A 143,665-nucleotide genomic window follows, 5' to 3' on the forward strand; every position below is an offset into this window, starting at 1 on the left:
AAATTCTCTTCTCTCTGTTTTTGAAAATAACTCTATTTGTTTGAAAATAGCCAACCCAGTTTAGTTTGGTCCATAATTAAGGTCCAATAATAGTGTATTTGGATGGGGCTCGAAAAGACCTTTCCAACGATATATTATAAGCCCAATTCCGATGAATATTGAGAAGTTATGGCCAAAATACTAAACTGGGCCCGGTTAATTATTTAAATACGGCCCAATGATCTAGAGGAGGGCCCAATATTAATTATTATTCCTAAAATTATTAGGATTAATTATAATTTCCTAGAAGTTTCTAGAAGATTCTTTTTAATTCTAATATTATTAGATTTAATAATTATTTATTTTAAAATAGACTTTTATTTGGAGTAAAATATTATTTTATTATCTTAAAAATACGTATTTTATCTTCTGTACGGATTCTATAGATCAAGTTGATTAAAGATCGGATTCCGCGTGAAGAAAACACGCTAATACAGGTTGTCGCCAAACGACAAGTCTGTCGCCACGCGACAGACCCTGTCGCCTCGCGACAGAGTCGATTCCTGGCGACAGCGTGTAGTTTTATTCCTTATCAAATTCTATGTTTTTCCGGACTATTTTCATTATAAATAGGGTCCGAATCCCTGTTTTCAGAATCATCAATTCTCATCAACTCTCATCCTTAATTCTCTCTATTCTCTTTTGAGCAATATATGCTTTCTTTCTCTCTCTTTCTAAACTAGCTTTTTACACACAATATTCCGCATTCACAAGATTTAGAGTCTCTTAGCCAAGTTCGAAGTTGCCTTCGCCCTAGACGTGAAAGGTTGATAATTTCTGAGGGTTTGGTCCAAAACTAGTCAAAACTTTATTTAATTTGATTTTAATTTAATTCTTTAATTATTATTTATTATTTTCATTGAAGTTTACTAACTTGTGTATTTTGTTATTAGAAAGAGGTACGAGGCTTCAAAGTAAGTAGATTAGCTTACTCCCTATTTTCTTAACAATGTAGAAAGCATGCTTATTATTGTTTTATGATTCCTAGTATCATGTTAGGATGTTTTTATGCTTTCTAGTATCATGTTTAGGATGCCTTTACTCTTTCTAATATCATGTTAGTACCATGTTAGGTTTAAAGCTTTGATTTTTATTGTTTAGTGACATGCTAGGGTTTGTTATTATTCTTGTTAGTATCATGTCTAGGATCTTGCTATTATATTTAAGCTTTATTATATCATGTTATTATCATCGTTGTTATTGTTTATTGGTTATTATGCTTATGTTGCTTGATTTATTTTTTATTGTTATTGCTTGATAACACCTTTTATGATTGTTAAAGGGAATTTGTACTTGAAATCACGCTTAATAAGATAATTATTAATTTGGTTTAGGCTAATGTGATTTTAACTCAAGTGGTCGCCAATAATAGTTTTATTTGTGCATTAATAATCAACCAACATAGATTAAACAGGGTAGGTTTAATATAATGTTTTTATATTATTCGAAAAGCGCACATGAATACGAGCAGAACAAAGTAGAGGCCTATTTTATAGGGCGGGTCCTTTCTTTTGTAGATTGGATTCGTACCCTCATCCCCGGACCCTGTTTAGTTCAAGACCTTATGGAGTTGATGGTCCTTTTGGATTCTCTTTTGGGTTTACAAGTTCCTAAAACTTGTTGGCGACTCTTTTGCTCTCTTTTCTTTCCCTTTGCAACGCCACCGTACTTTAGTGTATGATCACAGTGGGGTTCAAGTTTGGGATCATAATGCTTGAAATATTCCCTACAGCAGGAGATTTATTTTCTTTATTATTTTATGTTTATTTTTAGGAAAGTATAAATAGGGGTTTTAACCCTATTTTAAAACATCTAATTTTTTTAATATAACTTTTTCCATTCTACGTTGTTTTGGAGAGAACACATAGAACTCCATTGAAGCATTCATCTTAATTCAATTTCAAGTATTTCTCTTTCAACCTTAATCTCTTTAATTTATTATTGTTATTATGTTGTCTTTAATTATTTGTCTTGTTATTTCTATTATCATGTGTGAGTAGTTTCATAATCTAGGGTTAGGTTGAACCCTATTATGGATTGATGTGTTATTTGATTCCCAATTCCCAATTTAATTAATTTATATTTCCTCTTTGTTAGGGTTGGTTTTATTATCAATGATTAACTAGAAATAGTATTATTTAATGTGATTAGGTTTACAACGAAAGTTGATTCTTAATTGATTTTAGAACCCTAATTAAAAGTAAGAGCTTTTATGCATGAAAATAGCTAATTGTTCTTGCTAGGTTTTATAGGATGCCGTTCTCAATGTCTTTAATATGTATGATTCCATGAAAATAGGTATGATTGCATGTTAGGGAAGCTATTAGTTGATCGAAAGAAACTCTTAGTATTGTTTTAGGGAGCATCTGTCCTGTGGAATGTTTATTTATTTAATTGAGGAAAAGGGATTGTTCTATTACATTGATTCACATTAGTGGGGATACTTAATCTTAGATGTTTTTAGTTCTTGATTAATTCCATAGTATTATTATTCATTGCTTATTAGTTAATATTGCTCTAGTATAGATTCCTCAATTTTGTTTGGTTACTTGCTTAGTAGTTACTTGAGTCTAATTAATTAGTTGAACTATAGTCTCTTGGGATCCGACCCTTACTTGCCCGTCTACATAGTAGTGGTCTTGTTAGCTTATTTTTGTTAGGTACGCGACACGCCTATCATTGGGATTTCTTCAGGGGGTGAGGCTATTCTTCATGCTGTGAATCGGTTGATTGAGGATCGTGGTTCTGATGTTGGTCTTTCAATGTTGTTGGTGGATTTTCGAAATGCCTTCAATCTAGTTGATCGTGCGGTCATGTTACGTGAAGTTCGTCGTCGTTGTCCGGGTATTTTGTGGTGGGTTGAATTCTGCTACTCTAATCCAGCCAGATTGTATTATGGGGACCACACCTTATGGTCGTCTCAGGGGGTGCAACAGGGGGATCCCCTTGGTCCTCTGCTTTTTTCTTTAGTTTTACAAGCTCTTGTGTGTAAAATCAAAGATGCTTTTGAGGTTTGTCTTCAAACGTGGTATTTAATGACGACACTATTATTGGTGACACTTTGGTGGTAAGGAAGGTTCTGCAGTTGATTATGGAGGAAGGGCCTCGTTTTGGGTTGCATCTCAATATGGAAAAAACTGAAGTTTTCTGGCCTACAGAAGACTCTCGAAGTAGGCTTGTGGGTGTATTTCCCCCTTCTATTGCCCGACCTTTGCATGGCGTTAAGTTTCTTGGTGGTCCTGCTAGTTCTGATTCCGGTTTTAGTAGCGAGCTTGTGATGCAGAGGGTGACCAAGACCATTCCGTTTATGGATAAGGTTGCTAAGCTCGATGATCCTTAGTGTGAGTTGTTGTTACTTAGGGCTTGCACTAGAGTTTCTAAACTCAGCTTTGCCTTGCGTACTTGTCCTCCTAGCACTTTTGAGGCGGCTCAGCGCATATTTAACGAGGCTCTTCGATCTTCTTTGGAGCGTATTGTTACTGCTTCGGTGCTCGGGTTTGGTGATTGGCAGTGGTGGCTTGCCACCTTAGCATTTGCATTTGGAGGGCTTGGTGTAAATTCAGTAGGTGATGTTCGTCATTATGCTTTTCTTGCTTCTCGGTTACAGTCTGCTGGGTTGCAGACAACGCTTCTTCGTCATGCTAGCATTATTGGTCTTGGTAGAGCCTTTGAGGATGCATTGAGTTTGTTTAATGGAACGGTAGAGTCTGACATTTTTGGTAATCCTAGTGAATTCGCTACCCCTAAACTCATGAAGAAATTGGCAGATATATATTTCACAAAGGTTACCGCTTCAGCAGAATCTGCTTATTCTTTAACTCCTCGCCAATCAGCATTATGGAAATCACAGCAGGGAGATCACACCTCTACTTGGCTTCGGGCGGTCCCTATTTTAGGTTTGGGTCAGACGATGAACGCCAAGACTTATCGCTGTGTGCTGTGCTATTGGCTGGGTGTTCCATTGTTCTCTATCACGACGCCGTGCTCTGCTTGTTCAAGGGTTTTTGCTGGGGATATTTTCGGTGATCACGCGATGTCTTGTGCTGGTATTGTGGGTATTAAACATGGGAATAATGTTGTTCGGGATATCCTTGTTGATATTTGCCACTGGGATTTTAGCAAGAAAGGAGGTTGACATAGGATTGTCTGGAAGGAATGACGGGGCCCTCAGACCTGCCGATGTGTTACTTTATTCATGGGATCATGGTCGTAATGTATGTGTCGATTTCACAGGGTCTTCTCCTTTGACACAGACAGGGCTATCTGACTTTGTTCCTGGACGAGTTATGGTTGATGCGGCTCATCGGAAGCGGGTTAAGTATGAAACTCGTTGTCAGGCGATTGGATACGATTTCATTCCCTTCTCCTTTTCTTCACTTGGGAAATTAGAGAAGGAGGTTGTTGTGTTGTTGAAACGGGTTCAGAGGTTTTCGGCGACGCAAGACATGGGGCTCCTGCTGCAGCTCATATCTTCACTAGGGTCAGCTTTGCTATAGCTAGAGGAGTGGGGGCCCAGATTGTATCTCAGCTTCCCACTAATTTATTGTAGGTTGTATGACTTTTGTAATAATAATAATAATAATAATACTAATTTATTGTAGGTTGTATGACTTTTGTATCTCAGCTGCCACCTTACCATTTGCGTTTGGAGGGCTTGGTGTTTATTCTGCAGGTGATGTTCGTCACTATGCTTTTCTTGCTTCTCGGTTGCAGTCTGCTGGGTTGCAGACACAACTTCTTCGGCATTCTGGCATTGTTGGTCTTGGACGAGCCTTTGAGGATGCGTTGTGTCTGTTTAATGGAACAGTGGAGTCTGACATTTTGAGTAATCCGAGTGAGGTCGCTGCCCCTAAACTCATGAAGAAATTGGCAGATATGTATTTCACAAAGATTACCGCTTCTGCAGAATCTGCTTATTCTTTAACTCCTCGACAATCAGCATTGTGGAAATCTCAGCAGGGTGATCACACCTCTGCTTGGCTTCGGGCGGTTCCTATTTCGGGGTTGGGTCAGACGATGAACGCCAAGACTTATCGATGTGTGTTGTCCTATCGGTTGGGTGTTCCATTGTTCTCTATCTCCACGTCGTGCTCTGCTTGTTCGAGGGTTTTTGCTGGAGATATTTTCGGTGATCACGCGGTGTCTTGTGCTGGTATTGTGGGTATTAAACATCGGCATAATGTTGTTCGGGATACCCTTGTTGATGTTTGTTATCGTTCTGGGATTTCAGCGAGAAAAGAGGTTGACATTGGGTTGGCTGGAGGGAACGACGAGGCCCTCAGACCTGCGGATGTGTTACTTTATTCATGGGATCGTGGTCGCGATGTCTGTGTTGATTTGACAGGGTCTTCTCCTTTGACACAGTCAGGGCTATCTGACTTTATTCCTGGGCGGGTTGTGGCTGATGCTGCTCATCGGAAGCGGGTTAAGTATGAAGCTCGATGTCAGGCTATTGGATATGGTTTCATACCCTTCTCCTTTTCTTCGCTTGGGGAATTAGAGAAGGAGGCTGTTGCGTTACTGAAGCGGATTCAGAGGTTCTCGACGACGCAAGACATTGGGGCTCGTGCTGCAGCTCATATCTTCACTAGGGTAGGTTTTGCTATAGCTAGAGGAGTGGGGGCCCAGATTGTATCTCGGCTTCCCACTAATTTATTGTAGGTTGTATGACTTTTGTTTTTGAGATATAATAATAATAATAATAATAATAATAATAATAATAATAATAATAATAATATTAAAAAAGAAGATTATACTGATATCTTACCTTATTACTTAAATAGTTGCATGATGCATGACAAAATTTAGGTAAGTGCATGCTATCATAATTTCATAAAGCCACGGGAAGACTAGTCAGGTAGGTTCATCCTTTATTTTTAAAGGAAAATTGTCATTTAGTTTTATTTACTTAATCACTTGTATATCGTCAAAAAGATTTGCTTACATTTCAAAATGATATGTTGTCAAAAAAATATGTTACCTAAGGATTGATATTAATTTTCAAAGGATTTTTTTTTAAAAAAAAATCATTTCCTTTTTTTTTTTTTTCACAAGACGAACTAAAAAAGAACTACTGAAAAGAACTAAAACAACTAAAAGGACCAGAACAAAAAACGACGACGGCGAGCCTGAATAGCCAACCAATGAGCCGAAGCCACCCACTGACGAGGAACCTTCCGAAGTTCACAAGCTGAGAACCTAAGAATGATATCCCTAATGTCCTGAATCAACCGGATTCAAGAAATATCTCGACCTCCTTTATCTTGAAGAAAAGAAAATAAAGTCGAGCAGTCAGTGTAAATCAACAAACGCCTGAAACCACGACGATCAGCAGCCTTGAGAGCCTAGAGACAAGCCTGTAATTCTGAGTTTAGAGCAGAGGAAGAGAGGAAAGCTCTAAAACCACCACCAAATACCATATCTGAACCTGGCTCGCGAAAAATCCAACTAGCTCATGCAGAGCTATCATGAGCTGTAAAAGCTCCATCAAACACCAGGAAAATATCTTATGTAGACCCGGAAGGACCTTGGAGACAGCAGGACAAGAAGGAGGATCCAGATCTAGGATGGAGACCTGCACTGGACAAGAGAGTCGAAGCTTTAAAATCCTGAACTGCGAGGCTTCGAGAGACCCAGTCCTGCATAATGTGAAGAACAAGACCAGGAGATAGCACAGCTTGTCGGAACACCTTATGATTACGAGCGATCCAAATGGCCCATAAAAAAGAAACCAAATTCATTAAAAACTCCCAAGACTTAGTTTGTCGCAAAGATAACACCTGGTCTACAAACCAATCAGTGAATGGCTGATCTCGACGTACATCAAGTAACTGAATATTTTGGAGTAGTCGTCCAAAGAGTGGAAACAAAAGGGCAGTCGCGAAACAGATGATCGATTGTCTCCTGATTACCAAGACAGAGGACACATGTTAGATCCGCTGGAATCCCTCTTGCCTGTAGCACCCCATTGAGAGGCAAGGCGTTGTGGAGAAATTTCCAACAAAAACACTGCAACTTTGGTAAAAAGTGGCAAACTCCAAAACAACTTCCACCATTAAGAGGGGAAGGAAGTTACTCTACCCGAGTGATCAAACCTGCGAAGCAGCATAGCATAGGCAGACTTGGTAGTGAAATTGCCATCCCTCGAGAATTTCCAGTATACAAAATCATCCATCGGCCTACTAGGACGTTCCATAGACAAAATACGACTAGTCGTGGAAGAATAAAAAAGCTGATGAACTAAAGTCGAGTCCCATGCGTAAGAACGCGGATTAATGATAGAAGAAACATGAGACAGAAGAGGCGTCTCATTATTGTCACGGAAAGAGAGAGGTTCCCTAGGAACCTAAGAGTCCTCAAGAATGCGAACCTGAGAGCAAGAACCAACCTTCCAAGCTATACCATCAGACAACTCTGACAGTCCTTGCAACAACCCTCGACAACCCCAAGAAGACCCAGGAATTGCCCTCACCTGAAAAGAACGAAGAGAAGGATACTTTGCTAAAAGGAGCCTGGAAACAAGAAGCTGAGGGTGATGATGAATACGCCAACATTGACGAGCCACAAGAACAGAGTTGAAAGAGCCAAGACGTCGAATGCCAAGACCTCCCAGCCCTTTAGGAAGATGTAGAAGAGTTTAGAACGTAAAGCAAGCCCTCGAGACTGAGAGTCCGACTTCCACCAGAAGCGGGCCAAAAGATTATCCACTATGGAACATATCGAAGAAGGAATCTTAAACACCGAGAGAACATGATTGAACGAGGCAACCAAAACCGAGTTTATGATAACACTTCGCAGCAGAGGAAAGACCCAAGGAGACAAAACTTGTCAAACGCTTAACCACCTTGTCAATGAGGAAACCAAAATCAGAAACTTTACTACGGCGTAATTCCACCGGTAAGCCTAAATATGAACCCAAGGTAGGCTTATGCTGAAGCCTCAAACTTTGAGCAAGGAAATCACGATAGTCTGTCGGAGTGTTGGGGCTAAACTTCACAAAAGATTCTTGAAGATTAATCACTTGACCTGACAAAGAACAGAATTCTGATAACAGGACCGTAAGATTCTCACAGGCCTCAGGAGTAATCTGCAAGAATAATAAGGAATCGTCGGCGAAAAACAGGTGAGAAATCGCAGGAGCTCCACAAGAAATACGTATTCCTTTAAAAAGAGAGTCTCGTTCCGCCTTGCGAAGCATAGCTGACAGGACCTCCATACAAAGAACAAACAGATAGGAGGATAGAGGATCGCCTTGACGAAGACCACATTGAGGTTGAAAAGCCCGGAGAGGGTTACCATTTACTAGAACCTGATAAGAAACTGTTGAAACACATTGACGGATAATGTGAATCCAATAAGGAGGAAACACATAAGCTTGGAGCAACCAAAACTGGAAATCCCAATTGACCCTGTCATAGGCTTTATTCATGTCTAACTTGATAGTTGCATAGAAGCTCTTTTTCGCTTTTGATTTGTTCATATAGGTAAGAACCTCATGAGCAATCAGCGCATTATCCGAAAGAAGACGGCCCGGAACAAATGCATTTTGATAATCTACTACCAAACTAGGTAACACCTGACGAAGACGACCTGTAAGGCACTTCGCAACACACTTATAAATCACATTACATAAACCTATTGGGCGGTATTGAGAAATAACTTCCGGATTATCCACTTTCAGAAGTAAAGCTAATAACGTACGATTCCAATCCTTCAACAGATAACCATGAGCAAAGAAGTGTTGTACTGCTGCAACCACTGAAGGGCCCACTATATCCCAAAGAGTTTTGAAAAAAGTTGACGGAAAACCATCCGGACCAGGGGACTTGCTATCATCAATGCTAAAACTCGCAGTCCTAATTTCCTCCGACGAAAAAGGCTTCATGAGAAAACCTTGTTGAGCAGAGGACAGAGAGGGTAATTGAAGGCTTTCCCACCACTTTGTATCATAAACAGATGTATGATTAGAGAACAAATAGAGATCTTTGTAAAACTCCAGAGTCATGGAAGCAATCCGATCAAGCTCGCTATGCCAACAACCAGAAGAATCCCGAAGACCCGAGATCCTATTTCTTCTCTTCCTGGACTGAACTGAGGAGAACAAAAGACGGGAATGTGAATCCCCCAAAGCATCCCATTTAAGCTTTGCTCGTTGTTGCCAGAACATGTAAGATGCTTGAGCTTCAGCTACCCTTTCATTCTTAGTAGAAATGAATAAACATCGATCCGCTCGAGAATAGAGAGATTGTGAAGCATGTTGAACATCAAAAACTAATTGCTTCCAATTAATACCCCAAGCCTTCTTATGAGAAATGCACCAGGCAAGGAGATGATCTCGAGAAATAGAGAGTTTTCGAGACAAAACAAACATAAGGGATCCTGGAAAGAACAAGGAGAAAACAGTAGCGATTATACCATGCACCGCCGGAGCAGACAAACACCAATTCTCAATTCTGTAAGGACGTTTAACGAAATCAGGATCAACCGCATCTGATAAAATAATAGCAGCATGATCTGAGAACAAGATAGGTTGATGGATAAGGTGTGTATCAGGGTAATTTGCAAACCAAGTGGAAGAACCGTAAGCTCGATCTAAGCGTTCAAAAATAGGGTTAGAATCTATCTTGTTATTTATCCAGGTATACCGAGGACCTGAAAACGGAACATCCACTAAATCTAAACCCATGCGCCGATTGATGAACTCCGATTGTCCCGGAATAGAGAAATTACCACCCAATTTATCCGAGAAAAATTCCACCTGATTAAAATAGCCAATAATAACAACATTCGGAATCGTCTCCAAAATACTACTAATCAATTGCCAAACCTCTAATCGATTAGTAACATGAGGCGATCCATACACAAACATCACATACTTTATTTCATCTCCTTGCACCAATTTTGCTAATTTCAAACCCTTGCTCTCGTGCCCGGTCGGGCGGAGCCTCGCCCGGTCGGGCCCGAGAGCTAGTTGGACGTTTCTTTTTATTCAAATTTTGGCTAACTCTTTTCCTCAATCTGTACCAAAAACTCATAAAACTCATTAAATTCCCTCCTCTCTCCTCTCATAAGAAAAAGTAAACAATAAAAACTAAAAAGTAAGAAAAATACGGGTTGACTCCCGCAAAGCGCTGGTTTATCTAGGTCCCGCACGACCCTCTTGCCATAATGCGTTTCAAGGCGAACTGGAACTGATTAGGTGTAGTAATTCAACTGCACCAATCGTAGCCCCCTCATGGTATAGCTTGAGTCTTTGACCATTAACCTTAAACTCACTACCATGCTCATCAAACAACTCTACAGAACCGAACTTGTTAACCCTTTTTACAGTGAAAGGACCCGACCACCTTGACTTTAACTTTCCTGGGAAAAGTTTAAGTGTAGAGTTGAACAACAACACCTTGTCACCCTCTTTGAATTCTCTCGGAAGGATTATCTTGTCGTGCCATCTCTTAGTCTTCTCCTTGTAGACACGCGCACTATCATAGGCCATCAACCTAAACTCATCAAGTTGGTTAAGTTGTAATAGCCTCTTTTCTCCCGCTAGCTTAGCATCCAAATTGAGCTCCTTAATAGCCCAATATGCCTTGTACTCTAATTCCACCGGAAGATGACATGCTTTACCGTACACAAGTCTACATGGGGTAGTGCCTATTGGGGTCTTAAATGCGGTTCTATATGCCCAAAGGGTGTCATCTAACTTATCACTCCAATCTTTCCTCGATTTTGCTACCACCTTCTCTAGGATGGCCTTGATCTCACGATTAGAAACTTCAACTTGGCCACTAGTTTGGGGATGGTAGGCTAAACCTGTCCTATGGTAAACACCATACTTTTTGAGAAGGGTATCTAACTTCCGCTCATGAAAGTGGGATCCTCCATCATTAATTATGGCTCTAGGTACTCCAAATCTCGGAAAAATGGTCTTCTTAAAAAGCCTATGGACCACCTTGGCATCATTGGTAGGAGTGGCAATGGCCTCAACCCATTTGGATACATAGTCAACGGCGACAAGTATATAACGATTCCCCCTTGAAGAAGGGAACGGTCTCATGTAATCAACACCCCAAACGTCGAAAATTTCAACTTCCAAAATCCCAGTTTGAGGCATCTCATGCCGCCGCGAGATGTTGCCAGTCCTCTGGCAAGAGTCACAAGCCTGCACAAAAATGTTAGCATCCTTAAACATGGTGGGCCAGTAAAATCCTAACTCATTTATCTTGGCCACTGTTTTGGATGGACCATGATGTCCTCCACAGGGTGAAGTGTGACAGCTAGTAAGTACACCATGAATCTCCCATTCGGGAACACACCTGCGAAATAATCCATCTGCACACTCACGAAACAAAAAAGGATCATCCCAAAAATAATGTTTAACATCAGAAAGGAATTTCTTTTTTTGTTGGTAGGACAAGTCAGGAGGTAGAGTACCACCCACTAAATAATTAGCAAAGTCAGCATACCAGGAGTGTTGCTCTACAACTGCATACAGGTCGTCATCGGGGAATGAATCATCTATAGGAAGAGAATCCTTACCCTCATCATACCTGATTCGTGACAAGTGATCTGTCACTACGTTCTCTGCACCCTTTTTGTCCCTTATTTCAATGTTGAAATCCTGGAGCAAGAGAACCCATCGGAGTAGCCTAGGCTTTGATTCTGCCTTGGCTATTAAGTACTTCAAAGCTGCATGGTCAGTAAAAACAATAACTTTAGAACCAACTAGATATGATCTAAATTTTTCTAAAGCATAAATAACAGCAAGAAACTCCTTCTCCGTGGTGGCATAATTGACTTGAGCCTCATCCAAAGTTTTACTCGCATAGTAAATAGCATGTAAAACTTTGTTCTTCCTTTGTCCAAGCACGGCTCCTAAAGCAAAGTCACTTGCATTACACATGATTTCGAAAGGAAGATTCCAAACGGGTGCACATATGATGGGTGCCGATATCAAAGCCTGCTTAATCCCGTTGAAAGCCTCAAGACACTCGTTAGTAAAAACAAAAGGGGCATCCTTAAGCAAAAGCTGAGTTAGTGGTTTAGCAATTTTAGAAAAGTCTTTGATAAAACGGCGATAAAACCCCGCATGACCCAAGAAACTCCTAACTCCCTTAACATTAACTGGGGGAGGTAATTGCTCAATCACTGAAATCTTAGCCTTATCTACCTGTATACCCTTATCAGATACAATGTGGCCAAGAACTACTCCCTCTGTCACCATAAAGTGACATTTCTCCCAATTTAAAACCAAATTGCATTCTTCACATCTTTTCAAAATTTTAGCGAGATTAACTAAACATGCATCAAATGAAGAACCATACACGCTAAAATCATCCATGAAAACTTCCATAATAGATTCTATGAAATCAGAAAAGATACTCATCATGCAACGTTGAAAAGTAGCAGGTGCATTACATAAACCAAAAGGCATTCTATGATATGCAAAAGTACCATAGGGACATGTAAATGTAGTCTTTTCCTGATCTTCAGGGTGTATCGGAATTTGGAAAAATCCCGAATACCCATCCAGATAGCAAAAGAACTTATGATTAGCTAACCTCTCAAGCATTTGATCAATAAAGGGGAGAGGGAAATGGTCCTTTTTAGTGGCGATATTTAATCTACGATAATCAATGCACATACGCCACCCTGTAACAGTTCTAGTGGGAATCAATTCATTTTTATCATTTTTTATAACAGTCATCCCACCCTTCTTAGGAACCACCTGTACAGGACTTACCCATTTAGAGTCAGAAATAGGATATATAATACCTGCATCAAGTAATTTCATAACCTCTTTCTTGACTACTTCTTGCATATTTGGATTCAACCTCCTCTGGGGTTGAATACATGGCTTGTAATTGTCCTCTATGTGTACTCTGCGCATACAAAAATCAGGGCTTATACCCTTGAGATCATCAATACTGTACCCTATTGCCTTTTGTGGGTTCTAAGAACCTCTAAAAGTTGGGAAGTTTGTGGGTCATCAAGTGCAGTACTAATGATCACAGGGTACATTTCTTGCTCATCAAGAAAAACATATTTTAAGTGAGAAGGGAGAGGTTTTAATTCAGGTTTTTTCACCTCTGCAGGTTTTGATTCCTAAACCAATTTTACTACCTTCTTATTCTCGTTAGGATCAAGTTCTTCTATGGCAAGAGCTTTTTCAATGACATCCACCTCTTTACTTCAGATACTCGCATCACCTGCAGACAAATCTCCACAAAGTATTTCTTCCAAGGGATCCCTTGCAAGAACCTGTGTTAAGCTATCTTCACAAATATCATCCATTATATCAATGACATCAATTAGACAACAATTTTCCTCTAGCATAGGACCTTTTAAAACTTTCCCTAAATTGAATGTAATATTATCATCACCAACAGATAGGGTTAGTTTACCATTTTTAACATCTATAATGGCTCCTGCAGTAAAAGGTCTACCTAATATAATGGGGATTTGTGTATCCTCAGCCATGTCTAAAACAACAAAATCTACAGGGATGAAAAATTTACCAACTCTAACAGGGACGTCCTCTAAAATACCTAGGGGATATTTAACAGAACGATCTGCCATTTGCAAAGTAATATTAGTAATTTTTAAATCACCCATATTTAATTTAGAACAGATAGACGATGGCATAACGCTAACAGAAGCACCTAAATCACACAATGCTTTATCTATGAAGACATTACCAATATGACAAGGGATAGAAAAACTACCGAGATCCTTTAATTTAGGAGGGGATTTATTCTGTAATAGTGCACTACATTCCTCTGTAAAAGCTACAGTTTCTACTTCATTAAAGGCCCTTTTCCTAGTCAAAATATCTTTCATAAATTTAGCATATGCAGGAACCTGTGTAATAAGTTCTGTGAAAGGAACCGTTACCTGCAAATTTTTCACAACCTCCAAAAACTTACCAAACTGCTTATCCAACTTAGTCTTCAATTGGCGATTTGGGAATGGTAGTTTGATTGTAGGTTGTTGTGCTTCCCTACTCTTCTCCTGGGGTGCATCCTTCCCTGAGGTTGTACCCTGCAATGAATTATCAGAAATGTTAGTATTACCCTGGAGCCCTGCAGGAACATTAGGTGTAACGGAATCAGGATTAGCAATATTAATTAAATCAGGTTCATCCTCCTTGGGCATAGGAGGCCCATCGTAGTGTGAACCACTCCTTAGGGTGACTGCATTTGCATGATCCATTGGTTAAATTCCCTGCGCTGGTAGAGCTCCCTGCTGGCGAGCTTGTAGGGTAGAGGACAATTGGGCAATTTGTGTGTCCATGACTTTATTATGGGCTATAATTGAGTCAATCTGTTGGTCTCTACTCTCCATATGCTTTTGCATACTAGTTAGCATCGCTCTAATTTCTGACAAGGCAGGGTCGGAAGATGTAGTAGGGGTTTGTGCTGGGGATTTCTGGTTAGAGTGAGGGTGGTAATATTTCTGCTGTGGAGGGGGTGCTTGTTGTGGTTGTTGTGGAGGTGGAGGATTTTGAACATTGGTGCTCCGATATGATAAGTATGGATGATTTCGGTAGCCAGGATTGTAGGTGTTGGAGTATGGGTTATTCTGCTTATAGGTTTGAAAAGCATTAACTTGCTCCATCGAGCTCCTGCTATCTTGCTCATAATGTCCTACACTTCCACAATTTCCACAAAAAGCATCATTAGAGTTATTAGCAACAGAGTTAGGGATATTAGTACTAAGGTTATCTAATTTCTGGCAAATAGAAGTAAGCTGAGCCTGCAAAAGGGATACTGAATCAACGTGGTGTTTGCCCTTATTTGCATAGCCTCTAGAATTCCCATATTGGGAATTATGTATCGCCATATCTTCAATAACTTGACTTGCATCATCAACATTAAGATTCATAAATCTACCACTAGCTGCGGAGTCTAGAATTGTTCTAGATGCATTCCCTAATCCGTTGTAAAAAGCTTGAATTAACTGCCACTTTGCCAAGTTATGGTGGGGACACTCCCTCTGCAGATCCTTGAACCTCTCCCAAGCCTCATATAATGCTTCATCTGGCTCCTGGGCAAAGTTCTGAATGGCACTTCTTAGTAAAGCTGTTTTCTCTGCAGGGTAATATTTGTTATAAAAATTTAAAGCAAGAGTCTCCCAGTCAGTAATACCAAGTGCAGTTCTATTCAAACCATTAAACCACAATTTAGCTTTTCCACATAAAGAAAAGGGAAAGAGAATCTCCCTGATCTGGTCCTGCGTTACCCCATTCTGCCGAATAGTATTGCAGTATTGACAGAAATCTGCAATGTGAAGATTAGGATCTTCACCCTTAGCTCCACTGAATTACTTTCTTTCTATCATCTTTATGAACTGGGGCTTGATTTCGAACTGGACTCCCTCGAGATCTGGTCTGGGGGAAAGGTATGGAAAATCCGTCAGGGACGGTTGCGAATAATCGCTAAGCTTCTTAGGTGCAGTCATCTCTGATTTTGAATCTGAAGGAATTTCCGAATCACTAGAATCAGGTGGCGAATCTCTAGGAATGTCGTTACTCCCAGAACCCGCCAGGATTTGTCTATATAGATTCTTCTGTCTATGGAAAGAGCGCTCGATCTCAGGATCGAATGGAATGTAACCTGATCTGGAACACCTGGGCATAAACAGAGAACTAAAAAGACAAATATGAGAACTACCTCAAAGAACTAATGTCCTTTGAGGCAAAAGAAAAAAATAATCTAGACTACAAAAACAATTAGAAATAAAAATAAAACCGTTTCCCCGGCAACGGCGCCAAATTTTGACAGGGTAAAGTCGTACCCCCTAATAAAAAATATTACCTAAATCCTCTAACTAAAGTAGATAGGGAAGAAGGGTCAAACCACAGGGAAACAAGTCAATTTATTCCTAATTAATTAAAAGTAATCTAAATTATTAAGTAATAATTTGTTGTTATTAAAGATCTATACTACGAAGAATATGAGCAGGGAGAATAAAATAGGAGAAATCAAATATTAAAAGACCTAGGGCACATGTTCACTAATAAACAACATTCCAGGGTAAAACATAATAATCAACCATTAATGCATCAATCAATCAGATCATAAAGGGCTTTCGCTACGTATTACAATCACAGAGTTAATTTACCGGTATTAAATCTCATCTCTCAACTTAACCATTTATAAATTAGTCTGCCTATTGAAACTAAGCCTAAACATTAATTCTCATCTCTCGAATCTCGAATCAATATTGCCAAACTCATACAATTAACCAAGCCTAATCTAATTGCATAGCATTAAATCAATCAATAGGAAATTAATTAAGCATTAACAATCAGCAATCATAATTTACCCCTTCATATTATTTATTAGATCCCTAGAAACCCTAGAAAGTAAACTACTCAGACATGATTAGAAATAAACTAAACAAAGCAATTAAACAAGTCATAAGGAATTGAAGGAATAAAAATACTGAAATTAATAAAATAGAAATCGTACCGAATCAACGGAATTACAAACGGAGTTTAAGAACAAGAGAAAGAGTAAAGGTTTAGAGAGAGAAAATCTAAGTAGAGAGAGAAAAGTAGTAAGAGTATGCAAAAAAAGGTCCTAAACTTACTTAATTAAATTACATAAATACTAAGCAAGAAAATTCTACGCTAAACGAAACTAATCGGAGCTTAAACAAACCCCCTAAAACTCGCGCCCGGTCGGGCGCCGTACCGCCCGGCCGGGCCCGCCTTTTTGTTGCTGGAACCACCTCTCGCGCCCGGTCGGGCGCGATGTTCTTCTCTTCTTTGCTCGCCCCGCCCGGCCGGGCGCGCCTTCGGGCGAGGCCTTATGGCCCGGGCGGAGCTCTTGGGCACCAATAATGGACTTTGATTGGGCCTTTACTCCTAAGCCCAATCGGATTTTCTCCTTGGGTCTTTGAACTCGGTCCAAACGCCTCGGGATTTCCAATACCGAGCCCTTAATCACCGATTTGCTTCTTCTAACCGGCCTTGGGCTTCAATCAGTGGCCGTGTTCCTCCAATGCTCGTAGTCGCTACTCGAAAATCCGGGAAAATGCTCCAAAAGTGCAATTTCCTACAAAACTCAACCAAAACTACGAAAACACTAGAAAACACCAATTAATAATAAAAGTGGCTCGAAAGAGCCAAAAACACTACTAATTATAACCAAGGGACGGGGGTAAATCACTATATAAAATGGACATATCATAATAACAGTTCAAAAAATTTAATTTGGAGCTTTACTCTAAGAAAGCATCTAAGTAAACCCGGAGGGGGTTTATCAATACACAAAATGTTCCCCGCTAAAGAAAGCATTGGTTGAACAACATCCATCTCACACAAGTTCAGGGGTACCTCATCAAGTTGCACCCATATAGCAACCTCATTGAAACTGATGTCTCTAATTGAGTCACCTAGAGTCCAAGGTTTGAAAACCAGAAGAGCCACCTGGTAAGCCGAAGAACCCTGCTCCAACACAGCATCCCTGTCACGGGTATCTTCACATAGGAACATAAAAATATTATTAAACTTCTGAACCATAATATCCCCAAATTTAATCCACTGATTTGACACCCAATCTTGGATTCGACGCTCCGAAAAATGACGATAGTCTACAAATTTGCCCAGAACTAGATGAAGATGGAAATTGGAGTGTTGGGGTTTGTGATATGGTGGATTCCGGCTTAGGAAATCAGAAAATTACGGTGAAGTCATATCAAATGAAAGGGGGAAAAAGAAAACTAGGGAAATAAAAATCAAATAACTAGGGATACCAAATAGAGCATAAGAAAAAACTAGTAATTAAAGGCATGTGTTTACGAAAAAGCTACTGAATTTAAGGAATAGAGATACTAACTATCATCGTCGGCGATACGGGAGAGTCATCAAAGAGCTAAGGCCGCTGCCGAACAGAACTCAGAGGTACGTCGATGGGCAGAGCCATAGAGTAAAAGTGCCGCCAATCCGTTCGATTGAATTGGGGTTTTCGACCTAATAGCTGTAACGAGTGCGAGAACTTGAATTGATTGATAAAAATCCTTGACGGATGTTAAGATGATTGATGAAGTTGATGAAGGTGGAAGACGGTGGAAGCGGTTGGAGATAAGGCTCTAGTTTTCTAGAGAGATAAGCTCTTAAAAGAGTTTCACGTCATTTGTATTGTTTTCCTTTCTAGATGGTGTATTTAAGTTATATTGAGGTATATGAGTATAAGATTATAAGTTTCCCTTCAAATAAAGTATAAGATCATATATGGAATATTTAAACCTTTTGTAGTTTGTATATCATTTACCCTTTGTACAAAAAAAAAAAAAAAAAAAATTATAACAATAATACCATTTGTAGTTGTTACCCCGTAAATCCGTAATGGTCAAGTGAAGGCATTGAAACGTGCAAGCAAAATGGGTAAAAAACTAAAAACTAAAAACTAAAAAGTTTACAAGGCAAAACTTCAATATATTCTCTATCACTTTAGGCCCTTGCCCCTTGCTACTTGTTTTCACAAATTTATCACTAGTTGATTAATTAGTAAAGTTAAACACCAAAAGAAAAAAAAAATTAATTAGGAAAGTTCAAAAGTCCACTATAAATTGCACAATTACGTAACTACGTTAAAGATTCATAATAATCGTCCTTAAGCCTAATATCATCTTCAAATGAAAAAAAATTCATTTCACGGGACAATGAACAACTTCATTACATTTACAAAAACAAAACGAGAAATAGCTAGATTCCATCAGTAAATCATCCGGACATTCGACTAATTAAAACTTAAAAGTTATAAAGTGAACCAAACCGATAACCTAATTAAAACTTAAAAGTTATAAAGTGAACCAAACCGATAATCAGACTAAATTATAGCAATACAGCTACAGAATAAATGAGTGAACCACCCGATAGCCAAACAGGCAAGGCCCAACAGGGCCAGCACTATAGGAAAAATAAACACAGAAAGCAAAACGCTGTGGTTCAACCATTTTTGAGTTTCTGACTTTTACTAATCAAATTTTGGTTGCAGCCCTCTTCAACGATCACAAACCCAACATCAATACGTCATTGATTCGATCAAAGGGTTGCAATTTTTTTGCTGGAAATTTCGATCAGTCAAATGGGTATTCTCCAAGAAGCCAGAGAAAATCATGTCAAGAAGAAGGTTGAAGAAGGTGAGAGAATTGTATAATCCTTTAATTGCACTTTCTTAAACCCTAATTATCCCCTATTTTTCCTGTTTATCAACTTGTTTTTTTTAGATATTAGGTGAAAATTGCAGTGTTTTAATTGAAAATTACATTTATTATAGTTATCTGGGTATTAAGGAATTTCATTTTTATAGTTTGATTTGCTTAATTTTTGCTCGTTTCTCTTAATTTCTTTCTGTAATTTATCAATATTTATGATTTTGCAATGGGGTTTTATTGTTGGTTTAGATTTAGAAGGCCGAGTTTAAAGTAGTTGGTAGATTAAGTGGGAGATAAAAAGCTGTGATTTTAGGTTTGGTAAGAAGATTGTATGATTTCAAGTTTAAAGAAATGAAATGAAAAGAATTTTCAGATTAATGTAATGAGAAATGCAGCTTGTATTTTAGAAAATTGTAGTGAAAAAGCCTGAATTAGATGTTTACCATGTGGGTATTGTCCTTTAGTTTGGTCGCCACAATTGCAACTGAGCAAGTAGTAGATACAGCCCCTGCAATATGCATAGACTCAGGCAGAAATGAGAGAAACGGTTGCGTAAGCGGGATGGCTCTTATTTAACTCTAGCCTAAATGCCCCTTGCATTAGTGACCTTGTGATATAATTTTTTGTTTTGATTTTGTTGCGTGCTTTCCTCGCACATTTGTAGTCTTTGTTCCAAGGATTAGGTACAGGTAGACATTGTATCTCTATGTCCGGTAAACTATGTAGAATTCATGGACTTATGTAATTTGTCTTCATTGTCAATTTTTTTTTTTTGACTTTGCTAATTTTATGTTAACCTAACTTCCAGCTTTACGCAGCAAAATGAAGGCGAAGGCACTAAAAGAATGTGATATTTATACTTCAAAGTATGCTGAATGTGCTTATGGAAGGACTCTATCCGTTGTTTGGAAGTGTAGGCAACAAGCAAAGGAATTGAATAATTGCCTTCATCAATAGTAAGTGCACTCAATTAACAATGCTCGTCTGTTAAGTAATGGTTGTAAAGTCAAAGTTGAAGTCGGTAGTCTTAAATGTAACAAATTTTGGAGGTGTAAGTTTAGATATTTACATCCATGCCATGTGATTGAGTGTGTTAGAGGTTGACAACCCTGTAGGCTAAGCATGACTGATAGCATTCTTGTAAAGAAACCTTTGTGTAAACTAATTGCAAGGTTATTGAGTTATGTCATCTGGAAGGCATATGCATCACAGCTAACCTTTCTCAAGTATGCATTGTCTTCATTCCCTTTATGTGGATGATGCTCTTATTTTCTATTATTGCACACTTTACGATATAATTTGAGATGGACTCTTTTTATTTTTGGAAGCAATGTTTGGCTTGAGTTGCGAGGTTCATAATTTGGAGACTTTGGCTAATTTATTTGGCTGCGGAGTAGACTCTCTTCCATCTTCCTATCTTAGCTTTTAGTTGGGGCTCTGCTCCATCATGTAAACCTGTTTGGTTGATTAACGTTGTTGATTACATATTATGCTGTGTGCTGTTTTATTTTTATGTCCATATACGGTATTCCGGCAAGTATGTGTTAAAGGCTTAAAGCCAAAGGATGCTAGAGTGATACTTCACTGGCTATCGAAGATTGAAATAAATGTCTTTCATTGGGTTAGGTGGGAAGATGTGTGTCACCCCAAACATTTTGGTGGTCTTGATCTTTTAGGCCTTCCAGTACCATGTATATTGCTCTGAAGGCTAAGTGGCCTTGAAAGTTTGCAAAGGGAAATGGGCTTTATGTACAAATGTCAGTAAAATTTAATATGATGTAGAGAGGCTAAGGTGAAAGATGATGCCAGGGTGGTGGAGCAAGACGATCTTTCCTTTGCAAGAGTAGGCATTTGGAAATCCATATTAGAAGGGTTTTGTCTTTTCAAGTCTTCAACTGTTTGAGGTAATGAGTGGTTTAAGGTTTAATTATGTCATGAAATTTGTGCTGAAGACTCATCGTTAAAGGCTCATTTATTGAAGCTGTTCAAGTGAGCTTCTTAAGGAAGAAGATCCCTTTTTCAAGTTTTTTTAATGATTGGGAAGAATATATAGTCTTAAGATCTTGAGGGTAATGATTCAATGTGCTGGTGGCTTGATAAAAGTGTTTTTTTTTTTTTTTCATTTATTTTTTAATTTTTTATGTTCAAGTTTATACTGTATTAAGAAATATTTCTTGTCGGATTTCCTAGCTTATAATACTGGAAGGCAAAGCTCCTCCTAAAGCATTTCTTGGCATGAAAAACCACAAAAGCTTAACTAATATATATATTTTTTTTCAAGAAGGATTATTGTTGTTGCAAGTCATTGTAGTTTATGTCATGAAGAGTTTTGTAATCATCATTTCTCTTCTGTCCTCTAATATTTTCTCATACTCTCATTGGCACTTTGTGATGAGTGGAGTGCAATGTTGTTCCACCAAAGTTATTCTTGTTGCATTTGAAATGTAGGATTAAGGTTGAAATGTGGGGGTGGTTCCATTGGCAATCAGTTATGAGTGGCGCTTGACACTATACTTTTTTATTACTTATTCCTAAATTGAAAGGAAATAAGCACTATGAGGAATCTAGCATTACTATTTCTAGTGCCAGAAGGTACATTGTACAACAATCTAGTATGGATCATTATTTTGTTTGCAGCAGGTACCTGTAGGTCACTGTGTACATAAGCTCTAGCTGTTTATCTTTCTCTCTTTGTAATGCTATATACTTTCAGAAAATAAGATAAATAAAAAAATAAAACAATGGTGAAGCTCAAGGTTATGATGGGCTTGTGATGTCCTACACAGTAGATTTTCATCAAAACAAATAGATTGTATACTTAATAAGGATTGGAAGATTGTATTCACTTTTGTAAAAAAAATAAAATAGTTAAGCTATATTTTCATGCATATTAAAAGCTGTTAATTCTGTTGTTTGAAGGTTCAGCCCCTTCCTTATGCGGAATAATCTCCCGTGCTGTTGTGTTGTATTGTTGTGGTATTGGGAACCTATTTTGTTGTAATGATTTCAAGAAGTAATTCTGGTGTCCTTTGGTTGTGTTAGTAAAAAAGATAAGCAAATTATCTTTCTGATATATCATCTTTATCACAGCTAAATATCTAACTTATTGTTCCCAAATTTGCAGTACCAATGACTCTGTTCTGGAAGAAATGAAGAAAGAGTACATGATACAGGAGGAGGCCAAGAGCTCTGCTAGAGTTTGAGCTTATATCATGAGGTGTTTAATTTGAACCGAGGAGCCAGGGAAGACCTAAAGTGCAGTGTGTCTTGATATCGTGTGTTGGAATATCAATGGTATGGCAGCTACTTACATCATTTTCAAAGTCCTTTCCATAGTTATACATCAAAACTGAGCAAGAATGTGGGCAAGTGCAAACCCTGCTAGTAGGATTTTACTGTTATGAAGCACTATTGGTTCTTTAGGAATTTTGACAATTATGCACTGTAATTCAAATCCTTTGGCGTTGAATCGATCTTGGAGTTTGGAATAGATTGATAATTGGCCCAAATTTCTTTCTGTTTAGTTTTCTTCATCTTATTTGCGAGCATCTTTCAAATTCTTTATATAATAACAGATAATGGTGTTTGTAGCAACTGTGCACTGAATAAAGCTTATGTTACCTAGTCTTGAACGCCCCAACCCTCCATGTTTCTGTTTTTATTGTCACAAAGACTTGTATACAACAGGTGCAATTGTATTTAACATGTAGAGTCAAGTTTGTCAAGGATGAAAAATACACCCGTTGCATACAAGACATAGTATGTTTTTGGTTTGTGGTAGCACTTGTTTGTGTAAAACTTCTGTTAACAGGTTCCGACATGGACTGTAGATCTTATCTTGTGGTGATGAATTTATGTTTTGAAGGTATTTTCTTATGATGAATACAACCAAGACACAGAACAATGGATTTGGGTTGGTCATCTCTGATCTAACACTACAGTTATAAACAGTGTTTTAGACTTCCTGTTTTATTGTTTTGAATCTACTGCTGCTAGGCACACACTAGGGCACTACACAGATTCAAGTTCATTTAATTTCTCTTACCCTTCTGTTTACTAAACTGATACTTCTCTGAAAGTGGAGATGTATTGGTCAAATTATATTTTTGTAACTGGCTTGTTTTCTTTTATATTTCTAATGTTGATAATGATGTTACGAATCTGCTCGAAGAAACTTTAGCTTCATAGCTACCTGTTAATTGTCAAGTATATTAGCATAATCTCTTTTATAGTGCACGAAGAAACTTTAGCCTCATAGCTGCCTGTTAACTGTCAAGTATATAAGCATAAATCTCTTTTAGTCCATTTAATAATCGTCTATGGAGGTTAGAACACAAATAAGACATGGAGTTGGGTGACCTTAACTTCTAGCAAAGGGCAATTGAAAGTAGGACACCTTATGGACGTATGTATGGATATTCAGCACGTTCTCGTCGTACAATAATTAAGTTTCCTAATGTGTAATTTAAATTGCAGTCTATTTTTACGGAAAGAGTTGTATGGTTAAGACACAACGCGAACAGATCTTAGAAAATCATAACAAGGTAATTTTTTGTGATCCTCTCTAAGCGTTTATCATTCTACTTATAAAAACTAATTTTAGTATGAAGTATGATTGTATGAATAATAAGTCCATGGCTACAAAACATGTCCCTTTTTCTCAATTTAACCTCATACTCTCATTGTCAATATTCTACTCGATCCAAAAATGTGATCAGATTCCACCCGAAAATTTAGGGTCTTGAATACAATTTTGTACATCCCGAAAAGAAACCGAATTGTGATTTGATTTACCGACTTGACCAACTGATTTGACAAGCAAGTGAAGAATGTCCAATAAAAAAGTCGACATGACCCTGGCACTAACTCAACAATGGTTGGACTGGAGGCACTCTTTGCTCCCACAAAAACCAAAAACCTAAAGAAAGGGCCACTGAGTTACTGAAAAGACTCGTGTTTAATCTGCTAGCATATGGATAACAGGAACATTATACTAAAGCAATCTTAACTGAAGAACTAATATGCTTACATGCTCACCATCAGTCATAGCAAAGATGCTCAGCAGAAACTTCTTCAGAAAATATGCTACAGGGTCAAGATATAGGTAGAGTAAAAAGCTACTGTAAGAGATAATATGTCTTTGTCTTGCTCTCTAATACATAGTCAAAAGGAGAACAATATGCGGGAGCATAAAGCTACAGAGATTTGCATATCCGCGGTAGCAATGAAAGATTTGTTTTTGGTGAGGAAGAAAAGGATAGAAAGAATCCAATCGTATATCAGACTATATGGGTATGCCAGAGGAGAAGGTATCGCTGTTAGCTCAACCTAAACAGGTCAAATTGCAATCTTATAATCCTCATGGGCGGAAATCCATTTTCTGTACTTGGAAATTCATTGTTCTGCATATCATCCTTAGAGGAATATAATCTATTTGGGACCCCTGAAAATTCATGCTTAAAGAGTTATAGTAGTAAAAGACTATAAGCTGGACTTGCCTACTCACATTCCACGAATGTTGCTTTAGCGTTTGCAAAGCAAATTTTCATGTTGACTCTAACAACTCCGTTCAGAATCCATGCATTTGATCAGAATATAACGTGCAGTCATGCAAGCTTCCAGTCAGCTTAGCCAGTTCTTGAGGTCAGGATATCATAGATTCTACTAAAAAATTAACTTTTTCAAGCATGCTTAGAGAAATCTATGTAATATTTATTTAAGCCATCTTCTAAGTACTTCGTACCTGCATCACGAGCAAGGGAGAAAAAGTAGTTAAAAGAATTTTGAGTAAATAATATATCTTCCAGATTTCAGACTGACTGCTAAAATTAAAAAGAAGAATATCAAAAGAATATATGGCCTTTTCAACCAAGAGATTACTCTGAATTAAGCAGGATTTCCCCCTTTGTTAGAATATTCATAATCATAATTCAAATATAGATGCATGGAATTATTGTGGCTAAAATTATAAACAAATAAACATCAAGTTCAATCAGTATGAAAATATCAGAGCCCTAGAAAAAACTGTCATGCATTGAATCATGAACCCTCTATGTGCTTAGGCAAAGTATTATCCTTGAACCTCGAATATTATTTTCAAAGGTATAACTAGCACATATTATTCTTAGGCAAAGTCAGATTTGATTGTATTTCAATAATACAAGTGCTTCAGCACAGGCACTAGGACGACAGGATTTCATCCTCAGTCTCGTATTTGACCTGCAGCCTAAACCTAACAGTAGGAAAACAAAGTATTTCTAGAAATGTGAAAAATAATTTGCAAGAAAGATGAACCATCACGGAATATCTCCTAAATTATTTCCAGGTCAGGAAAGTCAAAAGCTTAGCCAGAAAACGATAACACAAACCAATGGCTTAGAAAGAATTCCAGTAAGATGCTAGCAAAAACCTCAAATCCAAAATGAAGGATAAATATAATTCCCTTGCATTCAGTTAAGCATATCTCAAGAATTTACTCAAAGCATCTCAAGAATAAGAACTTTAAAGCCTTGTATGTCTGAATGCATGCACTATTAAGTTGGCCATAAGCCGAATGGGCAATTTCCCCCAGCACCATGTAGCTCCAAAAACTCATCAGATTCTGGTCAATCAGAACAAAAATAACACATCTGACTTTATAAACCATGTTTACTTTCGAATATAATGTATTGATGTAGAAAGATTAATTTTGGTTTCATTCTTAAAACCATTATCTTCCATGTTAGAATTTGATACAGTTGAGATTTAGGAATCATTGTTAAACAGTTTTCTAACCTCCTCCCACTACTACTCCCCAAAATAAAAGCAAAGAACATAAAAAATCATCTTAAATAGGTTTTGTGATCAACTATATTAGTATATTCATGTTGTTAATACTTTTTAGGCCAGTAAAGCTTTTCCATATTATAGTGAATTAATTCAAACATCTAATATATATGTTCTTTGAAACAGCTTGTTTGCAATGATTAGACATCACCAAAACAGCCTTTTTCAATAATTAGCAAGGTTACACACATCTGATCCCATCAGTTCACACAAGGCGAGCCACAGTCGTAGTTATTGTACAGTATGATAGGCAGGAATGATTGAGATTCATATTGCGAAAATCTTACTGTACATAGGCATTTGCTAATCGATAAACATCCAATATATATACGGGGCCAAAAGACAGAAATATTATTCATCCAGTTACAGCTTCCCACAGAAGCCTAAAGGATGATCAACAGATTCCATTTAGTGGCATTTGATAGACAAGTCCTAACAAGATGTGTTAGAGGTGGAATTACATTCTCTGTTCATCAACTTGTAACAGTCTCTTCCAATAAATTACTGATTAGCTTCTTAAAGTTGAACTAGAGTTGTTTGGACCCACTGCATGAAATTATTTTCATTACTTATGGTGCATATGCACCAGTTACACCAAATAACAAATCACCGGCTAAATCTCGTCTCTGTTGACAAGATTTTGGTGATTCCTTTCTAGCCATCCAAACAAACATATCAGTTAAATTCAAGTTTATCAGCAGCTAAGTATTGTTGGCTGTCAGTGCACTGCTTGTACCATCAGATTTATCATTATTCCATCATGTTGCCTAGGCTGATTAGATACTACGGAAACATCCAAATAAAGGTTTAACTACATACAAATAGCATCATCAAAAAGCTAGATGCTGGACACCCTAGCCGAAATATCAAATTAACCTCACATTAAAACGGTGAGCTCCCAATTTCCCACTTGTCAGATAAAGAGAGCATCAAGTTTCTTTCTAGTTCGAAGTATTCACATTGGTCATCTTTTTTGACCTCTTCCCCCTATATAAGGAATCAATGAAATACTGACATGCATAATAACACATATTCTCTTATTTGTAAAGTCAAAAAGAGAATGGCTGCCCTCTCTCTAGATCCAAGACTGAGTCTCAATGCAAGAAAACACCACCATCACGGTGCTTTGGTGGAAGAAATAGAAGGGCTCATCAGGGTACATAAAGATGGGCATGTTGAAAGGCCACCAATCATCCCAAATGTCCCTTGCAACATTCCTTCTGAGCTAAGGGTGACTTCAAGGGATATTGTCATGGACAGATCAACGAACCTGTGGGCACGTGTCTATGTTCCACAAGGACAAAGGAACTTGCCTCTACTTGTCTACTTCCATGGAGGAGGTTTCTGTGTAGGTTCAGCAGCGTGGATGTGTTACCATGACTTCATATCCAACCTAGCATCTAAAGCAGGTTGTGTAGTCATGTCAGTAAACTATCGTCTAGCCCCTGAAAACCGTCTTCCTGCTGCCTATGAGGATGGTTACAACACCGTCATGTGGGTGAAGGAGCAAGCTACCCATGGCTCAAGAGAGCATTCTTGGTGGCTAAGCTGCTGCAATCTCTTAGGTTTCTTCCTAGTAGGTGACAGCGCAGGAGCTAACATGGCTCATAATGTCGCTCTAAGATTTGGGGCCAGCAGATCAGCAAGGTCAACCCTCCTAAGGCCACTCTCTCACCGAGGGACTATCCTAATCCAACCTTTCTTTGGAGGTGAGGCACGAACTGCATCTGAAAAGGCCCCTCAACCATACGGATCAGCACTTACTTTATCAGCAGCTGATACCTATTGGCGGTTATCCCTCCCTATGGGCTCTACCCGGGAGCACCCATGGTGCAACCCTCTAGCCAAAGGCGCAACTAAACTGAATAGTATAGAACTTCCAGCTACAATGGTGTGTGTGTCAGACATGGATATCTTGATGGATAGGAACAAGGAGTTCTGCTCTACCATGGCTAATGCAGGAAAGAAGGTAAATATGATGGTCTACAAGGGTGTGGGTCACGCATTTCAGATCCTAAATAGCTCGTCACTCTCCAAAGCTCGCACACAAGAAATGATTGGTCACTTAAAAGCTTTCATTCACAGCTGAACAGAATAACCCCTGAGAATCTGTGATCTTTACTTTTTCTAAGTTCATTCCTGCTTCAATTTAGGTCTTATAGTAGTATCTGTTATTTACGTAATTCATGAAAATGCAAATTTTGTACAGAATATGTATTGTGGAGTGATATAATTACTGATAAGAAGTATGCTTTTATTCTAGCATAATTTGCTGGATATTCCCATTGTTTTTTATATTTACATTCATTTAGATCCTAATATCAAAGTTTGAATCTTGGTGACATCAACCTAAGAATGCTCAACACAAATAATTGGAGAATCATATTAAATCCATTATTTTCCCCAATACTTATGTTACAACGCTTACCCTAAACAAGAGGAAAATATATAACAGGTGATTAGCAAAAACAAGGGATCACACAACCCCCTATTACTATCCCATCTATCTATCAATCAATCATAGTCTTAATCCCATCAGTGGAGTCGGCTATTACTATCCCATCTCACCCTCCAAAATTGATCAATCTTACACTTATGAACAATAAAAACAGCAAATTGAAACCTCTAATAGCAGCTCACAAAACAAAGTGCTTGTTGCTAATTGAAACCTCTGATAGCAGCTCACAAAACAAAGTGCTAGTTGCTGATACAAAACATAAGCAAATTCATCCAATTAACAATAATCCTGGTAATTAAAAAATGTAAACACTCATGCAAACAATAATAATAAATCACAAAATTAACACAAAATGACAAAGAGTGTAACTAAAATTTCTAGTTAGATTACACACCTTTTGCTGTGTTACCAAAATATAATCAGCAATTTAATTCATACTAAGTATGAACAAATGGGACTTGTGTATGTTTTATGTAGGAAGTTTAGCTCATTACTCTGAGGAACGTTATCTTATTATCCCACTACAAACTACGAAATATAAAGAAGACTAGTCGATCATGGGTTTCAAGACTTTCAACTATTCGATTAAGCTATTGGTTGAGTCAGTTTTTTAACATAATATCACATTATCAGAGACTCAAAGCCAATGTGACATAAAATAGAAATATAATAAATTGACATTTGAAGTCCCATGATGAATTATTCCAATTTTTTTTTTAATTTTTTTTTATACTAAATACTTCATATTTGCCTTTCAAAAAAAAAAAAAAAAAAAAAAAAAACTTCATATTCCGTATAAAGTTCTCATACGAATAAAGAACGTTCATAGCCAAAGGTTTTAAAGTTTGACTCTACAAGTTGCAATAAAGCAATCTTTTAAGGATGAAGGGACTCGGGGATTACCTTTGACCTTTTAACCAACTAATCTCAATTAAATCCTTTTAACGCCACTCGAGAAAGGAGAGAGAAAGCTCATTCTAGAAGGGGATGTAAGAGAAATTCCTCCTTTAATGAGCTCGGTGTGATTCAACCCTTAACCTTACGCCAGAAAGTCGAAAAACTAGCCAACTACTCTAGCCTCTGTGTCCCGTATAATCAACTTATATCCTCCTAATTGCAGATTTACGAAATAGCAATTCAACCCGAGTGATTATAACAATTCCATAATAGCTACTTCCTCAGCTTATGATTGCTCCTCTGCCATGGGAGCTCTTGTAAACTGAACATTACTCTCATTCTTCATCTTTTTTCTCAGAATTTCAATCAAATCAAAAACCTTGAAGTTTCAACAATGGCGAAGAAGGTTTCGATGATGGAGAGTAATATTCCGCTCTCACAATTCGGCGTTCTCGTTGCTCAATTACAATCCATTGTCGCTTCTGCTGCTCACAAATCTCCCGATCCTCTTCTCTGCTTTGATCTTCTCTCCGATCTCATTTCCGCCATTAATGACGAACCTAAGGTTTTCTTTCTCCTTTTTAGCTTTGCTCTGCTTAATTAGATCTATGTTGCTGCTAATATGCTCTAAGTCATGGAATTTCACCATGTTTATGTTCAACTTGCAATTTTTTTGAATTTAATTGTTTTAAGGCTGTTTAATTTGAATTTTTTATTTTTAATGTTGCAAATTGTACTGGCATTTGGATTGATTTAGAGAATTTTTATGTTTTGATTGCGAATTCTTGCTGAATTTGTGGATGGACTTTGATATTGATTGAATTAGGAACCTATTATGTTATGGCAAAGAAAATGTGAAGATGCATTGTTTTCACTGCTGGTTTTGGGTGCCCGGAGGCCGGTGCGGCACTTGGCATCGTTAGCTATGGTTAAAATTATCTGGAAAGGAGATCCTATTTCGATATACTCAAGGGCTAGTGCTCTTCAAGGGTTTCTTGCTGACGGGAAGAGAAGCGAACCTCAATGTGTTGCTGGTTTGTCAATGAACTCTGAATCTCTTGTGTTAATCACCTGTATATATTTGGGTGATGTTGTTCACCATTATATAATTGGCAAAACAATGCTCCTATTTCTTAGTGTATGATTTTGGTTTGCACTTGCATTTCACTTTGAACAAATGAATTGTGAACATGGGTACTAACATTGATTTTACTTTTACTAGAGGACGAGAAAAGCAAAGAAATATATAGGGTAGCCTTGTTTTTGTTGGTTCCTTTTTCCCTTTGTCTAAGGTTGATAGAAATCATAGACTGTTGAATGAGGAGGAAGCTGATTAATAAAAACAATGTAGCTTGAAAATATATAAGATGAACAAAGAAATATAAGGTGAAGATTTCCACTTGAATTGATGCTGGTCACTAGTGTTCACTCCTAATAAATTGTGTTTGGCTCTCTACGATTTAAGATGCTTGCTTAATTATGCTGGGCCTGTGGGCTTTGTCTCTTTAATTCATTTTCCCATCAATGAATAATTTTTGGGTATGTGTTGTTGTGGCCGTATTGTGTTTTTTCTTAAGAATAAATCACACAAAGGAGTCAAAGTAACTTATGTGAATAGTGTAAAACGTGTCCACTAAAAAGATACGAATGAAGTATATGGCTAATAGAAAATTAGAAAGTACCACAATTTCTTTGAAGGGAAAGTATAGAACACTTTATTTTCACAACGTTATTCCCTTCGCTTCGTTTTGATGTTCCCATTTGCAATGTCTTGTTCTTAGATCCAAAACTATGACCATATATCTGAGAACAAAAGTTATCACGCGGGATCTTGCTAGTATGTTACAATGTGTAGTTTTGAGAAATTAACTTTCAATCTTTTTTACCAATATGGTATAAAGATATGGATGATTTAAATATGAGATAAGGCATACGGGAACATCAAGAGGAAATGGTGGGAATACTATGACAAGAACACCAAGGGAACTCAATATAAAAGATTTATAGAGGATATACTTTCCTGTCAGAGTGTCAGCAATGATGCATTCATAATCTAAACTTCCCGGTGTAACAAATAGAGAACTTTGCCAAAACCTTGTCTTTGCAAAAGGGATGATGTATAGTTGTATCTATTTCATTCATTACAAACCAGGCATTCGTGGCACATTCTCAAGTAATTTATACTGGATATATATTTTTTTTCTTTTGTAGGTTTGAATTTCTGCTTAGTCATGACCTATTTCTCATTTTCTGTTAAATCAAGGTGTTGCCCAGTGTTTGGGAGAACTATATCGACATTTTGGTAGGAAGATCACTTCTGGATTTTCAGAAACAACAAGTATTGCCTCGAAACTTATGAAGTCTCATGAGGTATTTAAATTTGTTGATATGTAAATTGTTATTTATTTATTTATTTATTTATGATTTTAACTGCCACCACACTGAATGAGTCTTATATGCTATAAGCACCCTTGGTGTGTATTGTGAAACAAAGATTCTGAATACATATACATTAAGGCTATTGCTGAATGAGATGAAAATGATTTCTTAGGTTTGTCATAGGTATACAAGTATTCTCTTTTGATTCTTTTGAAATTTGCCCGTGGAAGGGAAAGCAGAGGGAGTTGAATGCTGAGTTGTAATGTTTTAGATCTACTTGGGCCTTTTAATTTTCATGTTATTTTTGTTTTTTAGATAGCTTGAGACTAGAGAATTCATTGATGACGAATTGATGAGACAATCTACCTGTTTGAGGTACACACACCCAAAAAAAAAAAAAAATCACTGCAAATGAAATATGCAGCCATGCTGGTTGCCAAACCTATTCTCGGGGAACATCTTTGTGGGAGTAATTTCATTTTTATTTTGGATTGGTAAAACTAATAGATCAATAGATGTGTAATACTATAATATTGTTAGGATGTGCAAGTGGCATTACTCCTGGTACATATACTAAAAAGAGAAATTGCGAGGTTAGGAAAAGTGGAAAACCTGTTGTTATCCTGAAAGAGCCATTTGAAATGCTTGATATTCTGCAAATTCTGCTGGCATTTTCTTCCAGATCTTCCAGAGTGACTAATTAATGATGTTATGCACTCCTAAAATATGCTTCCTTCTTTTTTTTCCCCTTTCCTTTAGGGGTGTTCTCAAATGCTTTTAATGATGAAGTATATCTCCAGGCTCATGTACTCAGGATCATACAAGATGGATTGTTTGTATTGAGTTATTGACACCACCATGGCACATTGTACACACATCTAGAGACATTGATCTACGAGGTCATTTGTACAACACGATGTTGTTCCTTTTGCTAACCTACATAGTACATATGCTTGGGGATTTAGGCTATGATGTAGGGAGCAACTTGTGTTTTTGTAAACTACACAAGTTTAAGAATCAAGAAGTTTGTCTGATAGTCTTAAGAAAAATATAGTTGTTTGTGATTCGGGCTGGTTTATTCTATTTTACCTTAATTAACATAAAACTTTACAGGAGTATGTAAGGAAAGAGGCTCTACATATGCTTCGGAATGCTATGGAGGGTTGTGGCGGTGCTTCTGCTGCTACGGCATATACAGAGGCATTTCGACTCATCATGCGATTCGGTGTTGTTGATAAGTCACCTATTGTCAGAATAGCTGCTGCTAGATGTTTAAAGACATTTGCTAATGTTGGAGGACCAGGTTTGGGTACTGCAGAGCTTGATAGTTCAGCCTTTACTTGTGTTAAGGTAGATCCTCCTCCCTTGCTCTATATAATTGCCTCTTTATTCATTTATACTAACTAATACTTACCTCTATCAGGCTTTTAATGATCCAAATTCATCTATTCGTGATGCCTTTGCCGAAGCATTGGGTGCAGTGCTTGCTCTTGGAATGAATCCCGAGGCACAGGTTTACAGTTTTCAAGTCTTTGAGAAAAATAGTTTTTATGTGTAGCTAGTTTTTAAAAAGAGATTCTGGCTGTCTTATACTGTCGAAGGTGCAACTAAAAGGAAAAGGACAACTTACCTCAGCAAAGAAACTAGAAGATGGCTTGCAGAGGCACCTGGTATCTTCATTTGTGAAAGGTATGTTATTCCCTGGGGTTTTAAGCTGTATCTGCCAAAAGTCAACAGGAGGAAGGGGGGTAGAAGTTGAATTGTGTTTCTGTTTAGTTAAACCGAGCTGACGGAATGTTGCAAAAGCATAGATTATGCAAAAGAGAGGAACTATCTAGCCTCCAACTAACTGCTACCGTATATACTAGTATTCATCCACTAAACAAACTAGTTGATGTGTGCAGGATGGCTAAATAAGACAATAACATATGTTTGAAATAATTGAACAAGTATATTGAGCAAGGTCGATGCAATAAGAAATCAACCATGACACTATGTTAACCAAGAATTAACTATGTGAGCATAACTAACCCTTTGTTTGGATTGAAGGAAATGGAGGGAAAGGATGGGAAGGGAAATGTAGGGATGAAGTATCTTTCACTTGGATAACAAATGAGGATGGAAGGGAATTGGAGGGAAGAGAAATAGAGGGATTAAATTGTAAGAATTTAAGCTCTTCAGCTATGGAGAGAATTGGAAGGAAAGCTCATCATTCTTCCCTCCCCTCCCCTTCTCTTCCCTTTCATCCCCCCCCCCCCCCCCCCCCCGGTCTTTGTCCAAACACACTGTAAAAGATCTAGTTCCCTCCTATGGCCTGTTGTTGCTGGTCACTGGCCTTGTTTTGGGTTGCTTGACTATTTGTCAATGTCTCTCTCTCTCTCTATGAGAATGTTGATATGTAAGTCATGGGTGATCTAGTTCTCCTGGCACCAGTACTGCTCTGTTTGTCTTGTCTATGACCAGTGTCCAGTGACAGATGGTACGAGAGTTTACAGGAGGATTATTTTTTCCTTTCTAGATTTGGGAATTTTTTTTAGGTATTGGGTCAATATAGGAGAAAAAGAAGAAAACAATGTGTGAGTGAGAAGTGAACATGTGAGGATCCTATTATGGCTACCCTTATCTGATCCACAGTTAGTTTTCTTTTGTTAGATCATTTGATTATAGTTGTAACATCTCTAGTTCATAATGCAGCAAGTGGTGTCAGGTCACGGGATGTGCGGATCAGCTTAACTTTAGCATGGGTCTCCTTCCTGCAGGTAGTTATTTATATATTATTTTGCTGAGTGAAGCTTATTTATATTATTGGCCATCTTCTTTCTTCTTATGTATGAGTAATTCAGATCAAAGTAAACTTCAAACTATTTCCTGCATCTTTTAAGGCGAAGATCTAAAAAATTAGAACTTAAGCATTGTTGCATCAGCTTCCATTTAGACATTTACTAGCTTGACTTGTTCTTGGGTTTTGAATTTTTTTGATTCGGTGTATCTTCAGTTCCCCACTTTTGTTATCTAGCAAATTAGTATTTTTAATTTTCGTAGTGGCTTGACAGCTGCTTGAGCTGTGTATGGAATTGGAAGCTGCTGTTGTCTCTATCCTATTCTTTGATGTTGGCATGCTTTGTCTTAGAGATAATAATTTAGTTGAAGGTGGCTTTTATAAAAAAGAATTGGACTATCTCACTTTTTTGTTTAGAAGTTCTGGTAAGCTCAATATTCTTGCATCCCATCCTCTCCATTTCATAGACTAAGAGATGGCTAGTTATATCACGAGTTTCTTAACACACACATGCAGACATGCTAATAGGATTGTTGGGGGGGGGGGGTAGATCTCCATTCATTCATAAAACAATTCACAAGGAGATCAGATGGTTGACAGTGCAAGCTGCACTATAACTGCTTACCATGTCTTCTCTGTAGCTGTATGTGTTGGAGTTTCTGCTTATGTGTTTACTTTACTTCTTTTTGTTTGATGTTGCACTTGTGCTCAATTGGCTTCTTGAACTACAAATTTCAGGCCATTCTTCTCAAGTATCTTCATCCAGATAGTGAACTTCAAGACTTCACTTCCCAAGTGATGGACATGCTTCGAGTGGATACATCTGTTGATGCACAAGCTCTGGTAGTCCTTATCATACTTGCTAATCCTATCTGTCCTTGCCCTCGCATTTTATCTTTTGTAACAATCTTGCTTATCATTGTCTTTTAGAAGGTTCTGAAAATAAGTTGGTTACAGAAGATTTAAGTTCAAGCCATGTTCTGGTTGGCTATTGTGATACTTGCCTCACTTACATAGTTTCATTCTGCTTGTTTCAGCTGTCCAGATATTATGCGCTTAATAAGCTAGAGTAATATGAACTCAAAAACTAAAAGAGACACATGCGTAAATTGACAGAATCATAAATCAATGGGAGAATGCATTGGATTTTGTGTCTAAAATTGTAATAAGTTCTGTTTATCAAGTTCATGCTAAGAAGAAAAATTAGAACCGGGGTTTGGCAAAAACATGTGATATTAAGTATGAGTGTCATGATCTTCTTTCTTTTCTTATTCTCCTAATTTTTTTTGGTACTGAAAAATGTTCCATCATTTTTACTAGTTGAACGAAAAGTTAATAACCTTGAAAGTTAGTTTCAAAACACTTCCTATTGACTAGTTTCCTTAGAGTTTTTGTTGCATGCAATTTTTTTTTTTTTTTGTTGTTTTCGTTTTCCTGAGCTCAGAAGTGTTATGGACCTTATGGTTTCAAATTTAGTTAGTATCAACTACCAAGAAGTATTGTATACTCAATACAGTCACGCAAGATGTTGATGCGTGCTCCTGCTTTTTGGTTTTTTTTTTGGTATGCAACTCCTTGATATGAACAAGAAAGTGATGTCTGATGCCTATACTGATTTCAACTATCATAAGCTACTCACTGATAGATTAATGGGTTTTTGAAGGCATGTGTGCTATATATTCTTAGGGTTGGTGTGGTCGATCAGATGACAGAACCTACTCAAAGGAGCTTCTTAGTTATTCTGGGAAAGCAGGTCTGTTGGTTTAAACTGAGGTTTTTAGTGGAGGTCAATGATGTTTATTATTGTCTTTTTTAACATGCTTATATAAATTCTGACATGTTGCAGCTTGAATCTCCTGACAGTAGCCCGCCAATGAAAGTTGCTGCTCTACGTACCTTGTCATATACTTTAAATACTCTAGGAGAGGTGAGGCTTTGCGACAATTAGTGTAAATTTTCTTTTGTTGATGATCTGATTGTAAATTATGATGGATTAGTCCTCTTGAATGGCATATCTATGAATAAAATTCGAAGGAAATCAAAAGAGTTTATATCTGGACAAGGGTTGCGTGATGAAAGTAGTAGCATGTCTTGTAATTCAGAGATGGAGAAGTAGAGTAAAGAGATCTCTTAAACTCAGGGATTCTTAACACATTTATAATTGAAACCAGTGGACCATGGAGATGATGGTGGAGCATGGATTCTTAAAAATATAAATTGTTTGTTTGAGTGTTTCAGATCTTCAGAAAGATGATTTCCCGTAGTCAACTTCTCAGTATCGTTATAATTTGGAATTTGGATAGTATTTATTTGCAAGGGAGGTAGGGTTAGGTTTGTGGATTCCTTACTTATCAGTATAATTGAAGTACTATATTTTGAATAAATAGTAAAGGAGAGTATAGGGTGTGGAAATCTGCTTGAGTTTCATCTGTTTCTTTTGTGGCTATTCATGGATTTGGGTATTAGGATATGTACATGTGTTATATCTGCTTACTTACGCGGTTGATATTATTCCAGACTTTCAGTGACTGATCTTGTCCACTGTGTAGGTTCCTTTGGAGTTCAGGGAAGTTCTAGATGATACAGTTGTTGCTGCGCTGTCACATCCTTCACAAATGGTAAATTCTTCATTTCTATCTTACAGATTTCTTACATCTATATTTATGTTGTGGGATAAAATAATGTTTTTGACCACAATGTGGTAAGGATTTCACATGACAGAAGCATACTTATTGCAATGTCACATGAAGGGTCACTGATTCTGCTGCTTGAATTCTGCATCAGTCATTTCAGATTTATTGGCTAATTTTTGGCCTAAACTGGTTATTTATAGAGCATATTGGCCAATAAGTTATTGCCATTTCAAATTTAAAAGAATTTCGGTTTGGCAAGATGAAAAAAATGAATATATATATCAGCAAATTTGTATTTGCTGCGAGTTAAAGCCTCTAATGTCTGACATTGCACTTCTAGCTGTTTGTAAATTAATTTTCAACGCTATTCAGTAGGGATTTTGTCTTTGAGGTGTGAGAAACATTGATATTTTATTTCCTAGTTTTTGGTTATTTGCTGTTATTGTTTGAGATATTCCTTTCTAATAAGATCCATTTATGCCTATATAGAGAAGCTAGAGATGTTGAACTTCTGATTCTTTCTTTACTTAATTATCTTGGCTTTTTAAAATGTACGTAATATATGTAATGGTTTTTTATTTTATTTTTTGTTTTTTATTTTTTTATTTACTTATATATTTGGCTGACAAAATAAAAATTAGTCTATTATGGCGATGTATTAGAGGTACTAGAAATTACTGTTCATAACTTAGAGGTTGTTTGTGATGTGCTATATTGTATGTTCTATGTTGGTTTGTGAATATCTGCATGTAACCCATTAAAAAGGACTATGATTTTCCATTGCCTACATGATTATCAGTGTTGTTTCTTGCCTCTGCTTCTATAGCTTGCTCTTGCTTTGGCAATGTGTTTTGATCTGATTATTGAAAATTTAATTATTATTATTATTATTATTGATATTGTTATTGTTATTATTATCATTGTTATTATTTTTTTTTTTTTTGGCAAAACTGACATTCTTGGTAATTGTAGGTCCGTGTTGAGGCTGCTTTGACTTTGCGGGCATTGGCTGAAGTTGATCCTACCTGTGTCAGTGGTTTGGTTTCTTATGGCGTGACAATGCTCAGTGCCTTAAGAGAAAGTGTATCGTTTGACAAGGTTAGAATTGAGGCAATTGTTTGCTTGTCAAACTTTCTTCTATTGCAATTGTATGAATTTTGCTTCTGTTTAAAAATTTTCTGACTGTTATAATAATAACTCACTTCTCTTAAACTGTTAATCAAGAAACTAAAATTTATCATTTTGGTCTGCAGGGAAACACTTTAAAACAGGATCTTGATTCCTTACATGGGCAAGCCACTTTACTTGCAGCTCTAGTTTCTATTTCGCCAAAGCTAGCTCTTGGTTATCCGGCTAGGTAATGCTCAATCAGTTAAGATTGTATTACATCATGCTGGTGGTTAATGTTTCCAGATGGCTATGTTTGTTGGAGTTTTTGATATTATTATGCTTAGTCTAATCCACTGTGTACTTGTGCTATTATTACAATTGTTACCCTTTTGATTAACTATTTTCTTGGCCAATGAAGTAGTGCACCCATATACATATTTTCCCTTTGGATAAAACAATGATAGACATATTTCAATTTATAAATTATATGCTGTATTTATGACTTGATGGCTAAGTTTATTCACTCCTGATTATCAATATAATTGTGAGCTATATTAATGAATATCTAGATAATTATAGATTTATTATAAAATATATTTGTAGACATATTGTCCTTTGCTTCTTTTCTACTGCACAAATTAATTAGGGCCTTTGCTTCTGTAGTACTGGTCCCTTCTTCTGTCTTTGTGCTGCATTGATAGGCTTAGCAAGTGCTTTTACAATTTTTTAGAAAAGATTTTAATGTCTTTTTGTGTGGTCATGCTTTTCAGACTGCCACACTCGGTGCTTAAAGTTTCACAGAATATGTTGACCAAGTCCAGTAGGAACCCTGGGGCTGCAACTACTGAGAAAGAAGCTGGATGGTTACTTCTAGCTTCACTTTTAGCAGCTATTCCTATAGAGGTAAACTGTCATGCCCTTTTATCTTCCTTACTCCAATTTTCATTTTTTAGCAATATGTTATATTTTTGTTCCTGCAGGAACTTGAGGACCAGACCTTTGATATTCTTGCCCTATGGGCTCCCTTATTTAGTGAAAATCCAGAACTAGAAGTTCGACAAAGTAAAGAATTGACATCTAAAATATGGTGAGCAACTTGGGTACAATTTTTAAATTTTATTTTTAATTGTAATTTTGATAGAAAACAGAAAAAGAGTACAGACAAATGATAGCCTGCCCTCTTATCAAAAATTAAAATTAAGATTGACCCAGTTTCTTTTTACCTCCCCAATCAAGAAAAAGTTCTCTTGATTCTTGTATCTACACTAGAAATATGAAATGATGTACACTCTAACAGTTACTGAGCTATCAAAACTCAAACATTGATATCCAGAATCACTTCTCAGTTTTTCTAGATGCTAATTATTTGAATTTTTCTATCGAATACTTAAAGAAAACTCATAAAGAAGAACTGATGATTTGGTGGATTGGTCTTGGGAAGTTGGTGAGATAATCATGGTAGGGACAGCCCAAAAGCTCCTATTTATCTGGTCCAGTAAAAGGGGATATATTGTCTGGGAGTCTTTATTACTATGGGCTTGACCTGTAGTTCATCTTTAACCTGGCTCAGACCATGTTATCATTTGACCAAGTCAGAAACTATTTAAGATTGCTAACTAAGTAATTAAATTTGTGTTAGAATATTCCACCTGTTAAATGATGATCAGAGAAGTTGTCAACTTGAAGGCAGAAGTTTGGTAGCTCTTATTCTTTTCTTGTTTTTCAAGGACATGTGTAGTTGAATTGTGTACAAATAATCAATTACTAACTCATGCTCTTTAGAAGCTTTTTTTTTAATAAAATGTTTTTTTCAGGAAGAATAATTTAGGCATTTAGCATTGTTCTGGAAGAGTGATATTCTTTCTTTCTTTCTTTTTATTTATTTATTTTTTTTTTCCCTGGGAGTGGGGGTGGGGGTGTAGGCAGTACAAGTAGCTAGAAGCTGATTAGAGAGCTCTTTTTCTCTCATGATTTGATTTCATAAAGAAGGAGATAAGCATGTACAAGCTACAGCTGTTAAATTTGTGTGATAGAATAAATTTCAGGAGTTGGCTCAAAGCCTCTGATTACCTTTATTTGTTTTTTTTTTTTTTTTTTGGTAAAATAATAGGATGTGAAAATTGTGCTGAAGTTTCCCTGAAAAATGTGTTTTTCAGTGTGTGGTCTGCAGCTATTGATGCACTTACAGCATTTGTTAGATGTTTTCTTTCTCCAAAAGCTGTGAATTATGGGATTCTACTTCAGCCAGTGCTAGTGTACCTTAGCAGGTATCTAGTATTCCGATTGTATATTTTCTTTATCAGTTCAAGATTTCTGTTTGCTATTTCTGTCCAATGTGCTGACTCTTATTTCTAATCATTCATTCTGAACAGTGTATTATCACACATTTCTTTTATAGCTGCGAAAAACCTTCCTGGGACAAAAGCTGCCCTGGATGTTCTCGTCATAAGGACACTAATAACATTCCAGTCACTCTCTGATCCTATGACATATAGAAGTGATCATCCTAAGCTTCTCCAACTATGTACTGGTCCATTTAGGTAATGACGAGTTACATGTTTCTTACGATGTTTCTATCTATATTCTTGGATGTTTAAAATGTTTTTTATCCTTGCCTTTTGGTTTCTATTTGTGGTGCTATATGCTCATTGTTGTTTTTGTTAAACTCAATCACAGGGATCCTTCTGCTTATGAAGAGAGCTCATGCTTGAGACTCCTGTTAGACAAAAGAGATGCTTGGTTGGGGCCATGGATTCCGGGAAGGTGCTCAGACTTTACATACATCTTATACACACACACGCACACACACACACACACGCCACTCTTGTGTCTACACAGTTCAGACTTCACTTTTAGACCATCCTCTTAACATATTCAATTTAACTTCACATGTCTTGGATTATGCATTTGCGCTATAGCTTTCTGATTGTGATTGTGCAGGGACTGGTTTGAAGATGAACTTCGTGCTTTTCAGGGTGGGAAAAATGGTCTGATGCCTTGCATCTGGGATCCTGAACTTCCTAGTTTTCCTGAGGTTACCTTCTTATCTGGAAATATTTATGCATTAGCAATCTATTCAGGTGACGTTTGTGAAATTTGACTTTTCTGTACCTGATTTTAACGTATGTTGAAATATATGAACTTTCTAAAAATGAGAAGTTGGAAACTAAAGCTCTTTTGCATGACGTGTGGTAAACTCAATCAATCATTGGATACCCCCCCCCCCCAAAAAAAAAAAAAAAAAAGAAAGAGAAAAAAAAAAAAAACCTTAGTACTCAAAAGGGTATAAGGGTGGTCTTGTGTTTTGTCTTTTGTTTTAATATTACAATATCCAAAGTGAAAATACAAGGAAATGAAAAATCAGCAATAAATGCTTGTCACTAGATTAAAAGAACTCATCTCTGCATTACAATTGACATGTTTGGGAAAGCTTCATCAGCGTGAGCTGTGAGCTAAAGAAGCTACATACAACACCTTCTCCCATTAATTTTTCAAAAACTATTGACTGTGAAAAATCCCATCATTCCTCTTCAATCAATTCACCCAAATCTCTAGCTGTTCTCGGTTCTACTTTTGGTGGTTTAGATAATTGTTCTAATAATGGTGGCCTACCTTTTTCAAACATGTTATGGGGTTGTGCCGTTCAATGGGGTCATGCTGAAGGCATGGCAGTGATAGGTTTTGAGTTTCTTAGGGTTGGACTGCGGTGGGGTCAGGGGGGAAACCACATGTAGAGATAAAATGTAATGGGCAGAGATAACGTGGGGCCTTAGGCCCTTGCCTGATAGTAGGGGGGTATGCCACTGCCTTTGCGGTTGGCAGGTTTTGTGTGCCCCACCCAAGAAAAGGTTGACTTTCAGGCTTGGTGGGGTGGATGGGGAGAGAGAGAATTGGATTCTGCTAGAGTGGGAAATGATATCTTGGGAGCTTGTTATATCTGTTGTCACTCATCGTATGTACAATCTAAATTTGCCAGGATTGAGTTTTTTCATTCTTGCCTTTGTAGTTTTTCCAATTTGGATAACTACGTCTTCTGTGATTCTGTTATTCTAGAAATTTGCTTTCTTTTATATCCACCCTTTGTTTTCCATGTTTTACTTATTTGTCCGTTGGTTATCTTTTTTTTTTCTCTAACTTGAAGCCGGAGAGTGTGAGTAAAATGTTGGTCAACCAGAAGCTCCTGTGTTTTGGGACAATGTTTGCAGTTCAGGTACATATGGTTAGGTTAGCTTCGCTTCTCTTTGTCCTAGATGTTGCTTCCGGTTCCCCGACCTCGGCGGGTTGACCGTAATGCCTTTTTTTTTATCCTGTCTTGCTTTCTTCTTTAGGATACTGGAGGGATGCAGTCACTACTAGGAGTGATTGAACAATCCCTAAAAGCTGGGAAAAAACAATCATGGCATGCAACCCTTGTCAACAACATATGTGTGGGGTTGCTTGCTGGTTTGAAGGTTCTCAATATCTCCTTTCTGTAAATATAGCATTTTTTCATATTTAAGCTGTTGCTGTTTCAATTGAACCATTGTTGTGTCTGCAGGCTCTGCTTTCTTTCCGTCCTCAACCATTGAGCTCTGATATATTAAGTCTGCTGCAGAATATATTTCAGGTAAATCGGTGATTATTCGTTTTTCTTGCTTGGCTGTCTGTAAGCATTGTTCAAGTGCTTTACGTTTGTTGTATTTTACTGAATCTTTTATGCAGAGTATTCTGTCAGAGGGTGATATATCAGCATCCGTGCGCAGGGCATCTTCAGAAGGTCTTGGGCTATTAAGTCGTCTTGGAAGTGATACATTTACTGCAAGAATGGTCAGTTTCACATCTGTCTGCTGTTACTTGTTCATGGTTTTAAATTCATCTTGCCTCTTTTTTTTTTTTCCTGACCCTTCTGCTGCTTCCTATCCTCTCTTTTCTTTGTTGTTCTTTTGTTTTTTCCTTGTCGGTGGTTGGGTGTCACTACCAGACAAAAGCACTGCTTGGTGATCTAGCTGCTGCTACTGATTCAAACTATATGGGCTCCATTGCTGTGGCACTTGGCTGCATCCATCGCAGGTGAAACAGAAATTTTAATTTTCATTTCTTATCAAAAATTTCTTCTTTCTGCCACCCCAAAGACATAAGTCCTTTTTATTTCAATAGCATATCAAGCTAGCAATTTTCTTTCAAACCCCTAGAATTATTTAATGGATTATTTAGGTCGTGGGAGCTTTTGACAAACCGCTAAGTGAGCTAGCTGCTCTGTGGTTCCAGCTTTTAAGTCACCTAGGAACACTGATGCCAGTTCTAAACATCTGGTTACTAAGCCACATCTTATTCTGTTGTCGCCACCTAATTGTCCAAAACTAGGTAGTTTTTACATACATCTCTTACTAAGCCCAGTTGACCTACACTTTTCACCTAGATGTGTACTGTTACATGGTTTCTCCAGCTGAGAGCTAGCATGCATCTAATTCTACATAGCATTGTTTTCAAACGCATATGCGAGCTAGTTTCTCTTGAAAAGTGTACTCTTTCCTCCGCTAGTTCCTCTACAATTTTTGCTTTACAAAGGTGGGGGTTATGCTCTTCTGCTGTTGTATAAAAAAATGTTCTTTTCCACAACTCCATTGCTAGTAACTGGATAAAAACATAGGACGGCGTTCAATGAAATTGCATCACAAAATTTCTCATCATCACTGCACCTCAGACTACGACGTGCATCGTGGTTCCAAATGAACAAATAGTTCTAAGTTATAAACATATATCAAAGATTATGGACATACTTGCAACTGTATGTTCATAATCTCTGAACTATCTTTTCATTATCCATGAACTAAGTGTTAAATGTTCATTAATTTGAACTATTTGTTCATTTGGGACCATGATGCTCATCATGGTCCCGGGTGCAGGATATAGTTTTCAGTCTTTTCACTCTACTAGAGCTTGACAAGAATTCTACTTCCTCCATTCTTTTTTATTGCACCACGAGGGATTTCACGCATACCAATGCATTACTTAAGCTATTAATATCTTTAATTATACTTTTGTAAAAATTATAAAAAGTTGATATTCAAAAAGTAAGTTTCGAGACGAATCTAACTAGATGCCACATGATTATGTTTTTCCTAATGGATAAATCACAAATGATGGTCAAAGAAGATTAAGTGAATAGTGTAAAAGTCCTTATGGTGTAATAAAAGAAAAACAGAAGAAGTATTATTTTGAGTTATTTGGTGTAGAAAGGATATAATGTTTCTGCTACGCCATTTCCTCTGTTATTCCTAGCTTTAGAATAGATATTATGTACTTTTAGTCTTACGACCCTGTTAAAGTTGTAAATATTGTGGATGTGTAAACAATGCCAATGTAAATTTCAATATATGTATGTTTAATTATTTTTTCTTCAGTGCTGGCGGTATGGCATTGTCAAGTCTTGTACCTGCAACTGTTAGTTCGATTTCTTCTCTAGCAAAGAGTTCAGTGGCTGGATTACAGATCTGGTCCTTACATGGACTACTTTTGACAACAGAAGCTGCTGGTTTGTCATACATATCTCATGTTCAGGTATCTTACCTCTTTTAAGCTTGCACTGTGTAGGTTGACGCTATTTGCATGATATCCTGTTATATTCCTATAAGGCTATAACTGAAAGCTTCCTATATATGTCTGAACCAGTATGGCTCTAAGTGTTAATCTAAGTAGTAAAAAACATCATCACTGTAATGTAGTTCATCTTAGAGTTCATGATCTCTTTCACTGTACTCCTTTTGTTTGGGAGTAGTTTTTTGGTTCTGCGACACTGGAATGTTCCTGTTGCACAGTCACTCTTCTATTATTAGCTGATTACTAGCAGTCTAGCACAGCAGCTTTGGCTGTGAAATCTTTATAAAGCTATAGTTCTTTATATTCAGTTTATCAGGGTCTAGTAAAAGGTCTACTTGATGTCCAAAACCATCTCATTCATGCCTTGGTCCACCCTTTATCATTATGTCTTAAGATGTCTTACTTTGTCTTGTCTTGGCCTTTCATTGCCTTGGTTTGTGTTGCCTTGCCATGCCTTGCTTTGGCCCTAAGGCAAGCTAAGACGCTAACCTCAATTGGCAAATATTGGTGTTTTAAAGGATAAGGTGTTTTATGTGCACATGCCTTATGCTCACACGCCTTAAAAATTCTCATGCCTTGGCTTTGAAGCACCATCCAACAGCCCAACTCTTAGGCGTTTTGCCTAACTTAGCAAATTTTAGCACCAAAGGTGCATCGCTACCCTCATTTAGCAAAATATAGGTGTTTTTAGGGAATAAGGTTGGGGGGAGGGAAAGTATTGCTGTGATTGTCTGTTTTTGAGTTCAAGGATAGAATTATACATGCCCGCATATGAGAGCATTATGATTTTTGTTCATTGCACTACTCTTGAACATGGAAATTTACCGATGGGGTGCCATGTTAGTATAAATATTTCATTATTTTCCACTATTTTATTCTTAAAGAACAGGAGGCCTAATCATCTACATCATACGTATTACTTGGCTCTATCTCATGAATATGCTAATAATTATCCTTTTATACAAAATTTAGGCAACTCTTAACCTTGGGCTGGAGATTTTATTGTCTGAGGAAAATGGATGGGTGGATCTTCAGCAAGGAATTGGTCGTCTTATAAATGCTATTGTCGCTGTACTTGGTCCCGAACTTGCTCCGGGCAGCATTTTTTTCTCACACTGCAAGGTACTTAAAATGGTTTTGATGTAATTTGTAAATTTGGGATCTTTGGACTATATTTCTAATATTAAGCAATATACATCTAACCTAAGATGATTATTATGTTTTTCTGCTACTAATATGTTAGGTTTTCTTTCATGTGGCATGATAAAGCATCTTTACCTTTCCCTATCTCTCTGATTGAATGTCTGCAGAACTCGCTTCTCTATATATCTGATTGAATGTGTGGCTTAGATAACAATAGTTACTACACCTGTAGAAAATGAAAATAGTCTGTGCATTTCAGAAAAAAAACCTCTACCTCATTCCTAATATGGATTACTGCTCAGTACTAGAAGTGATCTATGTAAGAAGATTGCTGAGAAACCATTTTAGATAAGCTGAAAGTAGTAAAGGGTATCAGAAATTACTATACTTTCTGAAGATAATTCCCTAAAAAGAAATTATGTAACTAGTAAGGGACAGGGAAAGCAAATTGCTACAAAGTATTAATTATTAGGGTCTTTCATCTTGATCCATTTCTCTTATCTTTTCAATGATCAACTTGGTCTTGGATCATGTTAATGACTTATTATTTGTATTCAGTCTGTGATTGCAGAGATAAGCTCTTGCGAGGAAACTGCGACACTCCTTGAGTATGTGATCTCCCTCACAGTTTCCTGTGGTTTATGATTTGCTGTGCTATTATTGGTGTTGATCCTCAATTGATATGTTTTAAAACTGAAAAGCACATGTTTATGAATATTCTCGGATGATCATTTTAGTCTGTTTCAGTGTTGAATTACTGATGCATATATTGATATATTATAAAAACAAATCTGGCAGGAATGTACGATTTACACAACAGCTTGTTCTTTTCGCACCCCAAGCTCTGTCTGTGCACTCTCATGTGCAAACTCTTCTTCCAACTCTCTCATCAAGACAGGTGCTTGTCTTTGATGTTTGTCTGCTTCCACCCTTCCCCCTCTTCTTAGGCCTTATTGCTATTGTTTTTCTGAACTTGTAATTGCTCTATTTCTTCTAAATCTGTAAATGCTGCTTGTGACAGCCAACGCTAAGGCACTTGGCTATATCAACCCTACGCCATCTCATAGAAAAGGACTCGGTAAGCTTCGAAGACTACTTTGACATTGATGCATTATGCCAGTGGATGTCTGAAAAAGCTGGCAGAGCTCTCTCTGTGTTGTATTTTTTTTTTTTTTTGGGAATAAGCATTGCATCCACAACTGTAGTGAGCTCCCTCTTTTACCGCTTCTGGTAATCCCCATGTGTAAAAATTTCTTTTTCTGTATAAATTATGGGAATATTCCACAGGTTCTATAATTATTTATAACACTTAGGACAAAAAAACTCTTAGTCTTAAGACACATGAAATTGAATTCCGGTGGCTAAAACTACTCTAATACAAACCTTAGTTTACAGACCTTTCCTCCATCCATTGCAGTTTGATCCCTGTTATGCTAGTAGTCTGTGCTCTCAACATTCTATTGTTTTTCTACCTTTGCTAATTCTGCTGATTTGTGAAACTTTTATGCTGAATTGCTGATATTTTTCAGGTTTCTGTAATTCAAGAACAAATCGAGGAAAATTTATTTCACATGCTAGATGAAGAAACAGATAGAGAGTAAGTGAGGACTATTTCTAACCAACTACTTTTTTTCCCAAGTTTCAGCTGACTGCATTCTGCTTCACGTTTAGACTTGAGATCCTTTCTTTTTTGTGTCTGGATCTTCTCTTTGCTTGTAGTTTTTATGATTCCTGATTTCTTACCAATCCTTATGCATCTTGTTGATGTTACCACCATTATGCATCTGGGTGGTTTTGTCCATAATAATTTTAGAATTTTGATCATGCAAAAGCAGAGAGCAAACTGAAGATATGGGGTTTTTTTTTTTTTTTTTTTGTGGGTGGGGGGCTGGGGAGCAAAGAAATAAAAACACTAAAAGAAGGGGCAACTATCCTGATATTAGTACTAGTTTGTTTTATGCATGTAAACTTTCAGCGTCTGTTCCTATACATATATGACCAATATTGTTCTTGTAGCTGTCATGATTTAGTTGGCATGTATATCAGTAATTCCATGTCTTGGAATGTATGGAATTATGGATCCTGATTGATTCTATATCTATATTCTATATGAATACTAACCAGCAATCAACCCATCACTATATAATGGAGAGAAGGCTTAATCCTTAGTTTAGAGTATGGTTACTTTGTACCAGTTTTGAGTCCTATTGTTTCTAATAAGTTTAATTTTTAGTCTTGTCTATTAAGTCTATCACCACCATCATCATCATTGTTATCATTAATATGTACATAATTTTATTACTTTTATTGTTTCGTATGTTTTCACTAATTAGTATTAGTTACATAGTATTTAGTATGTTTTGATTTATGTTACAAGGACTCGGCTACCCATGTCTGACACGGGTACGTGTCCAAGCGTCCGACTCGGCTATTTTGTGAAAAAAAAATCCATGAATTTGAACTAAAAGTGAAGTGTCCATTGGTATACCCATGTCCGAGTGTCGGAGATCCGACATGGGTACTTGAGGTGAAATGAAGAGTCCGTGTAACACTACTTGTGACGAATAAAGAAAAAATATAATTTGCTTATCATTAACTTTTCATAAATCTATTTCTGCTTTAGGATTTTATTTTTTGTGCGTTTTTCAAAAGAGTTTATCTGTTTGTCTACTCTTTTAAAAGTTGAGGTACACTTGGAGTCTTGGAGTTTTGCATTGCTCCAAGTTTCTTTTTTTCCCCCTTTTATTGCCTGGAATCGACACTAGTTTGCTGTTGTTGGTTTTAATATGGTATGTTTTGCTTCCCAGTGGCATAACTGCTTTAATATGTATCACATTTATTCATGTTACAGGATTGGGAGCTTAATACGATCCACAATTATGCGATTGCTTTATGCATCCGGTCCCACCTGCCCTTCTCATTGGATATCAGTATGCCGGAAACTGGTAAGTGGTAATTGAAATTCCCCCACTCCGTAAAGATCTTGATATTTTGTTAGTAACTCAAAGTCTATACATAGTCAAATGGCACTGATTTTATGGAATTAATTTACAAGATATATATATATATATAGCAAGAAGTACATTAAATTTCAAGTCTGAGTCAGCAAATTTTGGTCCAAGAAAACAATCAGGAATTATCTAGAATAGAGGAATCAATAACTAATATAAACCTTCAAGACCAATTATAAAATCTATAGCCAGAACACTTGGCATATGCTATGATGAAGGCTGAAATCGCAGGAAACACTCAACAAGCTTGGATTGAAGGCTTACAAAACATAGTAAATGATTGTTTAAAAGGTCAATAGGGTGTATTCTACACTTGGGATCTATTTTTTTCACCTTAAATATTTTATAAGGTCTAATAGGTTCTGGTATCTGTAGATAAGGGCTTAAGTACTCAAAGGGATAACAGAAACAAATCGTATCTGGGAACATCCATTTCAGTGGCGTATGATTAACCCATTAAATACCATAAGCACACACCTCCAAAGCACCTGCTATGGCTCTTCAATAATCAATCCATTTCAGTGGCTTATGTATGACCCATCAAGAAGCTGTATGCAACCAAAGCTTTTCAACCCAAATTCGCCTCACAATGAAGGAAGAGGTAGGGACCAGGATCTAGTGGCCCTTGAAACTGATAAAAACATTTGGTGACAAGGCTGGTTTTGACCCTTGCATCAGAAAGCATCATGAGTGTTTCAATCTTTCTGAACTGCTGTCTGCACAATAGCCTTCACTATCATTGGAAAATTTTGTCTTCTAAATGATTTTGGATACCAGAAAACTAGTGGATTCAGACATTTTAGTTAGTGTGTGCACAAAAATCAGAGGAAATGCTGTCTATATCCGAAGGTTTTGCTTAAGTCTACCCAAAGAAAACATAGATTACACTCGTTACAGGTACCCTGATAAAGAGAGAGGCATTATCTCAAACATTCAAACTTGATGCTCGAACATCAGGTCATAGATTCATCATCAAAGATTGTTATGATTTATGTTTAATCTAATAAAATTCCCTTTTTTTAACCAAGAATATGAACATCCAAATGTGTGTATTTTTCCTTTTATCTGACTATGCATGATTTGGCTGTCTTTAATATATAATTTGGGAATCTTTACATTGTCCTTTTTACTAATTCAGTTAATCTTTTCCAGGTGCTTGCAACATCATCTAGAGATTCTGTAATCAATAGCTGCACTGAGAAAGATCCGACTAATGCTTCAGAAGTTGACACAGGGTTAGATGTTGGAGAAGATGATGAAAATATGGTCGCCAGTGGTAAAACCATGCCAAATGAAGACTATTCTGTAGATGCATTTAGTGTAAATACAAAAAGGGAAAAGAACCTTAGATACAAGACAAGGGTATTTGCTGCTGAGTATGTCCTCTTGCTTTTGGCAAATATCTTGTGCTTTTATCAGTTGTTGCTGCTATAGTAATTTTAAATTACATAGCTGATATAGTTTTTGTGAATGATGAATTAGATTTGCAATAAGAAGGTAAGAATATTTTAGAATATTAGACCATCCATGTAAAGTTGTAAGGCTGCTTTTACCTCTCTTGGCCTCAGATTTCAAGAGGGATTAAAGGTTGTGATTCTACTCAGAAGGAAAGAATTGCTGATGTGTCACAAAATCACATGAGTGAATATGTATTCTTACTTCATACAAGCAATATCCGTGCACTTCTCCATGCCTCTTATTTGTTGTAGTTGAATTTCAGGTGCTTAAGTCATTTGCCAACAGCTGCTGGAAAGAATCCTGCACATTTTGATCTATCATTGGCTAGGAAACAGAAAAAGGGACCATCCTCTGGTGATTGGCTTGTTCTTCAATTACAGGAGCTAGTATCATTAGCTTATCAGGTACTGTTGTTAAAACTGTAGTTGTTGGGCTTTTGCATTTTACCTAGCTCCAACTCTAATAGCTTTATTAAAATCTGTCAAATTTTCAGATTAGTACCATCAAGTTTGAGTCCATGCAGCCCATTGGTGTAGGACTTCTATCTACAATCATGGACAAGGTAGGGCATGCACAAAGCTGATAACTTTCTGTCAAAAACTTAGAATAAGCAATGGCATTTGGAGAAAAAAGGGGAAATGATAGGCACTTGATCATCAACACCATAATTGAATTTTATTATGCCAAGGCTGTGAGAAATTTCTATATGATATAGAAGTGTATGCAAACTTTCCTCAAAAAAAAAAAAAAAAAGAAGTGTATGCAAACTTGCAAAGCATTTATGGTCACTGTTGTACAAGAGAGCTAAAAGTTCTTATTATTCTGCTGTGCTCTTCATAGTTAAGACTTGTTTATTATAATTATGTTTTTTTTTTTCCATAAAAATCTTTGGGTCATGTCAAAAAGGATTTATACACAAACTAGTCGTTCTAACTGCAGTAATTAGTTACTCTTCTCATCCTATAATAGTTATCATACATATGGAATGAAAATACAGTTAAGAGAATATCATTTATTGTCTCCGCCATTTAATTAGTTTTGGAAAAGAGGCAATTTTTATGATTTTGTGATATATTTAATGATTAAACTCAGTATTATTAGAAGCTTGACAAGTACTTTAGGATGACTATTGACAACTATTGTATGATGGAAGGAATATAAATATCTTAGTGTATGTCAATTGCAACAAGTTATCAAAGTGTGGAAGCCATTTTGGGACCAAAAAAACAAATCGAAACTAGCTGTTGCTTTACCCGCTTCTACTTTCATCCTAGTTTGTTAAACATCTTTTGCCATTATGTCACAATTAAACGACCTTTTTCTAACACACCCACTTTTCCCTCTCTTACTTTGGGCTTGTTCTGATTGACTGAGATGAACTTATTAGAGCTAAACTAAACTGAATTGAACTGAATATTTTATGAGAGAAGGAAATTAAGAACTGAACTGAATTTATTGGAGCTGAACTGAACTGAAAATAATCTGAAGAGAACAGGCCCTTTATCTACCTTTTTCTTACATCCACCCACTGATTTTCCACTTTCCTTGGTCTGTAAATCTATTGTTAGTGTGTTGGACAAAAAAATTGTGTGTACAAATTGAAGAAGGGGTTGGTAACTTGGCATGCTCAATACAACAGTTGTGGAAGAGGCTGGAAAACAATGTCATCTTGTTACTTTTTTTAAAAATAAAATGGTGACTAATAATTAGTGCATTCCTGAAGCTGATATCATCTTGTTTAAAGAATGTGCTTATATCATCTTGTTTACTGAATCCACGTTTTCTTTATCACTATCAGTTTGGAGAAGCACCTGATCCTGAACTCCCGGGAGGGCTTCTATTAGAACAATATCAGGTACATCACATGGAGTAATCCCTGCAATTGCACCATGCTATTGCTTCCCTTTTATTTTTACCAGGTTCCTCTGATTAAAAATGAGTGTTTTTTTGTTTATTAAATGCTGAAAACCACTAGTTAAATCATTGTCTTATAAGAAAATCACCTTTAAATTCTATCTTTTATCATCAGTTCTCTTCTTCTCATGCCCTTAAGGAAGATAATTATTATGTAGTGCATTCATAAGGGCAAAATGGTCAATTCAGGTGGTAACAAGCAAGGATATAACAAAGGGTGATATGGAAAATAATAAAGAAATCTAACTGAATTTAAAAAGTGGTTTTTGGACAACAGCTTAATCGACATGATAAATTAACGCTGTGACTGTGAACTTACTTTGTCAGGCTCAACTTGTATCTGCCCTTCGCTCTGCTTTGAACATGTCTTCAAGCCCTATTCTTCTAGAGGCAGGCTTGCAACTGGCAACTAAGGTTCAGACTAAAACCTTTGCCTTACACTGTCTTTACTTCTATCATTTTCTTTAATTTTAAGGATATTTAATTTTTTTTTTTTTTCCAGATATTGACTAGTGGTATAATCCGTGGAGATCAAGCTGCCGTTAAGAGAATATTTTCATTGATCTCTAGACCACTGAATGATTTTGAAGACCTTTATTATCCTTCTTTTGCAGAATGGGTGTCCTGCAAGGTTTGATTTAGTTGCATTACATTAGTTAAAGATTATCTATAAAATTTCATTGTCTTCTTATTTCTGGATTATGTTGTCTAGTTTGATCTAGTTTAGTTTATGACAAATGTTTAATTATGTGGTTATAGATCAAAATAAGATTGCTTGCTGCACATGCTTCTCTAAAATGTTATACATACACATTATTGAGGGGAAACCATGCTGACGTTCCAGATGAGTATATGGCGCTTCTTCCTCTATTTTCCAAAAGCTCCTCTATATTAGGAAAACGCTGGATTGGGGTTCTGAAGGATTACTGTTATCTTCGCTTTAACCTTCACTTAAAGAAAAGTGTAAGTCAGAATTTTGTGATCATAGCTCTACTGCTTCATTCTTGAAGTCCTATTGTTAAACATTACTTCCCTAAATTTCAGTTCTGACCATTATCTAATGTTGCAGTGGAAACCATTTCTTGAGGGAATCAAGTCACCCCTGGTTGCTTCAAATTTGAAACCATGTCTAGACGAATCTTGGCCCGTTATTTTGCAAGCAGTTTCTTTAGATGCTGTTCCTGTAGATATCAGTGTGAACAAGTCATTGGACCAAACTGAGGATAAAATGATGAAGAACCTTGTGTCTGGATACAGTATGGTTGAACTGAATTCTGAAGAATTCAAGTTCTTATGGGGATTATCGTTGCTGCTTCTTTTTCAGGGGCAAAATGCTACTGTTGATAAGCAAATATTGCCATTAGCTTTAGATAAATCTGTTTCCGTTGAGTCACAGTTTGAAGAAACAAAGCCCCTAACTCTGAAGTTATGTGAGATTTTGCTTCCAGTTTTTCGATCTTTATGTGCTGAAAATTTCTTCAGCATGGGGTTCCTTACAACGGAAATTTGTAGAGAATTACTGCAGGTATGTTGATTCGCTTTCCATCTCTCTTCTCTATTCCCTTTGTATTCTTTGAAATTCCTTTTGGTGCAGAAGGCTTTTTACAGATAGACAGGGTGCCCTTGTGGTTTTCATACATTCTCAATCTGAGTTTGATTTTGGGCTATTTAATGAGGATGTGACAAACTGGCTATCAATTGTTGAATAATAGAGGTATAATGTGGGATATGTCATAATACTGGGTTAAGTAGGATGTAAAATATGACCTGCATCCACCGCTAGCCGTTCTTTTGATATATAAACAATTTGTCCCACTGTGTATTCTAAGTCCTTCTGAAGGTATCTTGGCAACTTCCAGTTGTTAGTTTATCAGCTTCCAGTTATATGGATTGGATTATCTGAGCTGATCAACGGACATTGACATGGGCAATGTAAGAAAGTTTCACTCATTTGATAAATGATAAGGATTGGATTATGTAACACTTTGTAGGGAAAGCACTGTATTGGCCAATTGGGACTGAGGAGTATGTGGTCAACATGCCAAAGTATAATTTTGTGCATTCTTGGCGGTTTGCTTCTTGCATTGTTATTTTGTTTTCTTAGAAATCTTAACAATTTTCTGGGAGAATTATGCATATGTCAATAAGGATGGTTTACTTTGTTTCTAAATCTTCTTTTTTTTCCAAATTTACTTCGGTGTTGGCACCCTTCTTTGTATGGCTGGAAGGACATTTACCTCTCTTATTTTGAGAGAAAGAGAGACATTTTTTTACTAGTGCCTCAAATAATTTGTCCGAGGCTTGCCTAGGTATTAGCTTCCATAAAATGCACATTTGAGGAATTTCAGGTCTAGCATTTGAGAGGAATCCTTAGATCTATGAAATGAAAGTGCAATCCATCATTTATAAAACTTTGACTTTTGTTCAACAAGGAGAGGCAATTTGGTTGTGGGCTTATGGCTAGGGTTCCCGGAGTCGACTCCTGTGTGGCTGCTTAATTTTTTTCCTTTTCTTTCTCTATACTGTTTAGAGGTGTTAATTCGGATAACCGAATGGAGTTTGGGTCGGGTTTATTCGGGTCGGGTCTGTTCAGATCAAATATGTTCGGGTCAAAATTATTGTTTTTACTCGGATCGGGTCGGGTCGGGTCGGGTCAAATTCGGGTCATGGTCTATCGATTCCGGATCGGATATGGGTCGGGTCAACTCCAGATCGGTTCACTTTCAGTTCGGATAAATTCGGATCGGGTTTAACCGGGTTGATTTCGGGTCGGATGAATTTGGGCCGGGTTGATTTCAGTTGGGATGATTTTGATTCGGTCAAGTTTGGTTTGATTATCCGTTGATTCATTAATTGGTCAATTTCGATTAAATTCCTTTCTGTGTTTGGCTGGATTTTGGTCGAGTTGACCAAATTCATATCCAAATAAGGTTATTTTTAAACTAGAGTTATTATTGAGTTTTTACCTTATTATTGGGTTAATATCAAGTCGTATATATATTTTTATCGTTTGATTATTAATTACGAAGTACGAAGTTTTAGTTTTCTCATTTGATCAAGTTATGTGTAATTTGTATATTTGAGGCAAATTGAGATTGAATAATTATCGATGACCTATCATACCTATATAAGTGAAACGATAAATAATGAGCAAGTGATATATTGACAAATGATAGTTACATATGGTGATATATACAAATAAGAATGTCATCCTTTTAAGGTTATTACAAATCTTCAATTGTACAATCTTCAATGTCATCTTTTAGATGAGACGAATATAAAGCTTAGAAAGTAATTTTATATAATTGGTACGTACATGAAGTAAACTTGTTACTTCGGATTATTTCTTTATAGTAAAATAAGTTAACTTATTAATAATTAGTAAATATATTAGTATAAGAATTGGAATAAAAAGGTCAATAATTAATTATGGTCGGGTTATATTCGGATTGGGTAAAAAACAAAATTGAGTTAAAATCAGATCGGGTTGATATCAGTTCGGGTCAAAATAGATCAGATTAGATCGGTTATTTTTCGGGTCAATTTCGGATCGGGTTGAGCTCGGATCGGGTCAAATCGGTTCGATTTGAGTTCAGGTCGGGTCAAATCGGATTCGGGTTGTGTTTTTAGTTCGAATCAAATTGGTGTCGGGTCAAGTTCAGATCGGATCAAGTTCGGATTTGGGTCAAGTTCAGTCTTGTTACAGATCGGGTTTGGGTCCTGATTTTCTCGGATCAAATCGGATCGGTTACAGTTCGAAACGGATAATTTTTTCGGGTCGGTTCGGTTTTGACACCTTTAATGCTGTTTATTTGTGTCTTCTTTCATTTTTGTGCTGAAATTTGAGGCTGAGTGATATACAGTGTGCTCTTGTGTAAAAACATTGCCAAATGAAACTTCAAGGATAATGTTTCTCTGTTTTTGACTTGCAACATTAAAGTGAATGGACAAAATAATTAAAATAAGCAAATAACTTAAAGCCTTGATAAGTCAAACCTTTCCTCTTACTCATGGTTGAACTTTTTCTGTACAATTTATCAGTATACCTTCTTTATTTTCTTCCTTAAACCACGTGACAAAGAGGCACGTTGTAAGTTTAACTGAAAGAATACAATATTATAATGTCAAGTCCGTACATATGTGCTTGTGCTAAAAACATTAAGCTTTTGACAAATTGGGCACAAGATGTACTAATGCATGAACTCTACCTAAGACCTGGTAACATAGAACACAAGCAATTTCCTGTATTGGTATACAGCATCCGAACTCTGTTCTAACTTCTGCTCAATTCAGGCCCTCACTTATGCTGGTGTTGAGGAAGATTCATGGGATACACTTGCTGTATCTGCTTTATTTGAGGTAGTCAAAGCTCTATTCATGTTTTGTTTGTATTAATCTCATTATTTCTTTTTATTTGTTCCTTAACTCTTTTTACTCTGTTTTATCTAGTAACTAATTGGTCATATAGTTGACCTACAACTTCATGACAAATGCTACTTCCTTCTAAGTAGAATATTGTGAAGTTTGGTTGACAAAACTCCTTTCCCCACAAACACACCATGACCACCCTTTCAAATCCTATTAACTTCTGATAACTTGTCAGGTTTCAATGCCTATGCAATTTATCAGAAATGGAGAGAGTAAAGTAATTGATCAATGATCATCATGTGACATATATTTCAAAACTGTAAAGGTCCTTGATAGAATGCTATGTCGAGTAACAATGTGGAAAGATATAATAAAAACCGAAAAGATATGCTTTGAATATAAAAAGAATTTAATCTTGTCTAGACTCTAGATATCATATGGGTGCAGTTGAGAGGATATTGAAAGGCATTGGAAGCCATCCAACCAATATAAATCTAGCTTTCATTTTCTAAGAACACATGCCTTTAGATGAAGTTATTCTAGATGATTGTTCTGAATGATTTCACAATTCAACCAGGACCATCTTGTGTCCATTTTCTCCTTCGTTTGGTGGGCTGGGGACTGTTATATATTTTGTATGGTATGGTTTTACATTTGTTAATCTTCCCATCAATCATTTTAGGCAGGGAACTTAACAAGACTGTGGGGATTTAGTTACTTTTATGTTATTTGGTGCCATTGTTTCTTTTTGCCGTCTAATACCTGTTTATTTGAATAGATTGTTCATAACAGTCCAGATGATTTTCTCAAGATTGACAGCTTTGTCAGTCTAGCAATGGAGTTATGTTTGGCTTATCTTTACAAATTCTTTGCAGGGTAATGAAATTTAACATATTTTCGAACTTTTCTATGATTCAATCAAACCCCATAACTAACCTCTTATTTTCCTTTTCAGTACCGGTGATATCTTACATGACAAATCCAGTAGGGAGGGTCTGATATCTGAGCTGTTTACCATTGCGAAGATTCTGTTGAATCGTTTTGTAAATGCAGTATGTTATTTCTGTCTTCCTGAACTAATTAAATTTTGCTTATGCTATTGCTATTGATATTTCAGCTGTTATATAATAATTTCTTTGTGCACAGAACCATTTAAATTTGATCCTGGCATTCATGATAGCTGGTTACAAGTGTGCTCGAAGCGCTGCAACGGAAGCAAGCTTCTCAAAGACAGTTGAGTTTGTTGTAAAAATTTGTGTGTTGTTGAACAGCTTTGTTGAAGGTAATGATTTTCCATTTGAATTTTAGTTAACCTTGATACTTCAGTTATATTTATATTATACAATAATTCTTGGACTCTCCGATCAACTACGTTGTACCACTTTTGAGACTGGTATGGATACGTAAATGGGTCTGACTCAGAACAAACAAAAGGATTGTGGTTCATCCCACAAAAGGAATCCAAATTCTAGGAAAGGCATAAAAATAAAATGTGATTTTACTTCAGTAAGATTTCATTTGAGTCATAGCTCAATTTCAAGCTGATTCAGTGATGATTTCCTTTACTGTCAAGTTAGATAATTCTTTCTGTGTAAAGATGGGTTTTCTATGCTTCCTTGATCTCTCATTCAATGACCCAGAACCATAATTTAACTGGAAATGAAAGTCAATAAATTATATCTGATAGGACTGCATTCAAAAACCTTAGGAAATTGGCGTCAATTGAAACGAAACCTTAGGGCTTTAAGTCACTGAAGAAAGATGACAGCTTCATTGTGGCCAATCATACTTGCTGCTATAGTGTTGCATTTGTATTTAATTCATATTATGAAGGGAGAAGGTTTTTTGTTTGCCAAGGGTAAGCTATGAAGAGAAAAGGTTTACTGCTTGTTAAGGGAGTGTTGACTGGTCAAAGAGGTAACTTAATAAATTTTACTGTATTCTATTTTTCCCTATTATGTCCCTTCATATCATTACCCTTTTTTTGGGGACCTTTCATATCTTTACTTCCTTTCCTTTCCTTTTCTTAAATAAGCAAACAAGTGATGTAAAAACAAACGTGAAAGATACCATAGAAAAAAGAAATAAACTTGCTTGTGTTTCCATTGCCATATAGTACAAATTTAGGCACCTATTAACAGTTATAGTTATAAATTATAATCCTGTTAAAGCTTGGATCCATACCCGGGTTTGACACCTGCATCCTTGACTGAGTAACATTTGTCTACTAATATTATATGAGTGGATAAATTCTAATTTAGCAATAATCATAGTTTTGTTACGTTTATGATTAAGAAATTTGTTATGATATGTACTTTTGTATTTACATATAGACATTTGATTCTTGAGCTTGTGGTCTCATAGCCTTTTCTTATTAAGGCCTGCTAATTATGCATCACTATATAGTTTATTAAATAATTAAAAATATGTGTATACATTCTTAATGCAGAGAAATATGTTCTAAAGCTTGATGATGTCCATCATTTACAAAGTATCATTGGTGCTTGTCAAAACTTTACCAGTGATTTTGCTAAAGATTGCATTGAGGCGATACATCTGTTGGAAAATAGAAGGTCCAATGTACGCAGGCTTCTGTACGCAAAGCTTGCTTTTTGCCTGGAGCAAATGTTATCCTTTGCTGACCTGGTATATAAGATGGAACTTTGTCCAGAGAAAAAGAGTGCTAAGAATGTAGCTACTTTCCTTGGTTGCACTAGATCTATCCAGCTTGTTATTATGGATGCTAATTTACAGGTAAGGGAATGTTTTGTATTTATGCATAGCAAACAAGTTTGCAGCCAGTATTAACTGCATGTATACAATTCATGGTGGGGACTTTTCTCTCAGGTACAAGCGATTGGATTGCAAGTGCTCAAAAACATGGTTCAGAAAAGTATTAATTCGAAAGTCAGCTCCTTCCCATTGCTGCTAACTGGAGAACTGTTCAGCGATATCTTCATGGTCATCCTGGAAATTATAAGGGTATTGTGGTTGACCTATTTTACTTTTTATTTGGAATTTGGCATGTCATTAGTCTGATGTATTAGTATTGCTTTTGTGGCTAGAAACCTGTAACCAGAGAGTCAGCTGCTCTTGCTGGGGAGTGTTTGAGAACCTTGGTACTTATGCAAACCCTTCCAAAGGAAGTAGAGTGTCAAAAAGGTCTTATGAGTTTAATTCTGGAAGCAGTTGTCATGATACTGTCTAGCACTGAAAATAGCCCTTCTGAGGTATTACCATGGAAGCTTTTGATTAGATTCTTTAGAATTGCATGTTTAATGTCAATATTGATAATTAGAACTCACAGTTCTAATCTTTTATTAATTGCATTTATTGTAGGAAACAGTTGACTTAAGAAACACTGCCATCAGACTTGTCTCTCATGTTGCTCAAGTTCCCTCTGCCGCAGAATACCTGAAAGAGGTTCTGCTTGGAATGCCTGTGACACTAAGGCAACAGATCCAGGTAGGAATTACTCCTGAAGCTAGCTTACACATCTTGCACCTTTTTTATCTTTTGGTTTAAAATATATACTTAGCTCAAGATTGATTTTCTGCTCTTAAAGCTATCAGTTCTCCAAAGTCTAATATGTTACTATTGAAATTTAAGTGGAATGAGGAGTTACGTGGATGTCTTTTAGTGAGGTGAGGAGAACCAGATGTGGATACAGCTTCCTATGTACCAAAGTGTAATGGTTGGTGGGAATTTATTTGGTGTGTGGGCTGTGGTATATCCCTCCCTGGCTTAAGTGCATTCTATCCAGCCAATGCCGGGTATTAGAATAAAGAGAGCCCTCTTCCCTGGCAGATTGACTTGCTGATTAACACTGTGATAAGACCCTCAGTATGTACAAGCCATGAAGTTGGTTACGTGAATATGCAGCTTTCATCTTTACTGTGATGGGTGTTCAAAAGTGTAATAAGTTTCGATTCGTTAAGTTATACACTATGAAGTATATACATAAATCATGTCCTTGTGAATACATTCTCAGAGTCAGCAATGTGATCCCCTCTTGTTATTGAAGAATGTATCATTATATATATATATATATATATATATATATATATATATATATATATATATATATATATATATATATATATATATATATATATATATTTTGGTCATGCTCAATTGGTTTTTGGCATTTCATTTTCAATGTGCTTCTGTCGCAGAATATTATCCGTGCATCTGTTACACAAGAACACCAGACGACGCAGGTCAAACCTAATGCGGGAACATTGGAAATCAAATTGCCACATCAATCATACGAAAGTAAAGAGGGAAATTCTCCTGCAAGTTCCCCACATCAAACTGACGATGATTTTGAAGATGACGATGACTGGGATGCTTTTCAGTCATTTGCTGCAGCAACCAATGCAACTACTGTGGATTCTGAATCAAATGTTGAGAGCCCCTCCATGCTTAAAGATGATGCTTTTCAGGAGTTTTCAGGCTCAGCACCTTCTACTAATTTACAAGAGACTGTTTCTGAACCTCTCCAAAATGATAAAGAAGAGGTGCTTCAAGGATCACCTCAGAAAATTGATGTGCTTGAGTCTGAAAGTAATGACTTATCTTCTAAATCATTTGAAAGTGGTGAATCCCATGACTTAACTTATATTTCTGGAGGTGAGTCCATTCCGAATAACAATCTTGCCTCATCAGATTCTCAGCAACCTAGCAACAGTTCAATAGAAGTAAATGAAATCAATGTTGTGATGGAGGATTTGATGAACAAGGAAAGTCCAAGTGATTTGATGAGCTATCAGGTGCCTGCAGATCCATTACTAGCTGACAACTTCCTCAATTCAGGTCTTCAGCTGCCAGAAAAGGCTGATTGTGAGGCTTCCAATTTAGAAGTAGACCAAATGGATGCTGATCAGTCCCTGGAATCTGCTGGTAAATCTATACTTGAGGGTTCTGCTGACAATGAGAGTATTGTGACTCCTGATAATGTCGACAGCTGCTCAGAATTATCTGCTAACCAAGATAGTGTGATGACAAGTAAAGCATCAGATGAAAATTTCCTCAATTCAGCTCTTCAGACCCCAGAAAATTTAGCAGATCTTGAGGCTTCCCATTTAGAAGTAGACAAATTACGTAGTGATCAATCCCCAGATTCTGCCAATGATTCTGTACTCAAGGCCTCTGCTGACAATGAAAGTATTGTGGCTCCTGGAAATATCAACAGCTGCTCGGAGTTTTCTGGAGCTGAAGAGAGTGATATGGCAAGTGAAGCGGAATCCCGACACCTATGAGACAGAGCAGAATGTGCTTTTTTTTCTTTTGTAGAAAAAATATTTTAATTATAGAGTATTTTTCCAAAAAGATTCAGCGTGGGATTTTGTTCCATGATAAACAGATCTGCTGATCCACCCACACGGCTACACTCTAGAAGAATACTGGAGAGATTGTATATGATTTCCACCCTTCTGCAATCTGAGAAAAAGGTATCAGAAATTAATCTAAGAGATGACAGTAATATCACTAATTTAATTCCTCAAATAAGATTAAGCACAAAGTAACGATACATAATTCACGCTGTTTATATGATTGATGGTCCGTTGAGTATCCTTTCTACTACACCTCTGAAATAATCGCAAAATATCTGTACATCAGTTACAAGTTGATTGAGAAAACCAGTGTTTGCCCATCATTTTATGCAGATACAGATATAAGTATATAACCTAACAATCAGCAAACGAGAAAGAGCATACACAGTAGTGCAGGACCATTACTTTTGATCTCTGAACGTACCACCACAATCTCATTCTCACCAGTGCTCATAGTTTCTAAAGCAAACCACAGGGACTACTGCTTGCCTTTGAGATGAACCCTTGACGTGATCCTAATTGCTTAGTGACTACTCAACCTTCTGTTCGTAATTTACTGTCATTTGTAGTCGACACTAGTAGCTGATTTGTGCCTAAGGACAAGGCATACAAAATACTTTTGTCATTTGAGGGTGTGTCGTCTTCGCCTTAAGACATGATGATTAAGGATGAATGAGATGGTTCCGGACACCATACACGACTCCCAAGGCCCTTTGGGAACCCATGGAAGTATCTAGATACATAATCTCGCCATGTGAAAAAATGATGTACGGAAGCCAAATTTGAAAGCTATAATACACGAAATCGGAGCAATTTAGGAGGTGTCGGGACCCAGTGTCAAAAATTCACGGAATTCTACGGGATGCATCCTAGGGTTATATAATGTTGTTTTGACCCATATACGACCACTAGTCAGCTACATAAAGGCCCCATGAAAGCTTATAGCCAATATAAGAGACGTGTACGAAAATAGGTAAATTGAATGCTTAAAGGCAAATTGGATGGTTCCACCCACCCAATTGCACTCCCAGAGGGTATTAAGGTCTATAGGAAGCTTATCGACAATTTTTGTTTCCGGAACAAAAAAAGTCGAAAATTTGCAAAATTAAAGGCTATAATTCATGTTTTTTGGGCAATTTCGGAGGTTTCGGGACCCGATATCGGAAAGTCTCTATATAATAGGGGATGCATCTCAGGGTCGTATAATGTCGTTTGGAACCATATATGATCATTATATGTTGTCATAAATGCCCGTGGTAGCATTGAATTTATGAAAGCGATGTAAGTTGTAAACGAGTTATATATTGGTAAGGAGGACCTTGACCAGACCTCAACCCTCACGGTTTTTTTGGTCTACTATTTGCATGTCAGATACTTGGGAATAAAGGGGAGGATAAGGGAATCCCTACCCCAAGTACCCTCACTTGGTAGGATTCGAACCCGAGTGGTGTGAGGTAAGAGTCTTACCAAGTGAGCCAACACTTTGTTGGTGTATACCACTTTATATTAGCTGACGATAGCAATGAACCATCATTTAAAACAAGAGTCGGTAATCATATGAATAACATCAACCAACAACAAGAAATATCACTCATTCTCAAAAAATTAATTTTCCTATAAGGATTATAACTATCACATTTGCTATTGAAATTGTCAATTATAATTAATTTGAGACATTCCATGCATTAGCACAAGTAAAATCTGTATCTATATCTATATCTATACTTTCTGATTGACTGAACTAAACTGAATTTTTTATGAGAGAAGGAAATTAAGAACTGAAATGAAATGAACTTATTAGAGCTGAATTGAACTGAACTGAACTGAATTGAACTGAACTGAACTGAACTGAAAATAATTTGAAGAGAACACACCCTTAATCTATATCTATATTCTATACTTAGGGCCTGTTCTGATTGACTGAACTGAGCTGAACTAAACTTATTGGAGCTGAACTAAACTGAATATTTTATGAGAGAAGGAAATTAAGAACTGAAATGAACTGAACTGAACCTATTGGAACTGGACTGAACTGAAAATAATCTGAAGAAAACAGACCCTTAGTATTTAAAAATACAAATCATCATGTTCATCATGTTTCATGTAAACTTCATTTTTCACCAATGCCACATGTCACTTCATTTAATCTTTTCCTTTCTAAATTCCCTTACAGGTATGTATGTTGTTTGGTTCACTCCAACTTAATATCTTCTACAATTATTATATTTAATTCTCACCTCTTCTTCTCCTTTAAAAACTATTCATATCTTTTACTACCTCCGTTAACATTTACTTGCAACTTTTGTTATTTTAGAATGCTTCCAATTAGTTGTAACTTTCCATTTTCTTTCCTTTTTTGATAAAGTTTTTAAAATAAGATTACAAAAATACCCTTACTAATAATGTTAAAAACACACTTAGACAACTTAATTACAACTCATTAAATTAATAATTTCACTTATTTAACATAACTATTCTCACTCAATTCCAATTAACCCATACTAATTCAACAAAAAATCCAACCCAACAAATCATTCCATCATCAGATTCATCTTCCAATAACTCATTCGAACACCAACTTTAATATCGACGTCGCTGCCGCCATTTCTAACCACCACCTACAACATAGCCGCCTCTAACCGCCACATCCGCCTGTTGTTACGGTGTTCTTACTTTTCTCTCTAAGAGAAATGTTTAGATCTAATGGTTTGAGGGCTAGGTGGTTTGATTTTCGATGGATTCGGGTTGAGTGGGGATTTCTGGTTTCGAGAAGAGTTGGGTATAGGGGAGGTTTCAAAATGGGCTAGGGATTTTGTGGTTCTAGGATGGGTGGTTTGATTTTCGATGGTTTCGGTTGAGTGGGGGTTTGATTTCCGATGGTTTCGAGTTCAGTGGGTGGTTTCGGGTTGACTGGGGGTTTTTGGTTTCGGGTTGAGTGGGTGGTTTTTGTGGCCTGGGTTTCTCGGCGTGTTGGTGGGTCTAGTTTACGGGGTGCGGTGGTGGTGAGGTTGGAATTAGGGGGTGTCGGCAAGTTGTGGAGGTCTCGACGATGGTGAGCTTCGATCTGGGGTTCGGCGATGGTGGGTTTGGGTTTGTGAGGGTGTCGTGTTGATCTGGGTGTAGGGGATGTCAGCGAAGGGTGGTGGTGGTGGTGGTGGCGGCGGCAGGTCTGGGTTTAGGAGGGAGTCGGTGGTGGTGGATTGGTTGGTGGCTTGGGTGGTTATTTAATCATTTTTAATTTTTTCTCTCTCATACTTAATCACATACCCTTATATCCCTTAAGAACAATTATGAAATTTTGACTTAGAAACCGTGCTAGAGCTCAAAGTTGCAAGTAAATGTTAACAGAGGTAGTATATAATTTAAGACTTAATTTTGCAATACTTCACCACAATCTTCCAAATCCCCAATACTCAAATTTTATGCAATTCGAATTTTTTTTCTTTTGTATTCTTTTTTTTTTTAAAAAAAAAACACCAATAACTACCCATCCCACCTATTATTTTTACACCAATAACTAATCATCTCAGCCACTAATTATTTTTTAAAGAGACTCTAGTAACTATTAATATTTTACTTTGTATTGTTTTCTTTTACGTTTAATATATCCCATGCATTAGGCTATAGTAACTACTAATATTTCACTACTTCTTTTTCAATTAAAGTTCTAAAATTTTAATTTCTTTAATTAGTCAAGTTTTCGATTACACATTATACCCTATAATGACTCAGTTTATAGATATTTCCTAACTCATCTCTCAATGCAATTTTTTATGAATAACCCGTGTATTGCAGGGGCTAAAAGACTAGTTTAATTTTGAAAAGAAAAACCGAAAATGAGATTAGGCCATTAATTAAGATATTGCTTATCACTCTAGTAAACTCTTCATTAGAAAGGCATTAGGAAGACCGATACATAGAAGAAGGTACTAGCATTCTGCAACCTTCTCGAGTAGTAGAAGCAGCCATTGAAGAAGAAGCTATTTCAATGGAGGAAAAACCCAAACTACTCATTATCTACGCTTCTCAGACCGGTAACGCCATGGACGCTGCTGAACGCATCGGCCGTGAAGCTGAGCGCAGATGCTGCCCTGTCTCTCTCTACTCCATCGACCAATTTGATCCCGTAATGTTCATCTCTCTTTCTCTCTCTTCTTTCCTTCTGTTCTTCAATTTTATGCTTTCTTTTAGCTACAATTGGTTTGTTAAATGCTTGATTGTTGAATTGTATGTTGAAATTGGTTAGATATTTTTGAAACTATATCGATTGATTGATTGACTGATCGTAACCCTAACTTTTGTTAAAGATAGAATTTTGTTTTGATATAGTAATTGAATTATTGATTTTGTTCATAATTCTTTTAGACACGTAAATGCATGAACTATTTGCAGAATATTCTTTAATTGGGGAATTAATAGTAAATGTGGTTGATTAAGGTAAGTTTGCTTCTATGAACTGTTTGGTTAATGAGTTATTATTACTCTGTACATGAGATTGCCTGAACATTAATATTGGGCATAGACTCAATTCACAACTTTGGGAAAATCATTGCCCAAGTGTGTGTGCTCGATCCCGTGTGATTCTTAGACTAAGATTTAAGAGTGGAATTTCAGGTCTAGATAATTTACTACATTCTTTAAGTACTATGACATTATGAGTGTTAATTCTTTGATCTATAATTGTTTCTTGTCAGAGCTTGCTGCCGAGTCAAAGAGCTGTAATTTTTGTTGTCTGTACCACAGGTCAGGGTGACACTCCTGATTCAATGAAGGTTAGTAGCAAGTGCAGAACATTGTTCTGAGTTGAGAGTTTGTATCATTTTTTGTTTCAACAACTAATGAGTAATCTGGTTGGAAAAAAAAAATATTAAAAATAGGTGTTTTGGAGGTATCTATTGCAAAGGCACCTTACTCAAGACTGGCTGGAAGGAGTACACCATGCAGTTTTTGGATTGGGAGACTCGGGATACCAGAAATACAATGTAATACTTCTAGGGCTCTCTTTATCATTGGGGAACTACGGTACCTCTTTCTCTCTTGGTAGGATTCTTGGCATCTGCTTATGTTCGTTGTATATCTAGTTTTTGATTCTAGCCCACATAGCATGTGTCATACTGCTTAAAAAGGTTACCATGAGTGGGACATAAAGGAGCATTCCAATGGGTGTTATCATTAATATATCACAACATCCCTAATGAACATACATACAATCCATTGTCTACAGTAGGCCAATACATTAAGAAAAGAACTTCCTGCTTATGCCCATATATAAGATAGATTAGATTAAGGAACCAACTTGTGTATCTGCTAGCTATTTTCTATTTGTATGTTAAACATTGCCTTTAACTGCACTCATTCAATGCCTTCAGTCTCTATGATAATTGCACTTTGAGAGTCAGATAATCCATTTTCAGGCGTTGATAGAAACCTTATTTTCTTTTGTAGTTTGTTGCAAAGAAGCTGGACAAAAGGCTTTCGGGTCTTGGTGGAACGCCTATTATTGAAAGAGGTCTTGGAGACGATCAGCATCCTTCGGGGTAGGGTTGGATCGATATCATTTGTTGATTCTAAATTATACATCTATCTCTCTATGACTGATCAAGTTTTTATACCTATCAGATCATGTCGTCCATGTTATGCTCATCTTTTGTTGCATCATCTAAAATTGTTAATTCTCACAGCTCATAGTTTTACTGTGACTCATTCAGTCAATCTATTGACAAAATTTATTCCTTCATTGATAAATGATAGGTATGAGGGATCTTTAGATCCTTGGATGTCTTCATTATGGAGTTCATTGAATCATATATATCCAAGCCTCTTTCCAAATGGGGTAGATGTAGTTCCGGGTATGAAACTTATGAATCAATCTAAAGTTTCTGTAACATATCATGTCAATGATGTGGCAAGTTTACTATACTCAACTTCTTCAGGTAACTTGTTTCTGCTTATTTAAATTGCTTTTATCTTTTAGAGTATTTTTCCTGTCTCAATCTAATATAGTTCTCTGCTCTCCTGAGTCCTGTCTCACTCAGTTCAATAGTTAATATTCATTATCTCTGAAGCTTTGAAGGTTTATGGCTTTATAATTATTTACATAATGCTTCCACAGTATAGGAGTCATTGTTTGTGTTTTTTTTGTTTTTTTTTGTTTCTTTTTTTTTCAGATTTTGAGTCCAGAGCATTGCTAATTGAAAGCGCTCGCTTGATGTCTCCTGCAAGATTTCCTGCAGATAAGAGTAGGCCTCAGTGCTGGTTAAAAATGGTATTCCCACTTCTAGTTACGTCTGAATGTAATATGTATGATTATTCTCATGGTGATGAGATATTCTGAAAGGATCTCCGCCTAGTGGACTATGCTTTTTGGATTGTATGTTGAATTTGGTTTTTTGTAAGATCTCTTTTTGGTGTAGGCTATAGGCTATTCTTGTATGTTCGACGTCTGAGAGCTTTATATTTGTCTTTGGTTTTCTTCTCTTTTAAATTTGTTATTGCCTTCTTCCAACAGTATTTCTAACCTACAAAAGGGGCCTGGAAAAGGTTTAGTAAGAAGTATTTTAAACATCTCACTACAGAATAGTTTGGTAAGTATGGAGATATAGTATCTGTAATAGACTAATAGTTAGTGTGGAGGAAATTATGTGTACATGCACTCGCTGGAGTTTTTGTATGGATTTTTTTTTTTTATTAAGTCTCTTATTTTACTACTTGATTGGTTTTATATTTTTCTTTCAGACAAGAAATTGTTTACTAACACAAGCAAGCTGTGGGAGGGATGTCCGCCATCTTGAATTTGAATTTCATTCAAATGTAAGTCTAACTAAAGCAATACTTTGATTAGCAAGGTAGCCTTAGTATAAATAAAGGGTTTCCTTATTGAAGCAACTCAATCATATTTCAGGCAGTTGGATATGAAGTTGGCGATGTGCTTGAGATACTTCCATCTCAAAATCCTGATGCAGTAGATGCATTCATACGTCGTTGTAAATTGGACCCTGAAGCATTCATCACAGTATGTAATTTTGAGTTTTTGACCTCTTAGGTTCTTTTGTGTTTTTTATACTTTGTGAACTTTGAAGATGGAAAATGAATTTTAAGCTGTTACAGAGTAAATATTCATTTTCTAGGAAGTGGAGAATGTTATTTGGTTAAACATGAGGCCTAGGTAAGCATCTTTCTCCACATTGTGGGAACTGGAACCTCCTAAGATATGCCACTTCCCATGTTTTTGTTAGCCAAATAATGTCACACTCTTCCACTTACTAAGAAGTTCTACTTCCCATGAGTTGGTGTTAAACAAACAAACACTTATATAGGAGTGCAGAAGTAAAATAGGTTGTGGCCGCCATAAACTGAAGTTTTATGACAACTTTATTGCTTGCCCTTGAAAATGAACAATAGAAACTGATTGGCGATTATATAATTCCAGCAGAAAACGTTTAGATCTTACAATGCAGGTTCAGTTGAGAGATTCAAGTCTATGAATAAATGGAAATATTATCATCAATGCAGGTTCAGTTGAGAGATTCAAGCAATGCTACTGCTGCTGCATCTAGCGTTCCCATCAGACTAAGAACATTTGTGGAGTCGACCATGGATGTTGACTCAGCCTCCCCCAGACGTTATTTCTTTGAGGTACTAAAAGTTCTGCCTGGAAGTTGACAGATGTTTGCCCACTGTCATTCATTTTTTGAACATTCAGCTTTGGTATATATTGTCTCCATGCCTTATAATAAGTGCACTGATAGGAATGCTTTAAAAGAACACTGGTGGGATTTGGTTTTCTGAAAAAACCCTAGAGTGTGGATACATTATGTATTCAGTCACCTTTCGTGTTTGATAAGGGTTTTATCATGAATATCTGAAAGTACACTTCAATGTAGGCCCCTCCTTTATATGTAATCTCAGACATAAGGCTACATCTCTATAACTGCAATTATAAGGCTGCATATTCCCTTCCCTTCCCAAGGTAGTGAGAGCCTCTTTAAAGGCATCGGGGTAATGCTGGTGTTAGTATTAATTATTTGATAGGTTCTAAATATCTTGTGTTGCAGGTGATGAGTTACTTTGCCACTGCTGAGCATGAAAAGGAAAGACTGGAATATTTTGCATCAGCAGAGGGCCGAGATGATTTATATCAGTATAACCAAAAGGAAAGAAGAACTGTCCTTGAGGTGAGTTGTTTCTTTTGTTCGTTAGCTCGGAAGCAAACTTGACATATCCCTATTGTCTACTTTCTCCACAATTTCTTAAACGAGTATTTTCATAAATTTAGTCGATGGATTTTAGGTTCTGGAGGATTTCCCATCTGTCCAAATGCCATTTGAATGGTTGGTCCAGCTAACGCCCCCTCTGAAAAGCAGAGCCTTTTCCATTTCTTCCTCTCCTGTCGCTCATCCTAATGAAGTGCACTTGACCGTGAGTGTGGTGACATGGACGACACCATATAAGAGGAAAAGGTCTGGTCTCTGCTCAAAGTGGCTTGCTGCACTTGATCCTCAACAAGGTGTTTGCTCTATCACTTAATCGTTTAAATTGATTATGACTTATTTGTCAAGATGTAAAATGCTAATTTTTCTAAAATTATGTAAATAGGGGTTTTTGTTCCTGTATGGTTCCAGAAAGGGCTTCTTCCCGCTCCATCTCCATCATTACCCCTTATTCTCAGAGGACCAGGCACAGGTTGTGCTCCTTTCAGAGGATTTGTGGCAGAAAGAGCTGTCCAGAGTCAACATGGTCCAACTGCTCCCATTCTCTTCTTTTTTGGTTGCCGGAATAAAGAAGATGATTTCTTATATAGTGATTTTTGGTTGCTCCATTCATGCGATGGAGGGGTTCTTTCAGAAGAAAAAGGTGGGGGTTTTTATGTTGCATTCTCGAGAGACCAGCCACAGAAAGTTTATGTACAACATAAAATGCAGGAGCACGGGCAGAAAGTCTGGGATTTACTCAGTAAAGGAGCTTCTGTATACGTTGCGGGTTCCTCAACCAAAATGCCTTCTGATGTTATGTCAACTTTGGAAGAGATCATTAGCAAACAAAGTGGGGTTCCAAAGGAAGCTGCTATGAGATGGCTCAGGGCATTGGAGAAGGCTGGTAGATACCATGTTGAAGCATGGTCCTGAAACATCATTACTTCATTATTAGTTTTTTTAAAAAAATAATACTTCATTATTAACCTCAAAAAAAAAAAAAAAAAAAAAAAAAAAAAAATCATTATTACTTGGATACTGTTGAATTCATGTTTTAGCATTTACCATAGAATATTTTGTAATCATGAGTATAATTGTATTCTTTACCAAGTATGAAAAGTTGAAAATTTAGTGGAATGTACCCAAAGCACGTTTATCCATAACTAAGTCAAAATATATTCTTCGGTGCCAAATTTGAAGTTTATAATACACAAATTCGACCCACTATAAGAGATTTTCAGACCCGGTCTTGAAAAATCAAGTTATGGTATGGGAAACATCCCAAGGCCATATAGGGGCAATTTGATTGGATCATTTGGAATGAGTTGGAATGGAGTTAGAATCCATTCCATCTAGTTTTTTGTTTGGTTGAAGTTTTTGGTAATGGAATCTCATACCTTAGGGGTTCTAACTCTCTCCCATACCCACTGAATCCCATATTCACCCCTCCTCTTAGGATTCACAATCTATTTTATTAATGAAGGATATAATTTATTCCAACAATAAAACCAAATAACTCTGAACTAATAAGTATGGGTTTTAGAATCCATACATCCCTAGTATGAGATTTCATACCAATTCATTCCAAATTAATGAACCAAACATCCCCATAATGTTATATGTACTCATATAGTCATATATGGTCACTAATCGGTTACATAAAGGCTCATGGTACTCTTTAAAAATGTCGAAAATCATCCAAAATTAAAGTCTATAATCCACGCTTCTGAACTAATTTTGGAATTCTTTTTTCCACAATTGAATTGAATGAGGGGAATGTCTTTCAAGGTCATACAAATTGTTTTGGAACCATAACAAAGCTACCTATAAGACTATAGGTCTATAAAGTTCTGAGAATGAACTAGATTCAATTACATGGCTCTTTCGAAATATAAGCATTTGAAGCCAAGATGTGAGAAGATTCTAAAGAGTACGAGAGATGGGTTAGCACTAGCTCCCGAAGCCCTTTGGGAACCCCGAAAACACCTTAATGCATAACCTAACCAAGTCCACAAATGCTCCCCTTTAGCCAAATTTGAATGCTATATGAAAGGAATTTGAAGCCAATCACACAAATATTTTAATTAGGCAAGACATGTTTTGGTGCTCTCAACATCACGACCTTTGACTAACAATTAAAACATGTTTGATAAGTGATATTAACCCTTCTCAATTGCCGATGTCACTTATGGCAATGCGTTGCATCCTTCCCTATACTTTGTGTTCTCTTGGCTACTCCGTATTAGTCAAAAGCTCAAATGTAATAGTGTTAGAGCAAGTTTAGCCCCAAGTCTTAATACTTGGATGTGACATCATTTTTTGTGATCTCCATTAAAAATGATGTCATCAAATTCTTGTTAAGACTCACCAAGACTTGTCCAAATTTATCAGTTTAGCCCTAAGACTCAAATATATGACATATTATATGTAGAAAAGTGTGGAAAAAAAAAGAAGATTATAAAAATAAAATTGAGGTGGGTCTCAATTTCAAGTTTTAAGTTGAGTCCTGAAATTCCAATATTTAACTTGAGACTTGCTTGAAATTTAAGAATAAAAATGAAAAAAGTCTTAAGCATAAGTCACTCAAGATGATGATGTCACTTACGTTGTAGTCCGTGCTATTGAGACTAATTGTCTTGAAAACGATAATTTGAAAAGGGAAAAGAAAAACCCAGAAAACACCTCATTGAGAAAATTTCCTTATCCTACAAGTGATATATCTCAGTGAAACACACCTTTCTCATCTCTCTATCTCCTTCTCTCTCTTTCTTCATTTTGAACTCAAAAAATGCTTTCAATGGCGGTTCAACCAAACATCAACGCCATTGTTAAACCTTCAACATACCCATCTCCAAAATTATCACTCAAACCCTTTAAAGCTCCCGCCTTTGCAAACCCAAAACCCTTTTCTTCTTCATCTTCATTTCCTCAATTGAACAAGAAATTGAGGAATTCCAGTTTTTCTCTCTCTGCTGCTCCTGAAACCATTTCTGATATCGCCATTGCTGGGGATGAGATTGACATTGAAGATGACTTGCTAGTCACCAAAGAGGTTAGGCTACTCTTCTCTCTTTCTTTCTTTCTTTCTTTCTTTTGTTTTATTTTTTGGCTGAAATTCTGTTATTAAATCTTTTTGTAATTGAAAATTTTGATGTGGGGAATTGTCAGAATTCTGTTTTGGGCGTTGGGAGAGTGATTTTGATGTTTTGCTTGATTTTTTGTTATTCCAAAATTGGTTTAATTGGAGATTTTGATGTGTTTGAAATATATATTTGGGTATTTTTGTAATGCTTGTTTGATTGTTTGTGATGAAGAAATTGAGTTTCTTGGGGGAAAAAAAATATCATGAGTAATTTTACTGTATTATAGATGTTTGTACAATACATAATCAACAATTTTATATGATAATATTGAATGAATTACAGTAGGTTATGCTCGTGTATTGAGCTATATTATTTTGCCTGTTTTATGTTCAGGTTAAAAATGCTGGTTGTTATTTCTGCTACCCATAAAACAATACTTGTTGTTAATAATGAAGATTTCTTGGTGAACTAATAATAATTAATAATGTTCTTTGAACCTATGATATCATATGCTTTGAAATTGGTATGTTGAGTATAGCATATTATTTGGTGAGTAGATTGTGTATTGTGTTAAGTTGTGACTGATTTGATTTCGTCATTATGCTGTCAATGTAGAAGCTCAAAGTGGCTGTGAAGCCAATGGATAAACCAAGGCTAGTATTGAAATTCATATGGATGGAGAAGAACATAGGTCTTGCCCTGGACCAAACCATACCAGGACATGGCACGATTCCATTAAGTCCCTACTACTTTTGGCCTCGGAAAGATGCTTGGGAAGAGCTCAAGGTATTGCTTGAGAATAAGCCCTGGATATCTCAGAAACAAATGATCATTCTTCTTAATCAAGCAACTGATATCATCAACTTGTGGCAACAAAGTGGTGGTAATATTGCATCTTAGAGTACATGTTATATGGTATATTCTTGTTTGTAGGCATGTGTTGTATCTTGTGTTTGTAGGAGTTCTCAACTAGAATAATTGCTACTACTTCACTCTTATATCTAGTTGATTGATCAAAGTCATCAAACATAAACATGCTATATTACACTTTGAATTTATGTGTCTATTTTCTAAGGTTCAATTTTTGCAGGAACTTCTCTTTGATTTGTTCAATGCTTCTAATCGTGTTTGGTCATACCTTATACAATATCTAGTTGATTGATCAAACATAAAGATGTCATATCACTTTGAATTTATGTGTCTATTTTCTAAGGCTCAATTTTTACAAGAACTTTTTTATGTGTTCAATACTTCTAATATGTTTTGGTCATATAATTGTTTTGGTCATACCTTATATAATATCTAGTTGATTGATCAAACATAAAGATGTCATATCACTTTGAATTTAGGGAAATTATTCCGTGTACCTTTAAGGTTTTAAAAAATGCACCGTGTACCCCTGAAAACTTTCAAATGCACCGTGTGCCCTTGAGGTTAGTAAGAACTTGCACCAAATACCCCTACACTCATATAACAAATGATAATTTTGTTAAATTGAAACCTCAGGCTATAAGCATTAAATTCTATTAAATTGTTACACTGTAATGCTAGTATAATGCTAAAGCATTTAATTATCAAGCAAACTTAATTGATAAATCAAATTCTAACACCTTAAAGTTAAGGATTTAGAATGATCGAGGAGTTCAAGTTTTGACGTAATTTATGCTTTTAGACGGTTTTACTCCATAAATATAAAGTACTAAAAATGAGTCAGTGTGTGGGCATAATTTTAGTTTGACAAGTCAATGATATGTGCATTTGTAAGACGATCGGGTATGTGGTGCATTTTTTTACAAACCTCAAGGGTACATGGTGCATTTGAAAGTTTTCAAGAGTACACGGTGCATTTTTCAAAACCTCAGGGGTACACGGAACAATTTCCCTTGAGTTTATGTGTCTATATTCTAAGGTTCAATTCACACGAGAAGCACACAGAAACTTCTCTTTGGCTTGTTCTACACTTCTATGTTCAGTCATACGAAGTATTAGAAAATACATCCTTGTTTACAAAAAACTGTTTAAACAATAGACGAATTATTATCAAACTGTTTATTGATTTTTGGTATATTCAGATATGAATTTATTTTTTCATGCCTATGTAATTGACGCCATACTGTCCATAAGATCATACCCATAGCTATATTCTTTGGCTGCTATGGCTGGTTTATCAGATGCCCTGCTATGGCTGGTTTATCAGATGCCTCGTGCACTGGTAATAATACCAAGATCATTGGTAATAGCTTGTGATTTGTGAGATGCCCAACTCATGCGTCTTGTGGGAATTCTTGCTGCTTTTGTTTGTTTAGCCAACTGAAACTTTTGGAGAAGATATTCTCATATACTTGTATGACATTAGGTCACTACCTGTTCTTTGATACAGACTGTTTGGTTCTTTCAAGTTTCTGTGCTTAAGCAAAGAAATGGAGCGAACTTTTGAGAAAACTTTTTTTTTTTTTTTTTGAAAGGGGTGAGAAAACTTAGCAAATGGAGTATATGCTAAGTTCAGATTTTGATTTTGTTATATAGATCACGGTGTGTTTTTTTTTTTAAATGATTTCACTGGTAAATACAAAGTAAATAAGATATTAATGTTTAAAGTTGTGCATTGGGATGCATAAAGCTTGACTTGTTGCAAAAACAAAGAACGGAAGAAGTATTTAGGATAGCATTATATGAACAAAACAGATGGCTAGACTAAGGCTCCGTTCTCTTCACCTTATTTTTGCTGAACTGAAATTACTTTTACTGAAACAAAATTATATTTGCTGAATTTAAATTATTTTTACTGAACTTAAATTAATTTTACTGAACTGAAATTATTTTTGCTTAACTGAAATTATTTTTACTGATTTTCTATTATAATTCTTCTTTAAGAAAACTGAATTTTACTAAACTGAAATTATTTTTACTGAATTGAAATTAATTTTACTGAATTGAACTTATTTTTACTGAACTGAAATTATTTTTAGTTAATATAATTTTTTTAAGGTGAAGAGAACAGGGCCTAAGAGGTACTAAATTATATGGTTATTATTATTATTATACAAAAATATACAAGTATCTATTGATTATCATACAAGAACATAAAATTATTAAAACACCATGATAGCTTTTACTTCGTATAAGATTGTGGTTATACTATACAGTTTCACGTCCAAATGGTGGAACTTCCACAGCTGCATTGCTCTTGTTCCGAGTGAGATCAACCATAGAGAAACCCCCTTTAAGTTGCAATGCGTTTCAACCTTGTTCTTCAGTCTTCGATCACAAATATGTACGTTGATGAACAGACCAAATTCCTAATCTTTAAATGAGTATTTTCGAACATAAAAATAAGATTAGCCCTGTTTTTTGCCTTCGAAGGTTCAGTCAGAAATGGTTTTTGTAGATGCATATTTCAGGAATGCAGTTGTTACAATAATCTCAGCGTAACTGCAAACTGATGCCATTGTTGGATGCAATTTCCCTAAGAAAGCTCATTTGGGTTTCCAAACTCGGTCTTCTTCTTGATAGCTTCTGAATAATCTGTAACAAAAATCAACAACCCGTACTTTAAATTAATCAAAGCTTATACCATGCTCCTAGGAACACAGAAAGACGTATACAAACCACAGTACAAGATATAGCGCGTATGAACAGCCAAAGAGAGCACCTAGGTGCACATATTAATTGCCTAATTCGGTTCACTAAAGTTATTGGTTAAACCCTTGAACATATCATATGTGAAATTAATAGTGCTAATTACCTTTTCATTGACACCAAAATTTCTAGGAGAATCAAGTGATTGAGCCACAAATTCCTGCCCAAACTTTGAACTGAAAAAATCCCGGATGTGTAGTAGTTCAGGAAAATCTCCAAACCTTGAAGATGCGTATATTAAGCTTCCTATGGCCTCCTTTAGATCATCTGGGCAATCCCTAAAACAACAAATCACATAATATATTTAGAAATCAAGGACAACAATCTTGAGCATATTCTTTTAAAGAATATACAGTATTATTATTCCATTGATATCAAGAAAAACAGGAGAATAAACACTAACTTGTTCTTTTCAATCAATGACATGTTTTGCTTAAGAAGATGGCAGTAAGATTCTATCATGTCAAAAGCATCCAGCATGTTCTTGCTCTTCATCACATGCTCAATCTGTTGATCAGATGAAGATTGTTATAAGACTAGCTCATAAATATGTGTTAATGATCAATAAATCTAAAGAACTACAACCTCCATCCAAATTCAGTTGTCATTTTAAAATCACAGTATATACCATATCAACGTGATAGTTAATTTTAGACGGAGGGAGTAGTTCTTGCGGCATCCAATATTAGTAAGAGGTAGCGTGATTAGAGCAGTACTCGAAGAAGAGCTTGTTCTTGATGACCGAGGTTGAGGAGTTGGATAATATCGGACTGAGAAAAGGAGAAGAGTGCTTGTTGCCAGTTCTTGAGATACGAGTTCCTAGTGATAGCATGCTCTAGCAAACTACTTAACTTGGAAGATTTTCTTCCTAGTAAAATATCCAATGCTTTTCCCATGTTGCTTTCGAGTTTTGTTTTCGAGTTTTGATAGACTTTCCTTGTGTTCAAGAGCTTGGTATGTTATATATTGGGAGGATTAAAAGCTATATATATAAGCATGGATCATTCTAGGATAATAGAAGCGGGTCAAGGAAGAACAAACTGGGTCAAAGTTGAAGGGGACTTTGATGGTTTCATGTGAGAGGGTGCCGTGAAATTACTTTGGGTATAAATAGTAAGAAAAGGATGCCAATTTTTGAACTGCCATTGACCCTAAAACATTATGACCAGGGAATAGTATATCAACAAATATTCAAATTGATGACCACCAATTCATTTTTGTGGCGGGTTCTACGTGTTTACCGGTTAAAAGTTATCCTTCCTCCTGAAAATAATAGTCACATATACAATTTTTAAATGTCAAAAGTTGCCATATTTTATATGGGTAGAATGCTTTGTATTAGTAATTTAAAATTGAATCACAAAAAGAAAAGAGTTTTAAATGTTGAATAACGAAAAATAAAATGAGAATGATTCAACAATTATTAGTTGTCTTTGTAATAGAATGGTGTTTTTTTTATTTTTATTTTTTTGGTACTTGGTCAAGTAAAGCACAAAACTGAAGTAGAATGAACAAATCCCATTTTAATAATGGTTCCAGAACACCGATAAGGATTTATTAAACTTGATTTTGTAAGTAGCAAATTTAAGACTTGACCCCTACCCATTAGATGACTCGATATCATGACCATTTTGCATAATTAATGACTCGATATCATGACCACTTTGCATAATTAATAATCAACTACTCCCTCCGTCCTTTAAAGACTGATTGCTTTTATGAGTATGTCTTTAAAAAGAAGCTTGATTAAGTATCAAGCTTAGTTTATCATGCTAGCAGTGTCACTTTTTACGAATCGAATAATTAGCTTTTAGCATAATTCTTCAATAAAGTTGGGGGATAAAAGGCAAGGTTCCTTGTTACCAAGAAAGTGAATCTGCTCAAATAATGGCTTAAGAGAATCGTATTCAAAGTGGGTCTATCCGTCTATATACGCTCTAGAAACCCGCTAAATCCCCACAATTGCTCTTCTCCAAGATGTTTATTGCCCTGTGGAAAAGGCACCTAAGGTTATTCCATAGGTAGTGCCAATCAGGATCGACGAGATGAAGCCAGCTAGCCAAGTATAATTTTACGAACTACCATAGACGAACAAACATGGGCACCTAAGTTAATGATGATGGAAAAAAAAAAAAAAACTCTTCACTTAGCTTAAGCTATATTTTATGAGATAAGGCAAATCAAAGGTTTAAATGGTACATAAAACTGAACAGATTAACATCTAGCCGATTTGATATATCCCAGGTTTGCAACTAATCCAAATAACCATCTCACGCGCCCGACAATTATAAACGCAAATCTTCTATTGGCACGCAGTAAAAAGGAGTATGCCGAACGATGAGAATCAACACAAACCCACTTAAACTCAGGAAAGGCCTTCATCATCCTCGTTTTCAAACTCGTCCATGTGGTCTAGGAGATAGTTAGCAGCCAGCTCCTCATTCTTGTTGCAAGCAAAGTAGACTTGTAGGACGGTGGCCCGTCTAAAGCCCATACCTTCAAGCTGCAATACCCAAAAAAATTGTATAAGTAGGCAGAGTCAGAGCATCGAATACTACTCAAATCATTGGAAACTATAAACCCTGGCCTATGTAAACTACCTTCTGATTAGTAAACAGAAACCAGTGAAGAATATATTGTTCACTTTTCATCACATATCTCATTACACAGTAAAAACATTCTTCAGCAACAAAGAGAGGAGAGAGACGGCGAGGAAAGGTGGGGAAAATGAAATCTGCATGTGGTTTGAATGAGGCGCATGTGTCTTGCGATGAAAAGTTACAGCCCAAAACAATAGACGAATGATAAGTCCAATAAACAGAGTACAGCAATAGTCGCAAACCAAAAACGATTCACTTTCCATGATTCAGTTTCTAAAAAAGCCATGTACCACAATATCCAAATCTTTTCCTAAAGGTCATAACAGATGGTGCACATAGACTATTTATAATATCATACTTTCTATTTACATAGGACACACAAACTTGTTACTTCTACAAACATCATAAAAAAGGTTAAGCAATTATAATTTACCAGCTTTCTGATCACCATAAGTTGGTTTACATGAGATGTAAAATGATATAACAAGCAGGTAGTAGCAAGTGAGCTTTTTAAATTTTTCTATCTTTTAACTGCTTAATCCATATGAGCCCCAACATTATTCAGAACACTTGTGCCAAAAATTTAAGACCCATCCTAAAATTCACTGACACATAAAATGAAGCATAAACCTCTTCAGTTCTATTTATGACACATTTTTACAATATAAAAACATAATAATAGAAGGGGAAAAAAAAAAAAAACATACGCGTTCAATGGCTTCACGTTCCTCTGGTGTCACAGACACAGTCGGTGGCATTGAAGAGGCTAACTGCGAAAGAAGGTTCCTGCTCCAAACATATAAAAATAGTCAGAACCTATTAGATCTTCGGAATGGAAAAAAAAAATAGTAAAGATCTATAAATACCCTTCCCCTCCTTCAACAGGTTCGTTAATCAGGCGAAGAAAATCAGACTGGTGTTCTTGAATTAGCCGCATCAGTTGTGGATTCTGCTTCCCCAGTTCTTGAAGCATGGGCTGGACATGGTCGAAAAAACATATTAGACCTTACAAAATAAATTCATATTTTTTGAAAATACATTACAAACTGAAAACTAGAGCTCGCCTGCAATATCTGGGGATTGGCTTGCACCATAGCTCGCAACGCTTGAAACTAAATCGAAAACATAATGATTCAGGATCAAGGAATTACACAATTCAGCAAATATACTAACATATATTGGCTATTACCTGCTGACTATTACGGAGAAAATCCAATGAGCCAGCGCCAGCATTTGAACCCACACTGGGAACACCCTAGGTGAAACACAATAACAAATGATGATAATAGAGGATAATTATAGACCAGAAATTATAGTATTATTTAAAAAGTTGATAACCCATTGGCATACCTGTGGAAAGAGATCCAATGGACTTGCGTTAGGGCCACCACTTGCTGGTACAGCTGCCTGAGGAGCCTGACCAAGAGGGTTCTGAGCAAGAGGACTACCAACCGGAGCAAGAGGATTTGCAGCCTGCGCACCAGTAGTAGCCGCAGGAGTTCTGGCTACTGGAGCAACTTCAGCTTGCTCAGGAATTCCCTAAAAATGACAGACCAAGATTCTATATCAGCATGAATCAAGGAGAGAAAATAGTAACCATTAACATGACAGTAAATCATGCTGCATCAATTGGGGAAAACAGCTTTCCTGTAGATATATAAAGAATAAATCAAAAAGAAAACTCCCAGCTGCAATATAAGAATCATATCAGAGTCCAATTCATGGCACAATGCCGAAGCAGAAGATTCTTTATCAAAAGAACCAAATAAGAGGCACTACTGAAGTCAAATGAAGCAACAATGGATTACCATAAGATCTTTGCAAGAATTTTAGAATGAAGAAAGCACACTGTATGCTCGTTTATGAATCAAAGTAGGAGGGAGAAAACATCAAAGAAGAATCAGTAGTATATAGACATACAGAGTACAAATATTCAACAGCCCTCTCCGGGTTGTTATAAGCAGCGCGTAGAGCACGAACAACAGTATCCCTGTCCCAACTTCCTCCACCCATGTCAAGAATTTGCTGAATGGTGCTCTCCAAATTGCTTCCTGCAACTAAATTAGACGCAGCCTGGCCATAGACATTTGCATCCCCTCTGCATACAAGTAGATAAGTTAGTATTTATAAATAAGTTCCACAAATTAGTTATTTTGATGGAAAACACTGCTGAGAAGGTCTAAGAAAGGGTTAAAACTCACGAAGCAGCAGCTGCCGCAGTCACGGCAGCTGCAGCAGCAACAGCAGCAGGCTCTGTAGCTGTCTGGGTCCTAAGATAACAGCATAACATTTGTAAGCACAGTAACAAAGATAGTATATATCATACAAGCCTAGCAACTTCCAGTATTTAATAAAAAAAAATGGTACACCAAAGCCTGGATCTTAAAAGGAAAATACTTCAGGAACTTACTGAGCTTGAGGTGCAACCGGTGAAGGCACAGCAGCTGCAGGTGTAGGGGCTGTTGTGCTCGGAGGCTGAGCCTAAAAATATGAGCCACTTGTTAAATCATAGGACAAACATTAAACTACAAAAAATAAAAAGTCAAAAATACCAGAAAGCATATCACAAAAGCTAAAAGCAAGGTAGCTTCACCTACAACACATCAAGTAGATGGACAAGACAAGAAGCATGCAAATTCACAATAACGACAATAATAACATTAGTACATTACTATACGTCACCATTCACTCGCCAAGAACACCATAATATAGCTACAAGTCTACAATCTGAATCTTTAAAGCTCCCTTAGACAGCCCCCTCTACATGTCAAATTGTTAAATTTGCCAAAGAGGAACATTCAGCAGCCAATTACTGAATCAAACCATCCAGGAAAAAATCCAATCACTGTGACAACTATAGCCATCAAAGCAAGATATTGAATATATTTAGGCCCCGTTCATGTTTTAATGAAGATAAATGGGTGAGATTTACTCGATACTTGACAAAAAACATAAAAGTTTCCTTGAAAAAATGTCACTTCCACAATCAAGCATCATAGTACAATTCAGATTCAGAAAAATAAAAATCAGGTAATGTTAACTATGTCATCATACCACTTTATATAATTTAAAGGCTAACCTGAGTAGCAGGTGCTGCGGACACGGAAGAAGCTCCAGCTGCAGCTGGCTTCTGCAATTAATAATATATACATAAAAGAATAACCATTAAATTTCAAGCTAATTCATACAGACACCACAGTTAGCATGAAGCATTTTGGGATGTCCCAAATTTAAGTTAATAGCTAATTTTAAAAAGCTTTTAATCTCTTATGCTAAATAAGTTGGAAATTACCCATACATGCTGATAATTATAAAGGATAGATTAACAATTGACCAGTTTGAACAAGTGTATTGTAATAATTCAAAACTACCAATCTTAATCTTTATATCTCTCACATGCCACCTAGCAGTGATACCACAAGGAATTCTTTTCATACAATTATTAGCTAAAAATAATATTAAAAATTCCAAAATTATACTAACAAAACATCGAATTGGACTGTGAAGGGATGTTCAAAACAAAAATAAGAAATACTTTAATGATACTAAAGGTACTGCATTGAGCAATGCACTGACAGAATAGACCACAAATCTCCAGCAACCATAATAAAAAGTATTAAGTTTGGCAAGGGGTCTTCATAGAACAACAAACACCGCCACTCATGTAACATTCAATAAGGCCTTTAAACCTAAGGTAAGACTATAGGGTGAAGAATCATTATTATTCAACAGAATTCTCTATCATGTTTGTGAATTGTGATAATACAAAAAAAAAAAAAAAAAAAAATAGCACTGATCAAGACAATTTCAACAAGCATTTATACCAACAATGTGAAGAGCCTACCTTGCTTAACATGATAACAAGGAAACTGTTATCAGCAACTCCATTTTCTCCCAAAGTTGTTTCATCTTTAAGAACCTTTCCCTGATGGATGAGCATTTGTGAGGTAGCAGGATAGACATCTGCACCTTGTGCTTTCTCAATACTTTGCTTTACATTTGCAACCTAAACACGAAATTGTTGGTCAAGACCCAGCAGAAACACAAAAAAATTGCACCTCATATTAAATTCAAAGACAAGAATAACAGTACAGCTTATCCATTCACCATAACAAAGGAAAAAAGAAATTATAAAACATAACCCAAAAAATTAGAACTTTACATCAAAAGCTTAAAACACACATTAATAGAAAACCAGTTATCCTAATGCAATACACCAATAACCTATGGCTCAAGAACATCAAGAAAGACACCAGAACGAAATCGTGCTCTGGACATCCTCAGGTGAAAATGTAACTTAATTATACTAAATTCTAACCCAAAAACTTTCTCAAACTACTGTTCATCACAATAAACATCCACGACTACACTGACATGCTTCCAAAAACAACCCGTTACGACCACTAGTAGTGGTAATTGATGGTGATTCGCAGTTGACGGACATTAGCTAAATTCCAACACTCCAACCAGAAGACATGCAGAAACATCTAGCCACAAATCAACACAGTACAATATCCTAACTCGAAACGACAACAGCGAACTAAAAATCTTTCGCGTAAAACAACCCTTTTCTACCACCACACTTCAAAACCCTACCTTCTATCTCACACTCACAATCGCAAAAACCTCACCAAAAATCCAAAACAACACACTAATTGATTACTACTACACTTAATTTCACAAACAATTAAACCCTAATCAAATCAAACAAAAACACAAACATAAGCAAACACGCAATTGAATAAAACCTAATTCTCCCAACAACAAGAAACCCTTGAATTGACGAATTGGAACACTAATTAACGACGAAAAACACTAAACTCAAAAACGAAAACCCTAAATTAGATCTAAACCAAACATAATTCGCAAACAAATTTGAGTAGGGTATTTTCAGTACGAATCAATGAATAATTAAAACAACAAAAATCAAAGAAAGGGGATATACAGAATCATCGGAATTAGCTTCGATCTCGAAGTTAGTGCCCTTAAGAGTCTTGACAAAGATTTTCATCTTTCGATGAAGGAAAACCCTTCCGTCGTCGTCGTCGTCGTCGTCGCCGGAGGAGAGAGAGAGAGAGAGTTGGAAACGGGTTTTATTAGAGGAAAAAAAATAAAAAGAAAAGATTTTCTCTCTCTAGATTAATTAAATTGAATATATTTATAGGCGGTGATGTCAAATGTGATGAGAGACTGTGTGGGATAGTGATTAGGTGATATACTTGCCTTGCGCAGTAGGATTCTTCTTATTGAATTTTTTTTAAAAAAAAAACTATATTAAAAAATTGAGAGGAATTAACAAAAATTATCTAGGTAAGATAAAATTTCTGAGTAAAACTCAAAAATGAAAGGAAAGTTTATTGTTAAATATTTATGATAATAGTATTACAAAATATAAAGTATATGAAAGATATTTAAGGCCTCTTTTCATACGTTTATTTTCAGTTCAATTCAGCTCAGTTCCTAATTTCCTTCTCTTATAAAATATTCAGTTCAATTCAGCTGATTCCAGTCTATTAAAAAAGGCCCTTAGAATTATTTCATTTGGATATATATGGAATATGATTGTCAAATTGGAAAGAAAATATCATAGGGTATAAATAGTTTACTTAAAGATTTTGCCCAAAAAAAAATACGAAAAAAAGAGAGAATTTTTTTACAAGGTAACGACAAGTGTTATGGAAGGATTTGTTTTTAGGATCTGTTCTGATTGACTGAACTGAATATTTTATGAAAAAAGGAAATTAAGAACTGAACTGAACTTATTGGAGTTGAATTGAAGTGAAAATAATCTAAAGAGAACAGGCCCTTAGCATATGTTAATAGATAGTGACATACTGTAGTAAAATTTGAATATTAGTGTGTGAAAATTACTATATTACCCTTAGAAAAACTTTTTATTTTTTTATTTTTTTTTATTTTTTTTTTTGAGGAAAATAAAAAGACAAAATTGGCCACAACAACATTAACTATTAACAAGTTGCGCTCAGCAGCACGAACTTTGACTATAACATAAGGTCCACGAAATATCATTACTGAGTTTTGCCACCTTAGATTCTCCCAGAAACCGCCCATACGTAATATTATATTATTTTTCTTTTTTTAATTAATTTTTAAATGCAATTTAGTTGGGCATTCTTGTTTTTTTTTTTTTTTTTTTAATGAAAAAAACATGTAATTAGTATGGTTCTTGAAGGTGACATGCCACCAGCACCATTCACCACAACCACCAGCACCATTCACCATAACCACCACCAGTACCATCCCCCACCGCCACCTCTAAACCAAACTGACCCCACACGGCCACACCCACAACCACTAACCACAACCCACCACCCCCTCTCACCTGACCGCACCCCAACAGACCGAAATCCCACAACCACCTTGAAACCCACCGCGTCGATCGGAACCCCACTTCACCCAACCCTAAAACCATATTGTAAAAGGGTAATTGAAGTTGAAGTGAATAGGTGCCTGAAAGGATCTCCAAAGTAATCGAAAATCAGAAAAAATGGAGATATTTGGTATGGACTTTGGCCGTGTAATTAGATTGGTTCGCCATAGCCAAATTCCAGAAATAGATTGCTTGCTTCGGGGTGGGTGTTGAACGGCGAGAAATGGGTGGGGAAAGGGTTGCGGACCGGTGGGGTACGATGAGGCTACTCCGGCAGGGAAGGGGTTAAGTAGGGGCGAACCCTTGCCTAGGGTGGTCGCCGTTTAGGTAAGGATGGCAGCAGGGGCAGGGGAATGGTTATCATTCAAGGGAGCAGCAGGTTTTTTTTTTTTTTTTTTTTTTTTAATAATAAAAATATTGGGCTAATTAGACAGTGAACATCACCTTAAAAAAAATACAATGTACATGTAATTAGTAAGGTTCTTGATGCCTAACTAAATTGCAATTCAAAATATATTTTTAAGCCTAACTAAATTGCATTTAAAAATTAATTAACAAAAAAAAAATAATAATAAGTATGGCGGTTTTCGAGAGAATCTCAGGTGGCAAAATTCATTCATGATGTTTAGTGCACCTTATGTTATAGGTCGTGCTGTTTGAGCTACTAGTCAAAGTTCGTGCTGCTGAGTGCAACTTGTTAATTGTTCATACTATTGAGGCCAATTTTGCCAAAAAAAAAAAGAAAACCTTTTTATATTCTATATACATTAAAATCATATTAGGTTAAAAGATATTTCAAATTGACTAAAAGTTACCTTAAAACTGTTTTAACACTAGTATAATCGTAAATCAAGTGTACACAAAAAAGTTTTACTAAGTATTTCCTAAAACCTCCACTTACATTGTAATTTCATTTTCATATGCTATCCAAAATGTTCATGGAAGGGAAAATTATGGTCATTCGGTTTCACTCCTACATTGTGAAGCTCAAGCTTGTTTGCTCAACTTATAATAGGCTTCAGTTGCAATTTACGCTGAATTTCAATCCTCATCGATTTGCAAAGTCTTGTGAACGTGCTCCTCAAATATTATGAACATTATTAACAAATACGGAGTAATAATAAAAATCGAAAGCTTATATCTTAGTGCAACATCCACAAAGTTGAACGCCATGAAGTGCACATGGTACATTAACTCACAACTACTACGACTTCTAATCTTACTTTTCTACAAGTTTTCAATTAAAATGTTTAAACTCATTTTTTAAAAATGCACAAACACATGATTGTGATTACTAGAAATAGGGAGTAGACATTAGATCCCTTAAGTAAAGTTGTACTCCTATCAAAGTCAACACTTTAAGGTTGTTTGGTTGACATGAAAATTCAACTCTTAGAGTTGGTAAGTTAAATGCCATCAGCATTCAACTCATTTTACATAAATTTTTATTGACTATAGAGGCTTGATGGTTTATTTTTCATGGTTTTTTGAAAGGTAAAATGCTCACAAATTTCCAATTTCTCCATTTATACCTTTTTTTTTTCCTTTTTTACTATGCATTTATATTATTTTTTTTTTATTTTTTTACTATGCATTATTGTGTTTTTTTTTTTAGGAATCAAAGATAATAACAATACTTAAATAAAAAAATAACAACTTAATTATATGATGCTTTTTATAATCTAATAACTTAAAAAAATAAAGCCAAATTAGAGAGATTTTAACTAAAGCAAAAGATTAGAGGAGAATTTTTTAGAGAGAATTAGTAGGAAATTTTTGGGTGTCCTCCAATGAGAAAATTAGGGGGGTATTTATAGGAAAATAAAGGGGTTAATTTGTAAATAAAAAAAGTAAATTAAATGGTAAATATCAAGATTTCGGTAATAATGAGAATCTTGATATTAAATTCTTTCGTTTTATATGTAACAAACTACTTAATCTGTTTTGCAACACTTAAACTGGTAAAATAAAGAAAACCGTAATTAATCAACTCTAATATTCATATAATAAAAAAGGTTCTAAAATGCCATGGTATTACAAAAAATAAAATATATAACCAAGTCATGTCACAACTCAAAAATACTCACGTGGTATATGTATGACAGAGTACCTAAACCTATTAAGTGATTATTATACTCACAAAGGTACTAAAACACCACTTATAAAATAAATATCTCCCTAAGATGTCAGCTCTGAAAGTTACACAAAGACATTAGGTTACAATACTAGTAGGGATGGACAAAATATTTTCAGAACTTACATAAAAATAAAAATTAACCCTTGCTCTTATTAGACAGTACATATAAATTTACCAGAAAACATCTAACCATACGACAAAATCTTATACATACGAGCATTACAAACAATGACCCTTACTTTAGTAAGGTAAATCATATAAAGTCGTAAGATTGACGTAGTCAAAGTGAAAATATACCATGTAAAATCATACAATATTAAGTCATATGACATAAATTTAAGGTAGACAAGAGTAAAATATATTCCCTTAATCGAATGACCTTTAAAAAAAAGGTGAACTCTTATCTTGCCTTACTCTACTAAAACTCAAATTCATATATAGTCGTAAGAGAAATAAATAAAAGATACAAAACTAGATCAAAACAATAGGAAAACAAATAAAACAGAAGCTCAAATTCACGTTGGCAACATAAACGTAACGGAAAATACTGTTTGAATAGTGTCAAATAGTGTTTTGAATAGTGATATGCAATATGTGATGCGTATGAAATCCAGCCATCCCAATTAGCGTCAAATAAATATTGATACAATTGTTCCAAATTGAAATTTATTGGATACAATATTAACCGTGGGGGAAAAAAGGTAACATCAATTCACTATTGACAATTATTCATCAAAATTGATGAAAGGATACAAAAACTAGACCGAAATAAGCAAGTCATAAAAAATAAATATGATAAAAAAATAAAAAAAAAATAAAAAAAAAGTAAAACAAAAGGAACAAAACGAAACATCAAAAGAATGTCAGAACCATTCTTTGACATGTATTTTCAGCAAAATAAAAAAAATAAAAAAGACAATGATGAAAACAAGAAGCAGGATCCTATTTTAACGCTGGATACTCACATTGCTACGCACTAACATAACCTGCAAACACTATTCACCTACTATTCAACATAATAATGGTAATTATACGAACAACCATACATTCTTGATAACAAAACAATTATACATTTCTATCCATACGTATCTCCCTTCTTACTCTCATCCATACAATAACTAGATAAATATCGATGGGTTTGGTCCGAACTTGTATTTATCGGATCAAGTATTAACTGCGGGACAAAAAGACAATGATATTTTGGTCTGCAGTAAAACAAGTGTATATAAAAGGAGGTCACTTTAGTACTATGACATGTAGTACCTCTTTAGGTGTGGGAATGTTTGTCATTTCCCTACATTGGTTGGGCATGAGTCTTTGGAGTAGTGGACTTTATAGGTAAGCTGACCACATAATAGAGTATTGCACAAATTGCAAAAATCACTAGATAAAATAAAAAAAGTGTTCTAACACTTAGGCCTTGTTCTTTTGAGCTTTTGGGCAGAGCAGAGCAGATTAAATTTCAGCAGAGTAGAGCAGATTTCAGGATAGCAGAGCCGAGCCGAGCCGAGCAGAGCAGATTTCAACATTATTAGTAATACTATTATTAAGCCGAGCTGAGCCGAGCAGAGCAGATTTCAACATTATTAGTAATACTATTATTAATGTTATTATTATTAATGTTGTTGTTAATATTTTTATTATTATTATATATTATTATTATTAAGTGCATATACCATTGATTTAGGTGAGTGAAAACATAAATAAATGTGTACCATATTTAACATATGTTAATAGTAGAAAGATAAAAGATAACAGTTTAAAAATTATAAAATTAAATGCTTTAATGAGTAATAATTATTTTACTTATAAATATGTCTTAATCATATATTTTTAACCCTCAAAATAATAATGATATACAAAGTACTACTTGAAAACAACCTCTTTTTTTTTAATTCATAAATTGTATGGAAAGATTTGAAAAATAATTCAACTGAATAAAATAACAATCAATACCCACATTAAATGTTTTTGTACATTGTGATTCTAATATCAAATGTTTATAAAAAGAAATTGTTATTCATTGTTATTATTATTATTATTTATTTTTTTCAAAGATTTGTTATAATTATTAGAAATTATTAATTAATAATATTATTAAATATTTATTCTTAATAGTTTTAATTATTTAATATTATTATTTATAATTATTATTATGATTAATAAATATTAATTATTATTAATATTAATAGTTATTATAATTATTTTTAATATTAATAATTATTATAATTATTTAAAATAATAAATTATTATCATCAATACAATATTAATTATTATTGTTATTATTAATTATTTATTTGAAAATAGAGCAGAGCAAACAGAGCAGAGTAGAGCAGCTCTAAAGAACGGGGCCTAAGTGAACATACCAATATACTTACTATACTTTAAAGGGTTAAACAACACTTGTTTATGACATATTTTCCTGGCGAGACAAAAAATATTGTACCTTATACTATAAGATTATTATACATATACGTATAAAAATACGGTATAAAATACCTACTTTTTACTATAAAAAGAAAATTACCGTTATCCAAATCTCCACTCACCACTTATTTCTTATCTTCTTTTATCTCCCTCCTTGCCCGAAAAAACCAAACAAAAACCACCATTAAGTTCGGCCACCATGTTTCAAGATAACCAGGAAGATCAGTCTGTCTTCACCTTCGAGGAAGACATGAGGATGATACGGGTATACTTCATGTACATTGTGGGGCTAGTGATCCTTCTAATGACTGCATTAATTTACTTGCTTATCTACAAGTAAAACCCGAAAATTACTTTAATGGAGCAGGGTAAAAATGCATATGGTGTTAGCTGTACTTCAATATTTTGTAATTTAGTAGTTTAGAAGTACAAATTGTAACATGTATTTTGGAAATTATGAATAAAAATCATAATTATTGCTCGTTTTCTTCGTTTTAAATAATAAAAAAAAAGTCATTAAGTTTATAAAAATATTTAGCAAAATAATAGTAATTATTTGCAAAAACAATAACTATAATAATAAAAGATAAAAATAGTGATAATTACAGAAGTAGAATCAAAATTTGGTGTCTACAGTAGCTTGTGGTTTGTTCACTCTTGCTTTGATCCATAAGCAGGTGCTTCCTTACCTCTTAGTCCAAACATCCTATGTAAGCTAGGCCTGAACTTGGTTGGCTTCCAGTTCAGGCCCCAATAGCAAAACCAGTCCAGCCTTTTTTCTGTTTAATCTAAAGTAAATTGTTTGTAAAGGGATTGAAATTACAAACAAGCATTAAACCTCCATATTATGAATTTATGCCATGGTTCAAATTTCCCCCCTCTCACTATTTCCCCTAACAACTATATTTTACTTTTGGATGCAAGTTTGGCCACTGCATGTGAAATTATCCAAATCCCTTGCTTGATTTGCTTCAAAATCTAATCGTTAATGCATTTATGAAGTACTTTTGAGTTATGAGTTGAGTTTATGCATTTCTTGTAAAGACAAAAAGTAACACGGGATTGCTGGTTATCCTTTTGTCTTACATGCTTGTTGTTAGTGACCTATTTCCCTTGTTTTTATTTAATCTGTATAAAGGAGAAATTAGGCCGCCATTCTTCTTAAGAAGATGTAGTGTGCTCTTTAAAATATGAATTAGTTGATGTATTATAGGAGATACAAAGTGCAGAGAAAAAATGATTAAGAATTTATTCAAAATTTTTTTGGCTGAATTAAGAATGAGCCTTTGCATTCAACCCTGTTTGGCATAGGCAAGAACTTGTTAAGTAGGTCTCTGCGTTTAAATTAAATTGACTTGTGTTACAGCTGTCTTTTCTTGTGTTTTGAAATCATTTAATTCATTGTTTTCAGACAGATGAGTGCATAATTTGCTCCAGCATTTTTCATCCATCTCCTTGGTAGATGCTTAAGGCGTCGCAATCCTTTCCTTGAAGTGTCAAAACTGGCCTTGGTTGTCATTGGAACATTTGCTGTAGTCTGGTGGCCATATCTGCATTCAAAGGAAGCCTTTTTAGAAGTATGAAACAGTAAACCTTCTCATGCCCTTCTGCTAAGTACTTGTTAGATGGTATTCATCACCGTTTATTTGTTCATAATTATGGATGAATGCACAGTGATCTCTTCTTTTTCACTTGTAAACTCTTCTTTTTCCTCTATGCCTTACTTAATAGTTCCTTCTCATTTTACTTGTTTTCAATTCAAGGTAAGCTTTAATTCACTTTCATCTTATTGAACATTACATTTTGATAATTTTAGCACTTATTGCTGAACATCTTATATTTGTGGCTTTATTAATTCTGCAGTCCACGAGAAGTCAATTTTACTGCCTCTTCTGCCAGCAAGTCTATTGGCTCTTGAAGAACCTTTGGTTTTCAGATGGTTAAGTCATTTTGGGTTATTCTCGATGTTTCCACTCCTATGTCGTGACCGGCTTGTTTTGGCATACATCGCACTCTCCTACCTCCTCTTTTATGCTCCTAGGAAGAAAGACTCAGGGAAGATCAGATCATTTATCACCTTCAAATCATTAGTCATGAGCCTTCTTGTTGTTTGCTCTTTCGTGCTCCACGTAGTTTACATGGTTATGAATCCTCTAAAAAGGTATCCTTTCCTATTTGAAGCTATAATTATGTCTGTTTGCTTCTCCCAGTTTGTTTGGCTCGCACTTTATACCAATACAAAGCAATGGCTGCTGCATAAACAGCCTACTTCATTAGAAAAGGATAAGAAACTTCGTTGATCTCGTTTATGATTAATTGTTTCTAATATGACATGTAAACATGCCTTTTTAATGATATATTGTTGATGAATTTAAGTTAAAGCGTTATAGAAATCTCTGATTTGGAGCATCAGGCCTTTTGATTTCTTTGTACAGACGTAGCTGGTCTTGTTTCTATAGTTCTAGTCAATTTATTGACAGTGTACTAGGCTTATCATCTTGTATGAAATTTGTATTCCATGCAGAAGTCGCTATTTCACAAACATCCAATTGGAGAATTAACCTTACGGTGCTTGCCAACCTCTCTTAGTGACGGTTGCTTGTCCGCATTATGATTGTTTGCTTCCTTTAGCTAAAGTCCAAGTATTGTGACAATTGAAGGTATTTATGCGGTATTGATTCTCAGTCAGTAATAAGATTATAAATAGTGTACGCTTGCAATCACAATGAAATTTGGATAAAGCTACCAACTATAGCCGGTTTGGTAGGTGTAGTAATGAAATTGTTATGTGTTTGCTTGAAGCAAGTTGTTTTTGAAGATGTGTTGGTAAACTTAAATTGGTTGAGAGGATGAAGATCTATTCTCCACATGTAATAGATGTTATGGTAAAACCTAAAACCGACGAGCTTTGATTGATATGAAGTACGGAGTATAAGTTAGGATAGCCTTACTCTACCCTTAGTGGATAAGGAATAGGGACTATCGACTTTGGAGCTAGAAAGAGCAATCTGAACCCGATCATCAAGATTTTAACAAACTAAACTAGTATATGTCGTTTTGCTCGGCTACCTCGTTGTAAGGTGTGGACCAACTAGATGTATGCAACTGGTAACTCCTATCCGTCCTAGACAAGTGCACAATAACTCTTAAAGAAAGAATGTGTAGCTTGTTTATTAAATGACATAAATATAAATGTTACGTAGAAGGAACGATGAAGAATGGAAGTCAAAAACCTGCGTCCTTACCAAATTCAATGCATTCGTCTCATCCATTCTTTGCATTACATTCTTCTGTCAAAAGGGGCAAAAGTTTAAATGTATAGTGACAACACCTTGCATATTCAATTTATGCAAGAACTAGCTGTGAATTACTACTCCGTATGAAATTTCTCGAACAAGTTTTTTAATGATATACAAGTACTCCGTAACTAATGTTTCAAAACAAACTCCGTAACTAATTGTTGACGTGGACAATGTTCGGATTATTGTATTTATTTACGTAGTATGAGATTGATTTTATTATATTTGGAAATTAATTTGATGAAAAATAAAATTGTAATTGAACATAAGATTTAAATATTATGGAAAATATTTTATATGATTTTTTAATGACTAACATTTTATGGTTATTACAGATTATATATATATTTTTTTTTTTGAGAAAGACGTCCCCGAGGACTAATTATTATTAGTAGGGGTATTCATAAATCGGTCCGGACCGAAAAAATAAACCGGACCAACCCCAGACCGAATGGAACCGAATAATTCGATCCGGTCTTCGGGTCTAGAAATTTATTTTTCTGGTCTTCAGTCTGGTCTAAACCTTATAAAAATCAGTCTTGGACCGGACCGATTTTTTTTTATTAAAAATATGCGTGAAACCTTAAATAATGGTTAAGATTATCTTTAATAACCTTAGAAAACTTTAAATTTATGAGCTTTTTTGTACTAAATACACAAAAAAAAAGACGTTAAAGTGTAGATTTTCCTTTACTTATTTCGAGTTTTCCATAAAATTATTAAAAAATTCTTAAATCGGTCCAAAGCGATCCGGTCCAGATTTGGACCGATTCTTTCACCCGAACCGGGTTTGGTCCTAGCTTAATCGATCCGATTTTCGGTTCTTAAAATTCTAATTTTCTGTTCGGTCCAATCTTAGACTGATGAACAGTCCTAATTATTAGTACTCAAACAAAAGTCGGAAGCAACAAGATCTTCCACCACACTTGGACAACCCCCAACCCAAACTCTTGTCGAGAACCTGAGAGGGTATAGGTGAGCCATAGCGTGAGCTACACTATTCACTTCTCTATAAAAGTGAAAAAGGTAATATTCTCAAAGTAACTAGAAATAGAAATAATCTCTCTAACAAGCATGCCTAGGAAGGAACTATACAATGTACTACCTCCGTTAAATGTTATGTGCAACTTCAGTGTTGGTTGATTGTTTTTTTTTTCCTCAATGATTACTGATAAAAATCCGTATCTTATAACTTTATAGACTAATACTATGTATGATACAAGATACAGAGTACTAATACAATGGTAAAAATTACTTGTAGTTAGTAGTTCCTTTACCTTTTAAGTTGGAGGTTGTGAGTTTTAACTTCAAGTCTTGGTTTAAAATTTTCTCATTATGTGAAAGGAGTCCACAAAAGCTAAACCTTTCAAGGAATGGCAAATTATGTACAAGAATATTGTAATTGAGTTAAATAATTGTACTTTTATTTATTTTTCTCCTACAAAGTACTATTTCTACTGTCTTAGGTACACATAAATGAATACTCGTAGTCGTATAACATCAATTACACAATTGGCTGTTCTATTTGGTTGCACCTTGCAAGATGTAATTCTTTAGTAAAATACGACTAGAATTTATTCATGCTTATACACGAGATGCTTCAAATTTATAAAGAAAATGTATGTTATTTTTCTTTTCTTTTCTTTTTTTTCTTTTTTTTTTTTTTTTATTTGAATGACTTGTGAAGTAGTGATTGTATAGTGTTGGGCCTGAATTGCAGTTGTATTGTCCAAAGATAAAGCAGCAATTTCTTCAGAAAAAATGAAATATAAAAATAATAAGAGTATATGAGAGATTAGGAGGGTAGCAAATCCAATTGGTCTAAGATGCACCCTTGTGCATCTCTTTTAGCTGTAACACCAGCCCACAAGCCCAATTTCAAACACACCCCATTAAAAAAAAAACCCCAAATCAAAATGAGCCCATCCAAAAAACTGAAAATATCTTTAAAACGCAGCCCACCCAACTATCAGTTATACAAAACCGTCACTTCCAACAACTATTTTTTTTTAATATATATATATATATATATATATATATATATATATATATATATATATATATATATATATATATATATATATACAAAAACGTCACTCTCAACTTAAATTTCTGATTTTTTTTTTTTTTGAATAGAAATATCTAAAATTTATTACTTCTTGATTTTCTCTCTCTAACAATCAAACACAATTCACCCTCTCTCCTCAAAAACAACCATGAAGAAAAATCAAACAGATTCTCCCAAAAAATGGTAATTTTATGTAAATATCACTTAATTTTATTTGAATTTATATGAATATCATTTAATTTTATTTGGATATTGTTCGATACTCTTTTGTTCGAAATGGGATTGTTAAAAAATTTAGTGAAATCAAACGGATACCTTATGTTCATAAAATGCTTTTAAAATGTTCATAATATTAATATTTGCTGTTCATATGATAAATATTCTTAATGTTCATAAAATGTTCTCATTTTGTCTGTGTTATGCTTATGTTTATATATTGAATGCTTATGTTCACTTTCTGAAATGCGTATATTCATATTTTTTATGCATATGTTCACTTTCTTAAATGCCTATGTTTAAATTTTGAATGCTTATGTAAACAATCTGAAATGCATATGTTCACTTTTTGAAATTCATATGCTCATATTTTTTATGTATATGTTCACCTTCTGGAATGCTTATGTTCATACGTATTTAAAAAATGAACCAATGCATATGTTCATATTTTGAATGCGTATGTTCATTTTTTAAAATGCATATATTCATATTTTCAATGCATATGTTCATATTGTTAAACGTATGTTTCATAATCATTTTATTTTTTATTTCTTCAACTTTCTTGTGTTCATAATAAAGGTTGTAAATTCAATCATATGAATTACATGTTCACAAACCTAATCAAATTGATCAAAATTCATTACAAAATCACCGCATAATAAATCAAAATTCATACATAGATCAAATTGATAGAAATTAAACAAAATACAATTACAATTGAATATAACCTTAAAATACCTAATTACAAATTAACAAAACAAAATACTCTCTTTGGGAATAACAACTAATTCCATAGTAAGCAATAAAATCAATCAAAAAAGTAAAACAAAAGAGAAAAGTAAAGAAAACATAGGAGAGAGAAAATGAAGAGTGAAAGAAGAAAAACAAAGGAGAAATTTTTTTTTTTTGATGAAAATTATGATCAAAATTTGAAATTATTATAGGAAAGAAAAGTGAAGAGAACGAATTTAAAAAAAGATACTAAAAATTTAAGAAAGAAAAAAACAACACAAGAAGAACGTTAGCTAAAATATGAAGAAGAACAAGTTAGGCTATATTTCATGTTATAATAGTTGTGTTTTAAGGCTATTGCAGCTATTATAGCTACACAAACATGCAGCCAAGAATATGTCGTAGCCAATCGCCAAATCCGCAAACGAGGTAAACAGTTGGCCCAATTCTATAAAATCTTGTTGTTCATAGATTGTACCCAACTTGTATAATGTATAATTATACCCCTTTTACAATTTTACTACGAAAATACTGATAAAAATCATTACTTTTTCTAAAATTGACATCTTTACTTTATATTCGTAAATATTCATTAAGTGTTCAAAATCAATTACTTTATGCAAATGTCGATTAGTCTAGTTAGTTAATAACCGTGTAATATATCAATGACTAAAACCTGAATCAAATCTCGTCCTCATCATTAGCTTTTGAGACTCTCTCAACACTTAAAAAATAAAAAATAAAAAATAAAAAATAAAACCTTATTATTTCATTTTAAAAAGCTTTTAATTATTTTGAGCTCACTTTAGAGGCAAATAGTGTATTGATTTTTAAAATTAGCAAGTACGGAGTAATATTATTCTAAATTATATGGAGTAAATGAGTAATAGAATAATAGAACCATTAATGCCTCTAATGAAAATTAACTCCAACAAGTAAATTTGGTAATGTTTCTTTTTACCCGTGAATGTGTGATGACTTCTATTAATTTTTTTAAAAAAAAACATAAAGAGTTTTAATTAATTTAAGAAAGAAAATTCAATAAATTATTAGGCAATTTAGTCATTACTTTATGTAGGTCCACATGTCCACACAAGTATACAACTATCTACAAGGTTTTATTTATTTATTTATTTATATAATAGGTTAGACCCCGTACGGAAATTTTTAATAATTAATTTTAAATTAACATTGTATAAGTAAATTTACATATGCAAATATTACTCCGTATAATGGATTATAAAATAGCCTAATTGCCACCAAATATTTTAAAATATGCATTTGACAATATATTGTGGAAGGATACATGCATACGGAGTACATCAAATATTTTATTTATGTAAATAAGAAATTTTGTTTTATACTTAAGTTTATAGTTGACAATTAATATAAGGACGCATCAAATCTTTTATTTATGTATAAAATTTGTTTTTCATATGGATTTTTTTTAAACAATAAAAATATAAGAGACACACCAGGAAATGACACGTGTCATTGTCGGTGTGTCTTTTAGTATATATATATATATATAGTCTATGATAATATGATTGATTTATTATCATTATATATATTTTTTTAGGCAGGGATGATGATGATGATTACTCCCTCCGTCCCCAAATGATAGTCCCTTATGGGCAAATTTTAGTCCAAAAATGTTCACCCCATTTATTTTTTTCAACAACCATTAATATTAATTTTTTACCAAAATTTCCTCTGATTTGCAATAATATTTGTGCAAATTTAAATTTTCCATGTAAATTTTGTTTTTCTATGTACTTTTATTACTTTCTCTCTCTACTTTTTTGAATACCCAATGTCAATTTACTTTTTCAATGTACTTTTACTATTCTTATTTGTGTTTATTAATTCCCGTGAAAAATGCCCATAAGGGACTATCAAAAGGGAACGGAGGGAGTATTATTTATTACAGTATTTTTTTAGTGATTACAGTATTATTATTATTATTATGGGAGTATTATTTTCTGGGGTGTATAATTGTATTATATGATTTTCTAGTGTGTGTTTATATATAGCATTTTCCTTATATTTATAAATTATAATATTATAAGAATTTATCAGCCATTTTTCATGATCCAACACCCAACAGTTTGAAGATCCAACGAACCAAGTGACAAGTAACCATATAAAGTTTATTTTTCTCACGAGTATATTGTTATTTTTGTAAAAAGTTGTACTACTTCCGTTAAATATTATGTACAACTTTGGAATATTTTATATCTCACAACTAATACCCTAAAGTTGCGCATAAGAGCATCTCCAATGGTAAGCTACAAGGGCTTGTTGCTTACCTTGATACATCAAAATTTTGAGCTAGTATGTTATTAAGCTACAAGGTGCTCCAATAAATAAATAGGATATTATAGCTTGAATAAATAAATAAATAAATAAAATACTTTTAATTATACACATGTCATAATATAAGTGGATGAAATGTTCTTTGAAAAATCAAGCAACGTTGCTCAAAAAAATCAAGCAACGTAGCTTGTTTGAGCAACGTTGCTTGATGTAGCTACATCAATATTGTCACTCCAATGGTAAGCTGCATGCTTACAATTATATTTAATTTGAAAGCAGGTCCTTTTTGTAAACCATTAGAGATGCTCTAATATTTAACGGATATAGTATATATAGCTGAAACTTGTATCATAAATAGTAAAAAAAAAAAAAAAAAATTGTGAAAAGGCATTAAAACTACAGGCGTTGACGTGTTATTATTAGTATTGTTGGACCACTGAATTAAAGTGAATTCAATCAATTTAGTACCTGATTTTGAGTGTGATTAAAAGTTTAAATAAATACTCCTCCTACCAAACTGAGGTATTCGATTAGAATACACTACTGCATAAAAAAAAAAAAGGCATTGGTTATTCACATTTATTGGCTATTTGGCTACGCACAAGTGGACCAATAAATATTTTGAAAAAAATAGGAACCAATTAGAATATTTTGAAAACAAATGGACCAATAGAAATTCCATGTTTAGCTCAATGAAATTTCTGGAAGGAAAGCTAAAGATTTCTGCCACATTGATTCACTCCTTATTAAAAGTTAAATTTGAAAACAAAACTAATAGTTGATCCACAAATTATGAGTAGGTTACAAGATGAAAATGTGTGGATTATTACATGTATCTAAGAGCATTTTGTAGGGTACTCCCATTAACACGAGAAAGTGGTGTGATTATTTGCAATGTTATCAAACTTATATTACACACATTTACATTAGATTCTTAGAATTTGTTATATACATCCTATTGTACCGTACACCCAACTAAGCTAAGGTTAGTTTTGGTTTTTTATTTGATGATAAAATGAAAAACAATCATCAAAATGAGTACAAATACTCATGGGTGTATGGTACACCCGGGTGTATATAACAACCTCTCTTAGATTTTTATTAATTGAGTTTTTTAATCGTCATTGTTTTCAGTGGCGAATCTTGGACAAAAATATTAGAGGGGCCGGTATTTAAATCTTTTACCTCTCGTTCAAAATTAATCACTATATTATAAGATTTTATAAGTAAAATAAGGTTATTTAAATTCATTAACTAATTAATTACAATAATTTACCAGGGGTCGGCCCCAGTGGAAGGTCCCCCTCTTTGTTTTGGTGATTGCAAAAATGTTCAATTTATGTTATGCACTTGTTAATTGTTATGCATTAGCAAAATAAATAAATAAATAAATAAATAAATAAATACAGTAAAAATTAAAATCACCTTGTAGGTTTGATGATTTTTTCCTTCCTCGCATTATAATTGATTGCAGTGAATGAATTTGTAGTAAAGGAATTCATATGAATGTAAAGTCTCACCAATTAGCCAAAACTCAATTTGTTTTAGGAACAGTTATATACTCTCAAATATTGTACACAACAATTCTAAGCGAAGTATTGTCTAATGATAAAGTGTAGGCTCGTAACTCGTAAGTCGTAGCCTTGGTGAGAACTGTGTAATGCGAGGTTAAGAGAGTACAAGACCCATCAATCCTTAATTAAGCATGGTGTCGAGATGACCTTTTGGTTATGCCTACTTTGTTAATTTGTACATGTCACTTGAATATTTAAGGGGTCATATATAAACTCAACTACTCTGTGGTCAACATAAGTTTACATTTTTTTTTTTTGAAAAACAATAAATAAGTAAAGTGAAAATCACCTTCAATTACTTTGCTATGTGAAAAGACATTAATACAAAGTACTTTATGCCAGAAATATAAATTTATCTGTGTAGTCTTTAAATTTATCTGTGTAGTCTTATGATGAGAGTGCAAATTGTACTTTTATTTTATTTATTATTTTACCAGTGTTCCATAGTATGTGACAAGTGGCTAGTACTTAAGTGTACCAAATTTATTTTGTAAAAAAAAAAAAAAAGACAGAAAATTAAAATGAAGACACTTGTCATAAAATGAGATTGAAAGTGAAATTTATTTGTCCACTCACTCTTTTCACTCTTTGGTTAGTATTTGAAAGCGATGAATCTCAACTTTGTTAAGAGTACCATCCCTTAAAACATACTGAGTATGGGAGTAATTCAGCCTCTATTATCCTTTAACTTTTTTGAAACACAAGTCAAACAACCTAATGTCCTCTAATTTATTAAAATAGGTTTTACTAAAAAAAGAAAATAATACTAAATTTCTGTTATTTTTGTCTAAAAAGTCCTAAATTTGTCATTTTATGTTAATTTCAAACTTGTTTGAGCTTTTATTGTCTAAGTGTAGAGAATTTAGTTTTGTCTATCAAAACTTTATGAGATCAAATTTTGAACTTAAAATAATTGTTGCACATTTAGACTTTGCACCAAATAAATGCTTTGATTAAATAAATTATATTAAGTGATGATAAAATGTTGTAAATGAAATGGAAATGAATTATTAGTAGATTCGTATTTTATTTTCTATAAATAAATCTTCTTATCTATGGTAGATATATATAAATAAATATTATTACAAGTTGGTGTGATTATTATATAATAAAATAGAAGTATAATATTAGATGATATCTTTATGTCACGTAAATGACACTTAAATTGTTTTAACATTTGTTGGCTTTAGGTTTATGAATATTATGGACCCTTTTAAGACTTTATTTATTTATTTTAGAGATATTAATCTTAAGCCTGAAATTTGACTCAGCATCAAAGTGGTCTGTAATTTTATTTATTTATATAAAAATCAACGTTCATACGTAATCAACTATCTAGTATTCTCATATTTACACGTAAAAGAAGGCCTTAGCTTAGCTTGATCCAATATGCAATCAAGCTACTTGATGTGTATAATAATGTAATTAGCCATACATAATATTAACCTAACTAGATAATCAATTCTTTATTTTCTCAAAAATGTATGACATATTCACATGCAATTTCACTAGTAACATTAATGTATAGTTGATAATCGTGGCAAGAAATTGGTTGGCCTTTTAATTTTTGTTATTCAACAATTGTATAAACAGGGATAGATTATAATGATGACCAAATCATGCATGTGATAAAAAGCAACTAAAAGTCTATATTTAGGTCTTCACCCAATAACTAAGATGAGAAATGCAAGAATTATTAATTCCCGAATTCGTGAAAGAAAGCTAGCTTAATTATATCAACTTGACTTTGTATTTTCTTTGTCCATGCCACCATGCAAACTCACAAGACGTACTCTTTGATGGATTTATTTCTTACCAATTTTTCATGCCTACTTATTATTGCCTCCTCCTTTGGTTAAGACTTCTTATTACTGATATATTATCGTAGACTGCGAACTTATATACTTTGTAATAAGTTTTATATGAACGAATGGATTTGAGCTACCCAATTAGGGAGGAGGTGATGAGGTGATGAGGTTGAGGTGATGGAGTAGTGGCATCGCTCCCACCTCATATCCCTGAGGTTTAGGGATCAAGATTCATGGGACTCATTTGAGGGATTTTCCTTATCTCCCCCCTCAAATGAGCCCCCTTCTTCTTACCAAAAAAATAAATAATAATAATCAGGGAGGAGGTGATTGCATATATACTTGGTCTACTTACGAGCTTATAAAGTTCATTCCAATAGCCGCCCCTTAAGTTCATTCCAATAACCAAATGGTAACTCAATCGATTGGTATTACAAATTGATTTTGTTTTCCTTCTTCTTCAATACGAGACGTGGACAATCCACTAGTTTCACAAATCGCAAACACATTTATCATAGATTTGAACCATTACATCCCTTGAAATTTTCAACTTTTCATTACCACTATTCCGCAATTAATGCCACTTTATAACTTAATTAATATTCATATATGAATTGTAACTTTTTATTAAGCATTATATGTAATTCACACTTAATTGTCAAACAAATGTTGTTGCAACTCTATGTGTATCCCTAACTAATTTTACCATTTTTATTTTATTATTTTTTTTTTTTTTTTTTTGGTGAACACGAGGGGCAAGCCCCTAAAAAACAAGAGAAAGCTAGACAAACTAGAAAGGAAACAGAACGAAGAAACAAAGCAGCAAAAACAAAACAAAAGAAAAGAAACTAACAACTACTACTATCTTCTAAAAAAACGAGGTCTCTAAGTGCCATTAGAAGGCACCATCCTAGGCCTCGTAACCCCTCCCAAATCCTCCAATAAAACGGCACGAAGATCCTCCGGGACCGCCTCAAAGAGAATAAGTTTTTCCGTAGATACCACTCCAATATTAGCTAACTTGTCCGCAACCTGATTAGCCTCCCTGTAACAATGTCCAACAGTCACTTTCCAACCACTCCGAGTGATTAGAGATTTGCATTTGCGAATTAAATGAGAATAAGGAGAGTTGGCAGGAACTGGCTCCACCAACATTCGGAGTATAGCTTCCGAGTCAACTGTAACTTGCACACATCGATGCCCACCATTCCACGCAATAGCTAGACCTCTCATAACTCCCAAAAGTTCGGCTTTAGTACACGAGCATATTCCACAGTTGATAGCAAACATTTCATGAAGTTCCCCTCTATGACCACGAATAACACCTCCAGCCCCTGCTGGCCCCGGATTACCCTTCGACGCACCATCCGTGTTGAGCCTCACCCACCCCTCTTTCGGGAATTCCCATCGAACAAGAGTTTCTCTGTATTTTCGTTTCCCCAACACATTACACATGATGTTGCTATCAAAAGCTCTTCTTATTTCTCCAACTCTGACCATAATGAAGGCGTTCTGATCCAAGGGAATAGACACATCTCGATTGAAAGTGCGCTCATTACGCCATCTCCACAACCACCAACAAGTAGTAGCAAAAATTAGAGCCCATTCATCACTATCTTCAGTATGCTTGGATCGCAAATTGTCTTCAATCCATTGCCCAATTGAAGCACTCTGCCACTTAGCATCAAACTGGATACCAAATTTATCCCACACTAATCTAGCAGTCGGACAATCTCTCAAGGCATGACAAATATTTTCTTCCACATAACCACACATGAAACATCGAGGGTCACCAGTGAGATGACGAATAAACCTGGTAGCATTGGTCATTAACTTTCCATGACTGGCTAGCCATAAAAAGAATCGAATCCTCTGAGGTGCTTTTAATTGCCATATATGCTTCCACATAGCGCGATTATCAGCTTCAATTGGTTGAGTATTGCGCATGATTTGGATAGCTGACTGGATTGAGAAACCTCCAGATGGAGTACCCTTCCATGTGACACAGTCTATAGCTTCATCATCAAGCATTAATTCATGAGATTCAATAACCTTGAGAATGTCAGTAGGGAGGTAGTCAGCAAAAAGTTCCCATTTCCAACCCCTATTCTCATCCCACATGTGGTTAACCTTATACTCCAATATATCATCAGGCGGTCTAGCAACTACATACTCCATCAAAGGATCATTCGTAGCCCATCGATGCCACCAAAATTTAGTAGCTAGCCCATTGCCCACAACAGATTTGATACCCTTACGAAGAGTATCAACATTTTCCACGATTCCTCTCCAAGCATTAGAGGCACCCTGTCTATGTGAGAACATCTCAACATCACATCTACCTTGACAATATTTACTCCTCAAAACTCTAGACCAAAGGAATTGCGGTTCAGTGAGTAACCGCCACCCAAGCTTACATAAGAAAGCTGAATTAACCTGCCTCATTGATTTGAAACCAAGACCTCCTTGATTTTTTGGGGTTGTTACTGTCTTCCAATTTACTAGGTGGATCTTCTTCTTCTCGTCAGAGCTTCCCCACAAAAAACTTCGAGTTTTGCTATCAATTTTATCACACACCCCTCTAGGAATACGATTTGATTGCATAGCATAGTAAGGGATGGAAGACAGAGAGGATTGAGCAAGAGTTGCCCTTCCTGCCAAAGATAAGGTTTTAGATTTCCAACCTTCGAGTTTCGAATTAACTCTTTCTACCAAAAACTGATAATTCTCATTAGTAACTCGACCATTTATCGTTAGAACTCCTAGGTATTTCCCGAAATCATCAGTCTCTTCCATACCTAAAACATTGCAAATATCTTCTCTGTTTCTACTGCTAGTATTTTTAGAAAAATATATGCGGCTTTTACTGATTCTAACCTTGCTCCCGGATGACTGGCAAAATTTTTCAAGGCAACTGTTCATTAGTTCGGCTTGCTCCTTTGTAGCTTCACAAAACAGAATTAGGTCGTCCGCAAAGGCAAGATTAGAAATTGGAGGCCCATTCCTACTAGCTCGAACCGGTTTCCAAGCACCAATACGGCATTCTCTATCAATAAGATGAGCTAATCGTTCCATACAAATCACATAGATATAAGGTGAAAGAGGATCCCCTTGACGAATTCCTCTTGACGGAATAAAAGCTTCCGTTGGTTCACCATTCTAGAGAATACGAAGATTGGTCGAACTAATGCACATCATCACTATATCAATCATATTCTGTGGCAGCCGCATCTCCATTAGGGAATCTCGGATAAAAGACCAACGCAACCGATCATAAGCCTTTTCGAAGTCTATCTTGACAGCCATATACCCCACTTTCCCTTGTTTTCTCCTCATAGTATGAAGCATCTCTTGGACAATAATGATATTATCCGTGATTTGCCTTTTAGGCACGAAACTACACTGAGTAGGGGAAATTAAGGTAGGAAGGAGAGGTTTCAATCTATTAACCAGAACTTTCGTCACAATCTTGTAAGTGATATTGCAAAGACCAATAGGACGAAAGTCTTTAGCCGATTGAGGAACTTCTACTTTTGGTATTAAAACCAAAAAGGCATCAGTCAAGCCTTGAGGAAAAGTTCGACCTTCGAGAATGTCCAAAACAGTACGAATCAAACTTGGATGGATTAAGTCCCAAAATCGTTGGTAGAAAAGAGGTTGGAAGCCATCTGGGCCCGGGGCCTTATATGGATCCATACTCTTCAAAGCTTTCTGAATTTCACATACTGCAAATGGGCGATTCAAAGTTTCCCAGTCATCCTCTTCGATACTAGGAAAATAATTGCACAACAAATCAGAAATTGCAGCACCTTGATTATCCTCAGTGAACAGCCTTCTCCAAAAGTCAACAACAAGAGCTTTCAACTCTTCTGGTTCCTGAATCCAAGTACCATCGGAATTTTGTAAAGTCTCAATGCGATTTCTACGCCTTCTAACAATGGTGGATAAATGAAAATAACGTGTATTCCTATCTCCATCCACAATAGCAGCAGTTCTCGATTTTTGGAACCATAAAAGCTCCTCTTGCTCTAGCACTTCCATCATTTTTTTCTTTAGTTCCGCTTCCAACTTCAGAATGTAATGAGGAGCTCCATTAGCCATAGCTCTTTGGATGCCTTCGAGTCTTGCCCACAACTCTGCTTTTTTTCTAAAAATGTTGTGAAAGTTCTCTTTGTTCCAGGCACTAAGGACATTAGCAAATTCCTTTAAAAAAGGAATTAACGGCTCATTATTATTCCACTTATCACGCACAAACTCATCAAAAGTCTCATGTTTGATCCATGCTGCTTGAAATCTGAACGGTTTTAACGCAATTGGCAGAGGGGCAAAACCATTCGTGTGAATTAGAATGGGGCAATGATCAGAAGTGATCTTTGTGAGGTTACGCACAACAGCTTCATCAAATTTCAGTCTCCATTATTCGTTTGCGAACCCACGGTCCAATCTAGCAGCTTTGTAAGTATTCGAAGAAAGTCCCCTGCTCCAAGTAAATGCCGGACCCGAGCATCCTAAGTCCAGCAAGTTATTGTCATTCACCCAATTTGAGAATTCTCGACATCTTCTTTCCATCTCCGGACCTCCATTTCCTACCATTTCAGAGAGATTAAGGGTATCATTGAAGTCTCCCGCCAACATCCAAGGACCATTAAAGGATCTTTTAATGTTGTGTAAAGCATCCCAAAGATCTTTTCTGATAGCTGAGTCAGGGCTAGCATAAATAGCGGAAAACATCCACGGATCTTCCCTTCTTTTAGCCACCTCTACAGTGATGTGTTGAGTGTGGTTTTCAAGCACGGTCACAGTAACAATTTCTTCTCTCCAGAAAAGCCAGATTCCACCACTGAACCCTTGCGCTTCAACTCTAAATTGGCCGGAAAAACCAATCCGATCACAAACCTTTTGAGCCTGATCACCACTAATATGAGTCTCCACCAAGGCTAAAATTGAAGGGTCATTAATTCTAATTAGCTCACGGATAGCAGCTAATTTGTTGCCTACACCTTGAACATTCCAAACCATAATCTTTAAAGACATATTAAACATGTAACACCCCAATAATTCTCCCTTTTTCAAACCACTTACTTTAAATAAAATAGTGGAGAACCATTGACATGTTACCGCCACGTGTTAAAACGTTAAGGCTTTATCAAAGTATCGCAGCGGAAAAATCAAACTTAAGTATTTAAAATAACACAATTTAGAAAACGAATAAGTCAAAGCTTACAAATTGGAACCATATAAGGCCCTTATTTAAAACCAAACCAATATTAAAAATCCAAAACATAAATGAAATTGCAAAGCATAAATAATTTCAAAGAACGAATACACTCAATCACACCAATCCCTTGACAATGCGTTTGTCAAATCCCTTAACTTCACATCATCAAGCTAACCTGTGCATACTGCTCCCCAATAATACAAGTGTAATAATTGGATCATCACAGGGTCATTGAAAGGCGAAGGCCATGACCAAAGATAACACACACAAAAGCACGCAATCAGCAAAGCTGAGTACATACAAGCTACAACGTACAAACCTAGCATGCTCAATTAATTATAATAAATAAACATACAACACGAATTCATTAATCAAGACTCCACACTTAAACAATTCAACTATCTCAACATACTTACTAACTAATTCCAAACACTTGACTCATTATATTCAATTTAATTAATTTAGTTTGGAGTAAGCAATAGACCAGGTTGTCCAATCCAGGTCCCAAATGACCATTTGAAATAAAAGTTTAGCGCGATGCAAGAATGGGCGCGACTCCATTCTCACAAAGTTAGTCTAGGATAATCAACATTACTAGCTCAATTAAACAATGTAGTTCAAACTACATTACACATTGTACTCTGAAAATAACCTTGAATAATAATACAAACCCTTTTACTCAATTAACTAATCATACCCAATAAGTGTGCCATGCTCTTTGTTCTATACCTAGCCTTGGACATGGGTAATTCGAATAAAACCAACAAGTATAAAAACTTGAATACTCCCAATAATTAGAAAACACCTTGAACCAGACCACATACGGGCCAATTCCCACTGTAGGGGACCATAGAAAAATATAAATAATATAAAGATTGTACCTCATTCTTAACTCATGATCATTATCTCATTATCAACATGCCAAGGACTAGGTCTATAACGCCGAGCCTCAAACCAAGAACAAATAATAATTTCTCAACCTTTTGATCTCATACTTGATCAAATAATCTTTCACATGATAATAAATAATATCTCGATATTGGCACAAGTTCCCAATTCATAAAATATCTCAACTCTTATATGGCTAATACTAGTACCCAAAATTAATTAATTTTCAACCCAAAATAATACTCTGCATTAATAACCCTAAAACCTCAATAAAACAATACTCCCTATAGCAACAACATTAAAACCCTAGAAATATAACACAAATCAATCAATATACCAATAATAACAAGACAATTAAAACAGATCATATCATAAAATTATATACGTCAATCAAATATATATACACTCAAGCATATGAATATCCAATTATACAATAATAATATAAAGCAATAATTATACAAACAATTCTAAAATAAATCTGTGTGATTACAATTTTAATTAATAGCCAACTCAATCAAGAAGACCATACATAACAATCATACATCAATTCGTTTTTAATCTTATTTAGGACAATGGTGATCACATCACAAATTAACCTTTAATTCCATTAAACTTCCAAATTATCCAAAATTGTTGAACATAGTCAACTCACCTAGCCATTTCGGCTTAATCCACCTTTACTCAACATACTAACAAGTTATGATTGAGTAATAAATAAATAATAATAACCTTGTGGAATAATTAATAAATTCATTCCACTTAAACCATTCAATTCCAATCCTTTAATAAACCAAATGTGGTTAACAAACCAATCCAATAAAATTATGCTTGTATCAACATTCCATACAAATATTTTATCCAATATAATTCAACATGTTTGCATCCATAATTCCATACAAACATAATCAATTCACCAAAACATGTTTCATAAGCATAAGCACATGAATTAAATCAATGTGTAACCAAACAATTTCCATCCAAGTGTTCCCTAATCATGAAACTAAGTTCTTTCCTTTTGGTACCTAAACATGATACTACTTATAACGAAGTAGACATGTACGTACCTCATACAAACAATCCTTTTGAGCCACTTTTAATCACTTAAAATTCTCCTAGGGAATAATCACTTCCTAGAAAACAACCAACAATTAATATTACTATCCCAAGTAATTTCCAACAATATAATATGATGAAAAACTTATTAAAATAAATAAAACATATTTATATGCTTAATTAACTTTAAACATAATTAATTTTATTAATCAAAATCAAGGATAAAATTTTAAGCATAAAAAACTTCGTTAAAAATGAAAAACTGCCCGAAAATCATATTTAGAGACAGAATTTGGCCACGATAGGGTGGTGCTCACTACCAAAGGTAGTGAGTCTTTCTTAAAACATCGTTTCCACATGGAAAACACTACTTTTTTGTCAAAATCGGATGAGTTTAGAACCTGATCGGGATTAAAACGGGATTAATATTAACGAACCGAAATCTAAACATTAAAATACGAATTTACGTGTTCAAAATAATCTGGAAACTAATTAGTAATATAATCACCAAAATTTCAAAACATCATTACTATAAAAGCCCTAAATCAATTGTTCATAAAAACCCTAAAATCATGATTTTCAATAAATTGAAACCCTAGGTTTATAATTCATAAAATATGAAATTTATAACATAAATATAATCTGAAATTTATAATCTTTATACCATTAAAATATAATTTAATACTAAAAATATAATCTTTATACTAAAATCAAAACCCAAAACAATTAAAATAACATTAAGCAAAATAATGAAACAAAGGAGGATGAAAATAAGACTAACCTTTTTGTGTGGGAAATTTTGGGGATGTATGGGGTATTTATAGGAGAGAGAGTGGTGTAGGGTTAGTTTTAAGATTGAGCCTCATAAAATTAATGGGCCAATTAAGAAAAGAAAGTGGGTTTGGTTTGTTTGCTGGATATAAATTAGTGAAGAAAGGTTCATAAAAAGTTCTTTGTAATAAAATCGTTCATCAAACCCAAAAATAATTTGAAACTTTTGAAATTAAATCCGAAAAAAAATACAAATAAATATTATGAATAAAATATAATTTCATTACTAATATATTTAAAAATACGGGGGATTACAAAACATGGGAAAGTTAAGGTAGCTATCATATGCGTTCAAAGGAACGCTAGGCAGAATGGTCAAGAACGCGTCCCTCAGAGCTTTCATTGGAGCGTCTATTCTCATTGGTATTTCTACTGTGAACAACATATCCGGGGGATTGTGTCTCGGTGGCAGGAACGTATTCACTAGGAGATGAACTTTGTTCGCTAGAGGATGGACTAGCACTTGGGTTGGTCCCTTCATCGGGTAATCCATGAATGCTGTGTATGACGGGGGGATTCGGGTCTCCAAAGTGATTGGGACTCGAGGATAATTCATCATGATTCACAGACAAAGAATTAGAGTTGCTGCGGAGAGCTGATGGGGTATGAGAAGCAATGGAAAAATTCTGCTGGACTGAAGGTGGGGTGTAAGAATTCCGATTTTCTGAAAAAGATTTTGAAATATCTTTTTCATAATTATCAGGAATCTTAGGATCAATATTTTCCTTAAGTTTAGGAAAATCAATCTTTTTATTTATACCAAGCGGATTATTTTTGAATGAAGATTTGATATCTTTTTTCGGTTGAGAGTGCCTATCTTTTCTCAAAGATTCTGCTAAATCAACTTGTGATTGACTTTCCATATCGATGTCCATCTCATTGAGAGATTTACGCTGAAGAGGAATATCCTCACTTTCCATAGAATTATCTTCACCCAAATTAATCGCTCCATTCAACATATTTCCACTACTCTCAGTCAAAGAATTGACTTTGTCGACTGAATTCTTCTTAGAAAGATTACCCTCAAGAGTTGCCTCATTATCTTCGAGATTCACCTCGTTGACTTCCATAACATCTCCTTGGTCTAAGATCCCGAACCTTGAGCCACTTGGGCCAGCCTTATTGCTAACATCTTGTTGTCCACGGTTAGAATTGCTAACCTGCTTCCCCTGAACCTTGGTCTTTTCCTGACCCTTAGTACTAGTCTCAGCACCTTTAGCCTTATTAGTTTCTTGCTGCTTCTTAGGATCAACCTTAGCCTTATTCAAGTTCCTTCTATTAGTCCTCTGAACTAACATCCAAGACCCATACTGATCACACTCTTCAGGGACGAGCTTGAACCTGTTTAGGAGGTTCATCAATCCTCTGCACACGTTGATCACCATTTTCATCCACTACAATCTTTAAAGAACAATCAAGTTCTTTATGTCCTAGTCTTCCACACTTGAAACAAATTTGCTTCAAACCTTCATACTGCACCCTCCATACTTTACCGTGCAACCTAAATCTAGAAAGCAGAGGTTTTGACACATCTACTTCAATGCTGAATCTAACATACTGACCCCTGCTCATCGCCTCTGTGTTTCTGTCAATACTAATCACACGCCCAATGCTAGATCCAATTCGATGCAGAAATTGCTTGTCAAAATACTCAATAGAAAGATGAGGAATTCTTACCCAAGCAGTGAGAAATTTAATAGGTGCTTCATCCGCAACGAAATTAGGCACCCATTTTCGAATAGTTAAGTAACTATCTCCTATAATCCAAGGTCCCTGGGTGAGAACAAAATTGTAATCCTCCATGTTAGTGAATCTAACTATGTAATACTCATAACCCACATCAGTAAGAGTGATGTCTCCCTTAAGGCTCCATTTCAATCTTAATCTTTTGATAAAGACCTCATACCCCATTTTCTTATCAAATAATTTGATAATCAATGCATTCCTCCAAGGCTGTCTCAGCCTTTGCTTCTCCTCCTTAGTAAGAAGGAAATTAGGGCAAGTTTCATCCTCCGATTCACAATCTAGAGGAATATCATCATCTGAATCTAAGTCTTCTTGAATAATTCCAGGGACATGGTTAGGAATCTGCGTTCCTCGTCCTCCACTAGTCATATGACTATATGACATGCGATTCTGATGATTAATTGTCTCAGGCAATCCTTCCCGATGTTCATCCATCTCAACATCCAGAATAGACTGATGAGGAATTCCATTTCCAGGAGAATTCTCAGGCGTTCGCTTGAATTTTTTATTCGACCTTCTCATTAAATCGGCTTCCTCAGAAGAAAGCTCATTTTCTCTCCGTTCGCTCTCCATTTTTATTTTTATTTTATTATTTAAGCTTAAGGTATTGGTTTCAAAATATTATTTAACTCAAGGTAATTTTTTCATTTTGTATTTAAACATAACTCGGGGCATCATCCGGACTCCAAACTAGTTTATCATAAAATGTCAATAACTAATTAATTTGATATATATATTTTTTTTAGTATAACTACTTAAGTGACAATGATTAGTGTCGTTAGTCATAACCTAATTTATGAAAATTTATTCCTTTGATTAAATTGATAATTGACTCTCTCTCTCTCTCTTTCTTAAATTTTCAGTTTAAACATAATTATATGACTACATATAATCCATATCCAATCTAATTATTCATGCATAATTTTTTATTTGGATTCCTTAGGTACATTGTCCCTATCCAATCTAAATATTCTTAAGTTTTAGGTTTGAATTAATTCCTACGGAGTACATTCTATGAAATATAAATAATACGAAGTACTAGTCTTCCTTTGGTCCATAAATCTCATATTCAATCAATTTTTTTTTTTTTTTATCAAAATTACTACGGCAGGAGTAATTTAATTATACACCCAAAATTTAAAGTTTCTGGTAAATTTATGTCGGATGAATTTAACCACCTTCTTTTTTTTTTTTTTTTTTTCAAGAAGAAAAAGAATTTCATTAATGAAAGATAGACAAACGGCACTCACAAACAATTCCTAAAAAATCTAAAATTCCAACACAAGTACAAATCACCTTAAAACTAGTTATATCGCAGATTCGATCAACGACCGCCTTAATAAAAAACTTCATCTGAAGCAATACAATCTGTGAGTTAGCACTAATTTAGCTTGCGATCCACGGATGAATAGTTGTTTGAGTGAAAAAACTCATATGACCTTCTAGATACTTCTGAAGATTATGAAACCGTAAATTTTCAATCTTTAGCAAATGAAAAAAACAAATAAATTAAACCTAATAGGATAAACACCATCATAATTCATAAAGATGGGATCCATTTATTTTAGTAATTTTTTTTTGAGGGCTTACCACTGATAAAAATATCGGTGAAAGCCCCTACAAAAATTTACAATAGAGACTAGAAGAAAAAAGATGAAAGAGAAAGAGACATTGCTAGATTACCATAACCTTAAAAATATACTATGCAATAAAATAGTTTATGACAACTTCCTAGTTATGGTAATTTTACCTTATTAAACATATCACTTTATCTTTAATGTGAATGACAAAAAAGTATATACACAATGTCATGCATATACACTTATGATAGTAATGAAAATCATATATATGCCATATTATAATTGTGTTCTTTCTCAACTAGATGATCTATATATTTCTATTTATGAATAGATGCATACCAAACATATTAAATTTTTTGTCCAACACTTCGCTACACTTTGAAGTTAATACCAACTTAGAACATTACATATAACGTGGCACTACTTAAAGCATAGACCAATCAATAATAAATAGAAAAGAAATATATACTTTGTATATAAATATGCAACCGGCAAATTATTACAAGTAATATAAAAGTAAATTCTTGTTGATGGGAAGCTAGACCCCGGCCCCGGGTATAGGACACACTTTACTTCCCTTTTTTATTGTTCGATAATATCACAGTTCACAAGTTATTGGACAATGTAATGCCAAAGGTAATCGCATGTTATATGTTTAAATTTTAAACGTTATAAAATTGTTGATTGTAAATGAGTTAGACTTGTTTTTATGAGTTGTTTTGATCTGCTCTGTTGATACATGCTCTGCTTAGTATAAATAAGGTATTATATGTCCTGCTCTGTTGAAATTTGATCTGTTTCGAAATTCAAAACAACATGGCCTAAGAGATATAATGATTTGATATTGTGAATAGTTATAGGTCCAATTCAACTATTTCCTCGGGTTTGGTTGTACCTTGTAATATAAGCTTATCCAGCAAGAGAGGACTATGATGAGAGTTAATTAGTGTAATTGTTGTTTAAAAAATTTAATAGTGATAAGCCAAGTGGGAGAACAACATAAAACTAATTAATAAATATAGCTTGTACGTACAAGATAAGGCTAAGTGTGATAGCCACAAAGTTCACTGCTTAATTGGTCATCAACAATAAACATCCCTAATCATATGCATAAACTTCATTACGAGATAACAAAGAAATTATTTATGTACGTAATCTTAAGTACAAAGTATATCATTACCTCATTCATCAATATTCAATATTCAATGTGAGAGTGAGGGATAGCTCAAGTGGTTAGAGCTTCCCTCCCGGCTCTAGAAGATCATGAGATCGATTCTCACCCCCACCCTTGTGGCTCTCTAAATACAAAAAAAAAAAAAAAAAAAAAAAAAATCAATATTCAATGTATATATATCATCAAATTGTCAGTCCTTAGTCCTTACAATAGATCAGATTTGGGGGTCCAAATTAAACCCCAATTCTACATACAATTCCATTGACTTAGGAGATGATAGGCAAGCCTAGGTTTGGGATTGGGGAAGAAGTCTTGTTTAGGCTTCAATTCTATCCGCTGCTTAAAATGTGCTTGCGAGCCACAAAATTGTTTTTGAAAGCTACATCTACATCCATGGCAGGGCCCATATATAAATTCTTAATTTTTTGTGGAATACAATGAGGATTTTTATATTATTTTCCAATAATCTGATATGATCTCGGGGGAAGGGTATAAGTATATAACTTATATAGTCATATGAAGCCTTGATAGATTGACCTTGGTTTTCCTTCAATGATTTTGAATGAGTTAGCAATGGACAACAAGTTATACACGTTATAAAATAAACTACATATATACATCAAACACAAAGCAATGACACATAAATTTTAATTATATATATTATCGTACTTTTAAATCATGTATTCATATATATACCTCAATTATTTGTTTTTTTCTCTCTACCTTTAGTGTTATTTTGTGTTATTGTCAATGCAAAAGTACGTTTGGAATACTAATCTAAGTTTTATATCCTTATACTAGTTATACGAACGTGAGATTAGTCTACTTTTAGTATTGTTCAGTGCGGATTGATGATTATATATACATATATATATGTATCATATATATGTATCATATACATAGAATTATTAAACATTAAATGTCGTATAATTAGTTATTTGTGCACTTCAAATACTCTATATCCATCTAATGGAGGGATGTACGTACTTAACCCCGTGGATTATGAATAACAAAACCCTCAATTACAAGTAAGATAGTTATTGCTATTTTCGTTAATATATACGTAGTATTTTTCCAAATATATATGGTTTTTGTCCCCTAACACAAAATGTGTATGTAACTAATTAATATTATGAGTCTATCATGGTCGAGTTTATTATCACTAATATATATAGCAACATTTTGTATATGAATCTTGTTGCATCTAGCTTAGAGACTTTTAACATCTAACTAATTTTGATATGAATAGCTTAATCATGACACAGTATTAACTACTTTGGAAACGACGTGAGTATACATTGTGATTATTTTTATCCTAACGAGTCATAAGGGAAATACAAATCACAAACAGTTATGGCAATCAAATTTGTCCCGGCCTATGATTTAATTGTACACAAACACTCAATCTAAACCACTAGATCTTAGCTTGTATATATGATTATGATTGGATTCATGGTGTATGTTTTTAAAGCTAACTAGTCCATGCAAATTTGACCCTATGACTTATTGTTGTACTTACACGGATACTCATCAATCTAAACCATTAGACTAAGACTGACCTCGCTTAGCTTACTTGTATATACTTTGTATATGATTATGATTGAATTGATGATGAATGTTTGTAAACCTAACTAGTCCATGCAAATATATATGCAACCACATTTTAAATAAAAAAATTATTATAAATTAAAAAAAAAAAACCAACAAAATCAATATGAATATAAAGTCCCCCAGCTAAGAGAGCGTTGCATGATGTTGAGTCCTCCATTGAATATCCTCCCATCTGCCCACAATTAATTGCTCCCATCTTTCTTTATATTCCCCTTTCTCCCTTCTCATTTTTCCTATACCTCGTTCACACACATAAACTATACTTGAAAATTATTATATTTTCTCAACCCTTTTATTAATTCCAAAATCAAATTAAATTAGCCATATAAGAAAAAAAAAATATAGAGGAAAAAAAACAATATTATATGGCGAACACTTCGTCAGTGAGGCTAAAGTATGTGAAACTAGGTTACACTTACCTAGTGAACCATTTCCTTGGCCTAATCCTTATACCCATTATGGCGGGTATAGCCGTCGAAATCCTTCGGGCCAGACCCGAACAAATTATTTCTCTTTTCAAATCTCTCCAATTAGACATGATCCAAGTCATGTGTTCAACTTTTCTTATTATTATTATCCTTACGGTTTATTATATGTCCAAACCACGACCTGTCTATTTAGTGGACTACTCGATGTTCAAACCCCCGTACATTTTTAGGGTCCCATTTGCGACCTTCATGGAGCATAATAAGCTCAACTTGAAGGACGACCAAAAGGCCGTCGATTTTCAAACCCGGATCTTGGAGCGATCCGGGTTGGGTGAAGAGACGTGTTTGCCCCCGGCTATTCATTATATTAATCCTAAGCCTACTATGGAGGCTGCCAGAGGCGAAGCTGAGTTGGTTATTTTTTCTGCTGTCGACGATTTATTAAAAAAGACCGGGGTTAAGGCTAGAGATATCGATATTTTGATCGTGAATTGTAGTTTATTTTCTCCAACTCCATCGTTGTCCGCCATGGTGGTAAATAAATACAAGCTTAGGAGTAATATCAAGAGCTTTAATTTATCAGGCATGGGTTGTAGTTGCAGTCCTATATCCGTTGACTTAGCACGAGATCTGTTGCAGGTAACTTTTTATCAGTCGATATTTAATTATGTTACATACTCTTACGTACTACAGTTATTACTATTGGAGAGTTCTACACTTCTATCTAATAGAGTAGTTGGACTACATTTATCTCTCTTTATTAAGGAAATTGTTGGAACATCAAATTTTTGAATTTTGCATTTAATTCTCAATGAACATATATATTGGCCCGTGACTGTGAAATTTTCATGGAAAAATAAAATAATAAGTAGTAGCTAGTAGTTGGAAAATAGGATATTGGTATTTGGTACGATTCAATTTAATACCTTAAACAAAAACACTTTAATTTTTAAATTTTTTACAGTTAGATTTGACAATAAACTAATAGTTTGATGAAATTTGTTTAAGCTTTAGCTAGATATATATGTCTAATGGGATGGTAGATTTGGTTAAAGAACAGTTATTTAGAGCTCAAATTAGGTTATTTTGAACATAGAAAAGGTCAAGTACATTTAAGAAAATAAAGTAGCAAGTTTTTTTTTTCTTTTTTTTTTTTTTTTTTTTTGACTGTACGTTTGAGTGACAATAATATTTTGGCAAGGGTCAATTTAATTTTCTTTTTTTTTTACAACACTTAATTAGTTGTTTATGATTTGTTTATACGTGTTTTGTACATACACTTATATTATTCGTGAATTGTAGGTTCATCCTAACTCATATGCCATGGTGATTAGTACGGAGATCATAACTCCGAACTACTACCAAGGGAAGGAGCGAGCAATGCTCCTTCCCAACTGCCTTTTCCGCATGGGATGTGCGGCAATTTTATTATCCAACAAGCGAAAGGAGAAGAAAAGGTCTAAGTACCAACTCCTTCATGTCGTCCGCACCCATAAGGGAGCGGACGATAAGGCCTACAAGTGTGTCTACCAAGAGGAAGACCGCGAAGGCAAAGTTGGAATCTCCCTCCAAAAAGACCTCATGGCAATCGCGGGTGAGGCCTTAAAGTCCAACATCACTACCATGGGTCCTATAGTCCTACCAACCTCGGAACAACTACTCTTCCTCTTTTCTCTCATCGGAAGGAAGCTCTTCAACCCTAAATGGAAACCCTACATACCGGACTTTAAACAAGCTTTCGAGCATTTTTGTATCCATGCTGGTGGTAGGGCTGTTATTGACGAGCTTCAAAAGAGCCTCCAGCTCTCCGCCGAGCATGTTGAGGCATCTAGGATGACCTTACATAGGTTTGGAAATACTTCTTCATCCTCCCTTTGGTACGAGCTTAGCTACATTGAGGCCAAAGGGAGAATGAAGAAGGGAGACCGTGTTTGGCAAATAGCTTTTGGAAGCGGGTTTAAGTGTAACAGTGCAATTTGGAAGTGTATCCGTACAATCAAAACACCCGCTAACGGCCCTTGGGACGATTGCATTGACCGATACCCGGTCCATATACCCGAAATTGTGAAGCTGTAGATGAAGGCCTAGGCCAGGGTATATTATCAATTGAACAAAAAATTAAAAACATAAAATGTTACGTTGTTTGTTATTATTTTTGTTGTCATCATATATTGTTTGATTAACTAAAATATGGTTTACTCTTATATTATAAGATCAAGGGAAAAAAATCCTTTGTGATGATTTTATTTGTAGTTTAGTTGTCATAAAGGTTTCGAATAGAAATCTATCATGTTATGATGAAATAGATAAATGTTACCTTTAGCTACTGCCCATATGTTGTACTATAATATTTCACAATGAAAAAAATTAAACACTGTTACACTATTATCATATCATATGCTTAATTCTGTCATCTTTGATTTAGTTTGGTACCAAAAAATTGTCTTCAAATGAGCAAATTTGTTACATAAGTCTTGTATGGTTAGTGTTAAATTAACACTAAACTAGAACTTCAAGCTCTTTGACAGTAGAATAACTTTTGTACATCATAATTTGTTGTTGGTGTATATAGATGTGGAATTTAGATCTTAGATCATCGATCGATTTTTATTTTTTTTTTGTTTGAGGGCATTGTAATTCCAAATTCTCATATTCTAGGACAAGTTATCTATTGTAAATTTAAAAAGGATAGCAACGCAAATCACATATACATGACATGCAAAACTAGTTTTAATAAGATTCGGGAACTTTACACCATACATGTAAAGGAAATTAAATCGGCCTTTTTTGGTTCCACACTTAAATTTGTGGGTGTAAACATAGAGTTTTATCTTAGTGAAGCTCGAGACTGAACATGACAATGTAAACTAACTGTATTCAAATTCAAACCCTTTCCTAGAAAATGAAGGTTTTACTTAGCTTTGGTACTTATATACTAGGAGTACTACGTAACTTTAATTATCATTACTACTATCAATTTATCATGAAAATATCGTTCTCATATGAAAACAAAAAACAACTCAGAATGTTGATTAATTAAGAAATAAAATTAATTTATGTGGCATAGTTGTAAAAAATAAAAACCAAATGTCTTGGATGGATGACACACACACACAATAGCTAGCCAATTAGCCAAATGCCAATGTGTATACAGTCAGTCCAAAATATTATCTGAGATTTACAGTCAACATTGTATAATATGGACTAAAGTATAATTTATACTATTCAAAATTATATGATATGATAATGCAAGAGTAGCAGCAGAAAAGATTTAAATGGGGTATCAAAATCATAAAATTGATGGAAATTTAATAAGTGGAGGTTGCAACTGTGCCCAATGCCAACTTGACAACCCTCCTTATCACTTCACTTCAAAAAATGTTGGAAATTAGTTGGTTAGATCTCTTTCTATTTCTAAATATAAGTTTGATAACTTCCATTTTTCAAATTTTAGGTATATTATTGTATAAAATACCCAGGGATTTATTCTGACATAAATTAAAGACACTCATTTATACAGCTTCATATTTAGATGGAGATAAAGAGGAAGCAATTTGAGAAAAATTAAACATTTAATGATTTTGTATGTAAATATGATTTATGAAAGAAGTGTTGCGTATTTAGATTCTATGTGTGAGAGAGTTTGGCCGTAACAATATTTTGTACTAAAACAGACTAGTAATAATTGAGGCAGCATACCATACTTAATACTAGTGTATGTTAGTCATCGTGTGTCCCTCCTAAATTAGAGGTGTCAATTCTGATGATCGAATCGAGTATGATGAAATCGGGTTGAGTTAGGTCAAGTCAATTTTTAAAGTTGAGTCATGCTAAATTATTATGTCCATACGAGTTCAAATTTAAATCAAATATTTTTCAGGTCAATTTCGGATCGGGTGTGCTTTTGACATCTCTATCCTAAATCACATATTACTTGTGAATTTCTTATTGAGATATACCATTACTGTCAAAAAGTTTAACGTAGTAAACAAATGCTGTAGAAAAGTTACTTATATAGGAAATTAAAGCGATTGAGATCGAGAAAGCCAATTCGAAGTGAGCCCCATTGCCCCCATTTGATAAGGATTATCCAACTGTTTATACTTTTAGAATGCTAGTTGGATCTAAGGATTAACTAGTTGGCTAATCATAATATTAATAAATCATTATATCATGAATTCATGACAATATATGACATATATAGATGAGATAGCTAACTAATTAATAAGTTAAGTTAGGCAAATAATGTAGCAATGTCATTATCAATTAGTTGTACAGTGAAATAATATTACTCGTGTTTTATAAACTCAAACCCTAATTAGTTTATGTTTTTGCGAAAATTCTACAGTAAATGACATGTAGCGCTATGTACCACTAAAGTAATGTACCGCTATGTACCACTAATTTTATTTATTAAATATACTATTTAATATTTGTATTTTTAAACAAATCTCAAATCTAGCCAAGTTGGTTAAGTGTTTCCATTTTTCACTTGAAGGTACCATGATCGATTCTTTTTCCAAAACCCATTTTTTTTAAATTTTTTTTTTTCAATTATAGTGCTTATCATTTAAAAAGTATATTTAACATACTCGTACTATTTAATTTGAACACAAACGCTCTTAGGCCTTAGCATTTTTTTTAGATTCTTTTTTTCCTTCTCTAATTTCCCAAAATATGATAAAATATTATTCTCGTTTCAATAATTGTCTTAATTATTGTGATATGTACTATTCAAAGAGAGATTTAATTCTCACAAAAATATGATAAATGATTATTTAATAATGGGATGGAGAGAATATTTATACAAGTTTATTGTCTATTCTTTTTAAGGCAACATGATAAACAAAATATGAGATCTATTAGTTTAAGCCATTAAGTAATCTTGACTAGAAAGGATGCTTAAAGCATCATAATATTTCTTTTGCCCCAACCAATTTATACGTAGTGCTGTAATTATAGCTTATGTAGGACTTGAACCTACATCCATGTACAAATGTACATTGCTCTACCATTTGAGCCAATAAGCTTTCAAATTCCAAATAAGCTATTCAATAGAAAATACTACAATATGATTTTAAGAGTACAAAATTAAATCCCCCCGCGAAATGAAATTAATAAGCTAGTACAAACCATGTCACTTACATAATAGCAAACACTTGATTTGGAAACACGACACTTACGTAGTTACGTTCACACCCCAAAGCTTTTGAATAATTATTACCTATGATAATCATATATCACTTGATTATTTGAAGTGATCTATCATTATAGATGACAACACTTTTTTTTCAGATTTTGATCTTAAGAGTTTCTAATATCCGTATAAAACAAGTGAGCTTCAAAACTTAGGAATCAAGGAGAAGCAATAAGAGATATATCATACTTCGTATACTGTACAATAATTGTAGAGTTACAAGTTTGCAATAGCACTCTAGCCACTAGGTATTTCTAGAAATTACTGTAGCAATTAGCAAGGGTGTTTTAGAAATTAGAAATTAGCAATTAGCAAGGGTGTTTCTTTTGAAAAGCAAAAACATCCAAGAATGCTGTAAATAATCGCTTCGTATTTGACAATTCTTAATAGAAGCAACAGAGCAAGTGAGCAACTCTGATCCTTTCCGAAGATAGCTCATGCCTCACGATCAAGAATCACATTCATCTCATCTGTCATCTGCCGTTCCGCAGCCACAAATGCCTCGTCAAATTCCATCGGATTATCGGAAGAGAAAAGATCAGTAAAAATAATTAGAGATACAACCCGCTGCACTTCATTTCTATTATCACACCAATTTATTTATTCAATTTTAATTTTCGTTGATACAAAAATGATTAAATGAAATATGATTCATTAATTCAATGTTTGAAATATTAATCACCAACTCAATAAAGGTAATTTGTTGATTCAATATTAGAAACACTAATTAGGGTTTTAGTCTTTTAGATCAGTGAGGGGGATTTAAAATTAACAAAAATCAAATTAGTTACCTCAATTGAATCTTCAATGATATATATTGAGTGATTTTGTTCCTTTCTATTATAATTTGCTTCACGCACAATGGGGAAAAGGGATGTGAAAGAATTGATTTTTTTTTTTTTGGAATTAAATTTTAATTTTTAATATATATATATATATATATATATATATATATATATATATATATATATATATATATAATTTAGTAGTACATAGCAGTACATATCGTTTGTAGTACATATCAATGTATGTCATGTACTGTAGACTCTCCCATGTTTTTGGAGGTTAGGGAGCCACAATCACAATTTTACACATATCAATTTTGACAATTTATACAACCATGCGACCCAACCATAAAAAGTAGTTATGCAATTAATGTTTTTTTTTTTTTTTTTTTTTTTTTTTTTTGACGAATAAATCTAAGTAAATTAAAAGTACTCAACTTCACTACTACTTCCCAAACAACTACATTTCCAGCAAATTCCCGTTGGGATAATTTAATGTTAAAAGGACTAGAAAGAAGGAAGATCAACTACGGAAATTGCATTTCTTACTTAGGATAATGGTTTCAATAATAAACTATCAATAATACGGACTACAAAGTACGTCTAAAAATGAGGAAATAATTTTACACACCAAAATTTGATTTTGGCATTCCTCTTCAAAAAAAATAAATAAATAAAAAATAATAATAATAATTTTGGCACACCATTGCCAAATTTAACTTTTATATGGTTTTTTCAAATGAAAGTGTGCCAAAATTAATGTTTGATGTGTCAAAATCAATTTTAACTCATTTTTTGTGTGCGGAAATTAGTTCGACATTGATGCTTTAAGAAGCTTTCTACACTCTAAAAATGAGTAAAGAAATTGTTTGATTATTGTTCATCTAAACCACCTACTCATTGACCATTGCGTACATTGGATGTGTACTTATATTACTATTACTACTTCGTATAAGAGTCTTTTATCAATTGATTTGCTCCTTTTGTTGACTAAATTAGTGATATACATAGATGACGTTACACTGAGTTATTTATAATTTTGGAATTTCATTAATAGCAATTCACTATACAAGTTTGTATACTCGTACCAAAGTCAAAGTGAAATTATGATTAATGAGACAATTACCTAACCTCGATCCCCCCGCAGCAACAATTTAGAGAGGACTAGAACCTAATCACCTAGAACTTAGCCTCAAATCCAAATTAGCTCAAAGGGTGAACTAGATGGAACACTAAAAAATTAAGTAAATTATTTAACAACTTAATACTCGGCTTTCTTAAATGTTTCATGATATTAGGTATCGTAGCCTATCATGTCTGGCCTTTATCTTAACTGATTATTTTCTTTGAAATCAGTCAATATAAATTAAAAAAATTAATACGGACATTGTTAAGAAAAACATCAATAAAATCATTCAGATTTCTTCTCACTCCTTTCATATAAGCACACATTATTTTAAAAAAAAAAAAAAAGATAACAAAGTATAAAAAGGTAAATAAAGTGTATTGTTGTACTATTTTCAGTTCATAATTTTAAAGCTTACAAATTTCCAGAATAAGTACAAGATACCTATGCATTCTTTCCAAGGTCCAAGCCCATCAATTTTTGGATCAACATTTCTAGTATTACATTTCCATACTATACTATTACACTTAAATCCACTTCCAAATGCTATCTATTTGCCAAACACAATCTCCCTTCTTCATATCTCCTCTAGCTTCAATAGTTCAATGTAACTTTGTAACTTAACTCATACCAAACAGAAGAAGATGATCTGTTCCAAATATGTGAAAAATCATTCTAGAAGCTTCTACTACCTGTTGGGTTGATAAGCTCAAGGGGCTTATGGATCTTGTCGATCAAAGCCAGCCCCCCGGCAAATATGGGTGCAAAAATGATCATTTACTTTATTAGAATGTGGTACATAGGCTCAATTTTGTTACCCCTTCAGACTTTCCTTCAATTTTATTACCCCTAAAATATGGATGCAAAAATTGTCATATACTAGAGTAAATTACCCTCCAGAGATTTAAATTGCGTGCAATAAAACAACCCTAATCTAGTCTAGCTTAGACATCCAAGACCCACTATTTTCCTGAGATTCGGATAAAGTTACCATATTAAATTTGTATAGTTCTAGTCTCTCAGTGTCATGTACTTCGTATATATAAGTAGCTGCTTAGAGTACCATGAAGCTATGGTTGAATCTGAAAGCTGTATATAGGCATAAGATATTTTTCCTAAGACTCTAACCGTGATTAGCATGTAAAATCAGATTTTTATGGCATTAATATGTGATGAGAAAATTAATGTTCTTTGGCCTGCCTCTAGACAAGCTTTGACATGGCTAATAACCATAAGAGGGGAGATAGGAGGATCGAGGTAAGCATAGCCAAGGAAGTTGAAAACCTTATGAATTATGATAGGATTCTAACAGAAAATTGCTATGATAGGATTTTAACAGAAAATTGCTAGCTCACAGTAGAGAAATTGGCATGATAATGAAGGTAGAAAACATAGTGAAATCATTTTAGCAATTCATTTTCCAAATTACAATTTGCATTTCTCTATAATGTTAACACAGTTTTGATCCTTTCCTAGACACTTCCTATAATTCCTATGTATCCCACTTAAAAATTTGAATGTGCTGAAATAATATCAAACCCCCAACGTGAGATATACTATTTGGCATCTGGGAAATACAACCTTGGGCACATAAATTAAGTACCAAGATCGACTCTAAAAAGAGAAATGTTACAATAATAAGTATATAACGAACAAGGTGATGCAGGCTTACCTTTTGCTGCCGTAAAATCATTCACCAGTAGTCATTGCAGGAGCATTTTCCATCGTTAAAATGGTGAAATCTCTTAGCATCTCTCATAACGATCTCCCTACCTACTAGTTTTGAAATTATCTTGAAATAATTGTGGCAATCACCACAGACGCGAAGGTTTTTGATAATACGAAGTGGCACACGAGCTGGGTTTGTAAGTAGTGCATGAGTGCAAGCAAGTCTCTCGCTGTGCGCCATGATTGCTTCCTCTTTGCTCTCCTGGTCAATGTCATGAAGAACAAATTTGGTCTCTGCAACATACCCAGCTTCTTTTACTGATTCTTTTATTCCCCTTAGAACTTTATAAATCTTGTCACTCTCTGGATGTGTTCTATCACCCGCTCTGTATTCATGCTTTGTATGTGCCAACGGATTATACTTCTTCACCTTCTTCTTTGGAGTGTCTGAATCATTAACCGGTAGAAGCCCATCCTTCAACTCCTTGCTCAAGCGAGAAGGATCCAGCTGCTCCACAATTTGAGCACAATGATCCCCCATTTCTATATTTCCTTGGACCCTGGCAATATTCATTAAGCTTTCCCAGACATCTGCATTAGGTTGAACAGGCATTTTCTCAATGAACTCTAATGCTCCATCTAGATCACCTGCACTACCGAACATGTGCACTATGCTAGCATAATGAGCCATGGTTGGAGTAATGCTGTATATCTTGGTCATTGAATCAAAATGAAGCATTCCCTCGGTTGCATCTCCGAGAACTCCACAAGCATCAAATATACCAAGGAACATCTGACCATCTGGTTTCAGTCCTGCTTCCTTAAACTTGGTGAACATATCAATGGCATCTTCTCCAAGACCATTTTTCGCAAACCAAGTAATCATGGTGTCCCAAGATGTTAAATTACGCTCAGGCATACTATTAAATGTATTATAGGCATCATCCATTGAGCCACATTTCCCATACATCTCCAGTATCCTGTTAAAAATGCTAACTTTAACAGGAGAAGTATATTTGACAATATTCTGATGAACTTCTTGTGCTTCTTTTAAAGCTTTGCCCTTGCCACATGCATCTATCAGTATCAAGTAACGAGGCATGTCTATAAAAACTCCTCTCTTGCTTAGCTTTCTCATGGATTTCACAGCATGTTTAAGATCCCACTCTTCACAAAAAACATCTAACTCTTCAAGTGTACCCTCAACATCATTATCCTCATCCAATTCATCATTTCCAGCTGATTGTCCGTGATGAGTAGCACTTACTTGTTGCTGAGGAAGTATGTTAGGATTGCGAGATCCATTAAAGTTCTGCTGATGAGGTCCAAAATGAGTGTTATGATATCCACCAGCATTTACTTGATGATATGAATTCACATTCGATCTAGTGTCCACACGCTCTTGTTGGAAACCACCAGGAGGGGATGCTACTCCATTCCCCATATACACGTTACTAGGATTTTGCTCATACTGACCATTGCTCATAGTCTGGTGGTTACTGATTGGCTGAAATGCTGCATTTTCTCCACCATTGGAGTATCCAGGGTGTTGTAGACCTACTTCAATCTTCTCTGTCGTATGGTTACCAATATATTGAGAAGTCATCCGTTCAATTGTAACATAATGATTCATTGGACTAGACTGATGCTGAAAGTGTCCCACATTCTGTCTGTAACTTACATTCCCACCCCGGGGACTGGAGTCACCTAGCTTATAAAAATCATTATGATTTTCAGGAGTTCCATACATCCTATCTGAATGAATATCCTCAGTATTTTCCTGAATCATATTAACTCCAAGACTCGAATACTGTCTCAGACAAAAGACCGCTTCTCCTCTGCCTCTTCCTTGACAAGGAGCAACGTCATTACGCCAACTGATATATGAGTCACAGTATCTATTATGGAACCGTCTGAATTTGGAAGAGAGAGGCCAATATCTATTCATCTGGATATATACTCAAATTCGCTCGCAAAATTCCTACGACAATGAAAGAGACAAATCATATCAACAAATTCTCTCTTTTCAAACAGATTTACATATAATAATGTTGCAGCAAAAATCTTTCCCTGAATGAAACAAGGGAATCATTTCACCCATATTATGCAACAATTAGGCAACCTATCACATTATTTAAATAATTACATCCTCCATTTTTATACCAGATTACAAAATAAAGCATACTTTTCCAAATTAACATATGATAAATCTTCAATGGAATAAACACAAGCTCGCGCCGGAGACGACTAACTACATATCCTATCAGGGTTTCAAGTGATTTCCTCTGTTTTTCAAGTTCCGAAATCATCAAGGGCATTCTCCAAATAGTGAAATAGCAATATATGAGCACTAAAGAGTACACTTTACAGAGATTCTTACAAAAAAAAAAAAAAAAAAACCTAAACTATTATTTAACGAAGGTATTTCTGAAATATGGAATCGAAAATTTACGGAAAAAATTAACATATTCAAGTGACCAATGTAACATGAAATTGGGCATGAAATCAACCAGTAAATTAGCAATTAGTTCATAAAAAAGGTTTATACAAAATATTGAACATTAATTAACAACGAAGTCAAAACGAGAAAAAATCAGACACAAATCAAAATCAAAGTTCAAATTCTTAAAGTTGAGGATAGACAGGACGAAAGCTTACCTCGTCAAGAACAGTCCTTGTTACGAAGAGAGATTAAAGAGAAGAGAGAGAAAAATGAAGGTCAGAGTGTCTAAAGAACTGGACTTAGGTTTTCCTGTTTTTTTTTTTTTTTTTTCTTCTTTCTTAGGGGAAGTTTTTCTGGGGTTTGGGACTTTGGGATGGGATTATTGAAAATTTTTACTAACAAAAAATCTACTTAAAATATACAATTATAGAGTTATCCATTTTATATTTTTATTGGTTTGGTTGGTTAATTTTTCCATTCTTTTTGTACTTCTTTTTATTTTTGTCTTAATTCACATGCATTTTTTTTTCCTTTATATAGTAAAATAAATCATTATCCAATTTATTTTCACCTTAATGTAAAAAAACTCCAACATACTTCTGTAACTAATAAAAAGGAACGAAAGGAGTAAGCAGCAAAAACATACGAGTATTATACAATGAAAATAAGAGAAGCACTCCCCGTAAAAAAAAAAAAAGAAAATAAGAGAAGCACTCAATAATTGAGAGTTTAGCAGCCCCATAATTACAAAGGGAAAACAAAAGCCTATAAGCACCAGCAGGCAGCAGGCAATAACCCAAAAAGCCTACAAATACAACCCCCAACATGAACCTACCAACCAGACTACCAGTTTTATACGGAGTAATACGGAGTACAACAACAGATGAAGATGTAACACAGCAGCAGCAATATGAACAGCAGAAACATCAGATCAAGCATAAATGTTGCGACTATCACCCTCCAGAGCTCGCTTGGCACAATCTGGAGGATCAAAGTGATTGTTGTGCACCACAGACATTGCCCTTGCATAACAGGCCAATTCATGCGCAACCAGATTCTTCTCCCTTGGAATGTGATGGACAGACATCTTCTCAAGATTACAGATTTCTTTAGTGATTGTCACAAGCAAAGTTGGAAGGTTGTGCAGCAAGTAGAAGACCTGCTAGACGGTGATAGCTTGAATGATGCTGGTGCTAGCCAAACTGTGTGTTATGAAGGCAATAACAATGGTTGTCATAAGCTGATTAACAATTTAAAATTTCAACTCATACTCTATATTACTAGAATTTTATTTTAGCAAACCATACACAATTGAGCAATTGCATAAACTGATAACTTACGTAGTAAAATTTGTCACTGCAATGCAAACCAATAGAAAGTAAGCGATAGGGAAAAAAAAAGGCATACCTTCAAAACTTTAGGAGAAATAAAAATAAACTTGAATGACAGAATCCTAGGACGCAAGTTCCAGAATAAGCCATCTAAAACAGATGCATAGTTGATTGATGTCGTCCCCAACATATGCATAACCAACTTCATATTGTTGAGTTCAAAGTGAGGAAACTGTATCCCGGTATAGTCCTTTGCATTGAAGGAGATTTCCTTACCCTGACAAACCAAGAAAAATATTATCACAAAATAACCAAAGGAATAATTTTTAAAATGGAAACAAAATAGCAATTACAAAGTTAAAAGACAAACATACTGGTATAGAAAACATCACAACAGTCAGGACTTGAAATTTGAAATATCTGAGAAAGTTGCACAATCTCGTGAACCATAAACTGTCCATATCTTCGAAAAGGGCAGAGAACTCTGCTGCCCGATAATTGATTTACTAGAGTGTATGAGATCTTGAATTGTATTCTCATCTATAGAGACATAATAAAGATGCAGCTCAACTAAAGAGCATAGCTTAACAGCTTTACCATCAGGAGGGCTACGTAATAGGATAGAACCATATAGCTGTAACACGGTTAATGATTCCATTGTAAATAAAATCTTAGACAGGTCATGAACTCTTCCTTTTCCCGTAAAAATATACATATTAAACATAAATGTTTTCCGAAATGCCCTTGAGAACAATCAAGGATGGGGAATATAACACCCGTTTGAGCAGCTTGTTTTGTGGAAAGATAAGACAATATATGGTGAAGAATCAAGTCCGGTAGTTCGGATATTCGATCAATACAGGTTTTTCCCTTATCATGCATTTTCAAGCAGCCAAATAAATCTCCCAAATAATACAAACCTTGCATAAAAAGAGAAGCAATCAAATCCCAGTAATTCAGAACAATAATTCTGTAATCCAACCCCAAAAAAATTGGAGACAAGCAAATTCCAGATAAATTAGCAAATTCAAATTATAGAAACACACGCAAATCTACTCCTTAATATAAATACGAGTACCATTTATGTAATTAACCAAGAACACAAATTAGTTTAGCTTGAACTGAAATTATTATAAATAAAAAAAAAAAATGAGGTAAATTGTTACTTTCATTTCATCGAATAATCAACCAAGAGAGTAAAAGAGGGGTTAGGGTTTTTTTTTTTTTTTTTTTTTTAATAATAAAAAAAAGGGCATGAAATCAACCAATTAGCAATTAATTTACAATATTGTTCATATACATTATTACAATAATCGAACATGCATAATAAAAAATGATTGGCAGCTAGAAAATTAAAACAAAATGAAAAAAAAATTACGAAAGTAAAAGAAAGCTTGAAAAACTTGCAAGAAGCAAAATAACTGCAATTAGTCATTGTTACGAAGAATTGAGTGTAGAAATGGAAGTGGAGTGTAAGAATTTTTATTGTATGAAATTTTTTTACAGGAAACCAAGTTTTATTTTTTATTTTAGCTTCTTGGAGAGCTTTGCTTTAGCTTCTTTGACAAATTATGGTCATTAGGCTTTTAGCTTTAGCTTCTTTTTTTTTTTTTTACATAATACATATGAGTAAAAATTAAATAAGAAAAATTTGACAATTGCAATCATTTAAAAAAAATTGCAAATAAAAGTACTAATAATTTGTTAATTGTCATCCAATCTAATTTTTTCCCTAGATTTGCGTGCCAAATTTTTTTTCTCAAGTCACTTCCAAGGACGTATGGAGTATGCCTGGTGTTGGATAAGATTGTACTCACTCCAATCTTCTATGTTTTACTAAGTTACACAAATTTCGAAATATTGACATGATAAAGTAATAGAGCTGAAAATGTAATAAAAATGACTTTAAGTTTGTAAGATTCATGATACTCTTCCTACATTTCCTTCTCCCTAGGGGGTATAAATGAGTAAAACCAAGTCGAGTACTATTTTGTTCATGTCCAAATTCATTTAACTTAGACAACTTTGAGCACGATCCCGAGCTTTCAAGCGAACTCAAAAATTTATTTAAGCTCGGCTCATTTAGTATACTATATGTTTGTGAATGATTCGTGAACGACTCGTTTATTAAACGAGCATTTCATGAACGAGCTTAGTAATAAACGAGCTTCTCTAATAAATGAGCTTTGTACTTTTGACATTTGAAAATCTCAAAATTAGCATAATAAGTAGATCCTAACTATAAACCTAAGAATTAAATTAACAATTGTGAATACATCAATCATTCATAAATATTAATAAACGAGTAGTTCGCAAATATAAATAAACGAGTTTTTCATGAACTTATCTGAACGAGTATATTTATGTTCGTGTTTAAGCTGATTTATTAAACGAGTTTTAAAATTTGCTCAAGCTTGGCTCATCAAAAAACACAAACATGAACGAGCTTCAACCGAAAAAAACAAATATAGTTTATTTATCGGCTTGGTTCATTTACACCCCTACGTTCTCCTCAATCTATAAATATAACTAAAGTAATAACCGCTAATATCATCCCCTATTTAAATTGTACATATGTCTAAGTTGTGGTAAAAAAATTTCCCTCCTAAATCAATTGTTGACATCATATTTCTTATTTTTATTTGTACTTATTTTTTGAAACCTTATTTTTTTACCTTAAATTATTAAATTATATATACGGAGTATAGTTTCTTTTTGAAGACAATTATTATATTATGTTATTTTCTATTTAGTTTATTTACATTCTAATGGATTTATAAAAAACTGTTTGTCTTCCAAATATAATTACTCCTGGTTTAAGAGTACTCCGTACTATATAATTTGGTTAAATTTTTACTATCTTCAAAATTATTTAGATCTAAATACCATTGCAATTAATGGTTATGTCTCTATAAATTTTTTTTTCTCATATGAGGTGCATATATAAAATATATTTATTTCAAACAAATTTTTCATGTCGTGTATCGCACGGGACTGATTTAGTTTATAACTATAGATCACCATACATGATACGGGATCTAACCTAGTTTTTCTTTAAAAAATTAACCGTTACTTTTCAATTAAAATCAGTACGTACTTTTTTGCAATATTTCCACGGTTTATCCTACATTCCTACCCCTTAAACAAAATAAATTATTATTATTTTTTTTAAAAGAAAATGATCTCTTTATCACACGTACCCGTATAGGATTTCATCTAATCTTAAGTACTCTAATTCCTTTTTATATGAATTTTAGATGTCCAAAGAAAGAGATCGATCTTAACCATTATCAATGGCAAAGTTTCTAAGTACTCTCAGTAAAAAGCAAATAGTTTTTAGAAAAATTTGTTGAAAACCATCTTATAAAGACCAAAATTTGTTGAAAACCACTTTATAATTTTTTTTTTTTTTTTTGTCAAATCACACCTGTTTTAAAATTTTTTTTGTTGAATTTCACCACTTTTCGGATTTCGACTATCGATTGACATTTCCGGCTTTGATTAGCATGTACACCTCACGTGATCTACTTAACCCCACTTTTCTATTATTTTTCCCCCCTTTTCCCTTCATTCATTTTCCCTTCGTCACTTACATTTCCGTGCAATTATATAAAAGGCTATAAAAACCAAAGTATGATGAAGAGGATTAACGAAGAGGGGAATGAATGGAGGGAAATGGGGGAAAAATAAAAAAAAAAAGTAGAGTTAAGTGGGTCATGTGAGGTGCACATGTTAATCAATGTCGAAAATGTAAGTAATTAGTCGGAACCCGAAAAAATAGTGGGACTTAACAAAAAAAATTTTAAAAGAGGTGTGCCTTGACAAAATTTTTTTTTTAAAACAGGTGTGTTTTGATGAAAAAAAAATTTATAAGATGGTTTTCAACAAAATTTGGTTTTTATAAGATGATTTTTAACAAATTTTCCTAGTTTCTAAGTCCTCAATTTCACTCATCTAACTTCTAATATGGCAGTGGCTTAAGTATAACGTTAACTTGAGTAGTACTAAATTACTGATGCTATCATGCTAGGATTGCTAGCCAAACTCAGAATTTGGTATAATATCACAGGCTGTAATGGGAATGGAAGCAGTGATGACATAACATATCTGAAAGTAATAACACAGGATGCTTTTTTCATCATTGTATAATACACAGATTACACACTACAGAGTAATAACTTTTATTTACATACATAGATAGACAACAACCGGAAGCAAATACATCCTTCGCAACCAACGGACATTCCCAACCCACGCTAAGGTAGAGCAATCAAGGTGTGCTGCAGCATGACCAACCTCAGTATCTTCTCTGAAATATGAACATATTCACCTCAATCTAAACATTTAGCAAATATCTTCCCTCACTATTACACCTAAATAAGTTTCATACGAAGTACTAAACAACCTGCAAATAGTGGATTTAAAATATAAACAATTATACTCCGTAGTGAGAATTGCATTTCAGAGCCATCAGAACTCCAAGCACGATTGCCTTTTCTTCCACAACGTTAGCATCCAAAGATTGCATCAACTGCTTACAAACAGTCTTATTACCATGTCAATTGAAAAGATAAAGTTTCATCTTTGACAAATATAGTAGATTTAGCTATTCTCTTGGCTTCAATCTTCCAATCATCCACAAAATTAGTAAAGTTGTTCAGGGTCATCGCGTTAAATACAGTATTACTCTTCAAACCTTTCACATTATTAATCAGCTTTATATCCTTCAATGAGTGACGCCAACATTCAAGATTCTGAGAGCAGCAACATTTTCGTTCTTCATCAGCCACCAAACTTTTCAGTAGTCCCTGCAACAGTGTTTTACATACACAATCGAGCAAGAAACTATTAAGATGCGTAATTTGACAACTTGTTATTAATCATTTGCAAACCTATAGAAGTGATGATATGAGAAATGAAGGCATACCTTGATAAATTTTTTAGAAGAATAAATTTCAAGCTGTATAGACAAAATCCTGGGACGCAAGTTCCAAAATAAGCCATCTAAAAGAGCTGCAAAGTTTATTGATTTCAACGAATACGAAACCAAGTGAACCAACTTCATATTATTGAGTTCAATAGGAGCAAATTGGATTCCCATATAGTCCTCAGCATTGAAGGAGATCGCCTCACCCTGAAAAACCAAATATAAATATTGTCTGAAAATAATTTTTTAGAATGGAATCATAAAACAATTACCAAGTTGGAACTTGGAAGGCGACATACTGATATAGAAGTCATAGAGAAAGTCAGGTCTTGAAATTTGTTATCTTTGAGAAAGTATTTCAACCTCATGAACCATAAGCGATTCATATCTTCAACACGGACCTCTAGCTCTGCTGTCCGATAATCAGAAACACTATTTGAATATAAGCGGGGCATGGTCTTCCCACAATAATCAAATGTATGTAAATTAGGTATATCAAACTCTGCTTCCATCAATTTCGTACAATTTAACAAATGCATCTCCTTCAGAACTTGACTTGAGAGTTTCATAAATTCTTGCAATATGCAATTTTGCAAGACTAGATGCTCAAGCAGCGGAAAGGAGGTAAGCACACTCTGTAGCCATTTTGGATCTATAGGAATTCCCGACAAAGACAAATGTTTCAGATTTTGGCAAACAGAACTGAAAATGATTTCATGTACCAACGTTTCCTCGCCCCCATTATGAATAATGAGTTCTTTTAATGTTGGCACCTTTATGCTTATATCTTTGAATCCACTTTGAGAATAGTACACCATCTTCTCGAGCTTATCATGATCACATATTTCAAGATTCTCAAAACCCACACAGTTCATCAAAAAGAATACTTTCATTGAATGACAACAGAAAATGAGATCTTGAATTGTATCCTCATCTATAGAGACACGAATAAGATGCATCTCAACTAAAGAGGATAGCTTAACAGCATTCTTATCAAGACGGCTATTTAATAGAACACAGCTTTGTAAAATTAAAAGGGTTAACGACTCCATTGTAAATAAAATCTTAGGCAGGTCATGTCGTCTTTCATGTCCTGCATGAATAATCACATTTAACTCCTGAATGCGCATATCAGCAAGCAATTTCATCCATGCATCAACACGAGGAGCCAACTTGTTACTCACAAGAGTCATACTAAGAAAAAACTTGTTCACACGAAGATTCTTCTCACGAAATTGATCCAATTTCTTATCAATATAGCTCATGAACTTGACTCTTTGATTAAATATCTTACGACGCCTATCTTTAGAAATCCAATTCTGCTTCGGATTAATGACACACAAATCTTTTCCAAAATACCCTTCATGAAAATCAAGGATGGGGAATGTTTCCCAAACATATTGCCATCTCTTGGATATAACACTCAATTGAGCAGCTTGTTTTGTAGAAAGATAAGACAACATATGGTGAAGAATGAAGTCAGGTAGTTCGGATATTCGATCAATACAGGTTTTTCCCTCATCATCCATATCTCTCAATTTAAGTAATCCAGAGTATAAATTATCTACTCCAACCTCTAAATGTTGCACAACAAGAGAAGCATTCAATCCCCAATGATCTAGGATCTGTAATAAATGCAAATATACTCCTTAATACAGTATCATTTATGTAATTAACACAAATGTAAACATGATTACATTTCAATTTGTTGAATTTGCTCAGGGTTTCAATTTATTTCCTGTTTTTCAAGTTCTGAAATTATCAGCTAATATAAGGACATTCTCCAAATAAAAATATATGATCACCAAAGAGCATACTTTGTTAAATTTCTTAAAAAAAAAAAAAAAAAAAAAAAAAAAAAAAAAAAAAAAAAAAAAGATTATTATTTAATGAAGCTATTCTCAGAAATATGGAATCCAAAATTTATGGAAATTTTTTACAAATTCAAGTCATCAATGTAACATGAAAATTGGGCATGAAAACAATCAATAATTTTAGCAAGTAGCAATTAGTTCATCAGAATGTTTACACACAAAATATCGAACATTAATCAACAAAACGGTCCTATTCAAAAAAAATACCCAAATCAAAATTAACTTCAAATTTTTAAAATTGAGAATGAATAGGGCGAAAGCTTACCAGAATGAAAATAAATGCAAGCTCCTGAAGAACAGTCCTTGTTACAAGTACGAAGAGAGAGATTGAAGAAAAGAGAGAAAAATGAAGGTGTAAAAATGGAAGTCAGAGTGACTAAATTACTGGAGTTAGGTTTTTCTGGGTTTGGGATGGCATTATTATAAATTTTGATTAACCGGAAAATTTTCAACTGTGTAATTTTAGTTAGACGGAGAAAATACAAGTATACAGTAACTAGTACATGTACGTATGATCCCGTCAAAAAAAATAATAAAAATATGTACATATGAAAAAATTAAGTATATTAATGGTGAAGCTAACTTTGTATAGCTAATTAAGTACTCTATTTAAGTGCAGTATGTACCAATTTTTGTCTTGATTCACATGCGTCCTCTACCAATACATGCATTTTTTTTCTTCTTTGAAGTAAAATCAATTACAAGTACTACTATTCAATTCATTTCTCCTTAATAACGGTGAAAAACTCCAAATATACTACTGTAATAGAAACAAACGAAGAGAGTAAGTAGCATAGATATATTATACGATGAAAATAAGAGAAGCACTAATATACGTAGATTAGTTTACATAAAAATTGTCGGGAAATTATTGATTAAGTTACAAAAAGCAAAGTATTTATACAGAGAAGTTGTAGGTTTCGAAAGCTATTTAAGTACACAAAGTGTACAGTGATTGTTACAAGCAAAGTTGGAAGGTTAAGCAGCAGCTAGGCTTGCTAGACGGTGATAGCTTGAATGACACTGGTGCTAGCCAAACTGTGTATTATGAAGGTAACGACGATGGTTGTCATAAGCTTGGGAACGGGAACAGCGACAACATAGCATAAGTGGAAGACCTTAGCACCTAGCAAAGAAAGGTATGAAGATACTCAAAGACCAAAACTCAAATAATGAAATAAGATGAACCAAGGTAAAACTGTGCAACTTTTGTATACCATGACAATTCAAAAGATAAAGAAGTCATAGGGAAATTCTTCTCCTGAGGTCCCTTCTTGGCTTCAATCACCCAATCATCCAAGTAATTAGTCAAGTTTTTCAGGGTCATCGCGTTAAATACAGTATTACTCTCCAGACCTTTCACATTAATCAGCTTTATACCCTTCAACAAGTGACGCCAACATCTAAGATTCTGAGAGCAGTAACAATTTGGTCTTCAGCACCAAACATTTCAGTAGCCCCTGCAACAATATTAAAATTTCAACTCATACTCTGCATTAGTAGAATCTTTTCGCAAAGCATTCATGCATTCCACAAACCATACACAATTGAGCAATTGCACATCTGATAATTTAAAACTTGTCACTGCAATGCATACCAATAGAAAGTAAGTGATGACAAAAAAAGACGGCACACCTTCAAAACGTCAGGAGAAAGAAAAAGAAGCTGTAATGACATAATCCTAGGACGCAAGTTCCAGAATAAGCCATCTAAAAGAGCTGCATAGTTTATTGATGTAAATACATTCATAAACAACTTCATATCGTCGAGTTCAAAGGGAGGAAACTGTATTCCGATATAGTCATCAGCATTGAAGGAAATTTCCCTGCCCTGACAAACCAAGAAAAATATTATCACAAAATAACCAAAGGAATAATCAAAATAGCAATTACAAAGTTGAAAGACAGACGTACTGATTAAGGAACCATCCAAATAGTCAAGTCTTGAAATCTGAAATCTCTGAGAAAGTTGTACAACCTCATGAACCATAAACTGTCCATATCTTCAAGACAGGAAGAGAGAAGTGCTGTCCGATAATCAGCAACACTGTTTGAGTATAAGCGAGGCATGGTCTGCCCACAATATTTAAATGAATGTACATTAGGTGTATCAAACTCCGCTTCCATCAGCTTCATACAGTTGTAAATACATATCTCCTTCAGAGCTTGACTTGAGAGTTTAATAACTTCTTGCAATATGCATCCACCCAAATGCAGATTCTCAAGCAGAGGAAAGGATGTAATCATGTTTTGTAGCCACTTTGCATCAACGGGAATACCCCGCAAAGACAAACGTTTCAGATTTTGGCAGACAGAACTGATAATGATTTTACATACCATTGTTTCTTCACCACCATTATGAAAAGTGATTTCGAGTTCTATTAATGTTGGCACCTCTATGCTAAACTTTTTGTCTTTGACGTCTCTATGTAAATTGTTGTACACCATCTTCTCGAGTTTATCATGATCACATATTTCAAGATTCTCAAAACCCACACAGTTCATCAAAAAGAATACTTTCATTGAACGACAACAGAAAATGAGGTCTTGAATTGTATCCTCATCTATAGAGACACCAATAAGACACAGTTCAACTGAAGAGGATAGCTTAACAACATTCCTATCAAGACGGCTACTTAATAGAACACGACCTTGAAAATTTAAAACGGTTAATGACTCCATTGTAAATAAAATCTTAGACAGATCATGTCGTCTTCCATGTCCTGCACGAATACACACATTTAACTCCTGAATACGAGTACCAGCAAGCAATTCCTCCATGTATCAACACGAGGAGCCAACTTGTTGCTCACAAGAGTTATACTAAGAGAACTTGTTCACACGAAGATTATTTTCACGAAATCCACACAGTTTCTTATCAATGTAGCTCATGAAGTCGACTCTTTGATTAAAAATCTTACGACGCCCGTCTTTAGGAATACTTTTCAGCTTTGGATTAATTACACGCAAATCTTTTCCGAAATACCCTTGAGAACAATCAAGGATGGGGAATGTTTCCAAAACATATTTCCATCTCTTAGATATCACACTCAATTGAACAGCTTCTTTTGTGTAAAGATAAGAAAATATATGGTGAAGAATGAAGTCGGGTAGTTTGGATATTCGATCAATACAGGTTTTTCCCTCATCATCCATCTCTCTCAATTTTTAAGTTACTCAGACTAAAAAAAGTTATTCAGACTGAAAAATGTTGCACAACAAAAGAAGCATTCAAACCCCCATTAATCCAGAATCTGTAATAAAATGCAAATATACTCTTTAATACCAATACTTGTATCATTTTATGTTATTAACACACAAATTTAACTGAAATTGAAAAAAAAAAAAAAAATTACCTTTCAATTTGTTGAATTTTATGGAATAGTGATAGTCTGAGAGGAGAGAAAGAGTCCAAGAGAGCAAAGGAAAGATTGATAGAAACACCCAATTTTTTGTTCAATTTATGTAAGAGTAATATTAGGTGAATAATTTAGGTAAAATTACTATAAATATGTGAGTATGGAAGAGGTGAGGATCATGTGACAAGAGATATATAGAAAGAACAGTATATTTTTGTTTATAAAAAATGTTGCATTTAAATATGATCAATCATAAGAAGTACGAGTAGGTATTCGGTGAATCATGCATGAGTTAACAAATCAAAGTAGGTATTCGGTGAACAAACAACCCCTCGTCGCCCATCAAGTAAATCATCCAAAGGGGTGTTTCTAATTGTACAGAGATCTTTAAAAGTATTACTAGCCAAGAATAAGTGTTCCACAAAAATTTAAAAGGTTGTGTAGCAACTCTGGAATAACTACTACGGGTAGATGGTGATAGCTTGAGTAGTACTGATGCTAGCCAAACTCGGGATTTGAAAGGTAATTAATATCATAGGCGGTGACAAATTTTGGGAAGGGGAGAAACGACCACATAGCATACCTGAAAGAGCTGCTACATTTACTTGGATAACATGAATAGTAGATTACTATATTAGTACTTGTAAGTTTGTCAACAAGGTGTTTTTTCTTAGATAAAACCATCATTATATTAGCTTTTATTTATAGATAGACAATAGTTCAAAGCTAATACATCTTCCACAACCAACGGACATCCCCAAACCCACTCTTATAGGGCAATCAAGGGGGTTAAGGCTGTGCCGTGGCATGAACAACTTCAGCAGCTTCTCTGAAACATGTAAATGCTCACCTAAATCAAAACATTTAGCAAATTTTAAGCTTCCCTTACTATTACACCTAAGTCCCATACTAACAACCTGCAAACAGTCGCTTTGAAAAATTTTATAGCACAGGAATTGCTGTGCAGAGCCATCAGAAGGTCAAGCACAATTGCCTTTTCTTCGACAATGTTAGCATACAAAGATTGCTTCAACTGCTTAGAGATAGTCCGTTGTACAGACCCCCACTATGGTATCTAATTACAATTCCCATGCCAACTCCCACCTCGATCTCCAAAGCAAGTACCATACATCAGTATTCACCTCCTGCTTACCAGCCACAGAAGGATGCCAAACTGCATCAGACCTCTTTGCTACCATATTCCCAGCAGGTTTATTCCTCTCATTCACAGGTTTATTCTACTCTTTTTTTACTTCCAAGATTTTTTTTTTTTTTTATCCACTCTACCCATCCCACTACATCTCCAAAGCAAGCCTTCCAAACACTAGCAGCGTAAGGACATCACCACATCGCATATATTCTCGCTTCTACTATACCACACCTCACATAAGGTGTTGTTACTGTACAATATTAGCATATTACCAAGACAATTGAAAAGATAAAGTTTCTACTTTGAGATGTTCACAAGATTTAACAGTTTTCTGGGCTTCAATCACCCAATCATCCAAGAAATTAGTCAGCTTGTTCAAGGTTATCGCATTAAACACAATATTACTCTTCAAACCTTTCGCGTTAATTAGCTTTATGTCCTTCAATGAGTGACGCCAACATTCAAGATTCTGAGAGCAGTAACAATTTGGTTCTTCTTTAGCCACCAAACCTTTCAGTATTCCCTGCAACAATATTTTACAATTCAACATTTTAACTCATCCCCGGTATTAGTAGAAGCTCTTCTCAAAGCATTCATACGTTTCTTAAACAGTTAAACCATGAACAACCGAGCAAGGAGCATTTAAGATGCATAACCGATAACTTGTTATTAGTCAATTGCAAACCAATATATAAAGTGATAGATAGGAGGGAGAAATGAAGGCATACCTTCAAAAATTCAGGAGAATAATAATTAAGCTCTAAAGACAATATTCTGGGACGCAAGTTCCAAAATAAGGCATCTAAAAGAGCTGCATAGTTTACTGATGTCAATGTATGCGTAACCAACTTCATAATGTTGAGTTCCAAGGGAGAAAACTGGATTCCCACATAGTCCTCAACATTGAAAGAGATATCCTTATCCTGACAAAACAAGAAAAATATTGTCCAAAATAAGCATAAGAATATAATCTTCAAAATGGAATTATATAACCACTACAAAGTTGAAACGCAGACATACTGATGTAGCAGTCATACAAAAAGTCAGGTCCTGAAATTTGTTATCTTTGAGAAAGTTGTTCAACCTAAGGAACCATAAACTGTCCATATTTTCAAGACGAACAGAAAGCTCTGCTGTTCGATAAGCAGCAACACTGCTTGAATATAAGTGAGGCATGGTCTTCCCACGATACACAAATGAATGTACATTAGGTGTATCAAACTCTGCTTCCACCAGTTTCTTACAATTGCAAACATGCATCTCCTTGAGAACTTGACTTGAGAGTTTCATAACTTCTTGCAATATGCAACCACCTAAAAACAGATGCTCAAGCAGAGGAAAGGATGTATTCATGCTCTGTAGCCACTTTGCATCTATGGGAATGCCGCATAAAGACAAACGTTTCAAATTTTGGCAAACAGAACTGACAATGATTTCATATGCTCTCTTTTCTTCATCAACACTACAAAAATCGATTTCTTTTAATGTTTGCACCTTAATGCTAAACCTTTTGGCTTTGAAGTCTTTATGAGGATGGTACACCATCTTCTCCAGCTTATCATGATCACATATATCAAGATTCTCAAAACCTAAACAGTTCTTTAAAGAAAATACTTTCATTGAATGAATGGAGAAAATGAGATCTTGAATTGTTTCCTCATCTATAGAGACATCCCTAAGACAACCAAAGAGCATAGCTTAACAGCATTCCTGTCTAGACGGCTGCTTAATAGAAGGCAGCCTCTTAACGTTAGAATGGTTAACGATTCCATTGTAAGTAACTTCTTAGACAGGTCATAGAGTCTTTCTCTTCCCATAGTAATATACAGATCTAATTCCTGAATACACAAATCAGCTACCAGGTCCATCCACGTATCAACACAAGGGGTCAAATCACTACTCACAAGGGTATTATGAAGAAAAAACTTCTTCACACAAAGATTCTCCTCACGAAACCGACAAAGCTTCTCATCAACATAGCTCATGAACTTCAATCTTCGATTAAAAATCTTACGACGCTCATCTTTAGGAATCCCAAGCTCCTTCGGATTAAGTATATCCAATTCTCTTCCGAAATACCATTCATTACAATCAAGGATGGGGAATGTTTCCCAAACATATTGCCACCTCTTGGATATAACACCCGTTTGAGCAGCCTCTTTTGTTGAAAGATATGACAATATATGGTGAAGAATGAAGTCAGGTAGTTCCGAGATTCGATCAATTGAACTTGTTCCATCACCCATATCTCTATTCAAACATCCAAATAAACATCTCATCTCTCAAATTAAGTTATTCAGATATATCTTATATTCTTAACCATACTCAAAAGCACAAAACTAGACAAGTTTGCATTAGAAGAAAAACAATCAAACATCAAACCCCAATTATCCAGACCAATTATTCTGTAATAACATATCCAACAACGATTCTATTCAGCTTTAATCTTTTCTATATCACAAATTGTTAACCTTTTCTAACTCAACAATCCAACATATTATATGATATATGAAGATTGACATATGATTCTTTCAAGAAGATAAACTAAATTACCAATCAAACAATTATTGGGTCAAATTTAGATTATTACAAAAAACAAAATTCCAAAAACTAACTTAAACTTCATATTCCAAAGATCAGATATTTGATCATCCAAGATTTCTAACAAGTTTTTTAAAAAAGAATCTGCAACCCCCTTTTTAATT

General features: G+C 34.8%; 9 protein-coding genes, 3 long non-coding RNA genes, 1 other non-coding gene and 2 pseudogenes across 18 annotated transcripts in view; 8 read left to right on the top strand and 7 right to left on the bottom strand.

Annotated features, from left to right (window-relative positions):
• The first annotated feature begins 15,007 nt into the window (after positions 1-15,007).
• LOC145593310 (small nucleolar RNA R71) lies at positions 15,008-15,114 on the top strand. The gene has a single exon (XR_014102658.1). It is a non-coding gene; the product is annotated as a small nucleolar RNA R71 (small nucleolar RNA).
• A 1,350-nt stretch (positions 15,115-16,464) lies between these two features.
• On the bottom strand, positions 16,465-18,830 carry LOC145591265 (uncharacterized). Its single transcript, XR_014102285.1, has 2 exons — positions 17,880-18,830; positions 16,465-17,520 (listed from the first exon to the last, which is right to left on the bottom strand). It is a non-coding gene; the product is annotated as an uncharacterized LOC145591265 (long non-coding RNA).
• A 195-nt stretch (positions 18,831-19,025) lies between these two features.
• Positions 19,026-22,825, top strand: LOC145591262 (uncharacterized). Its single transcript, XM_081647672.1, has 3 exons — positions 19,026-19,185; positions 20,009-20,156; positions 22,325-22,825. Exons 1-3 carry the CDS (start codon positions 19,131-19,133, stop codon positions 22,401-22,403), a joined length of 282 nt encoding a protein of 93 aa, XP_081503798.1. The 5' UTR covers positions 19,026-19,130; the 3' UTR covers positions 22,404-22,825.
• Positions 22,826-27,041: 4,216 nt separating this feature from the next.
• LOC145592786 (putative carboxylesterase 17 pseudogene) lies at positions 27,042-28,218 on the top strand (annotated as a pseudogene).
• A 1,416-nt stretch (positions 28,219-29,634) lies between these two features.
• LOC145591266 (protein SWEETIE-like) lies at positions 29,635-62,303 on the top strand. Of its 3 annotated transcripts, XM_081647673.1 has the most exons (48): positions 29,635-29,945; positions 30,207-30,414; positions 31,644-31,750; positions 32,873-33,109; positions 33,183-33,272; positions 33,361-33,448; positions 34,454-34,518; positions 35,277-35,381; positions 36,202-36,291; positions 36,385-36,465; positions 37,088-37,156; positions 38,144-38,269; positions 38,425-38,528; positions 39,052-39,184; positions 39,262-39,368; positions 40,438-40,548; positions 40,654-40,821; positions 40,958-41,044; positions 41,222-41,315; positions 42,423-42,491; positions 42,610-42,732; positions 42,819-42,887; positions 42,983-43,087; positions 43,242-43,330; positions 44,665-44,821; positions 45,833-45,982; positions 46,562-46,611; positions 46,802-46,901; positions 47,025-47,081; positions 47,533-47,600; positions 48,855-48,948; positions 50,167-50,390; positions 50,735-50,876; positions 50,966-51,034; positions 52,271-52,327; positions 52,714-52,800; positions 52,889-53,017; positions 53,146-53,349; positions 53,456-53,911; positions 56,680-56,745; positions 57,533-57,630; positions 57,710-57,806; positions 57,901-58,036; positions 59,204-59,508; positions 59,602-59,736; positions 59,820-59,984; positions 60,094-60,219; positions 60,930-62,303. In XM_081647673.1, the coding sequence occupies exons 1-48, from the start codon at positions 29,775-29,777 to the stop codon at positions 62,013-62,015; spliced, it is 6,954 nt and encodes a 2,317-aa protein (XP_081503799.1). In that variant the 5' UTR covers positions 29,635-29,774; the 3' UTR covers positions 62,016-62,303. The 3 variants fall into 3 exon arrangements, with proteins under 3 accessions (XP_081503799.1, XP_081503800.1, XP_081503801.1); XM_081647674.1 differs by lacking the exons at positions 29,635-29,945; positions 30,207-30,414; positions 31,644-31,750; ... (1 more) ...; positions 33,183-33,272; positions 33,361-33,448 and having other exon boundaries at positions 34,462-34,518; positions 36,225-36,291; positions 60,930-62,300; XM_081647675.1 differs by lacking the exons at positions 29,635-29,945; positions 30,207-30,414; positions 31,644-31,750; ... (3 more) ...; positions 34,454-34,518; positions 35,277-35,381 and having other exon boundaries at positions 36,235-36,291; positions 36,402-36,465; positions 60,930-62,299.
• A 3,696-nt stretch (positions 62,304-65,999) lies between these two features.
• Positions 66,000-71,429, top strand: LOC145592787 (NADPH-dependent diflavin oxidoreductase 1-like). 2 transcript variants are annotated; one of them, XM_081649297.1, is made up of 12 exons: positions 66,000-66,216; positions 66,785-66,862; positions 66,968-67,072; positions 67,536-67,627; positions 67,842-68,023; positions 68,258-68,355; positions 68,826-68,900; positions 68,992-69,102; positions 69,603-69,725; positions 70,145-70,264; positions 70,380-70,596; positions 70,686-71,429. In XM_081649297.1, exons 1-12 carry the CDS (start codon positions 66,079-66,081, stop codon positions 71,213-71,215), a joined length of 1,869 nt encoding a protein of 622 aa, XP_081505423.1. In that variant the 5' UTR covers positions 66,000-66,078; the 3' UTR covers positions 71,216-71,429. The 2 variants fall into 2 exon arrangements, with proteins under 2 accessions (XP_081505423.1, XP_081505424.1); XM_081649298.1 differs by lacking the exons at positions 66,000-66,216; positions 66,785-66,862; positions 66,968-67,072 and adding an exon at positions 67,100-67,130.
• Positions 71,430-72,940: 1,511 nt separating this feature from the next.
• On the top strand, positions 72,941-74,419 carry LOC145592789 (small ribosomal subunit protein cS23). The gene is made up of 2 exons (XM_081649299.1): positions 72,941-73,334; positions 73,981-74,419. Exons 1-2 carry the CDS (start codon positions 73,071-73,073, stop codon positions 74,263-74,265), a joined length of 549 nt encoding a protein of 182 aa, XP_081505425.1. The 5' UTR covers positions 72,941-73,070; the 3' UTR covers positions 74,266-74,419.
• A 1,975-nt stretch (positions 74,420-76,394) lies between these two features.
• On the bottom strand, positions 76,395-78,055 carry LOC145592790 (uncharacterized). The gene is made up of 4 exons (XM_081649300.1): positions 77,721-78,055; positions 77,408-77,511; positions 77,111-77,282; positions 76,395-76,890 (listed from the first exon to the last, which is right to left on the bottom strand). Exons 1-4 carry the CDS (start codon positions 77,898-77,900, stop codon positions 76,789-76,791), a joined length of 558 nt encoding a protein of 185 aa, XP_081505426.1. The 5' UTR covers positions 77,901-78,055; the 3' UTR covers positions 76,395-76,788.
• Positions 78,056-79,133: 1,078 nt separating this feature from the next.
• Positions 79,134-84,780, bottom strand: LOC145591267 (ubiquitin receptor RAD23d-like). The gene is made up of 12 exons (XM_081647677.1): positions 84,550-84,780; positions 83,449-83,610; positions 82,684-82,734; positions 82,015-82,085; positions 81,806-81,874; positions 81,525-81,702; positions 80,955-81,143; positions 80,794-80,859; positions 80,669-80,716; positions 80,471-80,580; positions 80,312-80,390; positions 79,134-79,507 (listed from the first exon to the last, which is right to left on the bottom strand). The coding sequence occupies exons 1-12, from the start codon at positions 84,613-84,615 to the stop codon at positions 79,370-79,372; spliced, it is 1,227 nt and encodes a 408-aa protein (XP_081503803.1). The 5' UTR covers positions 84,616-84,780; the 3' UTR covers positions 79,134-79,369.
• Positions 84,781-91,688: 6,908 nt separating this feature from the next.
• On the top strand, positions 91,689-93,167 carry LOC145592791 (uncharacterized). Its single transcript, XR_014102486.1, has 3 exons — positions 91,689-91,885; positions 91,971-92,136; positions 92,423-93,167. It is a non-coding gene; the product is annotated as an uncharacterized LOC145592791 (long non-coding RNA).
• Positions 93,168-116,902: 23,735 nt separating this feature from the next.
• On the top strand, positions 116,903-119,486 carry LOC145591268 (3-ketoacyl-CoA synthase 6-like). Its single transcript, XM_081647678.1, has 2 exons — positions 116,903-117,740; positions 118,404-119,486. Exons 1-2 carry the CDS (start codon positions 117,039-117,041, stop codon positions 119,175-119,177), a joined length of 1,476 nt encoding a protein of 491 aa, XP_081503804.1. The 5' UTR covers positions 116,903-117,038; the 3' UTR covers positions 119,178-119,486.
• Positions 119,487-124,452: 4,966 nt separating this feature from the next.
• On the bottom strand, positions 124,453-128,685 carry LOC145592792 (pentatricopeptide repeat-containing protein At4g32450, mitochondrial-like). Of its 2 annotated transcripts, XM_081649303.1 has the most exons (3): positions 128,536-128,685; positions 125,882-127,858; positions 124,453-125,058 (listed from the first exon to the last, which is right to left on the bottom strand). In XM_081649303.1, the coding sequence occupies exon 2, from the start codon at positions 127,823-127,825 to the stop codon at positions 125,903-125,905; it is 1,923 nt and encodes a 640-aa protein (XP_081505429.1). In that variant the 5' UTR covers positions 127,826-127,858; positions 128,536-128,685; the 3' UTR covers positions 124,453-125,058; positions 125,882-125,902. The 2 variants fall into 2 exon arrangements, with proteins under 2 accessions (XP_081505429.1, XP_081505428.1); XM_081649302.1 differs by lacking the exon at positions 124,453-125,058 and having other exon boundaries at positions 125,065-127,858.
• Positions 128,686-128,699: 14 nt separating this feature from the next.
• LOC145592793 (uncharacterized) lies at positions 128,700-130,142 on the bottom strand. Its single transcript, XR_014102487.1, has 3 exons — positions 130,026-130,142; positions 129,728-129,928; positions 128,700-129,522 (listed from the first exon to the last, which is right to left on the bottom strand). It is a non-coding gene; the product is annotated as an uncharacterized LOC145592793 (long non-coding RNA).
• A 3,603-nt stretch (positions 130,143-133,745) lies between these two features.
• On the bottom strand, positions 133,746-136,855 carry LOC145592794 (F-box protein At5g03100-like). Its single transcript, XM_081649304.1, has 4 exons — positions 136,718-136,855; positions 134,878-136,203; positions 134,579-134,785; positions 133,746-134,459 (listed from the first exon to the last, which is right to left on the bottom strand). The coding sequence occupies exons 2-4, from the start codon at positions 136,105-136,107 to the stop codon at positions 134,202-134,204; spliced, it is 1,695 nt and encodes a 564-aa protein (XP_081505430.1). The 5' UTR covers positions 136,108-136,203; positions 136,718-136,855; the 3' UTR covers positions 133,746-134,201.
• Positions 136,856-140,290: 3,435 nt separating this feature from the next.
• The window catches only part of LOC145592795 (F-box/FBD/LRR-repeat protein At5g56420-like), a 3,603-nt pseudogene continuing 228 nt past the window's right edge, over positions 140,291-143,665 (bottom strand). Inside the window, exons 1-3 of the transcript XR_014102488.1 lie at positions 141,981-143,665; positions 141,689-141,883; positions 140,291-141,483 (exon numbers count right to left, since the gene is read on the bottom strand). The exon at positions 141,981-143,665 is cut by the window's right edge and continues 228 nt beyond it. The product of XR_014102488.1 is annotated as an F-box/FBD/LRR-repeat protein At5g56420-like (transcript). The remainder of the gene's footprint in view (positions 141,484-141,688; positions 141,884-141,980) is intronic.

Source organism: Chenopodium album, chromosome 18 (assembly GCF_948465745.1).
Source record: "Chenopodium album chromosome 18, dcCheAlbu1.1, whole genome shotgun sequence".
In the NCBI taxonomy this organism is placed as follows: domain Eukaryota; kingdom Viridiplantae; phylum Streptophyta; class Magnoliopsida; order Caryophyllales; family Amaranthaceae; genus Chenopodium; species Chenopodium album.

What these genes read in the sequence shown, in the direction of transcription:
- LOC145591262 (XM_081647672.1), top strand. Translation starts at nt 19,131, where the DNA reads ATGGGTATTCTCCAAGAAGCCAGAGAAAATCATGTCAAGAAGAAGGTT. An exon ending in CAAGAAGAAGGTTGAAGAAG is followed by an intron (nt 19,186 to 20,008) that starts GTGAGAGAATTG and finishes CCTAACTTCCAG; the next exon opens with CTTTACGCAGCAAAATGAAG. An exon ending in AATAATTGCCTTCATCAATA is followed by an intron (nt 20,157 to 22,324) that starts GTAAGTGCACTC and finishes CCAAATTTGCAG; the next exon opens with TACCAATGACTCTGTTCTGG.
- LOC145591266 (XM_081647673.1), top strand. Translation starts at nt 29,775, where the DNA reads ATGGCGAAGAAGGTTTCGATGATGGAGAGTAATATTCCGCTCTCACAA. An exon ending in TAGCAGCTATTCCTATAGAG is followed by an intron (nt 39,185 to 39,261) that starts GTAAACTGTCAT and finishes TTGTTCCTGCAG; the next exon opens with GAACTTGAGGACCAGACCTT. An exon ending in GTGCTAGTGTACCTTAGCAG is followed by an intron (nt 40,549 to 40,653) that starts GTATCTAGTATT and finishes CATTCTGAACAG; the next exon opens with TGTATTATCACACATTTCTT.
- LOC145592787 (XM_081649297.1), top strand. Translation starts at nt 66,079, where the DNA reads ATGGAGGAAAAACCCAAACTACTCATTATCTACGCTTCTCAGACCGGT. An exon ending in CCATCGACCAATTTGATCCC is followed by an intron (nt 66,217 to 66,784) that starts GTAATGTTCATC and finishes GTTTCTTGTCAG; the next exon opens with AGCTTGCTGCCGAGTCAAAG. An exon ending in ACTATACTCAACTTCTTCAG is followed by an intron (nt 68,024 to 68,257) that starts GTAACTTGTTTC and finishes TTTTTTTTTCAG; the next exon opens with ATTTTGAGTCCAGAGCATTG.
- LOC145592789 (XM_081649299.1), top strand. Translation starts at nt 73,071, where the DNA reads ATGCTTTCAATGGCGGTTCAACCAAACATCAACGCCATTGTTAAACCT. An exon ending in ACTTGCTAGTCACCAAAGAG is followed by an intron (nt 73,335 to 73,980) that starts GTTAGGCTACTC and finishes CTGTCAATGTAG; the next exon opens with AAGCTCAAAGTGGCTGTGAA.
- LOC145592790 (XM_081649300.1), bottom strand. Translation starts at nt 77,900, where the DNA reads ATGGGAAAAGCATTGGATATTTTACTAGGAAGAAAATCTTCCAAGTTA. An exon ending in AAGAACAAGCTCTTCTTCGA is followed by an intron (nt 77,512 to 77,720) that starts GTACTGCTCTAA and finishes TCTGATCAACAG; the next exon opens with ATTGAGCATGTGATGAAGAG. An exon ending in TCATTGATTGAAAAGAACAA is followed by an intron (nt 77,283 to 77,407) that starts GTTAGTGTTTAT and finishes TTGTTGTTTTAG; the next exon opens with GGATTGCCCAGATGATCTAA.
- LOC145591267 (XM_081647677.1), bottom strand. Translation starts at nt 84,615, where the DNA reads ATGAAAATCTTTGTCAAGACTCTTAAGGGCACTAACTTCGAGATCGAA. An exon ending in ACTGCGGCAGCTGCTGCTTC is followed by an intron (nt 81,703 to 81,805) that starts GTGAGTTTTAAC and finishes ACTTGTATGCAG; the next exon opens with AGGGGATGCAAATGTCTATG. An exon ending in CCAATCCCCAGATATTGCAG is followed by an intron (nt 80,581 to 80,668) that starts GCGAGCTCTAGT and finishes GACCATGTCCAG; the next exon opens with CCCATGCTTCAAGAACTGGG.
- LOC145591268 (XM_081647678.1), top strand. Translation starts at nt 117,039, where the DNA reads ATGGCGAACACTTCGTCAGTGAGGCTAAAGTATGTGAAACTAGGTTAC. An exon ending in TAGCACGAGATCTGTTGCAG is followed by an intron (nt 117,741 to 118,403) that starts GTAACTTTTTAT and finishes CGTGAATTGTAG; the next exon opens with GTTCATCCTAACTCATATGC.
- LOC145592792 (XM_081649303.1), bottom strand. Translation starts at nt 127,825, where the DNA reads ATGAATAGATATTGGCCTCTCTCTTCCAAATTCAGACGGTTCCATAAT.
- LOC145592794 (XM_081649304.1), bottom strand. Translation starts at nt 136,107, where the DNA reads ATGGATGATGAGGGAAAAACCTGTATTGATCGAATATCCGAACTACCT. An exon ending in TCTCTATGACTTCTATATCA is followed by an intron (nt 134,786 to 134,877) that starts GTATGTCGCCTT and finishes TTGGTTTTTCAG; the next exon opens with GGTGAGGCGATCTCCTTCAA. An exon ending in CTTCTAAAAAATTTATCAAG is followed by an intron (nt 134,460 to 134,578) that starts GTATGCCTTCAT and finishes ACACTGTTGCAG; the next exon opens with GGACTACTGAAAAGTTTGGT.